This window comes from Cyprinodon tularosa, unplaced genomic scaffold (genome assembly GCF_016077235.1).
Source record: "Cyprinodon tularosa strain WSP-4 unplaced genomic scaffold, ASM1607723v1 ctg289, whole genome shotgun sequence".
Taxonomy (NCBI): Eukaryota; Metazoa; Chordata; class Actinopteri; order Cyprinodontiformes; family Cyprinodontidae; genus Cyprinodon; species Cyprinodon tularosa.
The window spans coordinates 717,115-841,383 of NW_024038995.1; the positions used below are offsets into that span (position 1 = coordinate 717,115).

Below are 124,269 nucleotides of genomic sequence, written 5' to 3' on the forward strand. Positions count from 1 at the left end.
CTGCTAGTACTAAGTTGCTAACTGGTTAGCAAGATGCTTCCAACAAACCGGCCACAACTAAACTTGCTTGTGAACCTTCCGCCACAACAATCCTACCCCCTTGATAATCGACCAATCACATTTACTTTATTCACTCGTGTAAAGTTGTGCACCACTCGGGAGAATTTGGAAATGCAATGGTTGGAACAGCCACTTCCCTACGACTTTAAGATATCACATGTGATATTTTTTACAGCAAAAATAAACTATATGATTATAATGAAGGTTGTCACTCAGGTAGGATTTCAATGGAAAAAAGCTTGAGAAGAAAAGTGAACCCCCCTGCTAGTTATTGCCTTTATATTTGCAGTCCAACCACCTCACCTGTTTTTCAGTGAGAGAAATCTGATGTGGAGCTTTAGCAAGTCAAGGTCAGTATAGAGGTGATCAGCAGATGGTGTGACTTCTTTCAGAGTTTGCATGTTAGTGAGACTGCTGCTCTACAGCTTGCTTGAAAGAAACTGCATCTTTCTTATAAAAGCGTTCACCAGGCTGAGCATTTCATGATCATAAAGGTCCCTGGTTGCAGTTTGTTGTTTAGTTCATTCGTCAGACAAATAAACAACGGTAAAAGAGAAAATCTGCCAGCCAGTCCTCATCAGTGAGCTCTGGGATGTTCCATTGTGCTCCATTTTTTGGTCCCAGAATCTCTTTAGCACTTTTCCCAGACTGAGCCGTCTGGCAGTTATTTGTTTGCTGATGTGACTATGTTTAGTTTCACTTCTCCCTAAAAATGCAAACAGATTATCTGTGGTTTAAAGCTTTTGCCTTTGAATTTATGAATGAATTTATATATTTTAGTTACAACATAAATAAGACGGGTGATTTTCAGCACTGACCTGAAAAACACATGCAGATGTATTAACGTACCAACATTTGATCAGCATCTATTTCAGTCCAGCAACATTTTATTATTTCCATTGTTTTTTTCCTGTCAGATTTGGGAAACCATCTTTTGTGACACCTGCCAGTTCAGTCCCAGCGTGTCCATACATCCATTTACCTCCTTGAACAGATCACTCCCTGTCGCCGTTCCTTTAATCAGAAGCATTTCTGCAAGCTCCTCAGTAATCTTAAACTCTATTATCCTACAGATATATATGAACTGCTGGGCTGTAAGCAAACCAGAGCTTTCCTCCAAAGTAGAGATCAGCCAATACAGGAGTTTAACAGCCGATACCACTGCCAAGTGATCCAACTCATCTCTGATATGTGCTGCTGATGTTTTTGGGATGATTCTTCAAACAGATTTTGCTTTTTACCCTTTGTTTACATAAAAAGAATAATACAATGACAACAAATGTCTCAATTAAACCTCTTAAAACCCTCCATGTCGCCGGTGACCCGTTTTAAAGCGTTTACATCTAATAACTCAGAATGCATGAAAATTACACCGGTAAAATATTTACCAATTTTGACATGTTAGACTTTCGTTGGAAAGCTTAGATTCTCCACAATTCAACCGCCAAGTTCATTTTATGGACACAGCGAGCACCAAAGCACAATTAACACAGATATAGCAGCATGTCAATATGTAAACATGACAAAGGACCCACCACAACCACATCTTTATTACTGCTGTTCAAAAAAGACCTATTATTTTCAAGGATAAACAAAACAACTTTGAGTCATATTTGAACTGATGATTTGGGCTGTGTTTTACTCGCCCAATTTTCATTTATATATTAAAAAACTAGAAGGTGTTAGCTTTCAAATAATGTATCACACATGTAATCTGGGCTTAAAGTTCCCAAGGTATTTACTTTTCCATTTGGGTATGCAAAATATGCAAGAATTTCCCAAAATGAGGTAGATGTTAAGTTAAACAAAACATTTTTAAGAATCTAACAAAACATTAACGATGGATAGAAAATGCAGGGAATGGGATTTTATTCTCACTGAATGCACGAATGAATCGGCCATCCCATGCACATATTGGCCGATGGATTCCTAAGCTAAAGTCATATTTTCTATCACGGGACGGAGAAAGTCATGCATGCTTTTATTACCTCCCATCAGATCCTTATATTATGCTGTTGAATTGTCTTCTGTTCTGGTTTGAAGGAGTATAGTCATATAACTTCTATCCTGCCCTCTCTCCACTCCCTACCTTTTTATTTTTAGATTGATTTAAAAATTTTATTACTTTTAAGGTTTTACCTGGACTAGCACCCTTGTACTTGTCAGAATATTTTCCTGTCCACCTCTCGGGTAATCACATCCTTATAGACTACCTCATGGCCAGGTAAGAGCAACGAGGTCAATGAGCTTTACTGTGGCAGCTCCAGTTTTGCAAAATAAGTAACCCCACTAAGGACACATTTTAAATCCCTCATTTAATTTCCTCTGCATTGGGTTTCAGCAGTTGGCACCATTTCTAAATGATTACATTTTATGTCCCGCTGTACTTTGGAGAATTTATGCACATTGTTAGATTTTGTTTTGTGCTGAATAGCTCTCTGTTTTATTGTTCAGTACTGTATGCTTTAAAGGTGCTATGCAACTAAATTTGACCTTGACCTCACACTGGAAAAAATCAAAATCTAGATAAGTAATTTTTTTCTTAAAATAAGTGCATTTGTTCTTGAATTAAGGCGATAAAGGAGACATTTTGCCAATTGAACAAGACAATGTAGATTTAAATAAGAAAACACATTTAAATTGTTTTATTTCAAGAGCATGTAATCAAATTATCTAATTTAGAGTAAAAATACTCACTCCATTGGCAATCTAGCTAATTTACCTACTCAAATCAAATAAACTTAATTTAAGGCATTTTTACTTATTTCTAGATCATTTTTCCAGTGCAGTCCTGGAGATATCGGAGAAGCAGAGATAAAGAAGAATTAAAGGATTTTGTTTCTGTACAGAGGAAAGGCCCCCCTCCTCTCTGTTTGGAGATACAGTCTGCAAAGAAAATCTTGTTGTAGTTAAAACAAAGCTTTTATTTTCAATTTTAACATTTTAAAAAATGTTAATTGGAAACTGTTTGATTCTGACTAATCATTCTTAACACTTTTATTATGTTAAGACTGTTAACACTTTTACTGGCCTGATTAAAGGCTGTTGTTTGTTACTGCGAACCAATTACAGAATAACAACTTAACTGGGAGAATCAAGTGTATAGTGAACACACCCAATCCTGAGACCTACTTTAAATAATTACTGCAGTCAATGTATTATTCAAGCAGGTGAGGTTTCAGGGACCCCTGATGCAACCAACCCTGAGGAGGTAGATAGGCAGAAACCCTTCCTGACTGCAAAAGACCGTAAGTTCCCGTTTTCTCACTTATTTAAATACTAAACGCTCAAATCCTGAATGTAGACTACGACTGATCCCAAAGCATGTGAGAGGTCATTTCCAATTTGCTCAGAGTTACATGGATAGGTTGAAGATGTTTTAGGATTCTGTGGGTGAATATTGAAGCGTTTTCTCCCTTCATTCCAAGTCTGGAAGAGGGAAAGAATTTCACAAGTCCTAGAAGATACTAGAGCAGCAATCACTGGCACCTGACATGAGCTACATTACAAATCGCTGGTAGATTTTGAAAAAGGCAGCTGACGGTTGCAACGCGAAAAATATTGATGAACTAGAAGCATTTGCCCTTTGGAAGCCTAGGATTTTGGTTGAAGCTGCTGTCTGGATGAGAGTCAGGCTTGCAACAGGTCATTACAGCAAAACGTGCTCTAGTTGGTAGAAGTTGTGTTATTTTAAGGCTTAGTAAATGTGGAAGTTTATTTTTTTCTATTTCTTAATTAAGGAGAAACTACTTGCCTTATTAGTTACCTGGAGTTATTTTAATTGGTTGATTTTACACCTCCTATTTACCATAGGGGGTGTTGAGTGGCATCCTGTCTCTTTAAATGGAAATCATGCTGCCATACAATGTGCAGAAAACCCATTTCTTTATAAGTGAGCACATTTCCAAAATCATTTCTCCTACTGTGTCTTTCTGACATTAAAAGTTGTGCTTCTGTTCTGGAGCTTTGTTGCAGTGACTCTGCAGCACTGCCTCTCAGTCGTAATGATGAAGAAGTTACAGATATTATGAGCTGCTTGGGATGACTCCATCAGCATGAGGCCTGTAGTTCAGACAGAGAGATTGTGATGCATGAGGAGGGGAGAGAGAGAGACAAACACAAACAGAGACAGATATAGATGGAGAGGAGCCGGGGGGACATCTGAACTCAGAGCAGCCTCACAGGGGCCCGTGACAGACAAACTGTTCCTCCCTGCATGGCTGCTTTAATGACAGGCAGCAAACTCATTCAGGAGGACAAACAAATCACTGAGATCTGCCTCAGCAGGCCTTTCACGTATGTAAACACTGCCCCCTGCTGGTAGGACTGTGAAACTACTGGTAGATTGAAAATAAGTATGGCTTTAGGTGGTTTGGACTTGATTTCATGGTATTCTGCAGTTTATGATGCCTTACATTGTTTATCTTTGTAATTATGTTCCCTCTTTCATTCTGATCCTTTTGTCTCTGTTGAACATAATAATAAATAGTTGGAGAGTTTTTGACAGACAGGTGTCAAGTGCTTCAGTGCATCTGAGTCGAGACAAAAAAAAAAATTATAAAAACTTTAATTACAGCCTGTTATCACAGCTCTGATGCTGCTTTGCTCCAGAGGGCAAAGAGTTGCACTCTGACAAACCTGATTCGTAGACAATACTGTGAGTGAGCATTTAAAAATGTGGTTGTTTGTGGGGGCAGATGCATCAGTTACCATGGAGACGGATGAAAGGTATAGATCAGAACACCCTCGACTGTCTGGGCTGATGAAGAGAACAAAAGTAGATATAATGAGAGGAGTTTTTAAAGGTAATTCATACATTAAGATCACAGTTGCTTTAAAAAATAAAAAAACATTTTTAGGATTTTTTTTCCACTGTGATTTGTTCACCTCAGGGTTCCTTTATAGTCTGGAGAACTACTGGTGGTTTTAAGTGTTTTCCAAGTTCAAGTACATATGGAAATAAATAAAATAAAAAATTTAAATGAAATCTTTTATCTGTCCCTAGTTTGTCCATCATCTCTTCATTTTTCCATTCTTTATCCATATAGCAATTTATATTTGTTGATATGTATTGACATAGTCATGCATTTCTTGTTGCCAACGTGTATTGTCCTGACTTTTATCTGCTCATGCCAAAAGCAGGTACATAAAATGCATACTTTGAGGTTCACAGTGTAATTCAAATTTCAAGTGGAAAACGCTTAAAATATATAGTGCTGTGTTCCTGATGTGATAAGAAAAATTAAAGCTTGACTCATAAGAAAATGTTAGTAAAAAATGATATGTGTTGTGTATCATGATAAATCCAAAATACACTTAAGAACAGTTAAAAATGTCAGGAACTTCAGTTTTGCAGAGGTGGATCTCAAGAAGGTTCAAGTTTTACTTCACAGTTTTAAAAGAAGAAATGGGTCATACATGCAACCAGAGAATACCAGAAACTTGTTAGAAATGTAGCAGATTCATTCATTATGTTTAGGAATGTGTAAAAGATTTTTGGAAGAAAATTATACAAAAAAACTTGCTTATAATCCCTCCCTTACACGAAAGAATCTGTGGCCTCATCAAAGTAAATTTACAGATTCCTCACTATTACAAGCCCTAAAGGTTTACCATAACTGGAAAAAATGTCTTTAAAAAAAACTAGATGTTCATAAAGACATTTAAAATCTCTTTGTGGTTTACATAAATATGATTTTGGGAATGTAGTTGTTAAAATGTGAATCAATATATAAAACAATTTTTCATAAGTGTATACAAGGAAGCATTTTGTTACCAGTTTTTTTGTTTGCTTTGTTTTCTTTTGTTTCGATTTTCTGTATTTGTTTTTTGTAACCTGAGAGCATAGGGGGTGAGAAGCAATGAGAGTATAAATGACTGTTTGCATTATTGGATATTGTAGGTCACCCAAAAAAGGTGTAGACACAGAAAGCTCTGTGTCTACACCTTGAAGCTTTCTATCTCTGGTTCTTTTTCCTGAAAAACAAAATCACTCGGGGAGAACTCTTTAAATAACCCTTCATAATGGATATGTATTTAAAAAAATCATGAGAGATGACAACAGATTTTGATATAAACTGTAATCTTACTCAGACCAGAGAATTTGCTTAGAGTTACAGAAGGCAGCTGCTTATCAACCGCGCTCACATCTGGCAGAGTTTCCCCGATAAATAGTTAAAGAAGCATTTAATCAAACTCCATTATGCCACATCATTACATCATACCAGTTTGCATATGAGGAGACATCCATGGCTCCCACCTTATTCAAATATTACACTATGCTATTAGATCAAGGACACCGCTGTCTTTCCATTCCCAAATCTTTGCAGCATTCATAATGACATTTTATCCTAACAGAGAAACTCTCCTAATTAGATTTATTACCCAGGGAACATTAGTTCTGACACACAACAGGCAGGTGTTATTCGTGTTTTACAGACTCACACATCATCAATAAACATAATCCTAACACTAAATGCAAAAAAAAAACTGTTCTTTAGACTTTGCAAAGAAGCCTCAAAGATGGGACATCAAAAGGTGGAAGAAAGTTACATTCATGAATGAGAAAAAATTCAACCTTGTTCCTGATCCAATGTTATTGGAGTCATGACACCACTATTAAAGTTTATTGAGATGCTCAGCTTAAAATGCACACAAAATACAAAAAAAGATTAAATCATGAACAGATTTATGAACCAAGCTCAACCAAACGCAGCTGAAGCAGAGCATTTTAACTCAGGGGCAAAACTGCCCTTTATAGTAGGATTATACATTAATATAGGCTTCGTATTTAATCTCATAACTATGACTTAATTCTCACATTATGACTAATTTTGTAATTAGAAAAAAACATATATTAGAATGATGTTAATACTCCATTGTAGAAATTAAAAACTTCCATAGAAAAAAAAAGTAACCTTAGAGGAAACCTTAACAGAAAATAAAATGCCTTTATAGAAATATTGGAAGGGAAACTGTTACAAGAAACATTAGAGTACTTGTAGAAGATATAAAACATCCTCAAAAGAGGAATAACTGCATCAAGATCTAGTTTATAGAATTTGCATTGTGCAGCTTTGGTCAGAGCAGTCTATTAAATGGGTGGCATATGGTTTACATCCAATCCAATTTACCCATGGAGCACATTTAAAAAAAAGAATTGTTGGCCAATAAGTGCTGCAGATATCCATAATAATCGATATCAATAAGACAAAAAAATGAAATAACACAAACATAAGAACAAGGTAGGTCTAAAGAGCAGACTCATGGGGCAAAAACAAACAACGCAAGCTGTGTTGAAGGTCGGGGGAATAAAGCAGAGTCGTTGAAAATGATATAAAAGAAGACAGGAAAGGTGCAGCCGTAACCTGTTCTATCAGCACCAGAGCTGCAACCGTAAAAAGTCCTATCAGCTCCGAGCTTCAGCCTCCACCTTGGAACGGCTAAGAGCAAATATCAGCTGGCTTCAGAGATCGTATACGATGACATGGTTAAATCAAATGTTTGGATCAAGGTCATCTAAGCATTTAAAAACATCATGATTTAGTATAGAACCATCTCAGGTGATGTTTCCTTCAATAAAACAATGACTGTGGTGGATGTCCATGGGTGTTAGCAGCAGCTGTTATAAACAGGAAGTAAAGGTTGCAAGCTAGCATGGCTCATACCTCTTAGAGAAACAGAGGGATGTGTTCAAGAATTTATTGCTGTATAGTATTGGAAGTGTGATAAATGAACCTTACATCAGAATTTATTACAAAAATGTTCCCATCTCCTGTTTAATGCAATGTTTCAGAAATGCCTACAGTAGCAGCCACTCAAAATGGCCCTTCCCAGTCAAAAGCCAGCCGAATGGCAGCAATATCCCCTCCAACTTTCAGCCACTGGCCTTCTCATGGCGTACCTATTTTTTTACTCTGACTCCACCCTTTCACTGAATTACAGGATCGGACCAGGAGATGACAGAAAGAATATTTTAGTACAAAGATTGATGTTTCAAAAGGAATTTTATGGAACCAGCCAAGGACCCATCAAGGAAATTGGGGACATTTCTGAATGACTACTACTGTAAAACACCACAAGCAGCCATTACTTATTGGGGGCAAAATTGAGGAATTTATTACAAATTTTCCAGTCAGCATCACAGTCTCCATCAAAGTTGTTAGAGACATTGTTACTGTAAAATCAGAGCTTTTGGTGCTTTAGCCAAACATAAACAATGAGTGTGTCTAAAGAGCTTTGGTTCTGAGTCGTCTGACAAAGGAACATGTTTCCAGGAAGCAGAAGCTGCACTTCTTTTTCAGAAGTGCAGTTTTTCTGTTTCATTCTGTGAGCTTGCAGCTCATTGGTGTGCAGAGCTTTAGTGATTGTCTGTGGGTATAAGTCCTGCCATTCATTAGTGTTGTAATAGTTGCTCTGGGATCCTCAGAAACATTTTCTGCCAGTTTTCTTTACAGGGTTGATGAAATATGTCACTTTTTTCTCTAATTAGACTTATTCTGTGGCTCATATTTATGATTTTTTTTCTACTTTCCTCAAAGTCACCCTGCTTTTTCTATTTCCTTGGTGCAATCTTAAGGGTTATAAAGAGTAACACCCCTTTGTATGTTGGTCAGATGATTTTAATTCTTACCATGTTAAATTATGGGGCGCCATTTCTGAAGTTAAGCAATATTTACGGTTATTTAGCGTGTTTTAGGAGAAAAATATTGGGTTTATTTTTTTCACCTTGTCATTCATTCATTTATAAAAATCCCACTTTTTAAAATAAATATTTACTTTTTTCATCTAAATATTTAGTTTGCAAATTCCATTTTTTGTTTGTTAAATAAATATTTATTTTTGAGCTAAATATATAGTTTGCAAATTAAATATTTTGTTTGTGAAATGATGATTTATTTTTGAAAATTTGAATATGTAGTTTGTCGAATAAATATTAAGCTCCAAACTAAATATTTAGTTCTTAAATTAAATATCAGGTTGCTAAATAAATATTTACCTGCAAATTAAATATTTATTTAACAAACTATATATTTAGCTAGCACTTAGCTAGCTAAATATTTAGCTAGCTTGGTGCTAGCTAAATATTTATCTAATATGCAAATTCACTTGCCAAAAAGTGGAAGTGAACTACCAAAACAAAAGCCTGGGAATATCTATACAACTCCCACGGTTTAAAGGTGCAGTCAGAGATCTTTTCTGAAGCATTTGTTACTATGCATCCGCAAGCAGTGAAATAGAAGGTCTGGAAGTGAAACTAAAATAAATGGTCTGCGCTACAGTGAGAAATCAATTAATAACCTCAACCAATCACAAAACCCGGTCCGATAAACACTACTGGTTCCTGATAAGTCAATCATGGTCGTCTGCTCTTCCCTCCCCTCAGTGCACGTACCCTGACACATGAACGAATCAACCCCCCTAATGCTTTTGCAGGACACCATGGCTGGAAGCTAGCCACTGTTATGCTATGTCCCTACCTAATGCTGCATTCCCACCAAACGCAGCAAGAGCAGCAAAAACATGTGTTCAGGGTTGTGGGGCTGAATCAACTGCCGGGACGCTAACTGGACCAGACCACAGCAGGGAGCCATGAGCCGCCCGTCCTCAGCTGGAAGAGGGGGGCTGGGGACCGATGAGGCTGGCAGGGTGAAGCACAGGTGTCCAAGCTACTGTTACCGGGTCGGGTTCAGTCACTCCGTCCCCCCCTGGCATCCTGTTTCGACTACGTGCTGCACTGTAGTCGACCAAAATCCCGGACGATTTTGAAATTTCTCCCAGACATTTTTTTAGGTCTGACAAGTAGGACATGTCCGGTAAATGTCCGCGCTCCAAGGCAGTGGCCAAGAGCAGCTCCTCTCGACAATTTCACAAAATATGCCGCTTAAAACGATACAAACTAGGCATCACACCCGCATCTATGATCGCCAACGCCTGCTGGAGCTACGGTCACAAAATGTTTTAAACACTGACATTCCTGACCTAAAAAAGCTGCCGAGTGCTACCAACAGATGTCAACAAAACAACATGCGCAAGATGGAGAAAAGCGAGGCTGCAGAGGGGGGCTAACTGCAAAGCTAAAGATAGATCCCCACAGACCACCGCTTCCATCAATCCTGCTCTCCAACGTCCGCTCCTTGGATAACAAAATGGATAATTTCTGACTCGAAATCTCCCCAAAAAAGGAGATATGTAACTGCTGCGCCATCAATCTGATGGGGTCTTGGTGGCATCCAGCAGTGCCGGATGGTGCTGTTGCCCTGGGGGGGCTAATGCTGTACCCCGCTGATAGAAACAAAGAGCTCTGTATGAATGGAGGTTCTTCTAAAACTGTTCCCAGGCAATCTTCAGCATCTAGACATGAAGCACAGCCCTCTGCAGGTGAAAATTAGGAGAGCACTCTAGATGCTTCCCTGCCAAATGCTGGAACATCCTCAGCCGGCTCCTCCCGGCCCCCTCCGGCTTCCACACCTTCTGCAGCAACGTCTATCGCTGCTAAACTTGCAGATGGCACCACTGCTACTTCAACGATGTCAGCCTCTTTAACCCAGGGGATTACCACCCTCACAGCATCGTCATCATCGTCCTCTTCCTCCCCTGAGCCAGGAGAAGCGAGTGCTTCAGGAGCTGGAGGCAGTAGTAGCAGCTCAACAACAACTGCTGCTTACCTTATCAAGGCTGCACTTTCAAAAATGAAATTGTCTAGAGAGTTGTTCTAAACTAAATTTCATATTGTTTACACTTGTGCATACAAAATGACAAAATAAATCTGTCTAACTCTAAGTAAAAGAGGACGCCTGGTCACCCCATCTCCGCTGCTCTAGCTGCGCAGTGGAAAGTGGGTCTGATGCGCGTTGGGCGTAGCTAACCTATCCTTTCTTTGCCTGTAACAATGGAAGCTATATTTGCTATGATCAGTGGGTAAATGTAGTTTGAATCTATTTTGAAGTGAGAAAGTCAACCTGAAAACATGGTCAATGCAGTCAGTTCATCCAGATTACCGTCCTGCCTTCAAATATTATTTCTGTCGGAGCCGCTCAGACCCCCATACACCGGCGGTTTGCTGTCACTAGGAATCCCAACAGTAGCCACTGGCCAAGTCGCCTCCTAGCAGTTTGCCGTGGCGGCTGGAAGGTGTTTTTCATGTACGTAATCCAAACTGCAGGCACCAGGATAATAAAAGTGAAAGTAAAAGTTAATTTAGGCGTTAATAAACTGTTTCAGAAGAGTGATCATAGCGCTCGGCATCATCAGCACTGCTCCTGCTGCTCTAGACTCACTGCAGACAGCATGCGCGGTCATGTGTTTTGAAGGCGTGATTTCGAGGGGTGGTCTGAAGGCAGAGGCATGGTTGTGTATGTTCAAAAATATAGCTTGCTTGAACCGTTTTTCCAAGATCTCCTACAGCATCTTGGAAAAACTGTAAAATGTCTTGCATGCAAATGTTTAAAATGTCATGCATGATAAAATGGTAGCACAAAATTAACTGTGCAAAACTAAAAATTGTATGTGCAAATACTGGGAGTGATTGACTAAGATTGTGTGCAGAGACATAAATCCTGTGTACATAGTAAGTAGATCAGCTTCCCACATGCCATCAAGACTGCAAGTGTTTTTAAACACCCAAACTGTTGGTACATCAGGGCTTTAGTTTCTAATGACAAGCTTTCTGGAACCGTTTTTACGAGATCTCCTACAGCACCTTTAAGATGAGAGATTGATTTCAGACACTTTATTTTTCTCTTAAAACATGCTAAATAACCAAAAATATTGCTCTTAATTTTTGACTGCCTAACTTTACAAACGTTGCCCCATATTAAATAAACTTTGAATGTTTGAAGAAGCTTAATATTAGATACATTTTGTTCTGTATGAAAGATCTCCTGTAAATACTTTAAAAAGTTAAAACCTCCATGCGATGGCCAAATATCTCTATTTTCACCAGTAGTTCTGGAAAATAAACCAGAATAGGTCAAATGTTTCTACATTATAGTGTCAATCTTACCCAAGTTGGAGCTAATTACGGCCTCTCCTGCTTCCTGATTGGCCTCTGACTGGGTTTAAAAAAACAACAACAAAGAATAGATTTTAGTTCCTACTTTTATGCACATCAATATGTGTTTTTCTGCACAGATGGCTGTCAGCAAACTGGAGAAAGTCTATAATAGCTGCAGAAATTACCAGAGAACCAGTTAATTTGCAGTGAATTACCCAACAGTTCATATTAATGTCTCCAATGTGCAACACTCCTGCTTTGGGTCATAAACGCACATCTTCATTAGCTGTAGATTACAATGGGAGTTTCCTACCCTCCATAAAAAACAACTTCACCTCTGGGTCTTCAAATGTGCAATTACTTTTACAACAATTGTGCTGATTTAAGAAAGAAATGAAATGAAAAGAGTTAGTTTGTAAAGTTTTCTTGGCTGTGATGTGACGTTTCATCTGTGCTGACGGCCTGTCGCTCTCCTCTCAGTCCAAACAGCCTTCCCTCCTGTAATTACACAACAGTCATTCACACGGATAATTTCTCATTCGTCTCAGTAGAAAACTAAATGGAAGATTACACAGATTTGTGGCCTTTTTTGTGGAGTGAGGTGTGACTCACAGAGAAGCTCAGGCAGCTGTCTGCAAAATGTTTTTCAGCTTTTTCCACAGACTCAAAACTCAGAGCAACAATCAGTCACAGGCTGAAGCGAGCAAAGCGATGGTAAAATATCTGGTCTTTATCTGCTTATAACGGCTTAGAGGTATTTAGATTATTTCAGGATTTTGTTCACCAGAGCTTGAAGTGAGGCAGTGAATATGGATTTAAACACATCCGTTCCTGTTTAGTGACTAGCTTAGGTGTGATTAATTAAAACTGAAGAACGCTCAACCTAATTCTAAAAGATTTAATCCAGGGGTGCCAAACCTTTTTTAAACCAAGATCTACTTTTGAAGTGGAAGGCATGCTGAGATCTACCAAGCCAAACACAAGGGATGGGCATTATTTTTATTTGCAGAGGTGGAGAATAAACAGTAAGTCTAACAAACAAGGAAATTATCAAATGTGTCAAAAAATAGGTTGCAAAAACAGAACTCACTCACTCACTCACCAAAACTACAGAAAAGAGAAGACAAGATCAAAGGCTATGCAGACAGAGAATCTAAATAAACCAATTGATACACACACACACAGTCCAGTAGAGATGGAAAAAAAACCATTAGAACTGTAAATTTACAGTCATATGTTTATATCACTGTTATATATATATATATATATATACACACACACACACACACACACACATTTTTTTGGTTTGTTTTTTGTCTAAGATCACTTCAAAGCAGGAAGACGGAGTAGGAAAGTTCTCTATTTCAGGATGATAAACTTCACTGGGCATTAGCATTGGCAGAGAAACTGGCAGATGGTTTAAATTAAACAGGAAAACAGATAAAACCAGGGAAAATACTAAGTACAAACTATGTGGATGTGAAGATGCAACATACAGCAGAATGGGCTGTTGACTGTTTCAGAAACTCTTTAATTTCGGGTAAAAGTTCAAAAAATCTTTCTAAGAATCTGCCACGACTCTACCACCTGACGTTGGTGTGCAGCAGCAGATCAGTGTGGTCTGCACCTGCCTCCTCGAGCTGGGCACGGAATAAACGCCTCTGTAAACTCCTGGCCCGAACAGAGCAAGCGATCTTCATCGCAACATCAATGACATGCTTCATATTTAAAATATTGCCGCACAGCTGTTATTGATGAATGATGCAGTGGTTGATCCAAAAATCTGGGAAAGTTTCAGACAGCTTGAACACCGAATCCAGCAGTGCGCCCAACCATAGATGGAGCGCCATCAGTTGTGATAGATGTCATTAACTCATTATCTCTTCAGATTCCTCTTCGCGCTTTAGAGTCCCTGGTAACAACCTAGCAACTGTGGCAAACCATGCCCAGCAATCAGCATGCATAAAAAAATGTTCCCTGCATACTTTTTTTTTTCATTTTATTATTATGAAAATACATATTGGCATCTCGTGATCAATGATTTGATTAGTGTTTTTTAAAACTTTTTTTTTCTCATAGAACATAAATAGTTCTACAATGTAAAACTTCTCGCGATCGACTGAAACTCCGCCCACGATCGACTGGTAGACCGCGATCGACTGGTTGGGCACACCTGACTTTATCCATTTTAAAACATGTTAAAGCAGTGAGATCTTTTAGACCTTGCTTAGGAAGGACTGTCCTTTACTGGGTGATATTTTTTAATTATTCCACGAAATAAATTAATATTAGCCTATATTACTAGAATTCTAGAATTGCACTCCTTAAGGTTAGTAGCTCTCCAGATCCTGTGCAAGATAGACCAATACAGAAGATCCTTCCTGCCCACGGCCATCAACACCAACAACATCTGTGTAAAAAAATAACAAGAGTTACTGCTACATTTAATTTGCCCTTGTGATTAATGAATTGTTTTTTTATTGATTTTGAATTAAATATACATTTCTAATAATATCAGTGTAGTGTCCCTGCATGTAATTTTCATAGATGGGGAATCTTTTAGGGCAGGGGTCCGGCAACCCGTGGCTCTGTAATGCAGCGGTGGCTACAATGTAGCTTGCCACCATCAGTGTGTGAGTGTGTGCGTGAATGGGTGAATGAATGTAGTGTAAAGCGCTTTGTTCAAGTCTCCTGACTTGAAAAAGCGCTATATCAGTACGGATGTGTATGGATGCACTGTATATACTCCATGCACCTGTATATTCTCCACTTTGATATCAATAAAGTCAATCAATCAATATTAAACAATCATTCCAGCCACTAAATAAGGTATACGTGCCCACCCTTATATTCATTACCAACACAGGCATGACATGTGATGTTATGCAATAACTTTATATCAGGAAACGAGCGCAGCAGTAACATCTGTTGGGATGTTGACGTCATCAGACGTATTTAAAAATAATTCTTTCTTAAAAATCCAAATCAGCACATACGATAGTTTTACCTGCACAAATTAAGTAGCACTGAAAAAGTAGGCTGGATAATTTTGATTCAATTTGGACCTTAATTGGGGAATAGTGGACATCTGGGTGACCACCAATTAGCGGACAAAGAAGGATTTCTCCAAATCAGGCTGGACAGATTCAGACACCTCTGAGCTTCACCAGTGACGTCACTTAGAAATCACTTAGAAATTAAATTCGGATGTAATCTAGAACCTAAACTTTAAATAACTGAGTTTATAAGTGTTGGCAGACTGTTTATAGTGTCACCTTAAAATAAATTATGACATAAAAGGATAATTAAGGTTTTTTTGACACAAAGTTGTGTGAAATGTTCACTGCCTTTAGCTGAGATGTAACAGTATCACTACAATCATCTAAACTCCTGCTATGAGTAATGCCTGGAAACATACTGGTGAAAAAGTATGCATGTGTTTTGTTTGAATATTTTAACAATTTGAAAAAACCCAGGTCTACAGTATGTCAGACCTTGATATCAATTAGGACAACTTTTAGTTGCTATCACTCCACGCGTAGCTGCGGAAGACAGTTCCTATTGCTGTATCACCCCTTTATCAAATGGTCCAGATCCGTGGAGGTATTGTTTTAAGTCAGTGTACACATACAGTAGGAATAAACATACTTAAGCATTAACAGAATTGATTGCAGTTATTCTTAACAAAATCATTGGTAAAAGGACAAATTGCAGAGGAAGATCTCACCTTTCATAAGGCCGTTACGTCTCGACCATTCAAGGGAAAATCCATTGAAAGGCAGAGAGCCTCTGCCAGCTTTCCCATTTCAAAGACAACCATGAAGCGTCTCACCGAAAAAAAAACAGCATTCAAGCCTACAGCATTACATATAAGGTGATGCATAAGAATGTCAATTCTGGCTGACCAACATATAAGAGTAAACAAATATAGAAATTAACAGATGTAACAGTTATTTTAAATAGAATATAAAACACAAAGGAATAAATCTTCAACACTATGAACAGAAATAAACTAAACCAGCTTACAAATGGCCAGTGGAAGGATCCATTATGGCAACAGAGGGAAGGTAAAACGCCGTTCCGGAACTCAGAAAGGAGCAGCAGGAAATCAGTGAATGTCATCTCACCTTCTCTCTGTTGTCCACAGTGGATACCAAACGCCAGCCTTGCGAATTGCTTTCGATCGAAGCCTACAGTAATGTGGGAAACTCTGAGTTTTCGGCTTCACAACGGCTGCAATAAATTAGTTCAATCAACTCTAAGTAGGTCCACTCAGAGTTGAGCATGTGCGCAACAAGTATGAAAAGCCATTATCTGTGGAGCCCTGATTTGACAAGTAATCAAGACAACTGGCAGCCGGACGTGCCTATTTCAACCAACTGGAACTAGAGATTTTAATGAAGAAATTTTAAATAAATGGAGAATGTTTTTAATGTGTTTTTGAGGGGAGTGGTGGCCTAGTAGTTAGGGCATAGAGCTTGGAATCCTAAGGTTCTGAGTTGGACCCCCACTCCTACCGAATGCCACGCCGAGTCCCTGAGCAAAGACTCTTAACCCACACTGCTCCCTGAGCGCCGCACAATGGCAGCCCACTGCTCCCCAAGGGGACAGGTTAAATGCAGAGAGTTCATTTTTTTGCGTTGTACTTGTGACAGTGGAATAAAAATAAAAGCTGGAGAAAACAAAAACGGGGAAAAAAGACAGAGAAACAGAGCTTGAGCTGCAAAGGAGAGGAAAATAGCGAAGGAGAAGATTGTTGATTGACTTAATGGGTAAATTTATATGAAGTGGGCTATGGTAGGCAGTTTTTACATTTATTAAAAGAAGGGAGGAAGGGATGACGGGATGAAAGTATGAGCGACAATGGGAGGATGGGATGAAAGGGTTGAGGGATGTGGGGATGAGGGGAGGAAGGGATGACGGGATGAAAGAATGAGGGGTGAAGGGATGGAAGGATAGGGGTTTGGGGGTCGCTGACATCTAAGGAGAAAACAGAAGGCATGAAGATCTCTGTGTGGGGGTATGATCTCCCATAGATTAACGGAGAGAAGAAAGGGAAAATTAAGAAGGGAGGGTGGGGTTGACGAATCATAAGAGTCTGAGAGGAAGAGGTGAGTGGATAATAAAAAGGCAAACCTTCTGTGTATTTTTCGTTCTTAGCATGAAAGAAATGCAATTAATGCTGCTAAATTTAGAAGCAGTTTACCTTTTCATGAACCAACTAATGAGACTGTCTAGACTATAGAGTATTTGCTTTGGACCCATTTCTATTCTTTGGTGTATGATTCTCGCATTGTTTAAGTTTCTTTTATAACAATATCCATAAAGTATATTTGTTTTAGTTTTAAACCTTTTTTAACTGTATTTTTCTTTTTGCTGTTTGCAAATAACAATTTTGTATTATTTAGTTCTAATTTTGAATTTATATCTCATTACATTGCTTTCAACGTTATTTCAATCAGTTTTCATGGTTCCTCAAAAATTAAAAGAAAACGTCAAAGATAAACCCATTCAGGCTTGTGTGAGAATGTAAACTGGCTGTGGAATTTACTGTGATGTAGGGGGCCCACCACCAAAATTGGCTAGGACCGGCCCTGCTCTTATGCAGGTATGTGAACATTCTTCCATTTTTTTTCCTCAAATCCTCAAAATTAAAATAAAAACTAAAATCTGATTTCTTTATTGTGTTTCTTTAGTTCAATCAATGCAACAAAACCTAATAAATTAATATTGTAATGGAATAAAACCTTAAAGCACCAAATATTTTACAGCGTCGCCACATTATGTGACATTTGCTCCAGGATAAACATTTAATCATGAATGCTTATTATGTATTTAAGCCCACATAGTCCTTTTTTAATAGTGGGCTAATACATTTAGAGCCCGTGTTGCCATATGAGGCTTATAAAAGACTTTTATATTTTTTGTGGCTCCAGACAGATTTGTTTTTTGGTCCAATATGGCTCTTTGAACAGTTTGGGTTGCCAATCCCTTTTTTAGGGACTCTAAGGGACTTTATGGAAAGCACATCGGTCATGTTTAAACAGCTATTTCATTTGAATATCAAAACACTTGTGCTTGTTGTTTTCCGGGGCCAGCAGTCTTAGAGACTCCACAACTTCCATTTCCCCAGACATCTCCAGCTCTCCTGCAGGACACCCGAGGCGCTCCAGGGCCAGCTGAGAGACATAGTTCCTCCGGTGTGTTCAGGGCCTCCCAAGGAAGGCATTCAGGAGGGATTGGGAACAGATCTCCTAGTTATCCTGGCTGATTCCTCTCGATGAGGAGAAGCGGCTCTACTTCAAGCCACTCCCTGAGATCTTTTCCTTTCAGTCATAATCCACATTTAATAACCATAGATGAGGGTAGGAACCTATAGTGACTACTCTCCCTCTCCATTCTTCACTCACTCATCAGGACCCATATTTAGAGTCCTCCTCTTGAAGCAGGAACTCTCCTCCAACCTGAAGGTAATGAGCCACCAGTGTGCATGTCGCTCCATCTTATCTCAGAGCGGACTTGTGTCATTTTATACAAACCAAGTAGGGACTTCCTTTCTGTAAGGCAAATTAACAAATTAAAACCATTCCTATAAAAGTAGATTGAAGCATCAGGTATAAAAAATGTCACACATATAAAAAGTAGACATTTGTTGATACGTCTCACGTTGAATCATTTATCAGTTATAATGGGTAGCCTCAGAAATAAAAATAAAAAATGTTTCTGTAATGCAAATTGTCAAACAAAATGCATTCCTTTAAATAAAAATGGAGGACAAAGGTTAATTTTAAATTTGGTGGAAATGTTTGGAAACTTAAGAAAATTCATTAATGAAAATACAGAAGAAAACAATTTACTTCTGACTTTTTTACATAATATTTTATTCTTACTTCTTTTTCCAAATACTGCCTTTGAATTCCTCTTTAAATTAAAGTTTTATATTTTGCTACAAAAAAAGACCAAAATTAGTTTCCAGATCCTGGTGTTTTAGCCTGTTTTCTAGCCACTCCATAGTCTGAAAGGTTTGTTTAGGCCCCTTTGTAATGTGAAGTACAGTGTGTAAAAAGCGTTGTGTGTGAATGGGCCGTTAAAATTCCTGGTCCAACCTGCTGTTGAGTATCTGCTCGACACACACACTCATGTCCCCTCTTGGCAAAAGTTTAAAATTTTTTCCAGATGGTTTTTAACATGTTATTAACATGATTTAGGACATGAACAAGAGAGGACCTTAAAGGAATAGTACACCCAAAACATGATTAGCCTTCATTTTCTACTCACCCCCATGCTGAACAACACTCTGGAGTACTTTTTTGATATCTCAAATGCATCTGGAGATCTGGGAGGCTTCTTGCTGTCTGCTGACATTCAAATAATGGAGGTCTATTGTGCCCGAGGCAGAAAGGTCCATAAAAGTCCACAAAAAAACGTGTCAATATTCCTCCATACTGCTCGTCCAATGTATTCCAAGTGTCCTGAGGGGGTAGCGTCCATAATTTACTCGAAACGAAGTCATGTAGAATGTTTTTAGAGCATAAACAGTAGTGTATAGGATTTCCTGAAAGCTCGCACATGCGCATTCACGACGCTACGGAAGCCGGCAGACCAAACCAGATGAAAGTGCGCATTCAGCGTCTGCTCTTCCAATAATGCAAGCGTAGAAGAAGAAATGTGCTGTTTACCTGTGCAAAGAAAGAAACAACGAAAGAAAAATGTCTGAGGACTTCAGTGTTGAGGAAGAGCATGAGTTCTTTGCCGAGCTGAATGCGCTGGTTTGGTGTGCCGGCTTCCGTAGCGTCGTGAACGCGCATGTGCGCGCTTTCAGGAAATCCTATACACTACTGTTTATGCTCTAAAAACATTCTAAATGACTTCGTTTCGAGTAAATTCTGGATGCTACCCACTCAGGACACTTGGAATACATTGGACGAGCAGTATGGAGGAATATTGACACGTTTTTTGTGGACTTTTATGGACCTTTCTGCCTCGGGCGCCATAGACCTCCATTATTTGAATGTCAGCAGACAGCAAGAAGCCTCCCAGATCTCCAGATGCATTTGAGATATCAAAAAAGTACTCCAGAGTGTTGTTCAGCATGGGGGTGAGTAGAAAATGAAGGCTAATCATGTTTTTGGTGTACTATTCCTTTAAATTGTCCCATCTTATCCTGACGGTCCCCTGTTGGTGGGTGTGTAACGACATGACTGCCCCCTGCTGGATAGGTGGGTGAGAGGACACACATACATACACATTCCCCCACACACACAGCCCTGTTTATGCCGCTTTGCTGAACTAACTTCTGCTGCTGTTGTTAATGCATTTTAACCATTTATCAATTAAGCTGAATGTATTTATGTTGTTTTAATTGCACTGCTATCATACCTGCTGCTATTCCAAACGCACATTATTTAATGTATTAACATCTGGCCTATCTTGGACAAACTCAGCAGCCAGATAAACAGACTTTTAAGGTTTTATTCTTTTTCTTTCAAACTAGTCAGTCTACCTCGTGTTTATTTTCTAATAGCGTGTAGTGTTTGGTATAGATGTTAGATTTCTGTAATCCTGAATTATTAGAATAAAGACGTCATTGTTTAACTCTCAGTTGTTTGTGATCCATATATACGAATGGTTTATCACTCAGGCCAGATCAACCCTCTTTTGGTAATAGTTTGAATAAACAGAGATTAATAGTTCTTTGATTGATAATAGCTCTGCTGATAACCTAGCCTGGGTCACTAAATTGGTGGGATACTGGATTTTAACAGCTGATCCAGGAACCATCCAGAGGTGAAAGGCATAAACCCTGGTAAGTAAGCAAATTAAATTGATTTCACCTCCGATTTTGAATAAGTTAAATAATTAACTACAACTCCAGTTCTAGATAATCAATCATTAATTATCTACAGGATATTATTTTGCACACTATGATCTCCACACATATTTTTCTTTCATTCCTAATCAAAGAATTAGCAGCATGCAAATGAATGTCACCAACACACCTATTGGTAATTCATTTACCCCCAGATATTGTACCAAAACCAGACTATTAACGTTTGGAAACAAACAAAGAGGCAGTTTTAAGGAAAAAACTATTTTAATAGGTGAAAAAGCCAAAGAAATAATTACAGGAGAGTCAGACTTTCAGGAAAATAATCGTTGGTCATAATGATTCCCTTTAATCTCATGCCATGAGAATCTGCTGCAGTAGTCAAGTGCAAAAAAGAAATTGGCATCGATCAGAAACATTAAACAGAAAATCAGCTGATTGTGATTAATGCCAACATTCAACTACCCTTAGAAGAGGAATACATTTTGCTATGTTGTCACATTTTACAGAATGTGAGGACTTTATTTGCATAGATCAATAAATGATTCAACCAGTTTCCTATGCAGAAAAATAAAAAAACTTAAAATTTGTGATGTAAAGAAAAACATCTGCTCAGAAAACACTGATTTTTTTTTTTTTTTTTTAGGTAACATGTTGCACAGCTCATGCAAATAAACATCAGTAATACTTTATTGCTGACCAAATGTTACACGTGACGTTATGTTAATTTTTATTTCCCAGATAGATTTCAAATATAAGGCAAAACTGATTAAGTTCTAAAGCAACTGTTTTTATTTTCAGGCTTCGTCTTAGACCTGATACTTGGAGGAATATTAATGATGCCAAACACCTTATCAAAGAGGCTCAATTATAAACGTAGCATATCTAATAGCATTAAAGTGGGGGGACCTCAAACTTGTCCCTGACAGTAACGGGAACTTTAGAAGTGCATTCATCTATATAACTAAAAACAAATTCACAGCTTTTTATGAAATATAATCAGTTTTAACATTATAATTCAAAACCTGAATAGTTTCCCTCTTAAAGCTGAATTCCATGGGAATGTCTTCTTCTCTAACATTTTAGCTCCTCTGAACAAGTGAAAGATGAATAACTAGAAATGATCTCCTAACTTGCTAAAAGTAGGTCAATAAACCCAAAGTGCTTTTCTTTTTTTTTAAAAGCTCAACATAGCGTATTGAATCTTTTCAGGCATCAGAATATCTACAGGTTGCATCAGCAGCTCTTCGTTTGCATCACAGTGTGAGATTATGCAATCTAATCTAAATCTAAAGAATCACCAGAGATAATAAACTAATAAATCTAACAGTGAAAACAGTCTTTAGGGTCTAGAACATTGAACCCATCACCAGTCTCTTCAGCTCCTGAAGCTTTAAACAGTAGCTCCAGACATCCTCTCATCTCAGAGTAATTGAGGAGGATGAAAGGCACCAATTGGGTCCAACGATGCAAACTTTGGCGTGCAAAAATCCTGGAGCAAAGAGAGAAGAGTGTTGGAAATGTTCTTTTCATCTTCACCTTTCTCACAGTGACATTTTGGTCTGGAACTAGTTATTAATTATTCAAGTAGATTTGCAAAGAGATGCACAACACCTAGAGAAGGAATACATGGACATGGTTCAACCTACCTGGACTAGCTAGTTTAACTTCTTTTTGGTTTTCCCTTTCTGAAAACGTGAGAGACAAATTCATTAAATAGTATCACCGTGGATGAACCAAAAGTTGTTAACTCTTAAAGCCTGGAGCTGGACAGCCCTGTGTTCATGTTCAACAGGCAGGTGTCTGTAGGTTTCTTAGCAGAGTGGTGGAGCAGAGGGGAAGAAATATGTTGGAGCGCACAGCAGTTTTCAATTCAAAGGTTGGAGCGAGGATTTTGCTCCGCTCCAGTTCGCTCCGACTTTATTTAAATTCATGTTTGACTTAAAACCTAGGCCTAAGCTGTAATCTGTGCCTATAATCTGTTATAGTCTATGTTTCAACTTCACCACGGAATCACAGAGATGAGGATTGCATATTGTGTGATAAAAAGTGAGATAAAATATCATAAAAACATACACTGACTATACTTAAGTATATGATATAAAGTGATCGTTGTGTTAAGAGCCTGCTTTGAAAATGGATCACATTCATGTGTTATACTGTAGGGATGGAACGGTTTATGAAAACCGTCAGAATCGTTCGCTTCGACTGTCTCGGTTCGGTTCGCGTGTGTTGCGTTCGGTTCATGTGCTGCTCCTTTTTCTCATAGGCGAAGCGTTTACACTCCAGAGCAGAAGGTGGCGGTACTGCGACCAAAGCCAACCACCAGTAGTAAACAAGAAGAAGAAGAAGTGAAGCAGCGTAGCCGGGTGTAGCAGAAAATAATCAGTTGATGTAGAGAATTGTGTGGGTATGGCGAGTTGGAAAGAACAGGAGTTGGAAGACGCGCCAGCAGCACTTTATAGGTCTGCTGTATGGGACCACTTTGCATTTAGAGTGACCTACGATGACGGCGGAAAGAAAGTTGTGTGCAAGCATTGTGCAACATGGTTTGTTTATGCTAATAGCAACATGACCAACATGTCATGCTAACCCCGAAATCCCACATACTCCATCAGCGCTCCGTCCGGCTGCGCTCCAGACCGCCTGCACAAAGCAAAGCCTAGAGCCTCCACTGTGGCTCCCGTCCGCTCTGAGATCATAGAGGGCATGCGCGAGATGATTAAATCAAATCAGCAAAACATGCGTAAATGATCCAGGGTTTCCACAAATCATTAAAAATAATTACAATTCATTAATTTTTTTTTTCATTAATTTCATAAGAAAAATAATCATTAATTTGTATAATTTTTATTAAAAAAAAATTCTCGGTGTAACAATAAACATATACCGAACCGAAAACCGTGAACACGAAACCGTGAACCGAACCGTGGATTTTGTAAACCGTTCCACCCCTAAGGTGTTATACACTATTATCTCATAATTAATGGAAGCGAAGTAGACCTTTTTAATGTAGTCTAGTAAAATTAATGAACAATTAAATAAGAAACGCGGGGCAACATGAATGGAGCGAGGTGTTACGTTCACAGGTGGGAAACAGTGCGATAATTTAACAGCCACTTAAATAAGACAATACTCATGTATCGGTCACATAATCAAACGCCGTGTGTCTCAGGGCCCTGGCATCATTACATGAAGAAAAACTGTCAGAAATGCTGTAGGAGCAGGAAAATTAGGGTGAGCGCGGAGCGTCCTGGCACAACTTTCAGCGGTAGAGCGAATGTTCGGAAACTGCGTGGCGCTCCGCTCACATTCGCCGTTTCTTACCTTAGGAACAGCAGAAGCTGCATCTGCATGTGCAGCAGGTTCTGTATCCTCCAGTTTTTTCTTCTTCCTGTCCTTCTCTGTGTATGAGGATAGAAGAGGGATAACAGTCAAGCTTTTAAATGAACCTGTGAACAGAAACTCATGGAAATGAGTAAAGAACAGTTATTTATGGAGGGCGTCTCACTCTTTTTCTTTGCAGGTGGAGGTTCTGTCACATCAGCAGGAGGTGAGAGCTCTTCTTTCTTTATTTTCTTCTTTTTCTTTGAAACTGTAGTTTCTTCTTCAACAGGAGCATCCTGGATGCTTATTACTGATCCCTTTTTCTTCTTCCTGGGAGGCTGGTTTTCCTTTGATGAACTCTCTTCTTGCTCTTTGTTTATTCCCATCCTTGTTTGAGATAACTTGTCAGTTTCTTCCTGCTTCTGTCTGGAAAAAAGGTAAAGCAAAAATTATTTTCCTCCCAACTTTGAAAATTCATTAATGCTATTCTTTCTTCTTTCGTATTCTTAGAGTCTAAGAAAAGAAACTAACTTTTTTCTTCCCATCCAGAGGCCGGTACTCTGTGCCTTCATCATCATCCCCCTCTGCTCATGTTTTAACCTCCTCTTCTGGCTAAGCATCTTTCTGAGACGTTTCTTCTTCTTTGCAGAGATCAGCAGAGGCAAGTTGCTGCCTGAAAAAGATGTTTAAAGAGCTGCACAAATTAAATGCATCTGCCCCAAGAAATAAGTCTCTTTAAAAACATGTTTTTTTTTCCTCACCAGCCATAGCGTTGGTCTCAATCTCGCCCTCTGCTGGTTCTTCTTGAAACTGCAGCTCCTCCCTTTTTCTCTTCTTTCTTTTCTGTGTTTTCTCTGCCAAATTCACAGAATTCTCCTGATCTATTCCTCTCTCCTCAGTCTGATCCTCCATCATATCTTCAAGCTTCTTCTTCTTCTTCTTTTTCCGTTTGTTTTCTGATGAGAAGCCACCATCTGCTGCCTCCTCCATATATTCTGTCTTCTTTTCTTTCTTCCTTGGTGTAGCTACTGGAGACTCTTCTGACACCTCTTTCTTCTCATCCTCTTCTCCATTTAAATTCCTCTCCCTCTTCTTGTTCTTCCTTTTCTTCTTTTTTGACCTGCTTGTCAGAGGAGTATCATCGAGTGGGTCTATAACGATGACATCAGCACTCGCTGCATCTTCGATGTCAACCAGCGGAGTCTCGGCAGAACTCTTTTTGGACTTCTTTTTTTTCTTCCTGGGAGTGATGGAGTCTCCAAAGAGCTCTGCAGCCTCCTGCTTGGCTGCTTCCTGGTCATCAGTCAGGATAATGTGGCCAACTTCTGCATCTTTGTGCAAATAAAAAAACAAAAACAGTCACACACTGAGCTTGTGTTATGAATGATGTGTCAGTGTATTATCAGTTATGTGAAGCAGTAACAATAAACGCATGCTGATGTTTCAGATACTAAAGATCAAGCAAGAAAACTAAACAAAAACTTTCTTGTACTATTGGTGAATTCATGACAGTGCAGCCCAATAACTGAACTAGCTTTTTTAATCTTTTATATCCTAAACAATTGTTTTTTTTTTTATCCTTGTTACCGCATTAATGCTTCACTGGTAGAAGTGAGGGGCTAATCATCTAAAACTGAAAAACAGCTAAACTAAAAAAATTAAAAAAAAGCTTGGATAATCTACGGAAATCAAAGATGACAAGAAAGTCTGGCTACTTGGTAATTTTACTATTAAATAAATGAACACTCTGCCAGTTAAGCTCAGGTTATAAATAAAGAATATTAAAAATATAACTCAATTTACTGTGTTTAAATTATCTGAATGAGATTAAATATAAAAGGATCTTTACCTATAAAAAAGTCTTTTGTCTTTAAAGTATAACCAAACTGGATTCAATGGAAGCTTAAAGTGAGTTTGAAATGCTTTTCCATTAAATAGAAAATGGAAGCAATTATATTGATAATGAAAAATTGGGCAATTTTTCATTCCATGGTGATAACAGAAGTGAAGTCCAGCAAATTTAACATTAACATGAATAAATGTGGTTATTGTTCTGGAGTGAAGAGGATAGGCCAGGGGTAACCAATTAAAAATCAGTGGCGTCTGAAAAAAGAAAAACAACCAGTAAAGGTCCGGAGACATTTTTAATTATACACTGTTAATTTAAACAGAATTTAACGTTGAAAGCAAATTTTATTTTTATGTATCCATTTTATACATTGACTTAAAAAAAATGAATTGAAGTAGAGAACAACAATCGTTCAGTTTGATTCACATATTTTATAAAACACCTGAACTGTCTGTTTTATTTTTTCTGTCTTAATGAGAGCAGAGGGCTTTATGCTGCCCTGCCAGGCTTTAACCCTGGGTTTGAATGGAAAGCAATTCCAAATTCTGTTCATGGTGGAGAATCCTGCTTCACAGCAGCAGGTTGAGCCAAACATACTCAAAATGTGCAGGGTCATCTTTGAGCACGCCATTTCACTTTTCTGTCACCAGTTCACCACAGTTCACCACAACGCCTCACTGGGGGCGAGGAGGCGACACAGGACAGGGGGATAGGGGAAGGAGCAGCAACACTTGTATTTTTTTATTTTTTCTGTTAAATGTCAACTCCATATTTATTTGCATTTGTATTTTGCTTAATTTTAATTTAATTTAATACTTTTTTGTTGCTTAATTTTAACTTAATACTTTTTTGCCCTGTAAGCGGCTGATAACCTTAATTTCTGGAGGGATTCTTCCCAAAGGATCAATAAAGTATTGTCTAAGACTAAGTCTCAGTTCTTCCAGCAGTCCACACTTTCTCTGCTCTCTTTTTCTCATCATCTTCTCCTTCTTTCCCATCGCCCGGCTTGCCACAGGTTTGCCTGCTGTGTCTAAAAGTAGCAGCAGCAGCAACCCAGACTGACAGCAGCTCATTGGCTAATTTGGATCATGTGCAGCCTGGTGCCGGACGCTCTGGAGGGCTTTACCACATTAACAGGAGAAGCAGCACAAGTGAAGTGAACTGTCGTTGGAGAAAATGTGGTAATTTATAAATGTTTTAAATCAGGCTGTGTCCAGATTAGCCAGCAGGTGGGTACGGCCGTCCGCTAATCCGTGACCTCTGGGATAGGCGTTTGAGAACTATCCTGATATTTTACAGAGGAAGGAGTAGAAAGCAGGTAAGAATAGGTCCTGGTCACAAACCTTAGATATACTTATTGTTAATAATGAAAGACCTAAATAAGTACGATCAAACTAATCTCTGTTCCAAAGGCCAACCATTTTCATTTATTCCTGGAAAACGATAAAAACTGCCCCAAAAACCAGTTCATCAGTATTCTACAGATGTTTTTAACTGATGTAATATTTAATATGATATAAGCTCAGCATGTAGACATTTATATGCTTAATGAAGACTTGCCTTAAAAATAAAAACTATTCTTTGACACATTTCATGTGTTTTGTTATTGAATATAATAAAACACATAAGTATAAAACCAAAGATGTCTACAGATTCTAAAGCTGAAATTCATTACCAGTCAGGCGGTGTGTTCGTGTCATAAAATCATCCATTGTTTCTGCTGCTCCCCCATACCGCTCAGTGATTTATTTTACTGCCGTGTGAAGCAACTCACCTTTTGAAAGCGGCTCCAAGTCGCACTGAGCTGCACTCTAAACTTTGCTCTGCTATCTGATGACAGCTCATGTTCTTCTGACTCTTCTTCGTCTCTCTCTGATACTAACTCAATTATATCTGTGGAAATATGGGATTCTTCTCTGTGTTTTCAGCTGCTGTAGAAGCAGTCAATTAAAGTGCGGAGGCTCTCTTTTCACATCATTTCTTTGTTTGTTTTTTAGAACAGAACAGAATAGAAAATCCCTTTATTGTCCCACAAGGTGGTAGAAAGTGTATAACAATAATAGATAGGAAAATAAAACAAATAGAGCAGAGGTGAGGGTTTAGCGGACGGCGGTCCGGATCCGAACCCACATTAATTTAAAACATTTATAAATTACCGCATGTTGTCTGACTGCAGTGTCTAACTTCACTTGAGCTGTTTCTCCTGTTAATATGGTAAAGCCCTCCGTAGCGTCCGGCACCAGGCTACATGTGATACAAATCAGCCAATGAGCTGCTGTCAGTCTGGGTTGCTGCTGCTGCTACTTTTAGACACAGCAGGCAAACCTGTGGCAAGCCGGGCGATGGGAAAGAAGGAGAAGATGATGAGAAAAAGAGAGCAGAGAAAGTGTGGACTGCTGGAAGAACTGTGGTGAACTGGTGAAAGAAAAGTGAAATGGTGCTCAAAGATGACCCTAAACATTTAGAGGATGTTTGTCTCAACCTGCTGCTGTGAAGCAGGATTCTCCACCAAAATAAATATTGATCCAGGCTCATAATGAGCTTCGTCTCCATTCAAACCCAGGTTTAAAGCCTTGCAGGGCAGCCTAAAGTCCACTGCTCTCATTAAGAAAGAAAAAAAGAAAGTTTAGGTATTTTATAAAGTATGTGAATCAGGAAAATGTCTATATACCAAACTGAACGATTGTTGTTCTCTACTTCAAAAAACACTAGATTTTAAAATTGAAAAATATTTTTTTTTTTTTTTTTTATTCAATGTATAACACGGATGCATAAAAACCTTATTTTATTTCAGTGTTGAATTCTGTGTAAGTAAGTTAAAGTAACAGATTATAATTAAAAATATCTGTGGACCTTTACTGGTTGATGATTTTCTTTATTCGGACCCCGCTGATTTTTAATTGGTTACCCCTGAAATTTAGTATTTTACTTTAGAGTGCTTTTACAATATGATACACTGTACCTGGATAATGAAAAAAAAAAACAATAACAGCTGTGCACATATTTACAGTAAATGATATGTGGAAAAATAACAGCAACACCAGAGATGTGCAAAAAAAAAAAAAAAAAACAGCAGCATGTTATTTAAGTGACTAAGAAAGAAACTGCAAAAATCAGCTCTAATGTAACGACTTATTGAGGTTGTTGGGAACAGTGGTGGTTCTAGAGTCTTACAGCTGCATGGAGAAAGGATCTGTGATAACGTTTCGTGGTGCATTTAGGGTGCAGCAGTCTGTCACTGACAGAGATTTTAATCTAGTTAGGATCCTTTTATTTCCTACCGTCTGCACAGAGTACAGCGGGCATCCATTCACAGAGCTGGCCTTCCTTTATTTAATGGTTATTTATCCTCCAGGTGCACAGTTTTTATATTGTTAAAACACTTTACAGTACAGTATTTTATTGTTTATTTCGTAACTCCTCACTATTATGTTACTCTTATACATTTTTTCTAAGGTCCATATTTGTGTGGCCATTTTTTCTATAATCTTTTAGCTGCTGTAAACACAAGAATTTCCCCATTGTGGGACAATAAAGGGATTTTCTATTCTATTCTATTCCTGATCAGCTTATGCAGATGCTTTCTCTCAGCTACAGATAATCCACTGCTCCAACAGCGCCATAGAAGATGGCTGATGCCACAATTGAGTCATAGAACCATATTTGTCTACAAAGACTCGTTTCAGCTGGGACAGTATGTTATCACTGCTATTTTCCCATACCTCTATTATAATAAGAAAATGAATGCATAAGACGTTTAAGGTTCTGAAAGAAACATAATATTTGAGATCAGTCACCTTTTTCTGGGTGATCAGCAGCATCACCTTGGTCCTTTATAGACACTAAGGTCGTTGACTCGTCTTCTGGCTTCATGTCAGACCGAGAGTCCTCTTCCTCCACCTCCACCCACTGATGACACAGAAAGGTCAACATGCAGCATCAGTCTGAATTATTTAATCGATTTCACTGAAAATTCTGTCAAATAAATGTTCTCCAAAAGGCACAGCTTTAAATTACCTCAGATCTCTTTTCTTGTGATTTTTCAAAGTCTGCATCTGAAAAAAGATTAAAATATTTAAACTTCTGATTGAAAAGGACCAATGTGAACCGTCTGCTGCTGCAGCACAGCAGAGAGGGGTTTACAGGACTTCAGAGAACTGCTCAGCCATAAAGCAGAAGTTTATTTGAGAAATCCCTACATAACTCATATGTATTCAGTCCATTTGTATCTGGTAGCCACTAATAACCCAGTAAAGCCATTTCCTTTCAAAATTCCTCTGAGTAAAGAGTCAAACTTGTATGTTATGTAGTCTAAGTATAAATCCAAGTGGCACCAGGAAGACAGCAGATGCCATTAAACAGGAGGTCCATGGTTAGACATCTAAACCTCAGGTTGGAAAATCTGTCAACAAGAATTATTTGCTGTGCTCCCTGTTGGGGTGAAGAACCCAGATATCCTGAATGGTCTAGTCAAAGTCCAGTCCTAAATCCCACAGAAAATAGAGACAGCAAAACATTTCTGACTGTAAACATAGATAAACGCAGCTCTTCCAGAGATTTACTAACAAATCCTTTTCAAAGCCATGCATTTTTTCCCTACTATTTCATTAATATGCACTGCATTAACTAAAGCACAATGGCTACTTTAAAATTCAGATTTGAAACTAAGTGAAAATGTTCAAAGATATAAATACACTCGGCTTTCCAGCTGTTCAACAATTCAACCAACAACAGCTGCTTCATCTCCACACAACAACATTAAGGATACATCTTCAGGTATATTCAACACAACTCACAATGGTGCCACAAGGTAATGCAGGGATAACACCTGGTCCCCATAAAGAAACAGAATAATGAGCTTTTTTGGCAGATTCAGCAGTCTGGGATTATTTAAACAACTAGCACTTAAGTATGAAGCCCTCTTTAAGAAGTTAAACAATCCTCTTAAACGGCTCTAAACCTGCAAGAACTTCTGCCTCAAGGTTTGCTGATAAAAACAAATACCAAGAGGTAAAACAACAGGCCCCGCTTTATGTCTCTGTCTGTTTTTTGTTCTCGTTTTCCTCCCATAAAAATCAAACATCTGTATTTTACCAGCTGCAGACAGAATGAAGCCAAAGACAGAAAAAAATGTAAAATGTTCCTTCAGTGTCTGCAGTAAACTGCTGTCTAACTGCTTAAGAGGTCAGTCTGACAGAATAAACCTGCAAACATGGAATCTGTTGGAAACACTGACTGTTAATGTTACATTATCTTCATTGAGCTTGTTTTAAGTTTAAACAAAACGTACGTTTTCCCCAGTTTCTTTCCACAAATGGAGGCCAGTGTTTCAGTTTAATTAGCCTACATATCCAAGTAGTAATTCCTTATAAAAACACTCATAAACTTGACCTTTTAATCAAACTTCTACTAACATAAAATTGTGTTTTATTTAGAACTAAAAGACAGCAGAGGCTAAAAGTTGTGGTCTCTACTTCTGCACAGCCAAATAAACTCCAGTAAATCCAAATACCTTCAAAATTCCTCTAATTAGTAAACCACATGTGTGAATGTATCCCAGAATGGCCTAGTCGAAGTCCAGGACTAATGGAAAGATTTAGAAATATGTTGTCAAAACTTTTAAACAAAACTATTTAAAATAAATTCAAAAGAATAGTAAATGTAGATGGATGTAGATGTGTAAACCCTGAATAATGACGGCTCATAATAAATGTTTTGAACCTTCAGAGGGTTTAAAAAGTCCTGCAGAGACTGAAATATGGAGTGATTTTTCCGCCATCCATCCAGATTTCTCCATATAGGCTATCATTTGATCGTTCACGCTCTCCGTAGTTCCCCTGTGGCGCGAGCACAGGGCGGCTGTTACGAGCCTTTAGCAAGCATGCGCGGTTCCTGTCGCTTGCGTGGTGAATCATGCCGCCTGCGCTATGCGGAGATGCAGGGGAAAACGTATCTGATGGGGAAACGCAGCTCGACGTGGCGCCTCCTGCTGTCGGTTAGTCAGAATGACAATTCTCCACGAATCACGTGACTTCTGGCAGAAACTTACCGCGGATTGTGAAGAATTGTCTCATACGCGTCTCTTTTGTACTCGGGGACAATTTACAAATTATATTTTCAGTGCAATGTTAGAGTCCGGTTTGTAAAACTAATTTTTGTGTGTGGGCAACATTTAAGGACAGTTGGGAGAAAAAGTTTTGTGTGTGTGATATTAGAGGAGAGTTTGTAACACAAGTTTTATTTGTGAACAATAAGATTTATTTGAGTGCAACATGTTTATTTGTGAGTGATAAAAGTTGTTTGTGTGAAACATACTTTATGCATTTGCAACATGCTTAATGTGTGTGCGCAACATGCATTTTTGTACACAACATTTTGGCAGAAAAATAAACTTCATACTGAAATGTCCCACTGAAGCTCTGGGACTCAAGACTGATTGGTATTGTGAAAACTTCCAGAAAATATGTCATGCTTGATCGAAATATGTGAACTCAAACAACTAAAATTGGTCGGTTTTACCTGCAGGGGGCGGGGCCTCCCTCTCTGCCATCTCATTGGAGCGTTCCTCAGCCGTCAGGTCAAAGGAGACAAACTCAGTGGAAGGGGATCCCTGCAGAAGGATTTAACATGTCAGTAGGCAGCTGCTGTAGCATCAGACCTATGAGTTGTTCCAGTCGTACCTCTGCAGCCGTGTCCTCCTCTTCCTTTTCCTCCTCTTCCTTCTCCTCCTCTTCCTTCTCCTCCTCTTCGTCCTCCTCTTCCTCCTGGAGCTTGGCTGCATTTGACTCCTGAGAGGAGCAAACTGTGGCTTCTTGAACAGCATTGATTTGTTCAGATGCAGACGGTTCCTTTAGGACCTTAGGGGAGTTAATGACAACCTGTGGTTCCTGGAAACAAAATAAAAACTAAATATTAATTTTAAAAAATGTAAAAAAAAAAAAAAAAAGCTTAAAGCTCTAAAATTATTTATCAACCAAAGTAAAAACTTTCTTTCCAATGAAAAAATAAAACCTACAGGGTTCTTACAATTTGTGTTTACCCTGTAAATATGAATTTGTTGTATATTTTATTTACATTAGTTGAACTTAAAACAGGAAACTGTAAAAATAGGTAGTGATTAAATGGTGAGAACATGCTGAAGGACTAAATATATTTGTTTCTGAATTGTCTGTGGAAGCTTTCCTAAACTCTATTATATGTTTTTTTTATTCTTTTATTCATTTTTATTGATAGATGAAAAGCGGGTCGGGAAGCTGTGAAATACTGAAGTCTGTGTTTGTGTGGGTTAAAACCAAGCAGGTCGGGTTTCATTGGTTTATGGATGTCATTTTTTAAATGCTCAGCGTGTTACAACCAAAATGCACCCAGTCTGAGGTAAATTATAGGCTCCTCCTAAAGGCTAAGCAGCACCTCCTCCTGTGTTATGGTCCACAGAATTGGTTGCAGATGTGTGGAGGGTTTAGCTGGGAGATCTGGAGGGTTTACTTTCTTAGAATGGGAGGTGCTGAGATGAATCTGTTTCAAAGCAGCAGCTCCCAACTGTCCCTTCACAGAATGCAAGAAACATATCCTGAGGGGTGAAATGTAGAGAATCTTATTTCCCTTTAAAAACACTAACCTGCTCCTCCTCATCACCACCATGTTGATCCTCCTCTTCCTCCTGCTCGCACACAGAGTCAGAAACCTCAACCTGATCAGAGATCTGTGGCCGAGTCTTAGACTGAGAGGAATCAACCGGGTCAGACGCGCCCTGAGTGGGTTCAGATGTTCCCTCAGCGTCTGAAGAGGTAGAGATGAAGCGTTTCTCCTCGTTAGACGCCTCAGCTGATGCTTCAGCTGGAACCGGCTGTGAAACGGGAACAATTTGGAACAAATGTGTTTAAACTGGACAAAATAAAGAAAGGAAGAAGTGAGTCCATCCATAGAGGACCGCAGCAGATGTGATGCAGAATATTTCCTACAGCTCCACAGCTGTGTGACAGTATTCTTATGAGTTTTAAGTCAGAGATTTGAAAAATAAATAAATAGAGGGATTTCATTGCATTTATTCTCAGTTTATAAGCTAAACTCTCAGTTTAGTTATGCAGCACAAATAGTTACCCAATGACTCCAGTCTTTAGGAGAACAGGGACCTAAGCTTTTCAGGTTCAGAATGAAGAACAAAAAAAATATGGTGAACAGAAGCTGCTTAACCCCAAACATCACCTAGGCCCAAACACAGGAAAGGAAATAAGCTACGACTAAACAGCACTGAGAGCGGGATGTAATCAGAGTCCGAATAAATTGCTTTTATGCAGATGAGTGTGAGAGGGGTGCTAGGGGACCATCTTCAAACAAAATCTAAAGTGACAAACATGTTTGTGTTGCAACTAATGCATCAATTTTACAAAGGTCTGTCCTTGCTCTAATACCAAAACAAGAGCAAACACACAGAACTCAGTAACATCCCTAACTGCATCTGTGAGGTCACAACCCAAAGAGTTTCTATCAGGACCGGACTGGTCATACATCTTTCTTTTTGTACACATGTTGAGACAGAAAGGGGAAATCTGTTTGCTCAAAGTTGATAGCATCACTTTGTTCAAAGAACTGTGTTCTGATGTATTAGGGGTTTGTTTCCCAGGGACTAAGGGATCCAAACCTTCAGCCTTGATGTTCCAATCTAGATACAAAGATTGCAGGTCTGCAGCTACTGGCAACTGAATCCATTAATTAAAAAAGGTAAGCAATATACTTCTAAGAAGTAAAACCTTCAGAAAAACGTTAATCTTTGTTTTGAACATTTTAAGTCGAGTATAAGCTGCCTTTTTCAACATCAAAAGCTGTAAAAGCCAGATGACACAGACCAAACGCTGTGGAAGAACTACAGTCTCCATTTCTCTCCACTGGACAAAATGAAAAATCGTTTTTTTGAGGATGAACTACGGTAGCCCAGAGGTGTCAGCTCAAAAAAAACAAAAAACAAAAGCCACCACACAAAAATAAGGTCCACTGCTCCGCAGGTGGAAATTTGGGGTCAGACATCATTGGTGATTAATTTTTTTGAAAGTGAAACATCCTTCTTTTCCAAAATCAACAACTTTGCTTTCTGTAGTGATCGACTGTTTCTCCGTAGCACAGCGGCGCTTTCATTGATAAACTCAATCAGCTGATTTTACTCACGGCCCGCTGGCTGCTTTCTGTGTTCGTCTGTGAGTGATTGGCTGGATCCCCCAATTTTTGCGCTTTTGTTCAAGTCATCAGTGAAGTTGTTCTACTCATTACGGGTACTCTGGTATCCTAATATGTTCGCATATAAAATCAAAGAAATGCCAGAGTTGTTTTTAGGAGGAGCTTTTCTAGTCACTCAAAAATAAAAAGCACTCAAGGAGAGTTTTCTGGTTTCAGAAGGTGTTTTCTTTACTAATAAAAATAACAGAAATAATCTCAAAGTTGACTTACAAAAAAATGTAGATGTTAATTGTTGGTAGAAAAACTGTTTCACTCCTTCACCAAACAATCAGATCAACCACAGCAGCTGACTCTGCTTGTTAATCACAGCAGGAGGCCGACTGACAAGGAGCAGGGTCAAATAAGATAAATAAATAACAATAGATTTACCATTCACATAACCTTACATCTGTTACAATAACTATTTAGCAATAAAGAAATGTATCAAATTCTTTAGAGGCTCTAAGAGCACGTCACGTTCAATTTGGTAATTTCACAATACGCAAAGACCGATTCATTCACACCCCCAGATATACATCCGCGCTAAAATATAATCCCAACTGTGGAAATAGATTGAAGGTGAAATGTTGCTACTGCTCGTATAAAACTGGTCTGTATTGCATGTGCTCCAGTTCTGCTTTTATCCACTAGGTTTCTACAAGTATACTACATAATTCAAATAAGAAACTCAACCCTTTTCTAAATACATGCATGCAAACTTTTCTTTGTTTTTTGTTTTTCACAGCTATTTCTCCATCATTGTGTAATCTTATTTTTTTATTCTCCAAGCCATGGTCGACTTTAATTCAGCCATCTGGAGGCAGCAGAAAAATCAACAACAATCTGCTTTTTATTGTCTTGCAGCCTGAATGTCTTGGTTCCGTTACAGATACATATAAACGGCAAGAGGAAATCTGGAAGAGATAAAACTTCTTTGTTTTGCACATAAAATCCTTGGTTTTTCGGAGCTTTCCACAAAACAATTCCCTCCCTGCCTGAAACACAGTAGTTTGGTATAAGAGTGAAGGGACCAATAAATGCCCCGACACAGCAGCTACTGTCCATCTACCTCCACATTATTACAGTGGCTGAACAACAGCTATGTGTCTGTTTTCACTGCAGCTTCCTGCTGCAACAATGTCCTCAACTTTCCATAAAATCCTGACTTCTTATTTCTGTCTCATTGCTGAATAGAAGCCATTTTGTTCAGATGATAATATAAGTCTATGAAGATTTGTCTTTTAGAAAAGCCTTCCAGCACAGCTTTGTGCTCTCTATCTTTATTTCGAACTCTCGAAATAAAGATAGAGAAATAAAAAAATCGAACTCTGTGTACGATTCTGATCTTAACATCACACAGCCATAACTTTAATAACAAATAAATAAACTGCCTGAGGCCATCCATCTGCTGATGCCTGTCACCCATTTTAAAATAAGCTTTAATGAATAAAAGTAAACTTAACTTTTGCTTTTCCAAAGTGTTTTATTTTATTTATTTTTTTTGACGTTTTCACAGTATCAAGACATATATAAACACAAACATATATGGGAAGCATGCCAATATTCACAAGACAAGGTTTTAAGTACAAAATCTGACCGTAAGGGTTTTATGTACTCAATCCATTTAGTCCAGATTTTGTAAAACATGTTCTTTTACATCCTGAGGGAAAAGACAACTTTTCAATTCAATTCAGTTTATTTATATAGCACCAAATCCACAACACATTTCATCTCAAGGCACTTTACAGTTCAACCAGATCATACAGTCAAATTGATACAAAGTTTTCTATCTAAGGAAAACCAGCTGATTGCATTGACTCATTGACTCAAATACAATCCCTCACACTAAGCATGCTTGTAGCGACAGTGGAGAGGAAAAACTCCCTTTTAACAGGAAGAAACCTCCAGCAGAACCAGGCTCAGTGTGAGCGGCCATCTGCAGAGGCTGACTGGGTTCAAGGAGACAGAAGCTGAGATACAAAAAGCAGCTGTAAAAGGCGGCCCCTTCCAGGAAACACACAGCCAGGCAGACGAGCTCCGAGCCATGCAGCTCCCATGCCAGAGGACGACATATTTTCCATGACATATATTGTGTATATTATATTGATCCAATCCTCAATAGTTGGGGATCCCACTCTTAGCCACTTTCTTCTACAGCAGCCATAAAAGGGGCCAGAACTAGTTCTACAGGGGCTTTGACCCCAGATGGCCTCTGTCTAGAACCGCCCCTGGGTCGACCTTTTCTCAATGGCAATTAAATAAACAATCGCTGGTGTTGGAAGAACTTATCAGAGGTTTGAGAGTTCAAGAGGTTGAAAGTCTTTTAAAGCATAATGCTTGTTGCTACTTTCGCCAGATATCAGCTGTAGAAGAATGTTTCCCAGCAGCTTTTTGAGGCTTTGTTTTCAATAGCAAGAGAATTAAATAAAGCCAGATTCAGGCGAAGGGAAAAGCTGGCTTTCATCAAAGAAAAGAAAGTGGCCAAGTTTTGAAAAGGTTTGTTCTTCTACCATGTTTATCTAATAGATACTTCAGGCTCACTTCAAGAAAATCGAGTCACGCTTACCTCTGCATCAGTGTTTGTTTTCTCCTTTGCTTCTTCCACTTCACCATCACAGGACTCTATTTCACCACAGTCTAATTTCCCAGTTGGGGTTTTATCAGCAGCATCCAGGTGCTTTTCAGAAACGCTCTCCGGTTCTGCATCAGCAGTGGATGATGCCACAACCTCCATCTTTGACTCTGTAACAATGAATGCATCTAAGCACTAAAATATAATTGGATTCCAGTAATTAAAGATAAACAGGCTCACCCATCAGAGGCTTGTCCAATGGAACGTCGTTCAGTTTGACATCTACAGCATCTTCCTTTTCTTGCTTGATCAGCTTCATCTTCAAGTTTTCAGAGTTATTTTCTGCTTCCTGTCTGGCTTGCTGAGCCAGAGAGCACAGCCTGCAGAGTAAATACGACATTTTTAATTAAGCCTAATAATAATAAATGCATCATGTTACAGTTAGGAATAGTTGCATTCGGACAATATATGACAGAAATTCAAATTTCATCTCAAGAATTTAAAAATGAACATACTCATTACAAAATAAAACTTTTTCTGCAGTGTTGCTCATATTTTTTTGACATTATATGGATATTTATATTGCTTCTCGTTTTCAAGCAAACATACTGTGTATTCACAGTTAACATTTCTCCAAAGGAAGACGGATGTCATGGTTCAGTCGTGCATCTGCTGATGGTTTAATCCTCATCAGGATGGCAGGGATTTAAAACCAGTCCCAGAATGCAGCGGGGGACGGATCGGATTTGGCAGCGACTCAGTCCAACACTGTGCTGCTTGCATCCCACCAGGTCACAGTATAACCCTGAGCATCGATCCACAGTCTAAACCGTCTCTACATTAACTATACTAAGCTGATATGTTTGAATGATGATCTGTTTAAATGAAGCTTCACTGGTGATAAATCTTGTTTATTTGACTTTAAATGGTGCATGTTTGTAGGGAAACTGCATCTGGAAATAGAGCATGTGGGTTGCATCCGTTAAAGCCTTGCCAAATCCTCTCTGCCATTACAGGGTGGGGCTCCACTCCCCCAGTGAGAGATATTAAGGGACGGTTGCTGCTGTCCATCTTCCTATTGGCACAAAGAGACATGAACACATCCCATCCACCCTTGCCTCCAATTTATCTTTAGCCTATAAGAGTTAAAATGGTTCAGCTCCTCACCGTTTACCACGGAAATGTCATGAAAGCTGTGCAAAACTAAAGTTTATTTTGTATACACTGTGTACAAAACAAAAATAAAAGTTGTCCAAGTCTTTACCTCTCAGATCCAGAGCCCCCAGAATATGAATTTAGTTTCTTTTAAAAAACATCTTTAAATAGCTCTACCAGTTGACCTGCCCCTTTATTGACTTAGTTCTATTTTTAGGATTTTATTAGTGTTTCGTTGCTCTGGCCAGAAATCAAACCGAGTCTCAGAAATGGTTCCTCATCATGTTTCTGACAGAGGTAATGCAATCCAGGAAAGAATGGAGAGCATGAGTGTAACCTGGCTTCAGAGACAAGCAGATTAGCAGATCATCTAAATAGCAGGGAAAGGATAACTGAGGCATATAAAGCGAAAACTGATGAGCACCAAGAATGGAGCCCTGTGGTGCCCCAAATGATAAAGGAAGACTGCAAAAGGTTCTGTTACCTCAGTGCTGTGCTGCATATAAGCTGGTAAAAAGGAATTGCTGAAATGTGGTGGTTGTAAACAGTTCTACCGTGCACTAATAAAGCACTAATCTTCACCAGCTTTGTGCTGGTGAAGATTCTCAGTATTCCAGGTCATAGTCATTCCACTGGAGTTTGTTTCCAACTTTTGAGACTTTTCGCTTCCCATCCAGGAAGCTTTTTCAATTCAAATTGTCAGAAATAGCGTTGAGTTTGAGGTTTTATTTATGTCAGTTATGTCAGAAGAAGCGTTTACTCAGCTTTCTTTCTGACATTTTGTATTGAAAGAGCTTCCTGGATGGGAAGCAAATCGTCCTAAAAGTTGGAAACAAACTCCAGTGGATTGTTTTTTTTACTCTTTTGCTAAAAGTTAAAAAACAATCCGCAAAATACTGCATGACTTTTTAATCAAACACAACCTATTATTTTTGTTAAATATCTGCCATAGGAAATCTATTGCCATCTTAAAAAAACTAAAGTTTAACTGGATTTTTAGCTTCGAAAATGAAGAAAAACATAAAAAGAACTCATAAAAATAAAGCATGGATTTTTCTTCTATAGGATATTTTTTTTATATAAAAAAAATGATAAAATTAAAACATATAATTTCCATGTTAATTAAAAGAAAAATAGCGGTACAATTATATTTCTGGTTATTCTGTTGTTAAACCAATTCAAATATTCTTTATAAAATCCACTGAAGTTTCTAAAGTTGCTATTTGTTATTACCATATTTTCACGACTATAAGGCGCACTTATACGTCTTTTTTTCCCCTCAAAATGTGCGGTGCGCCCTATGGTGCGGTGCGCCTTATGTGTGTTGTAACTGCGACTTTTGAGACCACCTCATTGAGGAGATGATGAAAGAGTGGCTGAATGTAAGGAGACCAGGTGTTTTTTTCCACTCATCACCATTGCTGTTAATATGTAACTCCATGCGTGCCCATCTCACAGCTGATGTGAAAAACATGGGGAAACAAATTAACGCTGTGCTCGCTGTTCAAGCGCTCAACATCGGTGTGAACCGGACCCAGCAGGTGCAGCAGAAGCAGCGAGTTTACATGCAAAGTCAATGGTTGACGCGCGTATAGGTGCAGCAAAAGGTCCTGCAGCGCGTTTTGAGCAGCAGGAGCGTTTAAGCATCTGCCAACGCGCTGCTGCTGCTCGAGATGGAAAAATTGAAGTTTTGCTGCTGGACGCGCCGCATCAACCAATCAGAGAAGCTGATCTGGGAGCTGACAGCGAGACAGACACAGCGCTCTGATGACATATGATATTAACGCAAATGGAAAAGGCTGGATGGATGAGGAGATGATGAAAGCGTGGCTGAGGCAGGTGTAGCCTATGTGAGGAGACCAGGTGGTTTTTTCCACGCATCACCATCGCTGCGTGCCCATCTCACAGCCGATGTGGAAAAAAAAGGTGAATCAAATGGATACTGTGCTCGCCGTTATCCCGGGGGTCTGACAAAGGAACTTCATCCGCTCGACATCGGTGTGAAGCGGCCGTTCAAAGTAAGGCTGCGAGCGGCGTGGGAGCGATGGATGACAGACGGAGACCACAGTTTCAGGATAAGTGGAAGGCAGCGCTGGGCAAGTTACGCCACCGTTTGCGGATGGATGTAGATGCTTGGACTAACGTGTCTGCTGGCTCTGTTGTTCAAGCTTTCGCAAAAGCCGGCATTATTTCTGAGGAGCCGCGCTGCACGGAAAGTGACTGACAGCGAAGAATGGGAAACTGTCATTAGTGCAGCTGTTTAATTCAGAAACAGAGGATGATGACTTTGATGGGTTTGATTAATACTTTGTAATAAATACATGAATAAAGTACAATCATACTCAGTTTCGCTCCCGCTCTATTTTTCTACCTGAAAACTTAATTCAACAGCAGCCTCTGGGCGGGTCTCCTCCTCTTCATCGCGGTGGCTGGCAGGTGTTTTTTCATCTAAATAATCTAAATCTTGCAGCTATATTTGCTGTGATCAGTGGGAATAAAGTAGTTTTAATATGTTTTTAAGTGAGAAAGTCCACCTGAAAACTTAATAATTGCAGTCAGTTCATCCAGATTATCTATTTCTGTCGGAGGCGCTCAGACCCCCACATACCAGCGGTGCACCGACAGTAGAAATCCTTTCATCAGCAGCCTCTAGGCTGGGCAGCCTCCGGGTTCACGTGGTGGATGGCAGGTGTTTTTCATCTAAATAATTTTAGCTGCAGGCACCAGGATACCGGCAATAAAAGCGAACATATTCCGTCGGCAGGTTTCAGGATTTTAAGTTAATTTATGAGTGATCACAGCGCTGTGTCATCTGCGATGTGTCTGTCTCACGGCCAGCTGCCAGGTTTGATTAATACTTTTTAATTAATACATGAATAAAGCACAGTCATACTCAGTTTTGCCCCCGCTGTATTTTTAAATACGCAGTAGAGGTATTTAAAGGTAGTAGAGGACATGTACCTGTATATAAAAAACGCGCCCTATAGTCCGGTGCGCCTTATGTGTGTGTTAAATACAGAAATGGGACACATAACTGAGACTGCGCCTTTTAGTACGGTGCGCCTTATGGTCGTGAAAATACGGTATACTATATTAGTTAGTTCTTTATATCATTTGTAGCCACTGAAGAGGGTCCAAAGAGCCTGTTGACCCCTGCAATTAACCCAACTAACAACCGCAAACTGTACAGCCTTTAGGAGGGATGGGAAATGTTTTTTAGCAATGCAACTCATATACTTGATTAAGAAAAAAAATAAATAAAATAATATATATCTCTTACATTGTGGGGCCTATTTTTCTTCTTGTGAGGATTGAAGCATGTGTGTGTGTGTACCTGTCTAGCCCTCAGAGTGAGGACCATTGTTCCAATTTCCCCACCAGATCGAGGACCAGTTATTGCAAAGTGTGACATTTTGCTGGTCCTCACATGCTATATTGCTAATTGTTAGGTTGAGGGCTAAGGTGTCAGTTGGTTAAGGGTTAGGGTGAGGTATGCATTGTTAATGGTTAGTTTTAGGGTTAGGGCATAGAAAGGGTTGAAAGTGACTGAAAATCAATAAAAGTCAATGGGAGTCAGCACATGGTCCTCACTACATATAGCAGAACGAGTACGGGTGTGTATGTGTGTGGGTGTGGTGACAATCTAACACCGCATGGCACGAAATAAACAGCAGCGGTCTGAAGTCTGAGCTAAAGGGATTCTTCATGGAGTCAAACGCACAACAATCCTAGACTAAAAATGCTTAAAAGACCCGAGATTAAAGTGAAAGTTCACCTTTCAGCAGAACAACAGCCCTAAACATACCAGACCTAAATCCCACTGAGAATATTAGTGCAAACCCAAAGAGTAACACCCCTAAAGACCTGCATCTGTTAATACAGCAGAAAGTTATTACTCAGGAGGTCTGAATAAAAATGCACAGCATCATTTCAGATTTCTAACAAATGTCAAAAAAATTTATTAAACAAGTATGCAGTACTCTGCTTTAAAAGATCCAATAACTTTCATGGAATGTTATGGAAGTATGACAAAATGTAAAGACAAATCTTGGTTTATTCATTTATTTATTTTTTTAATTTTAGTGTATTTTGTGTGTATTTAACTTACTTCCTCCATCCAATGAAGATGTCATGCAGGTTTTGACCATCCACTGGCATTTCCACCTGGACACAATAAACAGACCGGAACTAAGCCTCATTTTAAATGCATGTGCACGAAAAAAGCATGAACTTTTAATGGAGAATAATAACATCCAACAACAACAACAGGCAGCAGGGCGGGTATGTTTAAAGATTATTGACGCTGCTGTGATTCTGTCTGCTGCTTTTTTTCCCACAGTAATATCTGTAGTCAATCGGTTGGAGCCTGAAATATGGAACTAGTTGGTTGCCTGAGATCCAGTTTCCTCCAGGAAATCAATGCATATATTTAACGGTGAATGGGCAAAAAATACTTGCATCTGTTTAGAATTTAAGAAAATCAAAAGCCATCAATAAATGTGTATAAACAGACTATCCTACTATCCAAGATTTCATTAATTTAGGAAAAAGTTTATACTTGTTATGTTAAGTTCTACTGGATTCACTTTGTCTTTTTCCTTTTTCCTATTTTACATCCAAGTAGTATGCAGTTCTTATGTTTACACACACACATCAATTTTAAAACAGATGGTATCAGTATGTCTTTAAATATGTTTTTAGTTTGTTAGGACATGAGTTAAATCTATACTTGTCTTTTAAATGTTTTGCCTTGCAGATTATTCTAGATTTAAGGAAAATATTCATGCAGCATGGACATATGCAGAGATGTGGGAAATGAGTGTGAAGCTGCAGGCAATATTTGTGCCCATGCAGCTCCTGAAACATTCTGTTCTTTTATTGCAGGAGGCCTGAACCAGGAGATACCAGCTGGGACCCAAGGAGCAGCTTTCCTGCAAACCTCACTGAGGCAAAAAATTGAATAAATAAAATAAAAAGAGGCAGCAGTCACATTCATGTTTTATTAAACTTCTTATATAACATGTAAGACGCGCATGTCCGCTCTGAAATGAGCAATAATATTGTAGAGGGTGGTTGAACTGAGCTCAGAGGTCTGCTCAGCTGAGTTTAATTGAGGAGCAACTTCTCACCTGGATTAGATGTTCCTCCAGCAGCTGAGCAGCGTCCCTGTAGCCGCTGGCCTTCAGGTGTTGGTGGATTAAAACCAGCAGAGCGGCGTCTTCCATCGAGCCCATGATGAGCCGCAGACACAGAGAAATACGCAGATAGAAAATACAGCAGCAGAATGCATCCAGGATTTTAATAACGCTTCACTTCATGCTCGCTATCCAGCGAGAGCACGTGTGCGCGCACGAAGGGAGACATGGGAAATGGAGTTTTTATTTTTCACCTTTAGGGGCAGTGGTTTCCCCACATTTTCTGCCATGTGCAGCCCTGTGGGCATTTTAGGGTTACCCTCAGACAATATGGAAGCCCGTTTCTGCCACATGAAAGTAAAAAAAAAAAAAGCCAAATAGGCAGTCATAATTATGAGAATAAAAGTAATAATTTCATTTTGTATCTAATTGTATGTTATCATTATGACTTTGAAAGATGAAATTATTACTTTGTTTCTCATCATTATGATTTTGAAAGTGGAAATTATTACTTTTTATTTCATCATTATGACTTTGAAAGTGGAAATTATTACTTTTTATTTCATCATTATGACTTTGAAAGATGAAGTTATTACTTTTTATCCCATTATTATGACTTTGAAAGTTGAAATTATTACTTTGATCTCATAATTATTTCTCTGATAGTCGAAATTATTACTTTGTATCTAATAACATTAACTTTCTATTTGGTTTTTTACTTTCATGTGGCGGAAATGGGCTCCCATAGACAAAAGTATTGATGACTGAAAAAAAGGTGAAATGTACCATAACTGATTATAAAATATTTTATTTAATCTTTTTTAACTTGAGCATTTCATTCTTTGGCATTTTATTCTTTCCAGCTTAAAATAAATAAATATGTTGCCCAGAAGCTAATACAAAATCAAAATAAATACAAAATAAAATCAAACTAAACTCACAAAGTTTAACAGATCTTAGCCCTATTTTATTTTATGAGATGAGAAACAGAATATTTTCATGTATCCCTTACAATGCACTCACAGACCACTAAGAGAACAAGCACCCCCTGTTGGGAAAATGTACCTTTTGGTTATATATATATATATCATAAGTTAATTTATAACAACCAGAAATAACATTTTGTATGGATGCTCATTAACTCATAAAAATGGCTCATATCTCTCAGGCCATGTCTTAACTATCTCATAATTTTGAGATAGCTAAGTCCAAATGATGAGATCTCTTTATTTTTTACTTCACTATCTCATAAGAGATTTCTAAGGCATAATGATGAGATACTATCTGAGATATTATCTCATAATTGTGATTTAAGTATTTCATAATTCTGATGTAACATCTCATACTCATTTCATCTCATAGATATGAGACATTATGTCATAATAATGAGATACTTTCTTATAATTATGAGAAAGCTGAATTATGACATGGCTAGTAATAAATCATAATTATTACTTAATTCATGATTCGCGATAGTATCTCATTATTGTGAGATATCTCTTGAGCACAAGATCAATAAGTCATACTTATGAGATACTATCTCATAATATCACCATTATAAAATAGTATTGCAAAAGTATGAGGTAGGTAAAAAAGGGATTTTCTATTTTATTCTAAGTCAAAGTCATTATATCTCATAACTATAAGATAATGGCTCATGTTTAGAGATAGTAACTCATTATTATGAGGTATGACATAGCTTATGAGATTGGCGGAGATAGGCTTCCATACAAACGTTTTCTCTGTGTCATAAGGTAAAGTTGAGATTTTAGTAAAATATTGCTGCCACTTATTAATTTTATAAAGAGTTAAAGTTTGGATCTAAAATATAAAATATGAATATTAAGGTTCAATTTCCAAAATAAAATAAAATTTTTGCATGATTAGATTTTTTATTAAATTATTTCTCAGTTTAGCTATTTAAAAAAGCTATAGATTTAGAAAAAGGAAACATTACAAAGAACAAGCCAATGGTCAATAGATCTTTAGCAGTAGATTTAACCTTTAATTGCCAATTTAATAATAGTAAGAATAAAAATACAAATGTATACTTCACTTTCTTCTAGGCCTGGAGAAACATGGCAATTGTACTGTGATGCTTTAGAGATGCTGATAAAGAGTTATAAAGAAAGGATGCAGATCCACTAGCAATCTGCACTTTAAAAAAAAAAAATGTTTACATTATGTATAAACAAAAGATTTCAGATCATCTTAACTGACACAAAACTACAGTCATTCTTTTATTAGTTCAAGCAGGAAGAAAGAAAAAAAAAACATGGGATCACTAAATTCTGAAGAAAAAACTATGGAAACAACCTTGACATTTTTCATTTCCAGAACAAACACCTGGATCAGATTAGATCTTCTTGCTGTTCTGCAGTTAAAAATGAGTGATCACATCTTGGAGAGTTGTTGCCCAAAGTGAACTGAGATGAATCATGGTTTCAGCATGAGAGACATTGCAAAAGATGTTGGTTGTTCAGTCAGCTGTGTTCAAAAATGGAGAGGTTTTTAAAGGGAAAAAGACAAAACTGGCGCTAAAAAAAGGTGCTTGTCACTAAATACCACAGTTTTTTATTTATTTATTTCCTTAAGTGTGTCTTTAGGCCACTTAATTGACACTAGTTTTTTTGTCATGCCTGCCTTCCTTTTGCAACAAAATAAAATGAAAGTAAAAGAACATCCTTAGAGACTGGTGATTCAATCATTTCTGCCAGGGATTGTAGATGATGTGAGATTTGGATGGGATTTGACTTCCAGCTCGACAGCAGTCCTAGTTATAAATTTAAAGCCATGAATGACTGGTTTATATAAAAGTATAATCCTATAAGGACCCCAAAAACAACAGCTTAGTGTATTTATGGATCTGGGGGGTTTGTTAGAGAGCTATTTTGATTTCAGGAGACCAGCTGCAGACTATCTGAAATCCTTACAGATTGTCAAAAAATAAATAAATAAGAGAATAGGAAAATGTCTGAAAAGATTGCTTCAAACTTTGGATCTGAGTTGCCTGGAGATGTTAAGAGATTTATTAAAACACCTGGAAGAACCCCCTTAAAATAACCCCAGACATCAACTAGAGGAGTTGCTCTCTCCCTGACATGCCGCCCATTTCTTCACAGGGAGCGACGTGAAGAACTGCAAAAATAAAACAATTTCTGACAATGTTCTCACTGAGTGCCAGTGAATCAGGTTCTTTCACATTGCTCCCTGGAAACCTGATCCAGTTACTCCAGCCACAGAAGCTCCCCAACAGGAAAATGAATTATTTTATTGCAGTTTGGACAAATAAAATAACACAGAGGGTAAAGCATGCATATATTTCTAGAAAGGTATTTGTTTTACCAGTTATTGATGAATGAATATAATTCATATATTTTGTCATGTTTTTGTTTTTTTATCACCACATTTAGTTGCATAAAGGAGGAACTATGTTGGATTCCTCTGGAGGCCCTGCCAGCTGGCTCTCCACCCTTCCCGTCAGTCCAGCCTCCCATGCTGTCCTTGTTCCTCTCTGATGTCCCAGTCAGGCCCAAGAAGACTAGTTAGAAAATACCAACCCTCCATTACTCACCTAATCCCCCAGTATACTCTGAAAATTAGGTTTTTTTTAAACGGCTTTTACTGTAAAGTTACATAAATAAAGTCATAATAAACGGAAGTGGAGTAGTTCAGCCTTCAAAATTAGAGCAGGAAAGTATAAAAATGAAACAAGGGACTGATAATCACCCTTCAGTGTGCAAGTTTGGTTAAATATAAAATCTGTGAAAATATTTAGACTGGAATAATTTTGATTTATATATATATATATATATATATTTTTTTTTTTTTTTTTTTTTTATATACTCTAATAATCCCAGAGGGAAATTACTTCTCTGCATTTAACCCATCCCCTTGGGGAGCAGTGGGCTGCCATTATATATATATATATATATATATATATATATATATATATATATATATATATATATATATATATATATATATATATATATATATATATATATATATATATATATATATATATATATATATATAGAACTGCACTCTTTTGGAGCAAGATGTTGGATGTATTTCCAGGGATCTGCTGTAACCACTCCTCCAGTTTCGGGGTTACTGCCTCAGGGGCCCAAACAGCGTGCCACTTGGTTTAGTCCTTGGGGGGTTGCTTAAGGATGGGTCCCCGGGCCTCCCTGGAGCTGGAGGTTTCCCTGGGAGGTGTCTTGGTGGTTTTTTGCCCTGCTGAGAGTGCATTTCATTTCTGGTGGTTATTGCGGCCCAGCTCTGCCTTTTCCCCCGGTGATAGTGTTGTACCTTCCAGGGTTTCTCCAGCTCTTCTCTGAGCCTCTGATATTTCTTTAGTTTTTCATGTCCTTGATGATGTTAGACTAAAGTCAGAATTCTGAGATTAAAGTCAGAATTCTGAGCAAAAAAAGTCAGAATTCTAAGATTAGAGTCAGAATTCTGAGATTAAAGTCCGAATTCTAAGAAAAGTCAGAATTCTGAGATTAAAGTCAGAATTCTGAGATTAGAGTCCGAATTCTGAGAAAAAAAACAAATTCTGAGATTAAAGTCCGAATTCTGAGATTAAAGTCCAAATTCTGAGAAAAAAGTCCGAATTCTTAGAAAAAAGTAAATTTTGAGATTAAAGTCAGAATTCTGAGATTAAAGTCAGAATTCTGACTTTTTTCCCCATATTAAACTAAAATAAACTTTTTTCCTTTTTCAGTGGCCCTAACGTTCTTCCGTACTGTGGACAGACCTGACAACTGGTGAAAGAACCTCACCAATCAGTGCAGCCAGACTGTGTTTTATTTTGAAAGTGCGCCCCGGTGCTGTGCGGGGCTTTGTGGGGAACTTTATGCCTCCTTTCTCGTCTCTTTGGCAGCCGGGACGCTCAGACCGAAGGAAGGCAGGAAGGCTTGAGGGAGAACCTTGAGGACATGCTGCGTCTCCTGCAAACTTCTCAGCAAGCAAAGCGCGGCGGAGCTGGAAGGACAGCGGAGAGGATGAGGATGTAAAGAGGAGCAGAGCAAAGATCAGAGGAGAGCCCTTCACTCCTATTGATCCTGCATCGAGGTATTGATTTGGGCCTGATTCTAACATCAATTCTACATTTGGGAGCTTTCTTTCACAACATTTCTTGCAGCTCTTATCCTGCATTATTATAAGATTATGATCACCCACCTCATTTAAAGAGGATTAAGCCTCTAATGAACCCAAAAACAGCTTTATTCCAGAGCGCATTCACACACAGGCAAAGGAAATATGTGTTCTAGTCTCCAGCAGTGGGAACCACAGGCAGCTGCTTCTCATCATTTAGAAAACCCAACTTTACCTTCTGCCTTCAGTTCTATATACAAGTTCAAACATGCCACACTTTAGTTAGACTTTCATTCTGCTGCTTTCCTTCCTCTAACTTTACACTGAGATAAGGTCCACTAAGTTAAAGGATATAAACTTAACATTTAGTTTCATGGCAGACAGGAATTATTTTAATTAGAAAAAATATCAATAAACCCTTAACTGTTCTAAAGTTAGTGCCTTTTTTCTGCTTATTTTCTGAATTAATCTTTAGAATGATGAAAGTTGAGGACAAAGGAGAAAGTTTAACACTTAGAAATCTGCAGGAGATGAAAGTGTTCCTAAAGTCTTGTTTGATAAGAACAACAAGTTTGTATGGAAGTAAATCTGTGTCGCTAGGATTTGAATTAAAAATGCCACTGAAATGTAAATGTTGTATGTTTGTACTTACTGTTTCAGTGTTAAAATATATTCATAACACATTTTTGACCTAAAAAAAAATTCATTGTCATTATTTCTACACAGTTGAAATTTCATTTATTTTCTCTAAAAGCTAAAAATTAAAAATTAAACTAAAAAATAAGTATTGAAAATGTAACCACTTTGAAATAGTAATGTGAATTTTTACCTTGAAGAGAAAATAACAAATGAAATTTCAACTGTGTAGAAATAATGACAATTATTATTTTTTTAGGTCAAAAATGTGTTATGAATATATTTTAATACTGAAACAGTAAGTACAAACATACAACATTTAACTTTCAGTGGCATTTTTAATTCAAGTCCCAGCGACACAGATTTGTTTCCATAAGTTAGACTTAAATTTGAACCAGGGGCGGATTTACCATTAGGCAAAACTAGGCAGTTGCCTGTTGCCCCAAGTTCCTGTGAGGGCCCTAAAACTCCTTTTACATGTATGTTTAATACAGTTATTACTTATTTGTGTACATTAATTATGTTTTCGATAAAAAATTCCTTAGTTAAAACGCCATCAGGATGCTTAAATATTAAGTGTGTCTCAGGCACAGGTGTATTCAGCGACTTTTCAGAACCCTCTAGCGCTTTTATTTTTAAAAAGCACCTAGCGCACCGAACTCTGCTCTCCAGAGCAAGTAGATTGGTAACCCCCGCCTCCTGCTCTCCTCTATCATGTCTGCTGTCATGATTCATGCAGCTATTATTTCATACGAATGGAAACTGGAGAACAGATAAGCAGATCATGGCTTGTCTACAGTGGAAAGAAGGACTGGATTATTTACTTTATGTCTTTACGTCGCCTTTTTGGAAACACAGGAAGGAGCAATCGGTTAAGTGAGCTTAGTTTCATTCCTTTTGAGACAGCATGAAAAGTCAGCTGATTACAAAACACAGAGAGGAAAATAACAAGAAAAGGGACAAGAAGAGATGGAGAAAACGTAGAACAAATAATGTATGTCTATTCAATTAGACATACATTACATTACATTCTGTTCCCCCTCCATAACATGGGAAGAAATAAAAATAACTGCAACTCTTTAACTGTGTTTATTCCTCTCTTCATTAACAACAGACCCTGTGGATTTGGTGACATTTGATCATTATTTCTCAATGTTCTGAGAGGGAGATAAAATATTTTAGCCACCTGATATAATCCATTGATATCCACCACTGGCCTATCCGTTTCAAATTTTGCGTGGAGGCGCTCGACTCCTAAAAGTTGGCAGCGATGAAAGGAAAACACTTCTTCTGCAGGGGAATGCTACAGGCTGCTTTCCTGCGCATGCTGGTGAATTCCAGTACTGCACATTTTACTCAGATCAGCTCAGAAGCGAGATCTGAGGCTCTTGGGGACACATGTAGGGCTGTAGCTAGGGTTCCCAACTCCCTGAAAAAAAAAAGGCACACCTCATGTGCGTGCCTGCTGATTGCCTTTACCCTTCCTGGTGTGTGTTTTTTGTTGTTTTTTTTTGCCCCCATGTATGTGAAATGATTTTTTTTAACTATTTGAGTCAAATCTGCATTAAATTGGATGCATATTCGTGAGTGACATGAACACATTGAAAACAACTTAATATCCAGCAGGAACACTTTAATACAAAATAACAAACTTTGCTGAACAGAATAAGTACATTAAACATAAGCCTGTCCTGCTTAACTTCAAACTGTAAAAAGCAACATAAAACAATGAATAAATAATGCAAATTTTTGGTGCAACAGCAAACCTGCAAACTTGTAAACATATTTGCGACTTAAATGCACTGACTGTAGGCCACAGTTGTAAAACAGAAAAAAATCATTATCTCAATGCCACATCATGTGGCGATAGGCTACTTTTTCCACTTGCATTTCCTCTGAGCCCTTGCAGCAGTGAGGTATGTTTGTGTTTGAGTGCTGCAGAGTAAAGCTGAATAAAGGAGCATCAGCATTTAAATGACTCAGTTCGTCCCCCATACCGCTCTGTTGTCTCCGCTGTCTTCTCTGTGAGCAAAACTTGGCTCGACCAATGGGATGATGGTATTCTAGATCGTCATAAATATGTTGTCAGCTCATTGGTCAGAACGCAGGACAGGGCCCGGGAACAAGTTTACTATAAGTTTTGTATCTAACGCGCCCTTGTTCTTCATTTTCCATTAGCTTTTTACTGACTATTTTTTTACTCTCTCAGGAATACGGGACAAAGTGTGTTCCTTTTACACTAAAAATGGGACACGTACTTCTATTTCTAAATATGTTTTTCAAGGGACGGTTGGACCCTAGCTGTAGCCCAAGTAGCTGCCGCCTAGATCCGCCACTGGCCATCACTATCTCTCAGTGGAGATCGAGTGTCGAGGGTAAAGTGGAACATTATAGAGTGAAGAAGTTCAAAAGTTTGGCAGCGTTCTTCTTCTTCTCCCCCACGTGGCTTCCAGCAAACAGTAATTGGTGGCCTGTCAGCAGATGTCTCCCACTGGAGCTGTGGACCTCGGCTGCCCCTCCACTTTCCTATATCAAAGGTTCTGTTTCTCCATGAAGCGGAAATCAGAACTATCTTTATCGGCCAACTTTGTGAGCACAAAAGGGAATCTGGCTCACTTTAAGCTTCAACATGAGTCCAAACAACAACCACAATATGCAAAAACACTGGATTCAACTTCAGTTCTGTCTTTAAACTGGACTTTCTCCCAAGTTAAAAAAAAAATTGCTGGCTTTTTTCTAAAAAGTAACAACAGAACCAACTAGGAGTGTTTTTTCCTTGGAGGTAAAAAAAACCAGCTGTAAAGTAGTAGACAGTTTTTATTGTTTCTTATATTTTATCAGCCCAGTTCAAGCTGATTTATGCTACTCTTAAAAGCCAAATGTAAAGTAATACACAGTTCTTTATGACCTCTGGGTTCTCTTACAGATATATTATTATTAATCTGTAGACTATCTCTGTTTCTCTTCTTGCTAAAAGGATTTGACTGATTTTAATCCAGTCGCATAATCCCACCTACTGATGAAAGGGTTGTGTTGAAACCCTTGGCCCTGCAGTCTCTGCTCTCTCTGCCACTGCTAATATATTTCCAATGCTCTTTGTTGGAGTTGTTACCCAGCTTCATAAAGGCTTTAGAGGCCCTCCTCCTGAGAGTTTCAGCTCTCGCTCCAACAGATGGATGAGTTTCAGATCAGAGCCTCAGCCAAGTTGGCGAGTAAATCCCAAATGTGGTTTTATGATCCGCACTCGGTCCTCCAGCGATGGCATGCTTGTGTGAAGCAGTGCCCACTCAAACATTTTTCCAGCTCCATTTCCCTCTGTGTTTTTCTTCCTCTTTTCTGGAGACACTGCTGTGTTGTTGTGTTTATTTTGTCCTGTGTTAATGTTTTGTTTTTCCCTGCAGGAGCCCTGCTGTAACGATGTGGGCAGCTCTAACCTTGCTGACCATTTTCCTCAGCTGGGACTTCCTGTCGGCTCAGTCCAAATCAGACCGAATAAATAACACCAACGTTCAGACCGGTGGAACTGGGCTGAAGACCAGGAAGCAGCCGCACATCATCTTCATCCTGATTGACGATCAAGTGAGTTTCTGAGTGTTTTGCAAAGGTTTATCCTCCTAAGCAATCGAACTATCGTGTTTCAGAACGAAATATTTATTCTAACTGTCTTGATGGTTTGCATAATAGGATTGGTCAATGAGCTTCTTGTATTCAGTATTTGTAAACTATTAACTGTGGTGACATTTCACCCTTCACAATAAACAACTCTAGTTTCAGTCTATTTAGGGTAAAATTAGTTGAATTATACCGTATTTTACTATTTAAACTTTCAGAAAAAACAATTGACAGTTCTGGCTTTTATTTGAAATAATTGTTGGTCTTAAAGGCTTCGATTTTATCCATCAGAAAGCTATTTTTTTGTGTCTATATAATCCAAAGGAGAGCAAAGAAAACGAAGGAAATTCTGGGAATCACTGTTATAGACAGTGAAATATATTTGGACATCATCAGCATAAAGATTCAACTTTCTTATGCTGATGATGTCCAAATATATTTTCCTTTAAACCTGGATGTCTCTCACGGCTTTCAGCATCCCTTTAATGCTCTGCAAGACATCAAAGAAAAATCAAATGATTGCGTTTGCTGACTATACCCCTCTTAGCTGTTATGTGATAACCTTAGCTATCCCTCTTGCTTCTAATCGCTCCTCTGGCCTCATTATCAGAGAGTTCTGAGGCAAGGCAAAGCACCTATCTTTGTATAGTACAGCTCAGTACTAAGACAATTCATAGTGCTTCAAATTATTAAAAAAATTAAATGCAATAAAAATAAAAGCTGCAAAAAGGAAGTTAAGATAAAAATAATGATAAAAGCAGGTAAACAGTTGGATCACAAGCTTAAACTAATAACATCTCAGTTAACAGTTAAAATTTGCCTGTGTCCAACCTTTCAGACATTTCTACATCTTTTTCTGAATCCATCATTGTAGCAGGGCATAGACAATTCACGTTTGCAGTTTGAAGAACACCTGCTTGCTTCTGATGATTTCCTTTAGCTAACCAATGAGTGTTTGCGTTATATGATTCATCCAACACTTGTTTTCACTAGATGTGGATGGAGCCAATGATCTGCATTGGATGGCGCACATGACATGAATTAAATATTTATAAACATTAAACCGAAGCAAAGAGTAACGAGTAACGTCTGTTTTAAAAATGTAAGGAATAGAAAGTACAGATACTTGTGTGAAAATCTAATGAGTAGAAGTCAGAAGTAGGAAGAAAAATGAGTAATGGAGGAAATGATAGATACCTAAAAAGTGTATTTAAGTACAGTAACGAAGTATTTGTACTTTGTAACTTGACAAATCTGCTCTAAACAAATGGGTTTTTAATTTTACTTTAAGGAACTCCGGCTTTCTGCTTTTTTCTAGTCTGCTGGAATTTGTTCCAGTCAGTAGAGCATAGGAACTAAATGCAACTTCTCCATGTTTGGTTCTAGTTCCGGGTGTACAGAGTAGGCTGGAACTAGAAGGCCTGAGTGATCTGGGAGGTCGATACACTGACAACAGATCTGTTATGTATTGAGTTGCTGATCCATTCGGTGATTTATAGACTAACAGAAGGATTTTAAAGCCTATTCTCTGAGCTACAGGGAGCCAGTGGAAGGACTTCATAACCGGTCTGATGTGCTCTACTTTCTTAGTTCTAGTGAGAATACTGGCAGCAGCATTTTGGATCAGCTGCAGCTGTATGATGGACTTTTAGGAAAACAAGTGAAGACGCTGTTGCGGTAATTGATCCTACTAAAGAAAAATGCATGAATGAAAAGAAAATGTTATGTGAAAGCAAGTTTCGACAGTTGTCAAAGATTCAATTTATTATTTACATCAAATGGCCATATAGGTAAATCCTCCCTATGACCTTAAAACTCTTGTCCTTACCTTCATTATGTCTAGAGGAGATAAGGAAGGAGGGAGAACCAGTTGATTGCATCAACTCATTGACTAGAAGGCAATGCCTCACACTAAGCATGCTTGTAGCGACATTGGAGAGGAAAAAGTCCCTTTTAACAGGAAGAAACCTCCAGCAGAACCAGGCTCAGTTTGAGTGGCCATCTGGGGTTCAAGGAGACAGAAGCAGACATACAGAAGAAGCAGACATACAAAAGGCAACTGTCAATCAGCTCCACAGGTGGCCAGTCCAGGCAACACATAGCCAGGCAAGCAGCTCCAAGCCAGCTTTCATGTCGGAGGATGAAAGAGAGCACATGCAGTCAGTCAGATAAACAGGACTACGATGAAAAACAGGCCAAGCTCAAACATCTATAAACAAAGGTGTTGATGGCAGCAGAACAGCTGATATTTCTCTCAGGATGGAGTCACAGCCAAACAGGAACAGACCAGATGAAGCTACTATGAGAAAAGGCAGAGAGAGCATAACATTAGAAATTGAACAAAAGAATTCTGCAGTGGGAGAATAGAAATAGGATAAAGCAGAATGATTAAAAAGGGGTCCCTATGTCCTCCGGCAGTCTAAGCCTATAGCAGCATAACTATAGAGATAGCAGTGGATAACCTGAGCTACTATAACTATAAACTCAAAAAGGAAAGTTTTAAGCCAGATTACTGTCACCACTTTTGGACTTGGCATTAGTCCCAAACAATGCTGAATTGTCTACCAGAAGGCTTGACCTCATCACTCCAGTTCTAGCACAGTTATACTGGCTGCATTTTAATTTTCGTGTAAAGTTCAAGATCATTTTACTCTCTAAAAATTATTATTGATTTGGCATCATGTTATTTAACTGATCTCGTAAACTTTTACAACTCAAATAGAGCGGAGAAATCTCCAAGCACAGCCCCCAGTCCTGAATATTCCTACTGCTGAGTCTCTCCAGTCCTTTAAATCCCTCCTAATGCTCATTATTCACATTGACTTTTAACTTAAGTTTAGTCTGATTTAAATCAGACCTGCTAGGTTGTGATGTGCCCATACTTAACTCTCTATTAATCCTACATTGGTTGGTTTAATAGGTGTTTTCTGATTTTATTTATTCAGCGTGACCCTTTTATGTGAAGGACTTTAGTCAAACTGTAGTTCTTACATCTACTATACTCACAAAATTGACATTAACATAAACATTGACAGAGAATTTGCCTTAACACTGGTGAGATTCACTTACCTGTCTGAGGCCTTCAGAGAGGTTGTGGGGCTAATGAAGGATTTAGAGAAATCTCAGAATTTTGAATCAGTCATTCTTTAAAACATTTCCTTGTAGGCACTACATGTAGAAATTGAAAATACAGTTGTTTCCAGTATTTTAATGCCTTTTCTTCATGTCAAGCAATAATGATAATATTTTTCTAAGTGTTGTTCACAGTCTGCTGTTCACTGTGATGCTTATGGGCCAAATCAATTGATGTTTTTTAGTTCCAAACCCTTGTGAGTCCGGACTGTTCCTCGTCCACCATGTTTTTCCTCTTGGAACTGTGTGCGTGGAAACCACCTGTAGTTGTGTGGATGGTAAAATTACATACTATAGCTGCACGAGCACAAACCAACCTGTTCAGCCTACAAGTAGACCATAAGATGCAGGGAGAAGAATCCCAAAATTTTCTCATAGGACCTACAGCAATGTAAATAAAAGTATATTTCTGTACATTCAGGTAGAGTTGGCAAAAGTTCAACTTTTCTAGGAGCTTTACAGGTTCTTTTGGACCAGAGACAAAAAGTAGCACTTCTAAAATATTGCTATTTGGACAAATCAGTCTCTAATCTAATTGAAGAAATAACTTGGAACATGACTGGAAAAATAATACACCATCCAGGAAATAAAAAAAACTAATACTAATTGTTAGGCATGATGGTGGAAGTGTTATGATTTGGGGTTTCTTACTGCAGCAACACCTGGCCATCTGAAAACAATAAAAAAAAGCACCAGGAATCCTGTATAAAAACAAGGGAAATCGAAGGGCATCTATGGAAAAATAAAGCTGAATAAAATCAAAGTGCGGAAGTTAATGTAGCTTCTGCACAAGAATAAAGCAGACATCAATCGTTGGCAGGGCTTCAATGACATTGGTTACCACAACCCCACCATCAAGACCCCAACCCTGGACAAACTGGCAGCAGAGGGGGTGATACTGGAAAATTACTATGTTCAACCCATCTGTACTCCATCACGAAGCCAACTCATCACTGGAAGGTATGCACAACACTTTAACTAACTGGAACAAGATTATGAAGGCACATTTTCCATTAGCCTTGTTTTCTTCCTTACAGTCCAGACTCCATTGGGTGCATCCTTAATGTGAGAGAGGGTTCTCATTTATTTGGTTTAGTTGGACGATTTAATGTCATCCAGACATTTTATGTTCTGCTGATATATACACAATAAATACTGAGTCAAATTCATGTTTGGTTGGAAACTTAATAAAAAGCAAAAATCAATCCAGTAATTAAAAGGAAAAAAAATAAAAATAGGGGATCCAGTGACATCTAGTGGCTCAAATACAGAACTGCAGCTAGCTGAAACATTTGTCTTCGTAAATTAAAACATTTTTTTTTTATGTTTAACCCAGTTTTAAAGAGTTCTGGAGAAATTGCTTCTGGGAATTCAACACGTGTTTTAAACATCTAGCCAGATATTGTTGTTTACTGTCAGTCGTTCATGCAGTGTTGAGGCTATTCATGTTATTTGATTGTGTCCTTCATCCAACTGATGTTAATCCTGCCAATTACCAACAGCTGTGCTCACATGCGAGTTCCTTTAATGGGTAACAGATGCTTTAGAGAGACTGAGCAAACAACCGATGGCAGCTGAGCCAGAGGCTCTAATTCAAGCGTTGAAACATTCCCGTGACCGCTCAGCTGATGATTGCTGTTGTCTTACTGTGAGGGATAAACGACAGATCTTGTTTTCTTTGAGATATCAGATCCACACAGGATTACAGCACTCTATTATCAGACCCAGGCAGCCGAGCTGTTTGCCCTCAAACATGGACACCCTGCCTGAGAGGCTCCGCGAGGCTGGCTACGCCACACACATGGTCGGGAAGTGGCACCTGGGCTTCTACAGGTGAGATGGAGCGTCTGCAGGTGTCCTCTGATTATTCACTCTGAAAAAAAAAAACTACTGCACAAATAATGAGATGAGTTTTTGTCAGAGGAAAACTATATTAATTTCACAGGTAAAACAATTTGAGCCTTGCATTATATACATGATTTTATTTTATTATTGCCCTACATAATATTTAAGCTCCATATAGCACCTATTAAATATTTTTTCTAACTCATGGTGATAATGGTGCAAGAAATATAGCCATTGTTAGAGCTGCACCTGTAAACCTTTGACTAAATGATGCAGTGTTCTTTCAAAGGTCTCGAAAATCTACAAAATCTGATGGTCCTTTTACTTGTTCTGCAGGAAAGCCTGTCTACCCACCAGGAAAGGTTTTGACACTTTCTTTGGTTCCTTAACGGGGAGCGTGGATTATTACAGGTTAGCATAAAGTAACTACCAGAACAAAAAAAAAAGTGAATCTAGTTTTCCTCTGCTTACTTTTACCTGCTCCATCTACTTTTCAGTTATAGATCTTGCGACGGCCCTGGTTTGTGTGGCTACGACCTCCATGATAATGAGAACGTAGCATGGGGCCGGGAAGGAAAATACTCCACGACGCTGTTCACCCAGAGAGCCCGAAAGATCCTGGAGAGTCACAGCCTGACGGACAGGCCGCTCTTCCTGCTGCTTTCCCTGCAGGTATGGCTCTGAGAGACGATGGTGAAGCCAGGATATCACAGCCTGGTGGACACGGTGTTTATTAAAGAGCCTCTCTGGCTGCTCTTTAAAGTCATAGGGAAATTATATTTAAATGTCAAATCATTTTGGCTTAAACATGTATATAAATGTACTCTTTATCAGACCATATTGTCCAAAAATTTAGAAAATCCGTCTTAAAATCTGTGGGTTTTCTTTCGTTGTCTTATGCAGGCCAATTAGTTATACCTCAGCCTGAACACCTAAATTCGACCAATCATATATCAACGGTCATCTGTCAATCACATTTTTTGGGTCATAGCATCTTGATTCATATGTCGCAGCTAATATATGCAACGGTTCAAACAAGAAATAAGAATAATTTCCTTTCCCATTGAGTTCCGTCCCAGTGTTCACGGGGATGGACGTCTGTGTCTTCTGCAGGCGTAGAGCTAACAGAACAGGCAGCGTTGCGAGGCGAGGGCTCAAACATGGACGGCTGTAAGCCTTCTACACCAAACCAAGCTTCTGCCGCCCTGGCGTCCTCTTTCACAACATCTTCTTCCCGCTTTCCTCCTCTAAATAAAAAATGTATGACGGAGGAGACTCATCCACGACCTCCGACACTAAACTCTCCTCCTCTTGCATGTCTCCTTTGTCCATAGCGTTCCTTGACAGTGTCGTTTCTAAGTCACCAATTTAGTGCTACTTGGTCCCAATGGAATTTCCCACTGGGGACCTACTAGCACTAAGTTGCTAACTGGTTAGCAAGATGCTTCCGACAAACCGGCCACAACCAAATGTGCTTGTGAACCTTCTGCCACAACAATCCCGCCCCCTTGATAAACAACCAATCACATTCACTTTATTCACTTGTGTAAAGTCGTGCACCAATCAGTAGAATTCGGAAATGCAACAGTTGGAACAGCTGTTTCCCTACGACTTTAACATCTGAGTCCCATTTTGAGAAACATTTTTCCATTTTCAAACAGCTGCATAATTAAAACCAGACACAGGAAGAGTTATTTAAACTTGCATTTATTTATATTTGATGTGTTTTAACTTCTCTTCTCTGACTGTGATTTGGGATGTCTTAGAAATAAACATCTTGACATCTTCAGTAGCCTTTTTTATAAGCTGTGATGAAACATGTAAATGAAAAGTATAAATGATATTCCTCCAGGCAGTCCACACCCCTCTGCAGCCTCCCAAGTCCTACATCTATCCCTACCGGGACATGGCTAACGTTGCCAGGAGGAAGTTCGCTGCCATGGTCTCCACGGTGGACGAGGCCGTCCGAAATGTCACCTACGCCCTCAGAAAGTACGGCTACTACAGGAACAGTGTGATCATCTACTCCACTGACAATGGAGCCCAGCCGTTCACCGGAGGAAGCAACTGGCCGCTACGAGGCAGAAAGGTGGAAGTAGCTCCATCTGGAGGTTTTTATTTGACCTTGTTAATGGTAGATCTGGGTGGGTTTCCAATTTTAAGGTATTAAACAGGTAGAGCTTCAATTGTGCTAAGAAAAAATGGCACACTACTTCTATGGTTTAAAGTCCTACATAGAGGTATTGTTTTCTCAAATTTTTTAAAAGACCCACCCTCCACACTTTAAAGAAAATGCTTGTGCGAGAGCACAAGCCCATTTCTCCTCGTGCACGCTCTGTTTAAAAGTTACTGTTGTCATAGGTCATACAATCTTACTGTGTCTGAACGTCCATCCTAACCCCTAAATCCCTCAATCATTATATAGAGCGGGGACTATATAGTGGACTTTATGGCAAACTCAGTCAACGTACCTTTTGGACAGATGATCACTTCTCCATTGGTCATGTAACTCCTCCTCCATTGGGCGGTACCTGCGCCATCTTTGTTAAAAGTCACAGCGGGCCGCTGGGACAAAAAATCAGATAATGCATTGCATGGAGAACTCTGGGATATATCTGCCTCTTCTGAGGCCATTCTTTTCTTCTCAAACACTGCGTAGACATTTTTTCTCTTACGACATTCAGCCATTTTCAAAGAACCGCTGTGAGAAAGGTGAGCTTCAATGACCACAGATATACGCCTGAAAGTGCGCATGCGCAAAAAAAAATATAGCTGATGGGACGAACACATTGGATGGCCTTACATAAACACAGGGCTGCCAACTTTTCACCAAACCTTGGAGTGAGAATTTGAAAGAATTTGGACATGCAAGCCTGGTCAGGGTTAGATAAGGACAGGCGCAGCTATAGGTTGGAGGTTTTCAGAGGATTTAACTGAAACAAAGTTGTAAAATGTTGAATTTTTATAGCTAAGTAAATGTTACTGTGTAAAGATAAGTGATCTGTAGTTATGTGGAAAATGGACCATACTAAAATACTTGCATCTTAAATATACTGTAAACTAAGAATTTCATTAATTATTCTATGCAATTCAAGTAACATAACAAATAGGTAACTAATAAGTTATTTTTGGATTACTGACACTAATACAGGAACCAGTGAAATTGAATCCTGTGCAAACTACACTGTGTATGAATATTTGGTAATAGGCTAAGGATTAAAAATCTTAAGTTATTGTCTTATTATTTGTTGTTGTTTTTTTACAACTGACAAAACACAAAACAGCAAATAAATTCAGTTCTGCTAAAAGGCTGTATATTCTATAAAAACTCACTATGAGAGGAGACAGCACTTCTGTAGATGTTTGATTTTGGTGGATGTGATGGAAATCAAGTTTTTAAAAATATTCAATGGACCAAAATAAGAATAAAAAGGAATAGATGAAGATAACTGATAATAAAATGAGAACATCCCTGTAGTTCCTCTTACATCAATCCTGGATAACTGAGTTGTTCTGCACATCCTCTCTGAATGCGGTTGGTCTTTTCTTGGCTGGCTGATCTTTTGAAAAATAAAATGCGATGGTTCTTTTTCAATTTGTGGACCTCCTATGGGTTTGTGAGGCAAACCTGAAAGCTTTAAGAATTTAGTTTAGTTTAGTGTTGGTTTAAATAGTCCTAAAATCCAACCAGGGATTATTAAAGTAAACTGAGCAATAATTATTTAACTTGTGAGCAAAACATGGACTAAATCAAGAGGATCAACTTAAGCAAACAAGGAGTAAAGCGCAGTAAAAAAACAAAAAGCCCTAGGTATACAAAAAAAAACTTTTAATGTGATCCTACACTTACACTAGACTGCTTAAATAGACTGCTTAAATTAAATTAACATTAATTTACAAATTAAATTATCTTAGTGCAGATAAAATAAGATGAAATTAAAATGACAAAAATCTAGGTGTAGTGCTGGATTCAGACTTGAACCTCCAAAAGCATTTAAAGACAATTACAAGATCTGCTTTCTATCACCTGAAAAACATGTCATGGATTAAAGGACTAATGTCTCAGCATGATCTGGAAAAACTAATCCATGCGTTTATTTTTAGTCCAATTGATTACTGCAACAGTGTTTTCACAGGTCTGCCTAAAAAGTGGATCAGACAGCTGCAGCTGATCCAGAACGCTGCTGCCCGTGTCCTCACTAAGACTAAGAAAGTAGAGCACATCACCCCAGTTCTAAAGTCCTTACACTGGCTGCCTGTATCTCAGAGAATAGAGTTTAAAATACTTCTTTTAGTCTATAAATCTCGAATGGCTTATCACCTAAATACATCACAGATTTGCTATCAGTGTATCAACCCTCCAGACCACTCAGGTCTTCTGGCTCCAGCCTGCTCTGCATACCTAGAACCAGAACTAAACATGGAGAAGCAGCATTTAGTTCCTATGCTCCACTTATCTGGAACAAACTTCCAGAAAACTGTAAAAGTGCGTAAAGCCTGAGTTCCTTTAAATCAAGACTAAAAACACATTTGTTTAGGATTGCCTTCGCCTGTTCTAGTTCAACAGTTTAACTGAAACATCATTAGTTCAACTTTTTTATTTTCTTTAGTCCAACTGTTTCTAATATTCTTTTTTGTTTCTGCATTTTTTATTTTTTTTATTTTTTCATACTTCCTTTGATTCTTTACTTATTTTCCTATATTTTAATCATGTAAAGAACTTTGCATTGTCTTTGTACTGAATTGTGCTATACAATAAATATGCCTTGCCTTGCCTTGCCTACATACCTCGTAATAACTGCTCAGAAATCCTGGCATTTTTTCACTATCTGCCGCAGGTCCCTCACCTCTGTTGCTGTCAGCACAGTGAATAGGTGGGCTGGTGCCAAAATACAGACTGGATATAAACCTGGCATTGCATTATGTGTTAGTGCTAAGGTTGTGTTGAAAACGCGGACTGGTTTTTTATCAGCATGGAATTTTTATATATAAATAAGTGGAATGGAGCTGAGTTTTAATGTCTGTCGTATTTTAGCGTGAGAAATTGGGGATCTGGGGTGTGACTGAGTGTGTGAAAACACTGAGATGAGTGAGTCTCACACCCAGTGGGTGAGCATTGACAGCTCTGTAAACATATCACCAGAATGATTGACAATTAGGATTACCCCTTATTTAAATGATCCACAAGGAAATTAAAGATGTTCTTCTTTACTTTTAATGAAATAAACCCTCACTGGTTACAGATGTTCTGCTTCCCCCAGCTCTTGATACGCAGGGATTCCCTTGTTTACGGCAAATAGCTTTGAGCTGCAATGAGAGACAAAGGAAGGAAATGTTTTCAAACTTGAGCCAGTAATCTTATCTATGAGCTGAATGATTGTTAAACAGCTGATTGCAGGCTTTACTGGAGAAAACGCCTTAGTAATTAATAGACTTGTAGACTGTATGATACCGGATTTAACTTGACGACTTTTAATATATTTAGCTGGTGTTAATGCTATATTTGTGCTTTCTTTTTATAAATGTTCTAGGTATAATTATTAGAGCTGTGATAATCAGACTGATAAACATCAAAGATATTATTTCAGTATCATCTAGGCTTGGATAAGTGGAAAATATTTTGTTTTTCTTTTATTCCCAATCTCAATACTGCAATGCATTGCTCTTCCATGTTCCATGCCCTCCATATTTCCTTATTTCCTACCTTCCTTCTGTCATCTTTCCTAACTTGGGTCCTTGATCTATGTTTGGGTTCTTCCTTGTGTCCCTCATACCTTTCTATCCCCCCTGCCCCTCTTTTTAATGTTCCCCTTGCTTCCTTGTAACCTTTTTTACTTCACTGTGTCTGTTCTTATTTCCTTCTTTCATAGTATTCATTTTTTTCTTTCCAGGCTTTTATTTCCACTGCTTTCATGCCTGTATCCTTTGTCATTTCCTCTCACGTATCCTTCCTTTCTTGTGTATATGTTGTATCCTTCTTTCCTTGCTTCCTTCCTCCCTTCATTCTTTCATCCTTTCATTTCTTCCTCTCACTCTGTATTGTCTACTTTCCTGGTGACCTTCTTCTTTTACCACCTTCCCTGTGTCCTTTTTTCATTCCATCCTTGTTTCCTTCCAGCCTCCTCTCCTTGCACCCTTTATTCCCTCCTTGTTCTCTTCCTTCCTTTTATATTTTAGGGCGACAGTGGCGTTGGATGGAGGAGTTTGCCCTGTAATCGAAGGGTTGACGGTTCAAGCCCCGACTCCGACTTTCATTGTCGTTGTGTCCTTGGGCAAGACACTTCACCTGCATTGTCTACTGATGGTGGTCAGAGGGCCCGGTGGCGCCAGTGTACGGCAGCCCCACTTCTGTCAGTGAGCCCCAGGGCAGCTGTGGCTACAATGTAGCTTGCCACCATCAGTGTGTGAGTGTGTGTGTGAATGGGTGAATGAATGTAGTGTAAAGCGCTTTGGTCAAGTCTCCTAACTTGAATAAAGGCGCTATATAAGTACATGCCATTTACCATTTCTTTCCCACTTTTTGTCCTTTCCTCATTCCTTTCATGTATTCTGCTCCCTTTCTCAAACCGTTTTCATCCTGCAGCTCTCTCCTTCCTCTTTCCTTGTACATTTCCTTTAACCTGTGTCCTCTTTCCTACCTTGTATCTTTTATAACGTATTATTTCCTAGTATTCTATCCTTCATCCTTGCCTTCCTATATTTAAAGCCTTCCTTCCATAGAAAAATTACACTCACATTGAGTATTTTAGTATTTTAAATGAAACCAAAGCTAAGAGAACTGAAACTTAAACCTACGGAAATAACAAAAAAATCCCATCTAATGAAAATATTTAAATTTTTGTGTGTTTCTTTTGAACCTCTCTCTTTCTCTCCATGTTTCTAACAGCATCCGAGTTACTGATGCACAGATACGAGCTCTGCAGTATGAATCACCAGATCTCCAGGTAAACACTGTGGCTTGTTTTTCAGGGCACTTATTGGGAGGGCGGAGTCCGTGGAGTGGCGTTTGTACACAGCCCACTGCTGAAACGAAGGAGGCGGGTCTCCAAAGCTCTGCTCCACATCACTGACTGGTTCCCTACACTGGTGGGACTGGCCGGAGGCAACATAAGCCAGGTCAGTTTAGAAACTAAAGAATTTCTTTACATCTTATTGCACTGTTTATTTCTGGAGTTTATTCAAAGTTCCTTTGATTTTCAGGCTTTCAGTAAAAACATTTTCACTTTTGAATGTATGATGGCAAACTCCATGAGTTCCCAGATTTTATCACCTTGGAAAAAATAAAGTCCATGTTTCTCTAAAACATCAATGAAGCTTTGAATTTAGGAAATAAATTAAATTGTGTCTTTTTCTTTATTCTATTTAGAAATTAAGGAGTATTTTTCCCTGCATAATCCTTTGCTTATGTGTGTGTTTGTGGCCCAGAGCCAGGGTCTGGACGGGTTTGATGTTTGGCCCACCATCAGCGAGGGGAAGGAGTCTCCGCGTAGAGAGGTTCTCCACAACATCGACCCGCTGCACAAACATCCGACCGAAACCAAGAGCCGGGGTGACCAGCCAGGAAAGAAAGCAGCTGCAGGTAAACTGCATGAAATGAGAGCTGAAAAACTTTCCAGACTCTGAAAAGAATTCAGCCTCTTTAAAAGCAGAGATTTAGCTTCCTGCTGCATGAAACGGTTTTATCCTTGTGAATTTAACATACTGTTTTTTTGTTTTGTTTTTAAACTAATAATTTGCTGTTATCCTTCTGGGCATTTTTCTTAAAAGATTGATTGCTTACATGTGGTTTTTGTTTGTTTGATTTGATGTGGTAGGGGGGCCATCCAAAGGAAAGGCATTTAAAAAGCCAAAGAAGAAGAAAAAGGTTTTGAAGCAGAAACCAAATCAAAAGCCAGAGACCAAGTTAAAGACCACCAAGAAACCCCAGATCTTCTCTAATCCTGCTCCAAAGTCTAAAAAATCAAAACCTGTTCCCAAAGTGGAGCTGAAACCCGGCCCAAAAACAAAGCTGGCTCCAAAATCCAAGGCTAAACCCAAATCCCAACATCGGACCAAACTCCACAGCAAACCAAAGATCCAGAGCAGTGGGACTCCGTCAGCATCGGGTGCTTTCTGGCATAAATCTAAGACCAAATCCAAGAGGACCACCTTACAGGACCACAACCTGTCTCAGTCTAGACCAGCTAAGACCAAATCAAAGAAACAACTCAAAGTCCAGTTAAAGCCCAAGTCCAAACAGGCATTGCTCCAGAACCAGTATGAAACCCCCACACCCAGAGCTCAGTCTCTACCTTCTCAATTATGGGACCCATCTGTGCAGGCTGCCATCAGGGTTGGAGACTGGAAGCTGTTAACAGGAGATCCAGGTCATGGAGACTGGGTTCCTCTGCAGGTACTTTAGAAAGTTCTTCATAATCTTCTGGATTTTTTTTTTCCGGTTAAAGTCATAGGGAAATCATATTTAAATGTCAAATCATCCTTGCGTAAACATGTATATAAATGTACAAACAATATTGTCCCAAAACTTGGAAAATTTCTGTTTTTTAAAAAGGTCCTGTCTTAAAATCTGTGCTATTTTGGGGCGTGCTTTGGTGGTTCGCACACACGACCCATGTATAGAGGCCTTAGTCCTCAACACGGGCGACCCAGGTTCGAATCTGTCCTGTGGTCCTTTCCCACATGTCGCTTCCCCTCTCTCAAAACCCCCTTTGCTGTCAGCCTAGTGTCCATAAAAAAAAAACGAGCCACTATTGCCCTAAAAACAAAAAAAAAACAAAATCTGTGTTTATTTTTGCTATGTTATGCAGGCCAGTTAGTTATACATCAGCCTGTACACCTAAATTCGATCATATATCAACGGTCATCTGTCAATCAAATTTTTTCGGTCATAGCATCTTGATTCATATGTCGCAGCTAATATAAGCAACGGTTGAAATAAGAATCATTTTCCTTTCCCTTTGAGTTCCGTCCCAGTGTTCACAGGGATGGACGTCTGTGTCTTCAGCAGGCGTAGAGCTAACAGAACTGGCAGCATTGCGAGGCGAGGGCTCAAACATATACGGCTGTAAGCCTTCTACACCAAACCAAGCTTCTGCCGCCCTGGCGTCCTCTTCCTCAAAATCTTCATCCCCGCTTTCCTCCTCTAAATAAAAAATGTATGACGGAGGAGACTCATCCACGACCTCCAACACAAAACTCTCCTCCTCTTGCATGTTTCCTCTGTCCATAGCGTTCCTTGACAGTGTCGTTTCTAAGTCACCAATTTAGTGCTACTTGGTCCCAATGGAATTTCCCATTTGGAACCTACTAGCACTAAGTTGCTAACTGGTTAGCAAGATGCTTCGAAGACACCGGCTACAATCAAACTTGCTTGCGAACCTTCTGCCACAACAATCCTTTCCCCTCGATAATCAACCAATCACATTCACTTTATTCACTCGTGTAAAGTCGTGCACCACTCAGGAGAATTCGGAAATGCAACGGTTGGAACAGCCGTTTCCCTACGACTTTAAAATAATCCTAAACCTTGATTTTCAGATGCTTCCCACTCTTCCTGGTCGCTGGTGGAACCTTGAACGTTCCTCATCCCCTCTCTACAAATCCCCCGCCCACAAAAACATCTGGCTCTTCAACATCACCGCCGACCCGTTCGAGAGGCAGGACCTGGCAGATCAGAGGCCAGACGTTGTCCAGCAGCTGTTAGCCCGACTGGCCTACTACAACCAGACAGCTGTGCCGGTATACTTCCCTCCGGACGATCCCCGGGCCAACCCCAGCAGGCACGGAGAGGCCTGGGTACCCTGGGCCGACGAAGAGGAGGAGGAGGGAAAATATCAGGGGGTTTATAAGAAAGGCAGGAGCACCAAGAAGAAGAGGAAGAAGACGACGTGCCGGCTGTGCAAGCTCAAATCGTTCTTTATGAAACTGAACACGGGGATGATGTCAAACGGTATCTGAGGCGTCGGACGATTGTAATCTAGCGTTTAAATCAATGTCAGAACTTGGAAAAAAAATCTTTGTATTTTTCACTCAAGATGTTTCTCCTATATTTTATTTTTTTTATCCATTTGGAAAAACATTGATGTATTGATTTAAAGGGATGTGATCATAGTCAATGGTTTGGTCTGAATGCTGCAAATCGATAAAGACTCTTCAGCCCAAGCAGAAGTGTAGCTGTCAGTAAGGATGGTTCCTTTAGTATAGGGACATCCTGACATTCATCTAGCCACAATGAACTAAAATGATTCCCAGAATCCTTTGGGGGACAGGACGTATAGGCACAGCCAACCTCACAGAATGTGTTCTCTGAGGGATGCGTAAATACTTATGTTTAAGGTTTTAAATGAAGACCTAACCTGACCTATCTTGTGTTTTATGACTGTATTTACCATAACAAGAGCATTTGACCTCACTGAGTCTTTTATTGTATACAGAAAACTCTTAAGTTGGATCAAAAACAGTGATAACCAGAAGTAGAGTATCCTAATTCAATGAGGTGCAATAATTCTATCAGAATGTTTTTGTGCAGCTGGAGTAGAAATGTCATAGTGCGTGACGAGGCTCCTTAAAAACGTGTTTATGAAAATTTGACCCATGAAGATGCCAACAAACCACCAGTGCCATGTTTCAGGTAATATGCAAAACAGGACATCTTCAAAAATGAATTATTCAGCTCATACATTTAAACGAAAGCCACTATCTAGTTATTGAATAGACTAAAACCTGCTGCTGTCAGTTATAGCTTTGTATTCCCCAGCCAAGGGACACTTTGCATTCAGTCTGCAGGATCTACCTACGCAGTAGAACAGAGTCTGCAGCCTCCGCTTCTGGAGCCACAAGTGGCTCTTTTCACTCTACAATGGCTTTTCACTGTGGCTAAAAACTTTAAAGCACCAACTTACTGTTCAGGATATAGTGTATTGACAAATACCTTTTACTTTATACAGACAACAGAATGACCGTACCAGAAATATGTTTTTAATATGTTTCTATATTTCTGTGGGGTTTTTTTTGCATAAAATAGTATCCTAAATAGGAAAAATTATGAAACATTTATCTATTTTACCCTGTAAAGCCTACCTTATGAAATAAGTGACAAAAAAAATTACACTTTTTATTATTTTATTAATTTCATTAAACATTCTGACAAATTAAAAGAACAATTTGAAATAATTTGAAAAACTTTAAGTTTGATCAATTATTTGTGTCATTTGTGATACATTAGGCATTTCTCTGCAATTTATTATGGATTTTTTTTGTTCAAATAAATCTGATTGTATAAATCTGTTTTTTTCCTAGAATTAAGATAACACACTGATGATGTAAGCGCTTAAAAAAACTAAAATATGATGCATTTGGTGTCGAAGAGTTAAAAACTAAAAATGCAAATAAAAGTATCGTCAAATAAAATGGCCACTCATTTTCCTATTGCAGGTATTTAACAAAATAATTGTATTTTGTTGTCAAATGGCTCTTAATATTTGAAGGGGTGCAGACTCCTGCATTAGTGGGTTCTCTCTGGGTACTCTGACTTCCTCTCGGTGTCCAGTGGGACCGTTTGGTTTAGTGATTCCTCTGAATCACGCTGAGGTGTGAATCCTCCGACTCTCTTCCGTGTAGCAACATCATTTGTTTATTTCCCCCCACCCTCCTACACCCTTAAATAATGGTTGAAGGAAACAAGATTCAAATTTTGCATTTTAGTTTGTTGCCTAAAGATGTTTTCTAATGTTTTAACTTCTACAACCTCTTCTGTTGTCTGATTTTATTTTATTTTTTAATCGGTAACTCAAAACCTGACAGAGTTTATTGTACATGAACTGACACTGTATTCCTCACGAGTGTTTTGACGCTGTAACTGATTAATGACGTTTAACTGAACCAGAAGGTCGTGAATCTGAGCGATTTAGTTTATTTTTGCACATTTATTTCATTCCCTCCTTTAAGGATTTATTTTTTCGTATAAGAATCCTGGTTTTAATCCTGAGATGTTTACTATTAGAACCCTGAATGTTCATCTCCATGTATGCATGCTTTAAGAGCCTAGCTGTCTAATGGAGTTACAGCTGTGAGGTCTGAGCTCATCCTGATGAGTTTAACTGATTTTTGATTTTGTTTTTTTTTTCACATTTCTTTGAATCACAGCATCGCATTTAAGGGCTTTCGGCTATTTATTTTAATAGTTTATTTAATTATATTTTGATTACTGTGAACAGCAGAAACTGTCCTTTATACCTGTCTTCTTTAGCCTGTTTTAATGTATATCAGCCTGAAGTTATTGATAACCAACCTTCAAGGCCACAGCTTTTTATTTTCATCGCAATACAATTTATGTGTGATTTCTTTTTTTTTTTTTAAGGACAGGAGGTCTCTGAATATACAAATAAATATTTTTACGTATTATTTCTATATCTTGTTAGTTTTTTTTACTCTACAAGGATCTCAGATGTTGAGTTTTTTAAAGTCAGAAGTTATGGATCTCCGTAGTTTGAGGAGTATCACCTTCGTTTAAAGCATTTCTTCATCAGTCTTTGGATTCTGCAGAGTCCAGATGGAAAAGACTTTTTTGATGGTTTTTTTTTTTTTTTTTGATAAATAGAATTATCATCTATGATCTATTATCATACGCCAGGAAGCTGTGTGTTTTTACTTCAGGAAGAGAAATTTTTAGCTTGGTTGAATAGATTCAAACATGAACACTCGCTTGCTTTCAGGACATTAATAGTAATAGAAACATCACTCAGAGAGGTTTCTAAAGAATAGCTTAAATAGAGCATAAAATTGTTTCTTATATGTAGTCTAGATTTTCATATGGGTTTCTGCTCTAAATGCAATTTATCAACGCTTTAATATAAAGAAATGCATGTTTTATCATAACACGTATATGTGTTTAAATATAATTGTTTCTTCTCGCCTGTAGACAGCTGGAGATAAGCATCAGCACCCCTCACGACCCAGCTAAGATAAGCGTGACAGAGGATGGATGGATGGATGGATGGATGGATGGATGGATGGATGGATGGATGGATGGATGGATGGATGGATGGATGGATGGATGGATGGATGGATACTTGTTTCTATGGAGACTGTCACCTCTTAAGCCCCTTGAGGTTTTTTAGCAACAGTCCATTTTGTATTTTTTTTTATTTCAATCACTGTTTTATATCAACATATACACATGTCCACTCTTGTCACATTTCACATCGCAACATCTTTACACAGATCATTCTAGACATTTCACCTACATCATGAAACCTAGAGTCTGTTAGGTCCCAGCTCTGCCACAGGTTATCCAGGGATTATTGGGGGCTAAAATATTCATTGACCCCCTCCAATAAATCAATATATAAATCACAATACCTGCAGTGAAAGGGACAGCAGTAGACATTATGAACATCCAAATAAATAAATTAGTAAATTAATAAATAAACAGAGGTGTCAAGATCACAGCATGAATTTAGTCATAGGTCTCCACTTTGTTTGAAAGGTCTCCATCTTTAGTTGTAGTCTTCATGTTCCTTTATCCATAATATAGACTTTTCTAATTCTATCTCTCCACTGTGTAATGCTGGGACGTTGTGGTTTTGGTCGGAAAATTTGGATTTCTCTTCTTTCTTATATTATTTTATCCTATTTTCTCACTATAAACGTTTTCACTCAGTCTGTTTCACCTGCAAGGCCACACCATTCTCTGCAGGATGGTATTTGTAGACCAGACATAGCTTCTTCCCAAAACAAGACAGATTTTTCTCAATTATTCCCAACATGTTACTGTTTAACCAAAGTGTCTGCAGTTTGTTTTGACTCTGACTACTTTCCATTGTTGTAAGTGGGGGGAACACACTCTGTCCAGGCAGAACAGGGCTGAATACAGAGGAGTAAAGGCTGAATGATTAACTGTAAATTTGGCGTTCTCGGCAGGATTCTCCCATGACTGATTTTTTCCGAGGACAGCCATTGTCAGAAGGGTCAGGTACCACCTGGAAGGAAGCAGTCTTCCAGCCTCAATACCCCGTTTAGAAGGTTTAAGGGAGTAAAGACTTCTGGCATCGAGGTCCCTGGAGGCCAGATTGATCAGACATGTGTTATACAATTCTTCTTAGTCAGAAGCATGACTCCGATCAAATATTTATTATCTTCGTCGATCATGTTCAAGGGGATTATTCCTAAAATATATACAGATACATCCAGATTTAAGTCAAGGCCTAAAATACTCTTTATCTCTGTTTGTACGTTTTTTCCAAAACTCAGCCACCCTCTGGCAATCCCAAAATATGTGAGTAAAATCCCCAACCTTTCCACAATTTCTCCAATAAAGCATATTCATATGGCAGGCTTTTATCAAGACTTTTCTTCATCACATTTTTTTGTTAAACATATAGTATTTCTTTTTACTGTGAAAATAAAACAAATGAAATAAAGCAGAGGTTGGAATAAAAAAGGCCAGAAAGCAAGGGCAAGTAGATGAAAAACATAAGAGGATCAAATACCCACCTTAAGGGTTCAACACCACTCAGCAGGCTGTTCATCTGTGCCACTTTTAGGGACTCATGAGGCGTTTTCAGGCTAGAACATATTTATATAGATCCATCAGGTTGAAAAATGTCAGGGAAATTCACTAAGGGTGCTAAAAAAGGCAGAACTTTCTCAGTTGAATTTTTAAAACCCTGGAGGAAAGAAGCTATTCCAGGATGAACAACCTCATCCTCACTAAACAGAAAGCTGGTTTCATTCACATGGATCTATGATGTGAAGGTTCGATTTATTTTCTTTTTTTCCAGCTCATTCATCCTCTTTATCCAAATATCACTCAATAAGAAACCAACATCTTAACTCACCAAGTCATCAGCATCAAACTATGTGATTAATCCTTGTGTTTAGAGACCTTCAATTAAGATTTTTACAGTCAGATGTTTCAACAGCTTTTTTTTTTTACTTTATTTACTAATCTCCTATTGGTGCTTTTTGAAAGCACTATCACCCTTTTTCATTAATATTTTTTATAGGAGTGACAAAACAGGTTTTATTTAAGAAATATGTTAGACGCCAGTGCTTAAATATGAATAAAAATTTCATAGAAATAGTAAAATGTGAAAGGACTTTTATTTTTAACTAATGACCGTGTTGTGAAAGGAGCGGGAAGTAAAGGTGGAGTGTAGATCAAAAGCCTCTTAGAAGTCAGACGTTGGTTTTCCCCTCTTCACAAGACACCTAGTCTCTAAATATTTCTGAGTATTTGCTCAAAAACAGAAAAAAAAAAAAAAAGGCTGCGGTTGCTCTGCAACGGCAGCTGAAGGAAAAACTGCATTGATGTTTGAGTTCTCACCCTTTGGTAAGTAAGTTTTATTTGATTTTTTTTTTTTTTTTCCTTCAGTCACTTCACAGTAAAAGTAAGAAAATGTCTCTTAATGAGTTTTTATTTGGATAATAATCTTCTACGAGAGATATAAAAAAAAAAAATCACTATTTTTTACAGTTTATTTTTTTTTTCCAAGTTCTATTTGAAATTCAAACCAAAATCAGGATCTTCAGAGAGATGCTCTGTTGCAGATCTCATCACTGAACACTGGAGGCTTTTTTTGCAACAAAACACTGAGCCTATAGTTGTCATATTGATGATAATAACAGGTCACTGTATATTTTTAGTAAAAAAAATGAAATCTAGTGACTGAAGTCACACTGAGACAGTTTCAGGAATTTCATGCACTCCGCTGGTTGAGCCACTAGATGGTGCCAAAGATCAGGGTTAGGGTTAGACACTAAAGGGAAACATGATTCTCCATGCTTGCTGAGGCCTTCCTGCTTCATGGATGAATAATTGAATTCCTTTATCCCTGAACAAAGCTGGAATCATGTAATCCTCTTGGATTAAAATCCAATACATGCAGAGGAGTCAAGCTATCCATATACATAGTCTTACTGGATTTTTTTTCAAGTCATTTAGAGTTGCTCAGATTAAATGTATGCAGCCTCCTTTACAGCAAAAGTTTAAAAGCGCTTCTAGTTGGGTTTTAGTTCTTTCTGTGAATCCCTTTGTTTATATTTCATACAATTTGGGGTTTCAATAGACTGTATTACCAAATAAGGATGCTTAATTTAGGATCCTCCAATATAAAACGTTAAATAATATACTGCATTCTTGTATGATCTCGGTTTCTTTGTCATAAAACAGACCATTTATAAGAAAAAGTTGTAATTGGAGTTTATTCTATCAAAGTGGACACCAATGATGTAAATAATTTATGCTTCTTTGCTAAAGGCTCAGAACTTATACAAATGGTTAAGGTTTTTGCTACAGATCATTTGGGCAATCCGGGGGGCGGGGGTGCTTCCTCTGCACACTTGGCACAGCAGGTGGGCCCCGTCTGCAGTGGGATTTTGTGGACTGGGGCCACAGGTGGGTCAGAGGGTTTGGGGCTCTAAGGGGGTTTTGGGTTTCTGCTATACTTGGCCCCCTACTAAATAGACGCTGAAGGATTTGGGGTTCTGATAGGGGTGAAAGCAGTGGGGTCTTATCCACAGCCCCACTTTTTATGCATTTTTCACAAACATCTACCTTCATTCCAACAATTTATATTACCACAGACTCACAAAGCACCAAAGGGGGTCAGAACTAGCTGTAGAAATGGTCTTTGGGGGTTTTGACGGTGCCAGTGGTGGGCCTAGCAGAAGGCTGCCTGCCAAGTGAGGTATTGTCAGCTTGAGTGTCCTGGCCCCCATCCTCCAGCCTATACCTTGTGGATACGTTCAGCTGGCTGTGAAAACCTCCTGAGCATCGCTGCCATTGTGCTTTAGTGTTTCTCCTCTCCTGCGGAACCAACTACCAGTTTCAGCCCATGAGGCAGACCCTGTCACTTTTTAAGTCAGGCTTAAAATGTTCCTTCTTGATAAAGCTTATAGTTAAATAAATAGTTGTTTGCTCAGTCACTGGATGAGTAGAGAATCTGTTTCTCACTTGCCATTCAAAATGGTTAGATTATCCTGAGCTTGCCTGTGTATATTCTCAGTCATCCGGGCCATGGCAACCACAAAACAGGTTGAAATTGAAAAGCAACTGGAATTTTGCTCTGTTTTTTATAGACACACCTATCCAGGAGTCCTTGCGAGCTCTGTCATCTTGCACCAGAAGCTCTAGTTGTTATCCTGAATTATTTCTATGTTTATGCTGCTATAGGTTTAAGCTTCTGGAGGACATAGAGATCACTTTTCCTTAATCTGTGTCATTACATCTATTTCACCATTCTACGTTATTTATTATTTCTGCCCATGACTTTATGCTCTCTCTGCTTTATCTGTCATAGTTGCTTCATTTGGTTTGTTCTTGTCTGGCATCTTTGCTTATAGATGTTAGAGTTTGGCCTATTTTCAGTGTATGCGCTTTCCTTTAGATAGGCCACCTGTGGAGCTCTTTAATTGTTACATTTTGTATATTTACTTCTTTTTGTATGTCTACTCTCTTCCTTAAACCCCAGCCGGTGTCAGCAGATGGCTGCTCACACTGAGCCTGCTGGAGGTTTTTTCTTGTTAAAGGGACTTTTTCCTCTCCAATGTCGCTACATGCATGTTCGGTGTGGGAGATTGCTGAAAAGTCTAGGACAAAATGCAAGCAAAAATTGTCACCTCAAGCACATCCAGGATGATAATGTTTTGCAAGTAGTGACTCAATGACATCAACGTATTTTCCTTGATGGAAACTTTTGACCAATCTGACAGTAGTCTGAGATGACGTGTTTTCAATTTGCTGTACATAACAGCATTCTTATGCCTCATTTAAAGAAGCACACCTTCAAGTGACACACTTGCAGAATCAAATGTTTCTACTAAACGGCTGATAAAATAATCCTCTTGAGAAAACCTTTTTTCTATGATTTAAAGTTTCTTACCTTTCTGTGTTTATAAATAGGTTGGAGTAAAACATTTCTAAAAACATAACTCATTCAGCCAAGTTAGACAATCTTAAGCTTATATGCATGCAAAAGTTTTCATGATAATTTGCTGAGCAATTAATACTTTCATCCCTCTTTGTTTCCTCTTTCACACCCATAGCAGTCGTGACTTGCTCCTGCAGACATAATGCATAACGGCGAGGTCCCAGATTAACCGTCTGTGGTCGGAATAATCAATTCCCTCGGTAATATTTTCATAGGAGTGCTGATTTTCCTTTACTTTATGAAAGTATTCCCTCAGGCCGCCTCATACCAGTAAGGCTGGATGAGAGGGTTGTTTTAAACAGAACAGAAAAATAGTGAAACAAAAGATAATTTTGCATCACAGTTCAGACTCCTTCTCAAGGTTCTTAAAACATTTTCCTGTTTTCTTCCCATGGTAACTTGTTTTTAAACCCTAATGGGGTTTGCAGATTCTGCAGGCTTCTTAAGCAGTTATAGACTCTTTGGCAAGACTGTATCTCTGTTCTCCCTTGCAGCAAAATTAAGAAATGACAAATGAGAAAGAGGAACACCGTTCTCAATCTCATAATATAACACTTAGAGAATTTTTTTCAGATAACACCCTCCTTCATTGTCCCGCGCCTCAAGGGGCTCCAGGCAGCCAGCTCTGTGGAGCCAGAGATCGGGGGCGGCTGTGAAATCAGGATTCCCACTGCTCACAGGGTTTCTGCTGACACTGCGGAAAAAACTTGTAATTGAATTTAGTTCTAGAGCAGCTTTAGGATGAGCATCACTTTCTGCTTCTTAAGCACCTACAAAAACTAGAACAGGTTTAGATGAAGGTTTTGATCCTAACTGTTGAAAGTGCAGGCTGACTTTCTAAAACTGTTTGATTCTGAGGTATTTTACTGGTTTTAAATGTTTTGGCTAATATTTGCAATATTCCTCATAAATAAATTGCAACCAGAGACATGGCTGAACCCCTTATCAGTAGAGCTGCATTGTTCTCAGAGGGATTGCTGTGTTTCCTTTAATGACTTTGTTTTCTGTGTTTTGAGCCGTTGGTCTATTGCTCCTCAGTGTGTTTAGTAACAATCCATCTTTACCTGCGAATGGCTCCATATAGTCAGCATTGGGAATCTCGAGGTTATTGTGAATTATTTTAAGGTTCTGTCGTCCAACACACTTAATGAAATGTTTGTGTATTGCCAGGCCTGGGTTAAACTTAATGACTTGCTGAGTCATTCCTTCATTTGAATCAGGGAAGGTCAGCGACCTTTAAGGGCTAGAGCTGAACCGCTCTTCTATAGGATCTAAACTCTTGTCTGGTTTTTGTATTCATGCCTATTAGGTACCATGACCCTAACCCTTCTCCTACAGCTGATTAACCTGAGAATGATGGGTTCCCAGTCGGCCGCTCATGCTGAGCCTGGTTCTGCTGGAGGTTTCTTCCTGTTAAAAGGGAGTTTTTCCTCCCCACTGTCGCTACAAGCATGCTTAGTGTGAGGGATTGCATCCGAGTCAATGAGATCAACTGGTTTTCCTTAGATAGAAAACTTTAAATCAATCTGACTGGATGATCTGGTGAACTGTAAAGTGCCTTGAGATGACATGTGTTGTGAATTGGTGCTATATAATCAAACCGAATTGCTTTTCAACACATTTAACCTAATAAAAAATGCCTATAAGCTCATTAAAATCAGTTTGTTTTATTTTAGGCTGTGTGCTCCTGGATTATAGAGATGAATCCATTAGGGTAATTATGTCAAAATGAGGGCATGAAAACACCTCACACTCCATATGCAACCTTCATGGTCCCTTTCTGCCCTCTGACTCGTCAGCTGTAACAAGGCTGCCCGTGCACCGTGTCCGCCCGCCGTCTATCTGATGTTCATTAGGCTTCTCCCTCCTAACTGAAAGGCAGCACTGTAGATGAGGATCAAACTGTGGTCATGGTAATAAAGTTTTGCAGATAATGAGATTGCAGTTGGAGAGCGTCCTCCCACCCTGCCTTTGAACGTAACCTCGTTAAAGCACCAACCAATGTCACCAAATCCCTGCAAGCTATAAGTTCACATGAGGTAACACCAAACTCTGCAGCTAATGAACACCGAGCCTTTCTTTACAGCAGTAGACCAGACTATTGAGGATCTTCTTTCAACTTGAAATGTTTTAACCAATGTGAACTGGAGCTATTATTCTCTGCATTATATTACAGCTGTGCTGCTTCCATCAACACCTTTGTTTCTAGATGTTGGAGATCAGCCTGTTTTGCAGTGTAGTCCTGTTTCTCTGATTGTGACTAACTGGATGTGCTCTCTTCATGCTTTGACATGGGAGTTGGCTCAGAGCTCGTCTGCCTGGCTGTGTGTTTCCTGGAAAGGGCCGCCTTTTACCGCTGCTTTTTGTATTTCTGCTTCTGTCTCCTTGAACCCCAGTCGGCCTCAGCAGATGGCCGCTCACACTGAGCCTGGTTCTGCTGGAGGTTTCTTCCTGTTAAGAGGGAGTTTTTCCTCTCCACTGTCGCTACAAGCATGTTTAGTGTGACGGATTGCATTCAAGTCAATGAGTCGATGCAATCAAATGGTTTTCCTTACATTGAAAACGTTGAAACAATTTGACTGTATGATCTGGTGAACTGTTAAGTGCCTTGAGATGACGTGTTGTGAATTGGCGCTATATAAATAAACTGAATTAAATTCAAACCTAAAAATGTCTTAAAAAAAAAAAGAAAAGCACAGGAATTTAAAACTTTGGGTGTTGGGTGTGTGCTTCTATTCATAGTGATTTAAATAAATTCAGACTGTGGTCCACATGTGAGTAAATTTAAGATCAGAATAAAAGTTTTCAAACCAGATGAAAAACAGATAATTTCATCATTTATATGTGAAAAGCCTATTTGACAGAACCAGCAGAAATATGGGATCCATATGGATTTGGTTCAGGCTGAATAACAAAGATGGCCTGGGGTCACAATGGGGTTTAGTTTTCATAGGGAATTCAGTGAAACACTTTGGAAGCTATGAGTGTTATTGATTACTTTGGTAGCATTTAAAAAATATGCACAAGGCAAAAATAAAGGTCAGTGCAATAATAAAATGGTCCCTTTCCCAAAGATGTGAAAAAAAAGTGATTTGTTTTTGCACCACCGACGTGGTTAAAAAGTTTTAAAATCCTTCTAAAACTTTTTGTTAATTTTATACTGCATTTGCACAGAACCTTTCCATATCAATACTTTTCCCCCATTATTTTTAAAACGGGTTTCCTTTTCTCCTACACTGCTTGCATGCTGATCATTGCTGCACTTTATGTTTATTTCACTGGTGTAAGCTTTAAGCAATGCAATTTCGTTTTGTATATTTCGTGTATACAAAACGATAAAGTTTGTCCAAGTCCTTCCGTCTCTCATCCCCTTTCTCACCTCCCTTTCCATCTCTGTTGGATTAGAATTTAGCCCCCTAATCATTTATCAAGTTTAATATTCAAGTATCAACCAGGACCTTATGACAATTATAATAGTCTGCTTGTGATTACCTGAGCTATATTGGCTAAACAGGACAGAAAGCCATTATTGTTCCCAACTAGCCTGTTTTATTAAAAGTCAGTGGAGTTTAATTCAAAACCTTTTTTGAGATCTTCTCAGGTCATGTAAGACTTAAGATTCAGTCAATCATTTTCTGCTCAGACAAAGTTTCCACAGAAAGATTTTTTAACTCTGCAGCTCGTTGGAAAATTGAAGATTCTCAAAACGCCACGATCAACTGGATGGTTTTGGCTGCCTGCTGCTTTTCTTCTGAAATTTTTTCTAAAATACACAGGAATCCCTTTGCTTGACAGCTTGGAGCTTCAATGCACATGTTTTAAGACTGCAACTTACAATTATTTTGCAAATCAATTAATCTGTCAGTTATTTTTTGTATTGATTATTAACCGAATAGCCAAAGGTTCCTTTAAGGAGATTTTTTTATGAAATCAAATCAGGTGAAAGTTAAATTTGTGCCTCTTGAGGAGGCTGAACACAACATATTGACAAGATCTTTTTTTATCTTAAATGCAAAACGTTTTGATTTCTTTACAATTCTGGTATAATTATAGCTCTAAGTGGTTGCTCTGTCAGCTAAATGCATGTTAAGAGCAGTTAATCGATGACTGAATGAGTTGATTTCAATAATTGACTGGTCACCATTAATCAGATTGTTTCACTAAAATGCTCGCACAGCTGAAGGCTAAAATAGAAGAAAATGAAAAACAAATGACACATGCTGGTCGAAACACTTAATGCCCTGGATTTTTATTTCATTTTGTGACATTTCAGGATTTCTTTTGTGTGTGTGTGTGTGTGTGGGGGGGTGGGTTGGGTCTACAAAAACAAACAGAAAACAAAGAGTCATGAATCAAACTGGGCCACTGGAATGGGCATTGGGATTGTGGTACAGACAAAGAAAAACTACAAGTAGCCTTGTTCAGTACCAAACTCTTCACAGAAGAGAGCACTTTTTTTTTTATATATAAGTTTTTATTTTTCCCCAAATGAAGGCACCCGATAGCATGTGGTTCATGGCCTTTCAGCCTTCAGGATCACTTTTTTTTTTTAAGTAGAGAAAACGTCTAATTTCTTTTTTTTTTTTTTCAATTCTTACACATTTGTTATTACATAGAGGCTGGAATGATAAATGTCAGTTACTGCATTTTTTTACTCCCTTACATATATATATTTTTAGAGCAACAAGTAACAAAAGAATGATGTCTTCCATGAGCAATTTTAAAATAAAAAAAAGGAGGGGGGGGCGATACAAAAATATTTATTTAAAAAAAAAATTGAGATGTGGAGGAAACAGAAAAAAATGAGGCCGTCCAGTGGAACCCAAACGGCAAAGAAAAATCATACAAAAGCAGCATCAGTCAATTATAGAAAAAAAATCATATAGTGCTTAGATACGTCAGAAGCAGCAAAGTCTTCTGGGAAAGTCTTCATCCCAATTGTTTTGTTACTTGTCTCAGGAATAAAAAGGTATGGAAGAGCTTAGTTGAGACTGAAAGTGATGCCAAACAAACCCCCTCATCTACCGGCCTGCGTCTCCATGGATTCAACACCACTGATGTGGAAGGATGTCAAACCAAAACCAGGTTTAAAAATAGCTCTAGAAACGTTGCTAAACACCGACTACAGCATGGGGCACCGGTGGGAGGTACAGTGTATTTAAAAATTTAACAAAAAAAAATAAAAATGACATGAACTGGAAAATAAAAAAAGAAAAACTTTGTAAACACGGCACAATAAATAGATCCAACAGCAGGTTCTGCACCATGCATGTGAAGACACACTTTTCTGTGGTACAACTTTCACTCATCGTATTTTGAACCAGTTGCAGTTTGTTGTTTTCTCTTTTAACTTTTTTTTTAACTTTATATCTCGAGTGCAAAACATCACAAATGAACAATTCTGTATTCAAGTAATGTTATATACAAGAGCGGGGTGGAGGGGGGGGCGGGATATTACAAATATGCAGTACTGTACATATAATTGCCATATTAAGAATTTACAGACGATCTCTTATTAACAGTAACAAACAGGGAAATATGGGCGGGGCGGGGAGTTAACGAAAAAAATTTGTACGAGACTAGCATTGCAATTAAGTCCCAAAACGGTCGCCATGGAAACCCAACCTTGCCGTGCTCATTCAGCCACCGCTTGCATTCACGACTACCAAATGATGCATAGCACCCAAAAAAAAAATAAATAAAAAAAAACAGAAGAAAATGATGGGTCACGTTTCCCTCGCAGCCGTTAGCCCGAGGCTACGTGACCTCCATGGCCACTGTGTTCTCTGACAGACTGTTCAGTGCTGGCTTGTCTTGTTCCAGATTCTCCCTGCAATGAGACAAACACAGGCAGAAAAACAGTTAGTTCAAAATCTGAATTGGTTACGCAATTGGATAAAATGAAAGCTGGATTTTAGCTCTGGGGGGAGGGGGAACAAAGGCAAGTACAGAGACAATAACTTTAAAAATGTCCTCTGCTTTACTGAATTATTCTGCTGCTTTAAACCCTCAAGAAAGTCCCAATACCTCCTGATATAGATGGTCCTCAGTATTTTTTCCAGATTCTCAAACATTTTGACTAAAGTGAGCTAAACTGTTTTTTTTTTTTTGACAAACTTGCTGCAGTAGAGTAGATCATATTTCCTGCAGAACTAATTTGTACATTTTCCAAAGGTATGGCGCCCAACCTATTATCTGATTGGTCAGATTTAAATTGGGTGTGGCTACCACAGAAATAAATACTGCAGTGGGAGTATAGTTCTTGTTCCTAGGAAGTAGGAAAAGATACATTTCTCTGTTCTAGCAGAGTGTGCAGGTCCCGATTTTAAAATGAGAGAAAATGTATTTAAGTTACACCAAGTTCAGTGGAAGACCATAAGAACGATTCAGCATTTTGAAGGATGACAGTCTGAAAAGTTCAAAACTCATCCGCACTCATGGATGTTGAATAGAAGCACTTGGCTGCTTTCCCTCAACACTGCGGGTAAAGGCTTCAGAGAACCAATAGAAATGTCTTTTCACTAAACTAGATTCAAAACTGCTATGAATTCTGAGAGATGTGGGCAGAGAAAAGGACTGGCTCTGATGGCGATTTTTTTGTTTCATTTGGCAAAACGTTCGTTTGATTTGTGTGTATCTGACTGTGTTATTATTCCCCCACTAAATGAAAAAAGTCAGAATTTATTATTATCTAGAGACTATTAATAATAGGAGGTGAAATGCAGCTCCAGACAAGTTGAGCGTGTGGTGACGTCATCAGTGCGCTTCAGTTCCAATTGACCCATATTGATCCTGCTTGCTCCTGTTATTCCAAGTCCAGGCTTTCCTGTGTTCTTCTCCAGAACATACTTGGCGAGGACACAAGTCCTTAAGAAACAGCCTTAGTCTTTCAACCGAGCCCAGCAGAGTTGGTGGTAGGACCAAACTCTTTATCAAAGTCAAAATTGACCTTTAAGCAGGCAGATAAATGAAACCCCATTAACTGGATTTCTCTTTGGGTTTAATAAAGTATTATTGAATTGAAGTGGAATCGCTAATCCTTGATAGATTAGTATAAAAGGCTTATATTGTGATACATTTTTCAGCCATATTGCACAGCTTTACTCCAAAACAGCCGTTAGTGATTAAGTTAGACGCCTCAGTTGTTCTATTCTGTTGGGTAAACTTCTGTTTCTGCTATTGACTTATAAAAGAAACGGCTGCCATGAATAAATGAGGACCAACAACAGGTCAGAAGGTGTAGTCAGGGACTTATACAGGCCAGGGAAAATGTCTGGAGGACAGGAGATATGATACCAAGGTTTTAACAAACTTTTACAGATTTCTGGATTATCAGATCCACACTCAGTACTTGTCATTTTTGCTCTTTGTCTGAACAGCACCGAAACCTCAAAGCAAATTCAGGAGAATAAGCTACAGGCTTATAACTGCATTAGCGCTGAACTACTGAGGCGTCAGGCTGCTCATCAAATGGTGTTCTAGTTGAAAAGGGTCAGATAAATGGCTATTTTAAAGATATTTTCAGTATATAATTTATCCTTAGATACTCACCCGGGCACCATGTCCAGCGGAGAGGTGGAGGCTGTGGCCACCTTTTGTTTCTGACAGTTGGCGGTTGCTGGGTGGGCGAGCTTTAAGGCGGATGTCGGCATGGTGGCGCTCAGCGTCCGGGGGGCGTGGACGCGTTTACTGGCGGGGATTCCTAGACGGAGGCTGTTGTTGTTTCCAAGCAGGACCTGAGTGGCGGTGTTGGTGCTAGTGGTGTTGGCGGGATGGGCGGTGCCGTTGTTACTGGTGGCCGAGCTGAGCGTGGTGGAGCAGGGGTGGAGCTGGGCGGACGTCGGGGTCGAGGTTGGAGCCGGGGCGGCGGGGGACGCTGTGCTAGTGAGCGGCAAGCCCTTATAGACACCTGGGAGGAGGGTAGAGGGGCGGCAGATGATCATTAAAAGGAAAAACAAAAATATAGTTTCAACTCTTCCAATTATTTCCAATGAACCAGAGGAAGCAGATAAATATCTCATGTTTAAATCTTTTCTTTTTAATTTTCCATAGCCTTATTACATCACAGCATATACCTAAATTTAACTTAATTATTTTATTTATTTATTTATTTTTTATTATTTTTTTCCAGGTCAGATCAGCCGATCTGTTTTAAATCCCCCTCATTCCTGTGCTCAAAAACATTTGAAAACAACCACTATAATGGGGCTGTGTCTGAACGCCCTGACCCCTAAAATGATTGCGGTTCCACCATTTTATGAGTGGAAGAATATCTAGTGGCTGAAAAAGTAGTAGATTTATAATTTTCCACAATGCACCTTGAAAAGTAGCTTAGATCCAAGGTCAGCAGAAGAGCAGAAATATCCCAGAATGCTTTGGAAGAGCTTTTCTTGCAAAGCACCATGGGATTTGTTTTAGGGGAGAGGGAGAAAAAGATGGCGCAGGCAGCGTGAGGTGAGCTGGAGTCATGTGACAAATAGTGAGCGAAGTAGTGATCAACTGTTTGAAGTCAGATAACCGAGTTGATTATAAAGTCTGCCATGTAGTCCCAGCTCTATAGAGTGATTGAAGGATTTATGGTGGACGTTCAGACACAGCTTAGCATTTCTTTGTTTTCCTTCCTGGTGTTTAAATCTCTTAAAATGTCTGTTTATTACAGTTTTGTTGTAGTTTTGTTTATTTTATAGTCTTGAAAATCCAATTGTTTCTTTTTTCTAAATCCACCAGTCTGAATACATGTGATGTTAGGTATGGTGAGGACTAACATCACACCTTCAAAAGATTTCTTTGTAGTTCCAAACAAATGTAAGTGTTCAAGTGGTGAACAGGGCTGCTTAAGAAAGGATGACTCTTTTTAAAGCCAGGAACACATCATTCTAGTGGTTTCTGTTCTCATCTTATGATAGAAACATTTGACCATTTATTCACTGATACTAGACCCACTTCTGCCGTTGAACTTTAATTAAAACATGTTGGGTTTTTGTTCATAAGCAGCTATATCAAATCTTTGCGTTTCAGATTGAGCTAATTGTTAAAGACAGAAACTTATTCTCATCATGTCTCCATTAGTTTCCCTTCTGACTCTAAACCTCAAGGCTGACTGAGGGCAGCAGACGTACCTGAGGAGAGGATGCCATTGACTCCGCCTCCAGGGGCCAGTTCGTCCTTCGTTTTCAGAACCAGCAGTTGTTCGGCGGTAACGAGGGCTGAGGCGGCGAACTGAGCACTAGCCTGGTCCAACGTGTTGGCCATGCTCTGTTGGAGGCGTAGGGAGTTAGTGATTAGAGGAGCGGTTAAACTCAGCAGGAAGGCGGCTGAATGTGGGTGGATACTAACCTGGCTGCTGTTGGCAGTGCTGTTGGCTTGGTGTTGCTGCTGGACCTGCTCCAGCTGCTGTTTGTGCATCAGAGACAGCTGCTCCTGATGCTGCTGGTACTGTTCTGCTGTGAAAGCTGGGAGAAAGAGGAGATGTTTTAGTCATTTGGAGAAAAAGCTCTTTACACCACAAAGGATAACTAAAACACTTTCCAGATCTCCACTGAACACAACATTTAAAAACACTGAATAATTATCAATTTGTAGACTCAAAACATAAAACACGGAAGCCCCATGAAAGGATCAATAATCTCTGCAACCTTAAAGGTCTGGTTATCCTCCCACAGCAGTGTGTCGCAGTGAGATTGTCGCAGATATGTTTGATTTATGCCCATTTTTGAAGTTTGGTCTGTGCTATGTTATTCCACGCCACAACGCATGAGGAACAATCAGGAACTAGCTGTGGGTCTAGATACGGCTGAGGTGGTGACGAAGTGGGGGCAAGTTTGTACGCCAGCGCAGGGACATGAGGGCGAAAAAGAGCGGGGATCCAGGTGGAAACTGGGTCCCAGCGTTCTCGCGCACCTCGCTCGTCCATCTTCAAAAGTCGTTTTCCACAATGGCGGTCATAAAAACAAAGCAAGCAGGTAAGGTACCAAACAGGAAATATGTATAGTGTAAAGCGGATTTAAATTTGACCAATCAGAGGCCTCCTGTCTGCGGTCATCTACAATTATGGAGCGGTACACTAGAGTGTCTGCAGGAAGTTGACCTGGTTTCTGAGTATCAATCAGCCTTAAGATGATGACGACCTTCCCTTAAAGACCTGAACAGTCTTAGGCAGATGCTGCAACAGTTCAAGTCAAAGATTTTCATCACAGATTTTTACAACCTGTGGTTAAGTTATCAGATATTTGAAGAAAAACAAGGCATCCAAATGTTTACAATAGATATAGGGAACAGAGGCTGTACCAACTGCTGAAGCTACGTCTCAAATTACAACAATTAAAAGCAAATCACTTTAAATCCACTTTCAGTTTGATACTCAAACAACTGGAAAACAAAGGAAACTAGTTTGCAGCAGAATAATCAAAGAGTCCTACCAACCAAGAGTCAATGATCTGCTGCACAACAGTCAGCAATCATCACATAAATCACAATAATAAACTAGAAAAACACTCCGAGCCCAGACCTCCCTCAAAGCAGCAAATATCAACCCTAATTGTGAATTACTCCTACAGCTAAAAACTTACACATGATCTGGATTATCAAATTTAAATGAATTGTTTTTCGGCATGAGGCTCATCTCTGGTAAAAAAAAAAAAAAAAAAATTCACAACTGATCCTAACCACAAGTCAACGATCCCTTTCACGTTTTTTGTGTTAATTAAAATTAGGGATGCACGATATTGGGATTTTGGCCGATATGCCGATATTTTAAAACTCATGTAGCCGATAACCGATATCGATTCCGATGTTAAAGCTGGACAAAAATAAGTAGTCATTGAAAATAGCAGTTTTGAAAATACCATTTCTGACACTTTGAAAAATAATATACTCAAATATATTTTCATATGCTGATATCAAATTGATTTTTAAAAACCCAGTATCGATCCATTTTACTTTCAAAATCTCGTGAAATTTAATCGTTCTATTACAAACTCTCGTGATATTTAGCAAATTCTTGTGAGATTTTGTTAGTAAAATAGATCGATACCGCGTCAATATATCAACATATAAAAATATGGCAAAATGTTGTGAATTTTCGGGGGATTTCGCAGCATAACGATGACATATAGCAATATTTCATTAGTAAAAGAGATTGATATGGTGTTTTTAAATGGCAATATATCAGCATATGAAGATATTGTGATATTTTAATGTATCAATATTTTTTCCCTCGTCTTTAGAAGTTTTTAAGTCTGTAAAAAAGAAGTTTTTGAGGAAGAAGAAGAAGTATTTTTTATTTTCTTTAGACTATAGAAACTCAGAAGCTGATCAAATATCGGGTTAAATATTGGTGGGGTGGCCGATGTCCGATATTCAGTTTTAAGGCCGATACCGATAGGGGGCCGATTATATTGTGCATCCCTAATTAAAATACCTCCAGACTTTCTCAGTCTGATGCTGAAGCTGTCTACACTCACTGCTGCCACCCTCTAGTTTAGTGGGGAACTGCTGGTTCCACCAAATATCCGCATCTCATGATGTTGGAGAGAATCTTTGATTATGATCTGGATTGTCACCAACATTTAATGGATTGTTCCTTGGAATGAGGAGCACCTCTAATAAAAGTGTCCTTAAAATCCACCCATAACGTTTAAAGCTAGCCTGTAAACAGAAACGCACAAACTTTCCTAAAAACAAAACCATGTTTTAATCAATCATACCTGATCAACACCTGAACCCGCAAAAAATTAGGTGAGCAACTAAAGATTATTTTGCAATTCCATTACTCTTATTTTTTCAATTATTAATCAGATAGCAAAAGTTTCTTAAAGAAGACTTTTTGCAAAATTAAACCAGGTGAAAAACTTTTTCCACTCGAGTTCTGGATGGATCATATTGTCAGATAAAAGATCTTCATCTTAAATGTAAAAATTTTTTTTTTTTTTTTACAATTTTTTCATAATTACTGCTAAAAGTGGGTTGCTCTGTCCGCTATAGGCCTGTTTTAGCATGCCTATAGCGATTAATTTAACAATTAATCGATTACTAAATTAGTTGACTATTTTAATAATCGATTCACCACAATTAATATGAATGTTTCAGCCCTAAACATTTTTTAATTTTTTTTAAACAAATGCCTCTGATGAGTAGGTGTTTGCATAAATCAATCTGAACCGGTTCCAACCTTTCAATTCTCCTAGAATCTTTCAATCTTTTCCAGATGCCCCCTTCTATTTCTGCCCCCAGAAATAGAAGCTGCTGAACATAAGCGAAGAAAAATCCACACCAGGGCTAGAACCAAATCAACAAATTACCAATCAGCTACTTGCTAGGCTAGCAACTATTATTTTAACACAAATGGCGCTGGTCTTTGGTCCACAGCACTCGTGTAGTAAGGTAGGTTACCTGCGGGAATTTGTTCCTCTAAACTCATAGCGCACCTTCTGCAAAGAGAGTGGAGCCTTATTTATACTTTCTTCCTTACTTTACATCCTAACAGACACCCGCCTTGTTTCCAAAATGTTCTAGATAGAACAGCCAACATAAAACATCACTACTTTGGTTTCTAGTTGAATAAAACAGAGGTGCAGTAAAGGATGCTGAGGAGATAAACAGTCAGGGTGCCGTCCTGCTGCACTGCTTTAGTTTCAGACACTCAGCTTAGCACCACACAGGAGCCAGAATCAGGGGAATGAAATAATAAAAATGTCTCATATTGCATAAAGAACCTCAAGCATCAGATGCTGGATATGTAAATATGTTTCAGTTATGTTTTCAAATAGAATGTTCCCTAAGAAAATAATAACATTTGTTATGATATTAATATAGTAGCAGAAAATAAATGCTAATTTACAGTAATGTTCACATAAGTTAGGTGTACAAGAAATAAAATTTCATTCAGAAGTTCTTTTGGCATTAACATGTAAACTTTTATAATTTTTTCTCTTAAAATAATCTGACTTAACCGTAATCGTTCAAACTCAAACCAACTAATAATATTTTCCCGCAAACAGTTTGTGAAAGTCCCTATAGGAATTTATAAGGAATTTAATTACATCCCAGTGATAAGACAGGAATTATCAAGCTGCTGGTAAACAGCAGTATTTTCTTTCTGACTCTTTGTTTTCCGTGTGAATGTTCCCCCTGTGCACTGGACGGAACGTTGCCTCAAGTCTCTTGTTTTGAACTTCGTATTGATTTTAAAGTCTTGTTTCACATTTCATTAGGAGGCGTCTTCATGCTTCTCTGAAATATTGATCAACATTTTCCCTCACCAACCCTTCAGTTTTCCATTCCAAAGGATCTGAGAATCACTTTCATCTCGAAGTCAAATCAATTACAATGATAACTAGTATAAATTCCTTTTCATATTGATATAAACAATGACCAGTTAGCTTTAGTCTGATGCGTTCAGGTGCAGCTTTGCTGATAAAAGCCTGGAATACAACATCCAGACCAGCGGCACCTGAATGCCTTTACAGTGAAACAACTGAGGACGTGTAGCATTTAGTCCGTATGCTGCTCTACAAGCCTCTGTGTCAAACAACAGATCCAGCCAGTGAGCCCCATGAATTTATTCGACATTTAATTGACACCTGTGGGATTGGGTGGGTTGGGGGTCAAACTCTGTAACAACAGGGCCAGAAAATAACTTTCACAAAGCAACTGCATTTAGAACCAGTACTGGTTCTGCAAATAAGAAAAAACAAAAAGCTCAAACGAAGCATATGTATACTCTGCAGGAAAAGAGAACCTGGACTGCAAGAACCAAATGAAATCATTCCGTTGAACTCATAACTTGTCTTTGCATGGAATGAAATGTTCTGGTTCTAGGCACCTTAAGGCAGAAATAAACTCGTCCTTTGGATTGTCATGCCGTCTCTGTGCCCTGTGTATAAACTCAGAAGTGCTGTACATGTTTATAGTAGACAGGGATGTGGGTGCAATCCTCTGATCAACATTACACGAGGAAATACAAAAAATAAAAAAATAAATAAGCAGAAGAAACAGGCATCCCACTTCCAAAATGGGTGACCACAGTATCATTTAAGAATTATTAAAGAATACTAGGTGTTTATGGCAGAGAAATATACAGCGGAATAAAAAAAATCCACTAAAAAAAGTCCATTGGACGGTATTTCATTTTTTTTTTTTGGATTTAACGTGACCTGGATGACTGAGAACCTTTAACAGAATAAAAAGGTAGGTTTACTTGCTGCACAAACAGACGTGACAATGGGGAAACCGGCCCCACTGTGAAACCCATTTGTACCCACTCCTTTTTCAAATAACAGATATAAAATTATTTTACCAAATCAAACCCGAATGCATTTTATAGTATTGGTAGTTGTTTCAGACTTAATTCATGTATGATGTGGTGGAAACAAACTAAAATCCTTGTTTTTACCACAAGCTTGGCCAATAAACTCGCTCCTTTATGCCATTTTTTAGTCACAGAATAAAAACAAACAACACTGCATTTAACCAAACTGTTCCACTTGAACCTTCTGCATCATCTGATCTCAGTGAAGGCAAATTTGTTCATGGAGAACAACTTCATATTCTCCCATTTGGAAGTGCGTGAACGAGCGCTGATGCTGCGGGCCTGGTCCACGCTGGTGGGGCGGAGACAACAGATTGCATCACTTTTTGGCACGCCTCTCCTCACGCCCTGTACAATGCGGTGAGTATAAACCAAGCTACAGATTCTAGAAAACATTCCTATTCCTCCAGAGTGTGTGTTGGCCATTTTAAAAAATAAAGTAAAAAGTAAGCAAGCTGTGACATCAGTTTTCCCAATTTACACTTTCACCAGTCAGTTTTATAGATGTTGGGAAACATTGAGCTGCTTTTCCCTCCACAACACACAGAACTGAGAGGAAAGCATGTTTAGTTTGTGTAACACAGGACTAAGGATGAAGGTGGCCTGTAAAGGCATCATAACCCCCCTGAGCTCATCCACAACCTGCCAGTTTACAATCAAACCGTACTGTATGTGTTTTTGAGTGGTTGTTAAATCGGAGTGAACAGAGATTCAGACCCATGATTGAATTTTTGACACGACAGCTGTTCTAAACAGAACACTAAAGAGTGATAAAAAAGGTATATGCCATTTATTTTGGCTACCGTATTTTCACGACCATAAGGCGCACCGTACTAAAAGGCGCAATCTCAGTTATGTGTCCCATTTCTGTATTTAACACACACATAAGGCGCACCGGACTATAGGGCGCGTTTTTTATATACAGGTACATGTCCTCTACTACCTTTAAATAGCTCTACTGCGTATTTAAAAATACAGCGGGGGCAAAACTGAGTATGACTGTGCTTTATTCATGTATTATTACAAAGTATTAATCAAACTTGGGAGCTGGCCATGAGACAGACACATCGCAGATGACACAGCGCTGTGATCACTCCTAAATTAACGTAAAATCCTGAAACCTGCCGATGGAATATGTTCGCTTTTATTGCCGGTATCCTGGTGCCTGCAGTTTAAATTATTTAGATGAAAAACACCTGCCAGCCACCGCGGTGAGGCTGCTGTTGAAGGGATTTCTACTGTCGGTGCACCGCGGGTATGTGGGGGTCTGAGCGCCTCCGACAGAAATAGATAATCTGGATGAACTGACTGCAATTATTAAGTTTTCAGGTGGACTTTCTCACTTAAAAACATATTAAAACTACTTTATTCCCACTGATCACAGCAAATATAGCTGCAAGATTTAGATTATTTAGATGAAAAACACCTGCCAGCCGCCGCGGTGAAGAGGAGGAGACCCGCCCAGAGGCTGCTGTTGAATTAAGTTTTCAGGTAGAAAAATAGAGCGGGAGCAAAACTGAGTATGTTTGTGCTTTATTCATGTATTTATTACAAAGTATTAATCAAACCCATCAAAGTCATCATCCTCTGTTTCTGAATTAAACAGCTGCACTAATGACAGTTTCCCATTCTTCGCTGTCAGTCACTTTCCGTGCAGCGCGGCTCCTCAGAAATAATGCCGGCTTTTGCAAAAGCTTGAACAACAGAGCCAGCAGACACGTTAGTTCAAGCATCAACAATCCATCCGCAAACGGTGGCGTAACTTGCCCGGCGCTGCCTTCCACTTATCCTGAAACTGTGGACTCCGTCTGTCATCCATCGCTCCCACGCCGCTCGCAGCCTTACTTTGAACGGCCGCTTCACACCGATGTTGGGCGGTTGAAGTTCCTTTGTCAGACCCCCGAGATAACGGCGAGCACAGCGTTTATTTTTTTTCACCATGTTTTTCACATCGGCTGTGAGATGGGCACGCAGCGATGGTGATGTGTGGAAAAAAACACCTGTTCTCCTCACATACACCTGCCTCAGCCAAGCTTTCATCATCTCCTCATCCATCCAGCCCTTTCCATTTGCCTTAATATGTCAGAGCGCTGTGTCTGTCTCGCTGTCAGCTCCCAGATCAGCTTCTCTGATTGGTTGATGCGGCGCTTCCAGCAGCAAAACTTCAATTTTTCCATCTCGAGCAGCAGCAGCGCGTTGGCGGCGCGCACCCGAAGCGCTGCGCCTGCTGCTCAAAACGCACTGCGGGACCTTTTGCTGCGCCTGTACGCTCGTCAACCGTTGACTTTGCATGTAAACTCGCTGCTTCTGCTGCACCTGCTGCGTCCGGTTCACAGCGAGCGCATTAATTTGTTTCACCATGTTTTTCACATCAGCTGTGAGATGGGCACGCATGGAGTCAGATTAACAGCGATGGTGATGAGTGGAAAAAAAACACCTGGTCTCCTTACATTCAGCCACTCTTTCATCATCTCCTCAATGAGGTGGTCTCAAAAGTCGCACTTGCAACACACATAGGGCGCACCGCACCAAAGGGCGCACCGCACATTTTAAGGGGAAAAAAGACGTTTATGTGCGCCTTATAGTCGTGAAAATACGGTACTTACCAGCAACAGGTGTGGGAGGAGGGACAGCCCTCGCTGGCCGCTGCAATCCAAATGGTTTCCCCCCGGTGGCGGAGAGCGGACGCTTCACGCTTCGACTAATCCTCCTGAACAGAGGGTGGGCGTTGTCCAGCTCATGTAGTGGTAGTGTCCGTGGTCTAAAGTGCCTCCAGCGGCAGGACTTTATATTAGACAGTATCTGGCTGAGGTCCGTGGAAGAAGGAGAGGTGGTCGGGGGAACGGAGGGGTTGTTGGAGGAGGTGGAACTTCTGTCCGAGGTATTCGTTTCTGAGGTGCCCGCAAATGTGTCTGGTGCCAGTGAGCGCGAAGTCGCAGAGGGAGGAGGAGGTGAAGGAGAAGCTAGTGGCGGCAGGTCCGTGGCCTCCAGGTCCAGTTGGTGGAACACGTTGTCGCCGTCAGTGCACGCCCTGTCCAGCAAGACCCTGGACGACAACAAAACAAATTCAGCCATGAAACGATCTGCTACGTTACAAAAGGCACTGTGTAAACAGGAGGCTCCAACTGACCTGCCGCCTCGCCCCACACGCCGCCGTGTCATGCCCAGACATCGGCGTGGCACAGTCAGTGTAGTGAGACTGTAACGAAAGCGAGCTTCTGCCAAACCGCCTTCCCAAGGACCGCTCCACGGCCAACTACCCACCAGATCTGGACGAGCCTGGAAACACACAGAGGACTTTAAAGAAGGGAACATTGCCAACTCATTACCTCCGGAGTCCAAAACTTGCAAAAAAAGATCAGCTATAGGAAAAAAAATAAATAAAATAAAATAATCTACCATTGGGAGAGTAAAGATAACCCTAATAACTATTGTTCCATTTGTAAAACAGTCCTGATGTTTGATATGAGTTCTAACAAGTATGGCTCTTACAGCAAAGTACTGGCAGCCAGCTTTCCTGCGAAAGGCGTAGGCTCCATCGGGGTCGTTCTCCTCCTCTGCTTCAGATGAGCCTGAGTGGAGCTGTGGACAGAAGAGGTCAGAGGTCAAGTTAGATGGATATCCACAATAATGCTTTGTCCCGACAGTATTATTAATTCATGGACATCATTACTACAGCAGCCATCTTTGACCCACTGTCGCGAACGTTTTAGGCATCTCCATGCCTTCACACACACAGCTTAAATAAACGGCTGATCGACTGCTAAGGAGCTTATGCAATCTTCTGATTCGGGGGGTTCTGCAAAAGCGACTTCCAAGTGAGGCAGGACAGCGGGTTCTGAGGACAGTGGCCTCAAGGACCCATATTCTTCACTATGAAGGTTAAATATTGATCCTGACAGAACTGACAGGGACAGGCAGGAGGATGAATATGGGGATACATGGCAGACAAAATTTTAAGACAAGAAAGTTGAACAATACAACTAATCCATAAATTCTCCTTTTTTCTACAGTTTGCAAAGATATTCCCGACCTTTAAATAACCTAAATCTATTCCATAGTTCTCCTGAGTTCAGTGGGAAGCCTGTAGATTACTGAAGCTAAAGCGTTAGCATGGTTTGGGGTGTCTACCTGGGAGAAGGGCTCATCGTCAGAGCTGGGAAAGTCGTACTGGTTCAGGTCTTTAGCATTGAACACAACAGGACCCGGATGGTGGGGCATTCCTGATGACAACGGCAACATCTTCGGCTTCTTTTCGTATTTCCGTTTTTGCCGCGAAGGTTCTGCCTTCTCAGGCTACAAAGAGAGAGAGAGAGAGTAGTTAATGATGTGCCTCCATCTTCAGACAGTTTGTACGTGGCTGTCACTCAAACAGAAATCTTTTTTTGGGGGAATACACTTGTCTTGTTTCTAACGGCGGGGTCACCTTAGACTTGTAGTCCTTGGATTCCATGTGGTCCTGATGTCGGTACTGATTGGTGAGCGGGACCAGGGGAATGATCTGTGGCCTCACCAGCGCCCGCTCAGCCAGAACCTCTGCCATGATTTCTCCACCAAAGTCTGACATGGAATTTCTGGGATGAAAAAAATAAAGCATCAGACCTTCAGTTCATCTCTAAACTACATAAATGTACAGAGAAGCACAGATAGGTCATTTATTTCTCTGTGGCCTCTCAGAGTCACCCTCGACCAGAACTCACCGCTTTTCGACTATCTCCAGTGTCAGGTGCAGCAGCTCTCTCTTGCTCTTCTCCCTCCTCTTGATCATCTCCAGGATGGTGACCGCTCTGCTCAGATCCCTGCGAAGCTTCAGCATCTTCTCATAGGATGCCTCGTCGTTCTTACGGTTCTGGACAAATAAAGGATAAATATGCTTCTTAACTGAGAGTAAAAGGGAAAAAAATTAAATCTCAACATTTTAAAAACAGAACTCAAACATTTAGCCGATATGTCCATTAAAGGCACTGCAGACAAAGGAAACTCCACCATCTACAAACTCAGTATATCACTCTTGATGCTAGCATTGTAAGACTCAGGTTAAGCTTTATTGCATCTAAAAAGCTGCTATTCTAGGTCTAAAATAATCTGTTCTTACATCTAACACAGAGGGATGATATTTGGAAGATTATTTAACAACAAGCTGGCGATTCTTCCCTCATAGCACATATCTAGCATCAATAATCTCACATATTAAGACGGTTTTATCCGTCTCATATTTGCTGGGTTATAACCACGTCATTCATTTGCATGAAAACAGCTTTGTTTCTAATGATCAATCCTATAAATAAACCATAAGAAACACTTAGACCAACTCCTCGCCTTCTCTTGCCCACATACTTCTAAATGATCAGAATGTAGATCATAAATGGGCTTAAACAGCTAATCAGAATGAAAATAAAAATGACTAATGATTGGGCCTTTGTTGAACAATAATAACAGCCTGATTGGTTCATTTTTAACCTTTACTGTAATAGACTGGATGAGAAAAAGCTAAAGCCGATATCGGGTTCTTCAGTCAACCTCCTGGATTGCACATAGATGCTTCATAATTAGGCCACATTAATCAGCAATCTCAATACAAGTCTATTTTATTAAATTTGTACAACATTAAAGCACACTCGGTATGTCAAAGCCCAAAAAACCTCCCACACCCTTCCTTGAATGCATACTATTAGGACTATGATGGTTTAAAGTTTTATGACTGACAGTAATTTAACAACCAACATGGTTTTCCCTGCAGAGCAACAAGCTCTAAGCGTCACTGCTTCTATTTCTGGCCCTTCAGGTGAAGGTAGGGATAATTCACTCAGCCTACACACAAGCTGAAGTATGCAGAAAATGTACAACCCTCCAGACAGGATCCAGCCCATCTTTTCACAGTTCTTATGATTGACGCAGCAGGAAGCAGAGGTTCAGCAACAACAAAAATTCTGCAGCCGGGACCAAGAGCTTAGTTATGCGCTCACATTAATTACTATAAAACAACTAAACAGCCCAGCTCAACAAGTTTTCTAAAATCCCACTTATATCTTGTCAAACTCGCCGGATGCTGAAGAAGCATCAGTGCAGAAGAAAATGTGAGCAGACCAACCTTCCTGGTCTGCATCTTCTCTGTGCGCCGTCGGAAGGCCACGTAAGGGTCTCCGGTACTGGAGCCGTCCCGTCTCTCCTGCTTTACGGTCGGGATCAAAGAGTTGGCCTTGCTGTTTTTCCTCTTTCGGCTCCAGTAATCGAAGACCTCCTTGATGAGCTCGTCGTCCTCCTTCAGCAGCAGCTTGGCTTCAGGAAGACTCACAAGCTAAAAGGAAAAAAACAAAACAAGAGGTTTGTTTCAGATGAATCCAGTTTTAATGTGACAGAGTATCGCGTTTTCAAGTAGAGAGCAGGCGGCGCTGACCTGCTGTCCGCTGCCTTTCTCCAGCCGGTCGATCATCTCCTCAAACTGAAGGCAGCTGATCTCCATCTTCTTCTTCAGCTTGTTGACGAAGGCCTCATCGTCTGCGTCCAGGTCGTAGTCTGGTTGCTCTGTGTCCAAGCTGAAAGCTGAAAACGAGAGTCTACATTTAATTCTACTAGAACTTTATTTAATGAATATTAAAAACGAAATATGTTTAAAAAATTTTTTCCAGAGATAAAATTTATCTGTTAAAACTAGAGCACAACAGTTTCCCAAGAGTCTTTTGCAGAACTCCAAGCACCAAAATGAAACCTTTACCTCAGCTGGTCTTAATATGTCTCTGGTTTCAAAATCCCAAACTAGTGTTTCATAATTACTTCATTAGGAGATTTAAAGCACATCTAATCAATCCTGATGTAATTGTTTTTCTGCATAGATCAGAGAAAGATGCACCAACGCTCTGCCTGGTGATCGGTACTGGTTGATTTTCAGCTTCACCAGCTTTGCAGAAAGTCCAAAATCCAATTTATTTTTAATTAGAGAATGCACCATAACTAAAGGCTAATGGGCTGCGACTTAAAGTAATTTTCAGAATGAGTAAGGCTTTTAAAACAAGTGTAGGAAGCTAAAAAAAAGCTGGAAGAAGCCATTTAAGAGGAAACACTTGTGTTTCATCCCGGATCCAACATCATGGAACTCAGAGTTCACAAGCTAACAGGAACAGCGGACATAATGCTGTTATAAATGTGAGCTTCAATCAGTCATAGAAGATCCTGAAAATGAAAAACTATTATATATTAGGAAATCTCAATGTTATACTCTCCTTCACCCTGACCATTAAAAACAGATGCTGTTTCTATTACTCAGCGATGCCAAGCACATTTAGTGCAAATAGCAGATACTAAAGAAGTTACACATCTTTCCTAACATCTACAGGTAAAAGCCAGTAAATCAGAATATTTTGAAAAACTTAATTTCAGTAATTGCATTCAAAAGGTGTAACTTTTACATTATATTTATTCATTGCACACAGACTGATGCATTCAAATGTTTATTTCATTTAATTTTGATGATTTGAAGTGGCAACAAATGAAAATCCAAAATTTCGTGTGTCACAAAATTAGAATATTACTTAAGGCTAATACAAAAAAGGGATTTTTTAGAAATGTTGGCCAACTGAAAAGTATGAAAATGAAAAATATGAGCATGTCCAATACTCAATACTTGGTTGGAGCTCCTTTTGCCTCAATTACTGCATTAATGCGGCGTGGCATGGAGTCGATGAGTTTCTGGCATTGCTCAGGTGTTATGAGAGCCCAGGTTGCTCTGATAGTGGCCTTCAACTCTTCTGCGTTTTGGGGTCTGGCATTCTGCATCTTCCTTTTCACAATACCCCACAGATTTTCTATGGGGCTAAGGTCAGGGGAGTTGGCTGGCCAATTAAGAACAGAAATACCATGGTCCGTAAACCAGGCACGGGTAGATTTTGCGCTGTGTGCAGGCGCCAAGTCCTGTTGGAACCTGAAATCTCCATCTCCATAGAGCAGGTCAGCAGTAGGAAGCATGAAATGCTCTAAAACTTGCTGGTAGACGGCTGCGTTGACCCTGGATCTCAGGAAACAGAGTGGACCGACACCAGCAGGTGACATGGCACCCCAAACCATCACTGATGGTGGAAACTCTACACTAGACTTCAGGCGACGTGGATCCTGTGCCTCTCCTGTCTTCCTCCAGACTCTGGGACCTCGATTTCCAAAGGAAATTTAAAATTTGCTTTGGTCAGAAAACATGACTTTGGACCACTCAGCAGCAGTCCAGCTCTTTTTTTCCTTAGCCCAGGTGAGACGCTTTTCGCGCTGTTTCTTGGTCAACAGTGGCTTAACACGAAGTATGCGGCAGTTGAAGCCCATGTCTTTCAAGCGTCTCTTGCTGGTGGATCTTGAAGCACTGACTCCAGCAGCTGTCCACTCCTTGTGAATCTCCCCCACATTTTAGGAATGGGTTTTTTTTTCACAATCTTGACTAGGGCGCGGTGATCCCTATCGCTTGTACACTTTTTCTGACCACAGTTTTTCCTTCCCTTTGCCTCTCTATTAATGTGTTTGGACACAGAGCTCTGAGAACAGCCAGCCTCTTCAGCAATAACCTTTTGTGTCTTTCCCTCCTTGTGCAATGTGTCGATGGTCGCCTTTTGGACAGCTGTCAAATCTGAAGTCTTCCCCATTTTTGTGTAGGCTTCAGAACTGGACTGAGAGACCATTTAAAGCCCTTTGCAGGTGTTTTGAGTTAATCAGCTGATTAGTTTGTGGCACCAGGTGTCTTCAAAATTTAATCCTTACACAATATTCTAATTTTGTGACACAGAATTTTGGATTTTCATTTGTTGCCACTTCAAATCATCAAAATTAAATGAAATAAACATTTGAATGCATCAGTCTGTGTGCAATAAATAAATATTATGTACAAGTTACACCTTTTGAATGCAATTACTGAAATAAATCAAGTTTTTCAAAATATTATAATTTACTGGCTTTTACCTGTATAATCACAGTAGTGCTAAATTAATATTCCAAATCATGCTGATCATAGTTCTCCAATAAAGAAATTAAAATCTTGCAATACTCCATATCAGTAGATTAACGCTGGGTCCAGCAGAGTCCAGTTGTTCTACAGCAACAGAAACCAAAAGTTGAAATATCACAAACTATATCTGCTACACAAACCAATGTTATTAACTGAGTGTTTCAGTTATTCAAACACAAACAAAAAGCGTAATGTTAGCAGGCCGAGCTGAAACTGTGTGCAGACTGCTGTTCCATTCATCTGATCCACAAACTATCCAGTGGCATAAACACAAACGAGAGCTTTAAGAGAACAGGACATCTGGGACGTGTTGGACATTAAAGTCTGGATGATTATCTGACTTAATTAAACGTAGCTTGGCCTTTCAGATAATTAAACGAAATTATTCCTGGAGCTAATGAAAAGTCAACACTATCAGCGTCTACCCAGGAAGGTCTTTCTGGACAACATGCCAAATTAAATTCAGATTTTCTCTTCCCTTCCCTAAACAGTGACAACAAACCCCCAGCACCCTTCATGCTGTTCATCTCAGATGCACATCAGAAAGACAAAGCCAGACTGAATCAGAGTTTACTGAAATTAATCTCCTCAGACTCAGTCAATTTCTGGTTTTTCTTCCCTGACACCAAGAAGTCAGGTGTGGGGCCATTTTAAGTGAAGCAGAAGGATTCAGATTACTGCATTCGATAAAAACACTCAGATCCAATGAGAGCAGCATCCGTTTTAATCCAGTCGGTCTATGTTGAAACAGACACAAAAGCTATTAAACCAGCTGCATGTAGCCTCAAGTCACAATAGTAGAAATGTTTCATCAGATTTTAAAATGAAAAAGATTTAATAAAAAAAAACAAAAAACTTTCAACTGACTGCAGCAGGGATTATATTTGAGTCCAAACGTCCTGAGGGGTTTTATTGACAGCTCTGCAGCAGGTAACATTTAAATGAAAAGCAGCACCATGAAACGGTTTAACTTACTCACTCTAAACTTCAGAGAGCTAAAGTAGAGATTCAAACTGAATTTTTCTACAGGTCTCTGTGTCTGACCCTCTGAGAAAGCCTGAAAATCGTTGTGACAGCTGCAGTAAACCGGTCCCCCCCACACACTGAACTGATAGCAGCTTTGCACTTAGAAGCAAATGGATTATTTTTGGAGAAACAATGGAGGAAACCTATTGTGACACGGACACACTTACTGAAGCAGGCAACCTAGCAAACTCATTCCCTCAAATATTACACATCAGGGCAATCTAAAACTTGTTTACGCCGACAAGCACTCACTTTAGATTCAGACATTACTTTGAGCTTTAATAAACTGGACCAGTGGCTGTTATCAAATAAACCAAACACTTTGATAGGGTACGATTCCACTAAGGGTGTTCTGCTCCTCTTTCATCTCCGCACACTCACGCTGTATGTGAATGAGCTGCTTTGGCATCTTGAATTCTCCGGGGTAGAGGGAGTCGTAGTAGGTGATGTTGCTCTCCGCCTCAGGGACCGGGATGACCATGTTGTCCCGCTTCTCGCCGTAGACCTGCTGCGCCGAGATGGCCCGCTGAAGATGGTGTTCCTGTGGGAAAACAACAGCAGACATGAGGTGAGAAAAATGAAACAAGGCCCGTAAGGATTGCATGTGCATAGTTAATTATTGAAACAGTCAATTTAGGCTAAGAAATCTTAACTATTGGCATATCTTATTTATCAAAGTAAAACCATAAATAAGGATTATAAGGAAAATTTGGCACCCTTTTCAAATCTACAAATCCTCACCATCCATTCTGGTGGATTCTTCTCAACTTTCCCCCTGAAGCATAAAGCCCCATCATGTGAGATCCTGTGATCATGCCTTTATCTACTCCCACTTAATGCTTTACAAACAACGGTCTGTTTCAGCTACTCCACAATAAACAATGGTAATCGGCTCTTACAAATGCATAAATAAATCAGCCCAGAGCTTTAATGTGACAACTTATCATGGTACTGCTACTGAAAACAGGTTTTTAACCTCTTCATTTAAAGGAGACTCATTTTTGGTATAGGAACGTATTAAAGGCACACTATGCAACATTTTTCAGTTAATTAATGTGTTCCATAACGTTTTGGATGATTAAATGAGTCATTTCAGGTTGAACAAAGGTATTCTCGGCCGCCCCGGTGGTCTGTGGGGGAAATACCGCACTTGCAATTGCAGGCTCAGAAGTCTCGCGAGAGTTGGTCTTGCTTTACGGCGAGAACTGCTACACGCCCCAAGTTAAAAGCATGCTCGTTGCTAGCACAGTGGCGATCTTTGTGCAGTTATCATGGCGGAACCAGCGTGAAAACAGCGAAAGCCCATGTCGGAGCAGGCAAGAAAGAGGAAAAGGGCTCCGGACAGAGAGAGAGTCGTACACGGGTGAACATCGGGCAAGCTTTTTCCGAATGGCGAGAGCTAAAATAAAAAGAAGGCTGCAAGGCTGACCCGGACCTCGCGTTTCTGCTGATGCGATTGTAAGTAACATTGGAATGGTTTCTCTCTGTGTGCATGTTCATACTTTCACTGTGTTAGTCATTCGTTGCGTTCGCCTGTCTGCTAAGCTCAAAACAACCGCGCCTGGCTTGACGGAGAAACCAGGAGAACAGCTGTGCATATTTACGACAGTGCACTTTTACTTTCGCCCTTTGGGGGGAGCCTCGCTGGAAAATAAACACCGGTTGCATAGTATACATTTAACCAACATCGTTACCTAAACAGTATAAATAATAAAACTATAAAAAGACAAAATGTGACCATACAGAATGTGATTAAAAAATTCATGAAAACCATGGATAACTGCTGATTTAATGAATATGGATTTGAAATGCATTACCTTGCTGTTTTTCAAAAGTTTCAACCAACTTTCACTTTATATTTAAGCATTTTTTCCTGCTAAGCATTTGTCTTTGCAAGATCGTATAGACTCCCTGTAAATCATTTTGCAAGTCAAATTATCGATAAACTGTATCACAAAAAAGAAGAAGTCTGCTTCTTTTAACGCTTTAGCAAACTGTTATGCATAAAAACATCAGAAAAAGGTGTTCTGTCATATGTCTTAAACAAAAGTTATAAATCTTTAGGTGCTTTACCCAAAGTGACTAATAAGTGAAAGGGAACAGATTATTGAATCATCCCAGCAGTAATAAATAATAAAATTATATTTAAGAAGAGTATTGTGTTTCTGCTGTCCATGTCTATTGATCATTGCAGACATTCAGAGGTTTGAAGAGATGCAGTATTGAAAACATACTAACAGAGATTGTAATAAATATGTAATATTCATGAAATGGGCAATATTTTTACTTGATATGCAAGGCATTTGTTTAAACAGGCAGCAGAACAACAGGACTGTTTTTAAAAGATGTAGAGCAGAATCAGGAACAAGAAATTTCATTTGAAAACGTATCCCTTAATCTTTAAAATCTGTAATTTTTGTTATTTTCTCCCCAGTTATATATGATTACATCAAATAGTGACAACATTGATGGTTGAGGCTGTGGTTTAAACAGAGTTCGGCCCAAAGAGGACAGAAACTGAACAAACTTTCAAACTTAACCTTTGGAACAGAGAACAAGACAGGATAGAAACTCAACACTGCCTTTTTATCACTTCAGCTCATCTACCTGCCACCTGTGTGATAAGAGTTGGCTGCTGCCAAGTGTGTTCAGAGGGAAACAAACAGAGCGGCTGACCAACCGGTTTATGAGAAGACTGTTTGGACATTCCCAGTCAGGTTTAACCGCTGAGCCCTTAACTCATGCTGGGCACAGAGCCAGCGTTGGGCAGACTGCCACAACAGAGGCTCCATAAAGAGGAGGTGTGTGGCAATCGTTCCTCCTGAGGCACATCAAGACAAAGGTGATGGTATGTAAGGTTGAGGAAGTTTGAGTGAATTAGTCAGTGTTTAAGAGAACAACGGGGAGGGAGTCAGGGTTTAACAAGGTCATGAATTATTAACATGTTAGCATCGTGCTAAAACAAATCACAGCCAAGTCATGGATCATCTACAGAATGAGATCCTGGACCTTCATATCCATTTCAACAATCTTTCACTATTTTAACCAACAGTCACATTTGCAGCTTGAACCACATTTCTACTAGTATTCCAACCAATGGTACGTCAGTCCCGTGTGCTCAGCTTGCAGTCAACCATGGCTGAGGTTTTCTTTTATCAAAACTAATCTCACATCCAATTTTAAAGCTCAAAAGCTTTGGCTCAGCGGCACACATCAGATTACAGCTTTATAGACATGCAATCGTTTGCTATTTTTGAAACAGAAAAGGGGATAAACTATTTTCCAAATAATTTAGGGGTAGAAATTATGGCTAAAATACAGGAAGTTCATGTTAAATCCATTTCACTAACTGGTGCACACAGAAAAACAATTAAATACATGCACATTCCCAGTATTTGTCTTTGGTTTTGGCATCAAAAACATATTAAACTTCCAGGGGAGTCGATTTAAAATAAACCCTTTAAGTTCTTTTTTCGTCCATTTCTTAAACCAGGGTTGCCCCAAGTAAGCACATAAATCATTCTGGTCCAACAGATGGAATGGCTAAATTAGGGTGTTTTAGTTTCCATGACGCAATGCAACTTTATTTATATACCACAATTCATGGGGAAAAAAAAGGTGCTTTGCATCAAATAAACAAAAGGCAAGATACAAACATATTCCAGAACTGGGGGAAGAAAAAAGAAAGCAGCTCTAGCAGCATTTAATGTGTTTTCAGATAATTGGAAACCCAGAACTGAAGCAAGGAATTAAATGGAAACAGTTAAGCACAAATTGTCAGCTACTATCAGAACAAGCAAACATTCAGTTTTCAGTGAGTTCATGTAATGTTTATTATATCAGTGGGTCTAACAATGCCTCCCACTAACTTTCCATTCATTTGTCATTTCTAACTGCTGAATTGTGTAGAAAAAAATATGTTTAAAAGTAGGACTTTCCCTATATGATATCTATATATGTATAATATCAACCAAAAATGAATATTGAAATATATTTTGTATATCCACAATGAACAAGGTGATAGAATGAATTCACTTTGCTTCAAGTTCCGTAACCAACGGGTTAATATTATATGGGCCAGTTCTCATACTCATAGTTGTTGACTATTGTTCTGTGAGTAATATCCCCTTTTTTTCCCTCTATCTTTTTTGTGTTTTTACAGAACCAGTGGATTGTTTTCCGGGAAAGGGGAGACATGCAGCAAAGGACCACAGGCCGGATTCTAACCCAGGTCAGCCGTGTCAAGGTCTAACGCCTCCATACATGGGTCGTGCATGCTAACCACTGCTCCACCTGCACACCCATGCAGGTAATATACCTTGACAAAGCTTTTTCTAACATTCCACACAAAAAAGTAATAGATGGAGGTGTTACTGCTGATATCGTATCAGGTCCATGTCAGTATCAGAAATAGAAGAGCTGTATTGGGACACCCTTATTTAAAAGTTGTCACAATGTCCTCAGTTGGTAAAGCAATCCAATAAAAATGTAATATGTTCTCTGACACATCTAAACAGAAAATTTTTTTTCAAAGTCACACGTCTTCTGACTCCATGTGTATGAAGTACCTGGAGGTCTGTTCTTGTCCATCAGAGCAGATTAAGATGCATTACAAATCTTTCTGACCAGGGCAGTTAATTATAGAATAACTGAGCATATCAGCCAGTTATCTGCATTGTGATAAACTAAGGTTTACAAAGATAACATTTATTAATGAGTAGATTTTCCATTATACAACCCTACAGCAGTGTTAATTTCGTCAACCATGATGATGACTAAAATATTTAGTCATCGCCCCTTTTTCCCACGATGGTGACGAGACAAAAACGCATAAAAATTGTTTCCAGAAAATAAAAATATGACGAAAATAATTTTTTATTTTCGTCAACAAGACTAAGACAACGAAATTTACGATCCATTGTGGAATGGACATTAAGAAATGTAATTGTTTATGATTAAAATGTAATTGTTAATATAAGTGTTTGAGCTTCGTGGAAGATTACACGTTGTTGCGTTGTTTGTCCCTACATGGCGCCTGTCCTACAGTGGCTCGCAGCGCTCAGTCAGTAGCAGCAGAGGGCTTATACTCATAGATCAACTTCGCAGTCATTGCAGTTACCGGTGTGCGGTTTGTTAAGCAACGCCTGGATGTATGGAGCCATTTTGTCTACGACGCGAAGGGAAACACCGGAGGGAGGACGCCACCAAAGACTCTGCAGCTTCAACATGGCAGGAGCCAGGCATCTGAGGAGCCAACATGCTGCCATATGGAGAAGTTAAGGAACGGCCTGTAGTAGAATGAACGGGTGTCTGTGTGTGTGCGTGCCTTCCTGTGCCTGTATCTGTCTGTCTCTGTCATAGAAGAAAGATGTTCTACTGATACACTGGATATTAATAGATTACATTTCTTCCTCCCAACTGGATTCCTGACACAGTGATACCACAGCCAGATCAGAGGTTGGGTGAGGAAGGGAAGTCTGTTGCAGAGATGTTCTGAGCACCCCCACTGTATAAACCTGACTCCAAAGAGCAGAAAGTCCTGGAGAACTCAATGGCAAAGTGGACTGGGCGTTCTGGCCTGCCTGCAAGGACCATTTAGGATGAAGACTTTGTGTTTATGATGAAACACGCCGACAAAAGGTTCAATGTGTACAGTGTGATATATGTTAAACAGAGAATCGGTGTGTGAATTTCTATTCTGCACAGTGTTGACCCCTAAAGGGCCATGCAGGGTATTTTGCAATTCCTCCTTTGCATTAAACATGTTGCATGATTTAAGTAACAGCTGTTTGTTTTTACACTGCCAAAGAGCAATTTTCTGCCACAGTTATTTCAGAGGGGTCTGGAAGAGGCAAACCATTCTTTCCACACAGGAGAGAAAAATATATGTTGACTATAATCATACAGATTCAAATTAGCCATCTAGCTAACAACTTTTATCTTGGGTTATTCTTTTCCTTGAAAGAATTTGCATACTCCACAAAACAGAAGATTAAAGCAGAGTAAAAAATAACATGTTGACTAAAGCTTAAGTGCAACAGAACAGGTCATATTTAACTATTAGAGTGCTTTTAGAAAGCCAAAAATGTACTACTAAGGCTACTTTCAATTCAGCCGACATAAACATAGACTAGAAATTTTTAAACCAAGTAAACAAGCTAAAATCAAACAATATAACAAACATCAGAGGACACGGAAATTGGATCCTAATCAAGTACATTAGACAAGAACGTTTAATAAAATCTAGTTTAATAATCGTAAAAAAAAAAAAGAAAAAAAAAAGAAAATGATCAAATATTTAAAAAACGCGGCAGATAATCAAATGGTAGAAGTGAAAAAGGATTTTGGTTACTTTTATAAGAAGCTAAAGTGGTCATTTCGTGTGATGCTTGGGAATTCAGATCAATTCAGTTCATTTAAATATCACCAATTCACAACACATGTCATCTAAAGGCACTCTACTGCGACAATTTAATAGGGTTGGCTCAAGAAACCCAATCTTTTGATCAAGAAATCTTCTGTACTTTTCTATTAAACTAATCACACGAATACTTTTCCAAAAAACATTACTTCAGAGGTTAAAAAGATGAATAGCAATAGTTAATGTGCTGGAGTGACAGAAGAATGAACAATAATCAATGTTTACTAACAAACACAGGATTCGTGATAAAACCTCTTATTAAATGGTTTTTATTCAACACCACAGAGACGGATACTAGGTACATGTGGTGTTTCTAGAGCATGCAGCTGGACTGTCCTATCTAAGCTCTTTGGTCTAGTTAAGCCCCACTGATGTTGAGAAAACCCTTTAAGGATCATCTGTGCTGATCTGAGATCAGTTAAGGCTGGGCATACACTGTATTATATTTACAATAGTACGACCAAAAAAACAACAAACAAACAAAAAAAAGTGTTTAAAAGTTCACAGCTCATGATGTATGTTCTTACAACCATATGGCCCAATGCTCTGATGTGATCTAGCTGCTCATAGCAAGATCATCCACATGTTTGCATGAAACAATTTTTTATTAAACTAAGGCTACGTTCACACTGCAACCTAAAGTCACCAAAATCCGATTTTTTTTCCCCATATGCAACCTGGATCTGATCTTTTCATGACAGTCCTAACAACACAGATCCGATTTTTTTTTTATGCGACCCAGGACACTTGGCTATGTGGTCCTGAATCTGATACATATATGATCCTTTCAAATGCAACCTGTGTCTGAGCGGCCAGTTCGCATTCATCCAACCTGAACGCCATTAAGACACGACAAAGGTCACTATTCTGAGTCTTGCTATGAAGAAGTAGCAAGAAAAACAACAACCATGTCAGACGATGATGTGGAGAGCAGTATTTATGTTTAACCATCTTCAAAAGGATCGTGTTTTTATGGTACGGAAAGATCGCTAGATGCGGTCCGACGCTACCATCCATGTTTACTTCCGTAAACACAAAGCATGCTGGCCTGTGACAGCATTGCGGCCTCTACTGCACATGCTGGAAACTTAAGCTGTATGACTGCAGTTCACACAGGAGATCACATACAAGTCGCATATATTTGGAAATGTAAATGGCAATGCAAAAAAATAAATAAAAAATCTCATTTCACACAAAAAAAAAAATCGGGATTTAGCATCAAGGCCTGCGTTGTGAACGTAGCCTAAGAAAAGTGGATTAATATAAAATGTTAGCAAGAAAAAAACAAAAAAAGATCTTCGATTCAGTGTAGATCAGAGTGAAAACTTCAGCTTTTTTAGAATTTAACCTGATGATCAGAAATCAGCACCACTGATCGGGGTGATTGATCAGCCAGTGCTTCATTTGATAAATTATTTGGATTGACTACCATAGCTGGCGACACCAGATATAGAGATTAGTGAAGAAAACGCTCATTAAAGCTGAGATAAAACAAACATACCAAGTTAAAAAAAGTACCCAATACTGTCAGAGCAAAAATTCAACAATTTTATTGTTTCCTGGTGTACAGCTGCCACATTTTAAGCATTGCAGAACTTCCAAGGAGTTTCCATTTTCCCAACAAAACATCCCTGTAAATGTTGCATAATTGTTTTAGTTCCCACCCAAATATTCTTGAGTCATTCCTGCAGACAACACCCAGCCCTTCAGCTTCTATACACAGTGAGAGCTACATTCATAAAGCCAGCCGCCCCCTCCTCCCCCAGCCGCTAAATCTAATCACCAATTTTTTCTCCCTTCTGTCTGTGACCTGATGATAAACGGACTGAGGTGAGTCAACTCACAGACAGTCTTGGTTCTCACACAAAAATAGCTTCTAATATGAGCCCCATCAATCACAGTTAAAAATGCTGAGCCAGCCAGCGCTGCCCCCAGAGTCGCTTCCCTGATGCTTAACTGCTCCTAAACGTGTTAAGACAGCTGCAGGAGAAGTCCTTTAAGGCTGCTGCTGTTCAGCGTTCTGTGTGGGAAGCACAGCATTTAACTTCTGGATCAGCAACAACACAGACTAGTAAGTTAAGACAAAATTAAAGATAACATAACAGAAAATGGCCAAAAGTTTGAATGAATCAGAGGCTGGCAGAGCCTTTGGACAGGTGACGCACTTCACCTTCCCACCCAGTAAGGTCACACAGTGAGGAGCTGGTAGCAGGCCAGGAGTCGTCGGTGTGTGTTGGAGCGAGCGGCGGGTTTGGCAGGGAGGCAAACACAACAGACGCCTGCGGGTTTCCCACCAGACCTGCAGACACTGACCTCAATTGCAGATAAACGTAAACACAAGACAAAGTGCCTGACCCAAAACAAACAGGCCGCACGTGTTGCTGGAATGCCAGTGATCCCGGCTTTGTAGCCGAGCCACGCTGCCTGGAAGCTACAAACCCACGTGGTTCTACTGTAAGACGGACCCGGAAAAAACAGGCTGCTGGTTTTACTAAAAGGCCTGTCGATGCGCAGCTGATAAAAGCTTTCTATGAGCGGAGCATCAGGAAACATGGGGACACCACACAGTCAGTCAGTAAACCGATGAGTGGTGGTGTGGTTGAGGCGGTGGGGAGAGAAACGTGTGAAGCCTCCGTCTGTCCACAACAAAATTAGGCTGCTTTCCAGGGTTAGTCAGCCTTCAGATGAACAACCAAAGGTTACTCTACACCAGAAAACAAACAGGTGTATAAAATATAAATAAACGCAGTATTTTAATAAACCTTGGTTAGAGTATGTCCAAGTTTAACATCTAGAGCTTCTGCTTTCTATGCAGATATTGAACTTAAAAAAAACAAACAAGTTGACGTCTTTTAATATGAGTCTAAGCATATTTGACTTAATATGCCAACTCGCTTTGATTGAAAACAATGAAATTTTTTGCAGCTCAGTGATTGCTATGCATTTGCTATTAATTTACCGCATTTTAATCATAATTAAAATGGCTGTACATGTGGCTGTATGGGGATGAGGACCTCTAAGCATGTAGGATGCAAACATAAGGACATAGACTAAATGAAATAACAGTTAAACCCAGTATTATAGTAACAGAAAGGAAATAAAGACCTGATACAGAAACATCAACATTTATCCCTCTGATGCAGATGTAGAAAATATGAGATACAACCAACAGCCCTTTGGTTGCTATGATTTAAACATCCCTCCCACAGTTTTTGTGAAATTCTATTAGAATTACCATTATGTAATATGAGTACTCAGATCTATAAGAATTTAGCTATAAATCAAATTTCTTAGCCTTTAATATTACATTATTCTTTTGATAATTGTTCTAATCCAGCCCTCTTGACAGTGAAAGGTGAAAAGACCAATTATGATCCCCCAATTTAACCAGAATAACTGACTGCTTTTATCAGCGGTTAAATACCCATGAGAAGGCAAACATTTAAAATTAACGTCACCACGCTAATCACCGATATTGGATGGTTTTTAAACCACAGTTGCCTTTTCCTGTTTGAATAGATTAAAATAAATATACTTCCATGGTCAGTTTAAGAAATACAGGTTAATGTAAACTGGTCTAGATCCCAGGATGAATACATATAGGTGGGCAAATATTGGTTGCTTAAAATTGCTGAGAAATACAGAAGATTACAGAAGATCACTGTATAATAATAAAAACACTTAATTACATTACCCCATTTGCTTTAAACGGCAAGTTCAAATTAATATTTTCCCATTTATGAATCATACGTAATAATATGGGGCCCCACAGAGTTTATTTGGTTGATCAGGGGTCATTCTCATTAAAAGTCTGATGGACAGTCACATTTTTGTAGAGTAAAGTCTTAAAAGACAGCTTAATGACAATCCCTGTGTTTATAAGGATCATATATTCCCTAGGTGATTTTAAAAAACCCTCCAAAAAAAACTACCAAGATCAACCTAAAGATCCTGACACTGAACCTGGACAACTTATGTTAATATAAGTCAGATGCTCTAGCTGAGCAGAGAACAGTTTTTGGAGTGGGAGCTACTCCCTTATTTTCTTCTATAAACTGCCCTGAGTAGCTCTAGGGGGCCAGGGGCCACTAATCAGCCAGCCACCATCTGACACACTGGAACCCCTTACACTACAAAATATTCTCCAAAAAGCAAAACAACTAGAAGAAATACAGCAGATTAAAAGAAAGTCGAAGATAAGCAATGCTGCATTCATGCAGACAAACTGAGGAATATCCTAAATATAACAGAATTTATAAAGGATGCCCTCCTGGTGAACAACGATGCAAACGCACAGGAGAAATCCCTTCTTGTTAATGACAGCTAGACTGATCTGAAAGCTTCACATTTTTGGTGATAACTTAATGCATTTACTGTTAAAACAACAGCTCGTAACACATCGCACAATAAGGAAACATTAACAAATATATGTATAAACAAGAAATGTTTTATCAATATTAACAGATAAATGTATCATATTAGCTCAGCATAGTTGACATACAAGAAAGAACAAACAAAAAACAGTTCTGAATAGAAGTGCTTTTTTCCTGCTAATTCGCTGTAGCATTGTTGACATTTTTAAAAGCGGATCTGAGAGCAACAGCGCCCCCTTGCCTCCGTTCTCCTCAACTACGCCAACAGCAGGCCCCCCTTCCTAACGTTAGACACAAAATGTCGGCATTGCTCAAGTCACATGACCCCTTTGTACTTAGAAACCCGTCTCATGCATACATAAATCACCAAAACGAGGATTTTCTTCCATATACAGAATCGCCGTGCTTTAAAGTATCCAAAACTACCAGCCATGTCACACAAACGAGCCGTTTGATGCCCCAACCCGTCGTCTTTCTCTTTAGAAAATTGGCGGCCATTTTGCGATAGCTTGCGCAGGAAAAAAAGAGGGGCGCCTCTGATCGTTTAAAAAATAAAGCAAAGCTTATACCATCACATTTTTTAAAAAAAATATATACATTACCGATTCCTCTTCCTTCTCCATCCCCGTCGGCATCTGCGGCACAGCCCGGTTAATGGATGCATATTCGTGTAAGTCGGGTAAATCCTCACAACGGAAGACGGGTAGTGGCTTGGAAGCGTCCAGCGCCCGTGCCCGAAACGACAATTTACTCATTTTTTTTTTACAATTCCAGATGCAATATAAATCTATCCGATCTCCTAATGTTCACAACGGCACCGAGTGGAGCTTTCATGGATGTTTCTGTGCGGTTAGTCTCTAACGTTCGGAAGGTTCTAGCTTGGATTTAGGGCGTCGCCAGCGGAGCTGGGGGAAGGCCCGGATCTCGGTCGCTCTCTCTCGGACTGTTTTTTTCCGACGCTCCGCTCCCTATCGGTGGTTCAGTGCGCCATGGACAACATGGCGGACATTTAAAAACTCTTTTGCTCTGTTTCGCTCGGAGCGGTCCAACCCCCAGTTCGTGGACCGACCATTCCCACACGGTCCCGAGCGCTTGCGCGTTACCGGGGTTGGGGGAAGGGGGTATTTATTTCAAACCAACTCCGTTCCACACACACACATCAATTATTGAAATAAACCGTAGCCATGGCGGAAATACCGGGTAGTAGGTATGATGAGGAAAATTAACACATTCAATTAGATATTCTAATATTAAAAAACAACACATTAGACAGTGAAAAATCATTATTTTTGCATCTTAACTGAAACATAAAACTTATTTAAAACGGCTAAATAATTCACATTTGTAACATTAAGTGAAAGATAAATATAATAATAAAAAGGCTTAACCAGTCGTATAGAAAAGCCATTTTAAAAATAAAAAAGGTATATACAAATAAACAAGGTTTAAAATTAGGAGTTTAAAAAGTAATTATCCTATTTAGGATAGTTAAAACATTTAAAATGGAAAAAAAAATACAATAAAAGCTACTTCTATTTAAAACGAATAATATGCTTTAATTTTACCATTCAATCTTAATCTAAGCAGCAAAGAAATTTTCCAGCTTTTTATATATATATATATATATATATATATATATATATATATATATATATATATATATATATATATATATATATATATATATATATACACGCGCGCACACACACACACACATACATACAGACACACACACGTACACATAGAAACACATACGGGGCTGAAAGAAAATCGGATAAATCGTGACTAATCAATTATTGAAATAATTGTCAACCAAGTTAGTTTTTGATTTATCAGACAGACTTACTAAAATCTTTTTTGTCTGTCCATATGCTATATCCAGCACTTCTAAAGTGGAAAAGCTTAATCTTCACTTGGTTTAATTTCACAGAAGTCTGTGAGCAACCTTTGCTATCCGATTATAAAACAAAAAAAATGATCTACAGACTTTGTAACCAATTATTTTGCAAACTGATTTATATTATTCTATATATATTATTACTTTAATAATCCCAGAGGGAAATTACTTCTCTGAATTTAACCCATCCCCTTTGGGGAGCAGAGGGTTGCCATCGTGTGGCACCCGGGGAGCAGTGTGGGCTTAAGGGAGATTATATATATATATATATATATATATATATATATATATATATATATATATTTATTTTTATTTTTTTATTTTTTATTTTTTTGCTCTCTATAGCGGGAGGCGTGTTAATCGTGTTAATTAACGAATGTTGAAACACATACAACATCACTGCAACTGGTGAAAATAGCCGTTGCGATGCCCTCTGAAATAAAGTCCAGAAACCACAGCAAAAGTTCAGCACAAGACGACTGATCTGACTCAATGATCACTTTTCCCTCTTGACCCAGATGAAAAACCTCCTTGCTCTCTGGCCACCGTCTGTCAATCATGAAGTACGTTTGCCAATCAGCATCAAGCAGCCAGCTTCATGACCTGCCCCATAGACCCCTAAGAGGCTGAGCCTTACTGGAAATGACGTATTTTGGCATGTCTTCTAATCAGGGCTCTACTTTCTCCCTGCTTACCTCAATAGACTGAGGCTCAAACCTCTACAGGGATAGCGAGCTGATTAATGTGCAACATACTCATCAAATAAGTCCCATTTTAGCATATATCTAATGTAATTTAATAAATACATTTATGAAGTTTGATAATGCGTATTTCCCCAATGATTTTACAAAATGTACAGGGGTGGTTTGGACTCCTAATATTCAATGAGAAATCCCCACTGATATATACACACACGCACACGAACTAAAGGAACATGACTAATCTCACTCAAGTCCTTGATCACTAACTGATTAACTAAACCTAATGACCTAACTGGCATAAAAAAAAAAAAGATGTTTACTCCAGGTTAAATGAGTCACAATGAGAACAATACTGTCTATCAGGAAGGAAAGGGAAATTAACCAACAGGCATGATTGTTTTCAAGTACAACAGTGCTGACCAGCCCCCATTAAATTATATTTCTGAAACTCCTTTACTTTTCTATGTAGCCAAACCGTTAGCGTTCGATCGATTTTACATGGATAGAGCAGCATTCAAACTCCATGGAAGCATCTTACCTGTTGTTGTTAGTTGATGTGATCATCCAGGGTCTCGGCAGATTATCAGAGTTCTTTTTGTCATCCTTAAATCCATACACTGCATGATGTTTATCTGGAAACAAAGAAGGAAACAAATTAAAAGAAGATCAGGACAAATGGGATTTGCACAAAGTAAAGAGAAGATGAGACAAGTCTCCCCATCAACTGATGACTGTCAAACTTGTCTGGAAGTCAAATAGTTTAGCCGAACAGCCAATGTGTGCTGACTAAATCTATGTAGCTTGGCCCACAGTACATTTATAAACAATACTTTCTGAAATAGAATAACTTGAAAATACAAGAGGGACAGCAAACTTCCTCATATGTTACTTGAATCCTGATAAAACACAAACTCGCTTTCTGGCATGTGCAAATATTCAAGTTTGTTATAAGATGAAGTGCCTAACAACGAGGAGCCTTCTTTCCTCTGGAACCATTTCCAGATCATGATGGCCTCAATAAGAACTCAAGCTTTTATAATCATAAGAAAAACAATGCAATTTTCACAGAGTCACTCAGTTTTGTTCATATTAGATGTATCAAGCCCTTTAGGTGGTGGTATGGCTACACAGAAGAGAAAAAGGAGTTGCAGCTGGTGTTCTGATCCAAGTAAGTGGGCAGAACTTTGCACGTTCTCCAAACAGCAGGAACTATTTGACTCTAAACCAGCAAGCTTTCAAGATCATCAAAACAATGAAACCCTGCGGTTAAACATCCACATTCTTATCTTTAGTGCAGAGAAAAATAATGATCATAATTTGGATTTCGTTTAGTGGGTTGCCCCAGTTAACATGAAAAGGGGATATGCTGAAACTACATAAATATGCACACCTAAAGTCCCTGTCACACCTTGACAATTTAGACCAGCATATGCCTGACGTACGATAAATCTGGCAAAAGCGCTGGCAAACGTTGGAAAAGTTATGGGTATGTTCTGTATAAGTTAAGAGCACGCTGAAGTACGCTGAAACACGCTGGTTCACGTGGACCTACTTGCTGTAGGTGGACGTGAGCATGTTTAAAATTTCCCGATGTATGCCAGCTTAAGCCCTATGTGGTAATAACTTACATGTAAGTTATTATCATTGACATATGTTAAGTGTAAGTTACTCATAAGTATTGGTGTCTAGCTTATCCACAACCTATGAGTAACTTGTGCATAACTTAAGAGCTGATCTCCAATGCATATCAACGTATCTGACGTGTTCCAGACGACCACTGAACGTGTTTCTAACTTACAGCTACTGTATAATGTACTGTATAATTGGCAGCGTTTTGGTACAAAAGGAGGTTCACAATAGGAAACTGTCAGTACTCCACAACTCCGCATCCCCATCATAGGGTGAGCAAGAAGGTAAATGTGATGATCCTCTTAGCCAGGGGTCTTCCACATTTTCCAGGGCAAGGACCCCCAAAATGATGGCGAGATGGAGCGGGGACCCCCTAATTATATATACTGTATGAAATTGTGTTATATCAAACTGGTCCTATAGTCATTCTATTACAGATGGAGTAATGTAATGAAAGTAATTTCACCCTGGGATTCTGATTCCTGGTTGATGGCACAGGTGTTGTGAATGAAACGGTGCCCAGCTTTAAAAAGCTCCTGTGTGTCGCTGAATGTGTGCATTGATGACTGAAAGACGTCTTCTGCCTCCATTTTTCTGTTTACTACAGTATGTTGGAAAAAATTGCAGGGAAAAAAAAAACATTGTCTAATCAACCAACAATTTCGCGACCCCCATGCAGTACTTTCGTGGACTCCTGTTGAAGACCTCCAGTCTAAGTGTTCATGCCCACAGCCACGACCAACAAACTTCCTAGCAGACATGACTCTGAATCTGCTGTGACTTCAAACCTTCTTTTTCTTTCTTTTTTAAACCAGACGGTAAACAGCAGCTAGGTTAATTCTGTGAACTAAGATGCAGACTGAGCACATGAGGGAAGCAGCTTTAACTGATGCTTCCTAATGCACAAGTGAGGTTGTCGTTGGACATAAGTTCTGGACTCATGATGAATACGCCATGTATACGTCCAGAATTGAAAAATCCATAGAAAGTTCAGCGTATGACAGCGTTTTAGGAAATTCTGGGACGTCAGGCTTACGCTGGCTAACACTGCAAGGTGTGACAGGGCCCTAAAGAAGCGCAACTGAAGAAGAAAATAAATGTCATGGCACTGACTAGAGGTCCTCCATCTGACCGATTTCTCATATATGTGCCAGTCTCTCAGTAACCAGCATAGTAAATCCTGGGTGCAATTTGGAGCTGTGCGTGTCTTTTAACAGAAAGAGCCCGTGCATATTTCAGTGTACGGAAGATTTAACATTTGGGAGACAATATACAGGCAGCTAACGGACAACATAAAGCACTGGCTACTTACTGTCGTAAAACTTTTAAAATTCAAAATCATGGTTTTAATTCATTTATATTCTTAATGATTAGTGGATTTGTTTTTTTTATGTCAGCTAGTTAGAGACAACAGGTGGAAGAGATTACAGTCAATTAAAAAAACACTTTAAAAGTGATACATTTCAGTTACTGTTTATTAATGATATTAACCTTATCCTGAGACTACTGCATGTGTGGGTTTACTGCCATTCAAGTTTGACTGTTGAGTATTTTCTTTGAGTGATTTGTAAAACCTAGAGTCTAGAATCTGCCATGCTTTTGTCTCTCGTTTTCATATCACAAATACAGCTATGTCTACTCAACGGCCTTGGTCCATCAGCGAAACGTGCCATTTTCGAATGTCTCTCCATGTTCTGATCCAATATCTTTAAAACATACAGGCTCCAACTAAACGACGTGTCAATGGACCAACGTACTCATGAGATTACATAATGAATATCCAAAGATCAGGCAGTAACTAGCTAATCAGTGAATTACCACAAACTGCTTTACAAGTTTAAACATGATGGCCATCTGCATTTGAATCCCACCATCTGTATTACACAATTTTAAAACAACCCTCTGAGATTTAATTAAGAATGTCTGTTTCTGCAGCTCAGTCAGATCAATTCAAAAGAAGCACGTGCTAAAAACATTGCTATAAAATTTGGTTCAAGTGGTAAAATAATTAGATTCTAATAATCTTTAGGACAAGGTCATGATTGTAACGCCTCCTGAGATAAACCCGCCGTGTGTGGTGGGTTTAGAGTGATCCCGTATGGCTGTCTTGGCCTAATATCCTTGATTGTGGGATGTTATGAGTGCACACAAGGTCACAACCTGTCGAATGCATGTGTAGACAATGAGAAATTATTTCCTAAGGGGGAAAAATAAACAAAAAAACTCACCATTGTAGCAAATGGAGCCCCTGATCACTGGTCTCCAGTCTACACAAATGGCTTTTGTAGTTGTAATATTTTCTCCCTTTAATAATAGCTCACAAGGTATTAATTCTGCTGTCTCCTCATTGGCCTTGTTCATTTATTCTGAACATGTTGTGATATTTCTCGTCCTGCATCTGATTTTTCCTGAGTAAAATCTGTTGGTGTGTGAAGAGCTGGAAACAACACACTGAAGAACCAGACTTTTTTAAATCATCATGAGAGGGGTCTCTTAAGTTATGAAAAATCACCCGACAACTTTAAAATCCTGCCATCTGAACCTGGCATAAGTTCATCGGAGAGCAACTTCCATCTTCTCAGGGCTATGTGGATGGAAGCCCGACAACCCAGCTCCAAAATGTGTTGCATCCACTGCTATGAATCCTATGAACGTCAATGTGAACTTTAGTCAAATTTCCAAACTAGAAATTAATCAGTATCAAGTCTCAATAAGGTTGTTTCAAGTAGTTCCATCACACAGAACTTGTTAGACTAATCAAGCTATAAGGAAAATAAGGTAAGCAAGTGCCGTCCCTCCCCAACTCGTTGATGGCACACTCCTGGATAGCTACTTTACCAGATGCCTAAACTAATTATCGATATTATGGTCTTTTTTTTTTTTTACCTGGTTTGGCCCTAACTTTGAGGAATTCAATCTTTAACAACATTTCCCATACACAGGTGGTTGTTGATTGGATCAAAAGATTTTCCTCCAAACTGGCTCTGAAGGCCGACCGGCTGGGACCAAGCACTGTAATCCAACAATTTTAGGGGTCAGTTAACCCCATGTAAGACATAAAGCGACGAGTCTGTACTTAATTACACCTGGAGAGGAAGCTGGAGGTATGAAACTAACACAAAAAAAATTCAAACTGAAATTTAGTCATAAAACTGAAAGTGAAAATGAGTGCAAATTAGAGGCAAGAGGAAAATTAACGGACAAAACATTCATATTTTCTAAATAAAGACCAGCTATACTTTCCTACAGCCTTTGCTAACAAGTAGACGCATATATTTAAACATCTGTGCTGTCTAAATAAAAGGTATAGTGGATCAAATTCTTTCACTTTTGAGATCTGGGGCGTAGTTCTTTCTCATCGTCATTACTAACCTACTTGTACCAATAAACATTCTGCATAAAATTGATATTTAAAAGCACTAATATCTACATAAAATTATAATTTCACAAGTTTTTATTAAAATTGTTTAATTCTATGATTTCACTGAAGACTCTCAGATGACTTGCAGAGACACATTTTCTCTTTACCCCATAATCTAGTTCTGAAAAGAGCAGGAATTCTGTATTTATCATCTTTGATGTTAGTATATTGATGTGTATAATTAACCACAAAAAATACAAATGCTTTTCATATTCCACTTGAGAGTATTACTGCTGCCACCATCTGTACTAGAGGTAAAAAAAATGGTAGGGGTGGCCAATGATTGGGTAAAGCCTGGCGTACACTGCAAGATTTTCGGCGTGATTTTCCAGTCGTGCGAAAATCTATTGCCGGGCCAACTTTCAGCTTGATCGTGCGTCGTGTGGTGTACAGAGGGTAATGAGGGGCGATCAGCCTCTCACGACCACCTCTCGATCAGGAATCCTGAGGTCAGTAGATAATCACACATGTTTGACTGTCGTGGGAAAATCGCTCAGTGCACAAATAGGAATTCTTCTTCTTCCTCTCAGATGAAAACATAGAAGCATGGTGGGGATGCGAGTGAAATGGAGTTATTTCTGGAAAAATTGACAGACCTTAGTAGCCATGTCTTTGTCCAAATATGTTCTCGCCTTTTCTTTTTAGGGTTTTCAGCACAAAATAGCTTAGGTTGCCAAAGCAGGATGTTTCACCTTAGTGAGCTCCATATTCCTCCTTTTCTACTTGTTTGGCTTCCAGATGGAGTCTGAGTAGCGCCATCTCACTGCGGAGCTGAGTCTGTCGTGGTTTTTAGACGTACAGTGTGAGCAGGTAGCAGGTGAGAGCGTCGTGCTGCACATACATCGTGAGCTGTGAACTCACACTGTACGACTAAACCCTGGGGTTTAATCTAGCTCCGCCCCTGGTAATATAGATTCGCATTAACCATTTGTATTGCACTAACCTTAAGCGTGAGTTAAGTGTTTGTTTCTGAGCCCTTGTACAGACAGACTGCCCCTCCTCCAGTGACAGGTTTATACTCCTAGATCTAACGTCCAGGCTTCTAGCTTCATTGTCGAGTCTTACGGGAATTCAAAATCAAGAAGTATTAGGATTCTGAAATCGCACCTTTACTCGTACTTGTAGTTATCCTTTTAGTTGAATAAAAGATGTAGCAAGTCAATTAACTTGCATTTTTAATCAACTAAATATAGGGAATTTGTACAAGTTTTAATGTAAACTAGAGTTCTTTATATGTTTAACTGTTTTAAGTTATAAGCAGCTTTAAATAGGCTCTTGGCATCAGTGGAAAAACCTTATAAAATCATACCCTAAAAATACTTACATAGGATGATGATTGCGTTTATATCTAAGTTAAAATAGATCCTCAGAGCCTCACATGCCTCCAGCTGACAAACAGAAGTGCCATGAGGGTGGGGTTAGTCCCACAATAGGGGAAAGAGTTCAGATAATCACAGGAAAGAACTGGAAAAAAAAACTCATATTATCAACCAGATAGGGTGAGTTCTGGTGGGTTTAATTTAACAATGCCTTTCAATGATGCCCATCTGATGCCAGCTTCATCCCCTTCCACCTGTTTTCAGAAGCTGGCTTTGTGTTTGTTAGATAATATTTGCAGTGACTGATCCAGGCCGAGCAGTTCCAGGGCAGACCACAGGGACAGCCTGGCACTGTTCAGCCACACACCCAAAAGCTGCAAATGATCCAGGAGAAAAATGTCCCACATTTGCCTGCCATCAGGTTCAAAACTCTTAACAGAGAAAGAGGTGTAAAAAAACACAGAAAGCCCTAAACACAGAGATCCTTTAACGATCCTCGCCTCCACCCCTTCAACTGTGGTTTAATCTCAAAAAACCCAACCTATTTATCATTTATATTTAAGATATAAAATATAACATGTCTAAAATATATATATGTCCATTAACCAGTGTATGTCTGGTAGCTTTAAGGGCAGAAAAACTGAGCAGAAACTTGTGGTTTTACTGTTGAATTGCATCCAGCTGACCAGCCAGGAATTTGATTGCGTGTATGAAATCATCTGATGCCAGAAAACACACTAATCACGACGGGCCTCTTTATTCTGGCCGTTAGAGTTAAAAACCAAGCAGGTAAATACTCACCGAATAGATCCGTGAGGAAATGCGGCCGCCTTCGGGGCAGAGCGGGTTCATTTCTGCAAGTTTAACCAGCAGAAGATGGAAAAACCGAGAGACGACAGGCAACACGACGCAGTGAGCTACAGAGGGAGTTAACGTTAGCCGCCGATGGTTCAGGAGAGTTTCGTGATTAAAATAATAATAAAAAAAAACTGTTTGAGAGAAGCAACCGGTTCCAGCCGAGGATTTATGCCATCAAACGGCGTCTTTCAGTCGGTAAAAATTCCCTATTTTGCTACCGTTGGTCGAAACTAGAGAGCTGGAAAGCAAAGTGCTACTGTTGGGGGTTAACAACTTTGCTGTGAAAAACGCCATCTGATTGGACAGCTGAGGCCACCAATCACCTGTGGAGAGGCTCCACAGGGGATGGGACGAGATGTGATTGGCTGGCGAGGACTCGGTTCTGGAGATGAGAACCGCGGATCTTATCAAGGACCAGAATGACTTCGGTATCGATAACCAAATCCAGATACTTATTTTATCCCCAATTTAAGCCCCAAAACATTCCACGGCAAAAAAAAAAAAAAAGTCTAAATACAAGGAAAACAAGAGAATGTTGCCCAAAAGTCGGGGTCCGACGTTAGCGGTGCCGCCATATTGCGAGTGGCATGTGCTAGCAGAAATATTCTTACTAAGATAATGCTGAAATTTTAATAGAAAATAAATAATTTAACACATATGACTTAATATACCGATAATGTTTTCCATTTTAGTGTAAATAAAAGCTAAATAACGAATAATGAACAATGATAAATACAAAGGTGTTTAAGTTGCCAGTTTTATTTCATGCTGACAAGGAGCAAAATAATAAAAACCAGGGGTATAGTTCAACATTTACAAAAGAGGAGAAGGCCCACTGGAAAAAAAAAAAAAGTTAATTGGATTTTAAATATTTCATTTTAATATTAAAAAAAGTCAGAATTCTGACTCTCATCTCATAATTCTGACTTTTCTCTCAGAATTCTGACATTTTTTTCTCAGAATTCTGACTCTTTTCTCAGAAATCTGACTTTTTTTCTCAGAATTCTTGCAATTTTTTCTCAGAATTCTGAATTAAATATCATATTTCTGACTTTAATGTCAGAATTTTCTATCTTAATTTTAAAGGGCACCATGAAGGAAGAGCTGTGGGAGCACTCAGCTTCGCTGACAAAGATGTGAGTTGTTTGGGAGGGCCAGTAACACACTGGTGGAAAATGGTGGAATTAGGCGACTTGTTTACATGCCCGAGGGTTCACCGGTGATGCTTTTTTAATTAGTGGAAGAGCAGAAGGTGATTAAAACAAGAGAGCTAGTTTAGTCTCTAAAACAGTCATGTCTACAGCTTGATGCTGACATGTTTGTTATCCCCATGCTATGCCCATCCTGAAACATGATGGTTGCAGAACAATGCCTCGGGATGTTTTTGTCCAGCAGGGACAGAGAAGCTGATCAGACTTGATGGTAAGATGGATGGAGACCAGTACTGCACACCTTAACTGATAGCGGGAGATGATTTCCATCACATTTAATCATGTTATGTTCTATTCAGTTCATTTATATATTTACAATTCACAACACATGTCATCGCAAGACTTTACAATTCAACCAGACCATAAAGTCAAATTGATTGAAAGTTTTCTATCTAAGGAAAACCAGTTGATTGCATCGACTCATTGACTCGAAGGCAATCCCTCACACCAAGCATGCTTGTAGCGACAGTGGAGAGGAAAACTTTCTTTTAATAGGAAGCAACCTCCAGCAGAACCAGGCTCAATGTAATTTGCCATCTGCCAAGGCCGAGTGGGGTTCAAGGAGACAGAAGCAGAAAAAGAAGCATAGATACATAAGGCAACCGTAAAAGCCCTGTCCAGGAAACACACAGCCAGGCAGAAGAGCTCAGAGCCAGCTCCAATGTGAGAGCATGAAGAGAGCACATCCAGTTAGTCACAGTCAGAGAAACAGGACTACACTGGAAAAACAGGCCAAGCTCCAACATCTAGAAACAAAGGTAATATTTATCTCCAGGATGAAGTCACAGCCATACAAGAACAGACCAGATGAAGCTACTATGGGAAAAAGCAGAGAGAGCAGAATGTTAGAGATTGAACTAATAGATTCTACAGATAGGGAGAATAGATAAAATGAAGCAGAATGATGAAATGGGGGTCCCTATGTCCTCCAGAAGTCTAAGCCTATAGCAGCATAACTATAGAGATAGCAGTGGATAACCTGGGCCACTTTAACTATAAGCTTTATCAAAAAGGAAAGTTTTAAGCCTAGCCTTAAAAGTAGACAGGGTGTCTGCCTCACGGACTAAAACTGGTAGTTGGTTCCACAGGAGAGGAGCCTGATAACTAAAAGATCTGCCTCCCATTTTACTTTGTCTACTATGTTGATTAAGTGAAGGCAGAATCCAAACTCAAATGCCCACCACACTTTTCAAATATGTTTGAAGAGGAAAAAAAAAAACTCCCCTTCTCATTCCTATTTCCTGCTGGTCTATGACATATACTTACAAGATTTTGTTAATGTTGGTGGATATAATGTATGGATACTTTTGCAAGGCACTGAAATTTTCATGCTTGAAAGCAAAACATTGAAGATAGATTTAATGCCATATTTCCACATACGGTAAATAGAAATAGTCTGTTTAAACATGTGGGTAAAAGTTCAATATTTAGTGACCGTCACGGTGACCTATTAAAAATTTACTTTATCTGATAAATTATTAAAAGGCCAAGAAGAATGGCCATTTATTTACATCCCTTTAAAAAAAGGAGAATTCAGTCAGATGAGGAAAAAAAACACAATAATTGCTCAATAAGACCCAGTTATGGGGTAAGTTGGTTTGATTTATTTAATAAATAATTTGACAAACCAGGTTTATTTGAACAAATGTGTGAAGGCACTTTAAAATAATTTTGGCAGTTTTCTTTTAGGACAGGAACAAAATCGTAAATCAAAACCCCTGTTTTCTGTAGATCTAA

General features: G+C 39.1%; 3 protein-coding genes and 1 long non-coding RNA gene across 7 annotated transcripts; 1 reads left to right on the plus strand and 3 right to left on the minus strand.

Moving 5' to 3' along the window:
• Positions 1 to 21,389: 21,389 nt before the first annotated feature.
• LOC119787145 lies at positions 21,390 to 23,141 on the minus strand. Its single transcript, XR_005281295.1, has 2 exons — positions 22,532 to 23,141; positions 21,390 to 22,374 (listed from the first exon to the last, which is right to left on the minus strand). It is a non-coding gene; the product is annotated as an uncharacterized LOC119787145 (long non-coding RNA).
• Positions 23,142 to 23,907: 766 nt separating this feature from the next.
• LOC119787134 (DNA ligase 1-like) lies at positions 23,908 to 38,029 on the minus strand. The gene is made up of 10 exons (XM_038290778.1): positions 37,835 to 38,029; positions 33,677 to 33,904; positions 32,739 to 32,945; positions 32,578 to 32,668; positions 30,076 to 30,113; positions 29,856 to 29,967; positions 24,971 to 25,540; positions 24,741 to 24,882; positions 24,394 to 24,635; positions 23,908 to 24,286 (listed from the first exon to the last, which is right to left on the minus strand). The coding sequence occupies exons 1-10, from the start codon at positions 38,000 to 38,002 to the stop codon at positions 24,054 to 24,056; spliced, it is 2,031 nt and encodes a 676-aa protein (XP_038146706.1). The 5' UTR covers positions 38,003 to 38,029; the 3' UTR covers positions 23,908 to 24,053.
• Positions 38,030 to 48,996: 10,967 nt separating this feature from the next.
• On the plus strand, positions 48,997 to 69,448 carry LOC119787147 (arylsulfatase I-like). Of its 2 annotated transcripts, XM_038290802.1 has the most exons (11): positions 48,997 to 49,209; positions 53,271 to 53,448; positions 57,434 to 57,573; positions 58,297 to 58,446; positions 58,795 to 58,869; positions 58,956 to 59,130; positions 60,311 to 60,547; positions 65,428 to 65,574; positions 65,884 to 66,037; positions 66,273 to 66,850; positions 67,996 to 69,448. In XM_038290802.1, exons 2-11 carry the CDS (start codon positions 53,287 to 53,289, stop codon positions 68,413 to 68,415), a joined length of 2,238 nt encoding a protein of 745 aa, XP_038146730.1. In that variant the 5' UTR covers positions 48,997 to 49,209; positions 53,271 to 53,286; the 3' UTR covers positions 68,416 to 69,448. The 2 variants fall into 2 exon arrangements, with proteins under 2 accessions (XP_038146730.1, XP_038146731.1); XM_038290803.1 differs by lacking the exons at positions 48,997 to 49,209; positions 53,271 to 53,448 and having other exon boundaries at positions 57,435 to 57,573; positions 58,304 to 58,446.
• An 11,230-nt stretch (positions 69,449 to 80,678) lies between these two features.
• On the minus strand, positions 80,679 to 121,588 carry LOC119787139 (enhancer of polycomb homolog 1-like). Of its 3 annotated transcripts, none has more exons than XM_038290784.1 (15): positions 121,265 to 121,588; positions 114,634 to 114,726; positions 101,084 to 101,247; positions 97,094 to 97,239; positions 96,788 to 96,994; positions 95,397 to 95,545; positions 95,123 to 95,270; positions 94,828 to 94,992; positions 94,189 to 94,278; positions 93,827 to 93,975; positions 93,303 to 93,742; positions 85,725 to 85,840; positions 85,508 to 85,643; positions 83,940 to 84,297; positions 80,679 to 82,218 (listed from the first exon to the last, which is right to left on the minus strand). In XM_038290784.1, the coding sequence occupies exons 3-15, from the start codon at positions 101,181 to 101,183 to the stop codon at positions 82,146 to 82,148; spliced, it is 2,277 nt and encodes a 758-aa protein (XP_038146712.1). In that variant the 5' UTR covers positions 101,184 to 101,247; positions 114,634 to 114,726; positions 121,265 to 121,588; the 3' UTR covers positions 80,679 to 82,145. The 3 variants fall into 3 exon arrangements, with proteins under 3 accessions (XP_038146712.1, XP_038146713.1, XP_038146711.1); XM_038290785.1 differs by having other exon boundaries at positions 101,084 to 101,243; positions 114,633 to 114,726; XM_038290783.1 differs by lacking the exons at positions 114,634 to 114,726; positions 121,265 to 121,588 and adding an exon at positions 112,099 to 112,580 and having other exon boundaries at positions 101,084 to 101,243.
• Positions 121,589 to 124,269: the final 2,681 nt, after the last annotated feature.

What these genes read in the sequence shown, in the direction of transcription:
- LOC119787134 (XM_038290778.1), bottom strand. Translation starts at nt 38,002, where the DNA reads ATGGAGGTTGTGGCATCATCCACTGCTGATGCAGAACCGGAGAGCGTT. An exon ending in TGCTGATCACCCAGAAAAAG is followed by an intron (nt 25,541 to 29,855) that starts GTGACTGATCTC and finishes ATTTGCACAAAG; the next exon opens with ATGCAGAAGTTGGCCACATT. An exon ending in TCCACCTGCAAAGAAAAAGA is followed by an intron (nt 24,287 to 24,393) that starts GTGAGACGCCCT and finishes CCTCATACACAG; the next exon opens with AGAAGGACAGGAAGAAGAAA.
- LOC119787147 (XM_038290802.1), top strand. Translation starts at nt 53,287, where the DNA reads ATGTGGGCAGCTCTAACCTTGCTGACCATTTTCCTCAGCTGGGACTTC. An exon ending in GGCCGCTACGAGGCAGAAAG is followed by an intron (nt 60,548 to 65,427) that starts GTGGAAGTAGCT and finishes CTTGTTTTTCAG; the next exon opens with GGCACTTATTGGGAGGGCGG. An exon ending in GAGACTGGGTTCCTCTGCAG is followed by an intron (nt 66,851 to 67,995) that starts GTACTTTAGAAA and finishes CTTGATTTTCAG; the next exon opens with ATGCTTCCCACTCTTCCTGG.
- LOC119787139 (XM_038290783.1), bottom strand. Translation starts at nt 112,251, where the DNA reads ATGAGTAAATTGTCGTTTCGGGCACGGGCGCTGGACGCTTCCAAGCCA. An exon ending in AGAAGATGCAGACCAGGAAG is followed by an intron (nt 95,546 to 96,787) that starts GTTGGTCTGCTC and finishes TTATTTGTCCAG; the next exon opens with AACCGTAAGAACGACGAGGC. An exon ending in CCAAGGACTACAAGTCTAAG is followed by an intron (nt 94,993 to 95,122) that starts GTGACCCCGCCG and finishes CTCTCTTTGTAG; the next exon opens with CCTGAGAAGGCAGAACCTTC.